This window comes from Dufourea novaeangliae, unplaced genomic scaffold (genome assembly GCF_001272555.1).
Source record: "Dufourea novaeangliae isolate 0120121106 unplaced genomic scaffold, ASM127255v1 scaffold248, whole genome shotgun sequence".
Taxonomy (NCBI): domain Eukaryota; kingdom Metazoa; phylum Arthropoda; class Insecta; order Hymenoptera; family Halictidae; genus Dufourea; species Dufourea novaeangliae.
Genome location: NW_015374156.1, coordinates 307795 through 451973, shown reverse-complemented (window position 1 = coordinate 451973; position 144179 = coordinate 307795). Strand labels below are relative to the sequence as shown.

The 144179-nt window shown below is 33.8% G+C and overlaps 2 protein-coding genes across 2 annotated transcripts; one reads left to right on the top strand and one right to left on the bottom strand.

Moving 5' to 3' along the window:
• Positions 1-42325: 42325 nt before the first annotated feature.
• LOC107191882 (collagen alpha-2(IX) chain-like) lies at positions 42326-123485 on the top strand. Its single transcript, XM_015581024.1, has 20 exons — positions 42326-42346; positions 42969-43040; positions 77586-77666; positions 85873-85954; positions 87704-87798; positions 93210-93389; positions 93891-94088; positions 106838-107207; positions 109032-109423; positions 110338-110349; positions 111045-111149; positions 115643-115898; positions 116772-116846; positions 117079-117173; positions 117254-117346; positions 118038-118160; positions 118261-118275; positions 122404-122598; positions 122718-122833; positions 123191-123485. Exons 1-20 carry the CDS (start codon positions 42326-42328, stop codon positions 123483-123485), a joined length of 2871 nt encoding a protein of 956 aa, XP_015436510.1.
• A 4238-nt stretch (positions 123486-127723) lies between these two features.
• LOC107191952 (THO complex subunit 1) lies at positions 127724-130430 on the bottom strand. Its single transcript, XM_015581106.1, has 9 exons — positions 130395-130430; positions 129614-130306; positions 129270-129517; positions 129090-129116; positions 128719-129018; positions 128487-128636; positions 128272-128419; positions 127954-128190; positions 127724-127879 (listed from the first exon to the last, which is right to left on the bottom strand). The coding sequence occupies exons 1-9, from the start codon at positions 130428-130430 to the stop codon at positions 127724-127726; spliced, it is 1995 nt and encodes a 664-aa protein (XP_015436592.1).
• Between the last annotated feature and the right edge of the window lie 13749 nt (positions 130431-144179).

The window sequence follows — 144179 nt, the reverse complement described above, 5'->3', positions numbered from 1 at the left end:
ACTAAATTTTAGTAAACGGAATCGCACTGGTTTGAAAGTGAATACATTGATGAGTGACAATACTTTGAAGTTGAACTTCAAATATAAGGAGTTTTTTTAAGGATGGAACCTTTAAGGGGGCAGCCTGGTGTAAGCGGGCTAAAGATGAATGAATTTTTAGGAATTTCTTGTGAAGAAAGTATTTAACCAATCTCTTTGAAACTTTGATAATACTTTATTGTACAATTAATATGGATACAAGAATTTTTATTTTCGCGACAAATCCATAAATATTATTATTATAAGGACTTGTGTGAAGCCCATGAGCAAAGAAGGCTTTTTACGCCGGGGTATGTAACTAAAAAAATATTCAACTAACTGTCTCAGCCTTGCACGTACATATTCTTTAATATCTTCTTCACAGAATAAACCTATCTTGAAGTTAAAAAATATAAAATTGATAAAATGAAGACATTTAAAAAAGGATAACTTTTTCCAAGTGAAAAATGCTAAAAACTATGATTTATTGGAATAATAAAATTATAAATGTAAGTTCATGCTGTGAATAAGGTGTTCAAGAATATGCACACGCAATGCCAGGTCAGTTGGTTGAATATTTTTTGAGCTACATTCGCCGGCGAGGAACACCTTTTTTTGTTCACCGACTGCACATAAATCCTTATAACTACAGTATGTTTGGATTTGTCCTGAAAATAAAAATTTTTGTATTCGGATTAATTGTATAATAAAGTATTCACAAAGTTCCATAGAGATTGGTTGAATAATTTCTTCACAAGAAATTCCCAAAAATTCATTTTTCATTCATTTTTAACCCGTTTACACCAGGCTTCCCCCTTAAGCTTTATTTGTCCTAAACCTAACAGTTACCGAGGTATTCGCAAAAACATTATTCATGGTCTTACTACGGATAAGTATACGTTATGTGACTCACACTAATACATACTTCCTCTGTTTTTATCACACTCTATCGTAAATAATATGACGAAAACAATTGTTCAAGTCGAATTTAAAACTAGAACTACCGACGATAAACGTATATATATATATATTTCTATCGGATCGACAAACGTGACAAACTTTTAAAAACACAAATTTCTAAATTAACCAATTTCTTCCTATTGCAATGAAGGTTGTAAAACATCTGAAAAAATGGATTCTTATAACATTTTAATCATCGTTATAAGTCATTTTGACTGCATTGATAGTTCTAGTGTTAAGTGAGTGCCAACTTTTGTTGCAATGGTATGGTAGTTACTATTTTATACCTTAATATTACTATTTATACTTAATATTACTATTGTTACTATTTTATACCAAATAACTTCACTACAAATGCAATGATAAACCATAAAGTGTGATTATAGCAAAACCATTCCATTTCTACGGCAGTGATTTTGCGTGAAACTCGACGGGTACCATTCAGGTTCAAATCATCAACCAGTCATCAATTATCTATGCAACGACAAATAATTCTTGAGTGCCCGTGTTCCACGACCATGCGACCCGGAATGAGTCCTATTGATTTCCAAATGTCCGTTAACCGAGGCCACGAGGAATTCGTGGAGAAGCGACCGCTTTGTATCACGAGAGCTGTCGTTGATGCTTCGGCGGAAAGTTCGAGGTGCTCGTTAAACTGAAAAGGGCCCCCTGTTCCCTCGTCCCCACGGCGAGTATAGTTGTACGCGGCTTATAAACTTGGCAAACCTTAATCGGCTGTCACTAACTTGTCGGCCCCCGTTGACGAGCCACTGATTCGTAAGTCAAACCTTCGCGGTCACGCAAGGATGTCAGACGCTCCTCTATCGCGATTCCAACGTAATATACCTCGGTGGCGGATCGATGCGTCCGCGTGTGCATCCCGAACGCGATGGTATTTGATTTTACGAGTATTTGTTCGTGCAGGTAACACGTGTTCATGTTTAAGGTACAGTATGTCGGAGAAGAAAATGGAACACTTCGTGCACACTACCGCCCAGAAGTCACTGGATACTTATGTTAGCAAACGTAGAATACGAAGGAACTAATCTTGTGAATTATTAGAGGTCGTTATGAAATAGAGAAATGCTTAGTAAAGATGTACTTAGGACAAGGGTGACATACTTTGTAGTATATTATCACTTGTAATGATTTTTCATAAGTATTAGTTTTCATGTCACTTGAGATCAAGAGGGTACATAACTTTAGCACCTTAAAGAAGAGGACTTTTTTAAAGATATATATTGCAGAAGTACTATTAACTCGATGAATTGATTTGCTGTTTTTTTTTATTAAAAAGAGGTTACATTGTAGATTATTTGATCTTTTTAAGTCCCGTGGTGTTATTATCATCCCTCTTTGGAAGTAGCATGGAAAATCACTCAATACAGATCTCTAGCGCTAATATTCAACATTAGTTGCAGCGATAGGCCCTTATAGTTTCTATGAAACCAAAATAGATTATAGAAATATTGCATTTCTCTTTTGCGATTTTTATATTCTGAGTCGCAAAGGGTTAAAAGAATTCTCGAAGATTCATACAAATACATATGGCCGATAAATTAATTTCCACACATACTAAATACATAGTAATCATGTTTCATATATTAGTTATAAAATGCTGCAATAGTCATCTTTTAAATATATATTAGAAAGAATATAATACATAAGTCACATTGTTGACAGACTTTCTTTATAATTTACTTTCACGTCTCGTTAGATAGTATTATAAATTAAAACTAACAAGACGCATTCAAATATACTGCATACTAGATATGTCCATATTTCCATATTCGTTAAAACAAATTGAGAAATGTAAATATTATATGAATGTTACTGATTTCTTGTCTTTGTTTCCAAATGAGTCAATTACTATCGACCGTGTTTATGAGATAACACGCAAAACGACCAGTCGTTTAAGTGTTAAATACTGATAAAGTAATATTTTCCCATTTGCATTAATTACTATGCATCGCCCCATTCTTTTGATCGATAGTGTATTCACATCGATTTATTGAGATTAATCGTGAGTAGCGAATATGAACAAACACTCATTAGATTAAAAATTGTCCGTATAATGATCACCCTCTCCCATTTAATAGCTAAACGTGATCCATTTTCCAGGGATGTTTGTAATAATATTATAGCAATCATAAGTATATCATTCTCGACTGGTCCAAATGTTCAAATGTCTAACAGAACAGTCACAATGAAATAATCTTAAAAAGCATTTCCCAAGATACAGTTTTTTTTTTTCACAAACGAAGCTATTTGGTACGATAATGTAAATTGTAATGTGTAGTTTATTCGCTCCAAATTGCAGTTGTGAAGGATCAATCGGGTAACGATAATTTCATCGTAGAAACATCAAACAGGTATCGATTATATTTAATACCTACATGTTTGATACTATTTGATACGATGTCATAATTTGTAGGCTTGAATCAGTGATATTAATTCAGTACCATTCCGGTCACTGACGACGTATCTACCAGAAGGTGTTAGGCTACGGTTACAGTGGAAGTGTTTCCTGACCGACTAACATCTCGACGAATAGTATAGAGATCCACTGTTTGATAGTTGAATTTTGACCGACGATTCTGGCTGGATGTGACTGAGCAAAACTGCTCAGAAGGGATACTCTATTGGCTAAATCTTAACAAAACCGCAGATGTTTCCCTTATGGCTAATTGGTAGACACGTTGTTGTACTATAGACGAATCATACCTAAGCGAGATAGAAAAATGGAAAGAAAAGCTTCCATTCTTGTTCTACACTTCATTCCTGGATTCTTGTAATCAGTCTCTGTTAAAAATTAGTAAAACGCTTCTATCTGGACCTAAGCGTATACGACTTGGACCTGTCCAGAAATCTAAATTTGCAGGGTTTCGCGGCAATAAAACAATTTAGGTCGTCAAAGACCTGTGGCCGTTACTTAAAAAATATTCATCACATGTACGTAGCTATAACGACTGCAGTGTCCGACGAAATGTTCGTCTGGTATAGCACATTTGCAAAACATGTGCGGTATATGCATTCTTGTAAAAGTTCATTCTGTTTCATTTTCCCGACGCACCGTTCATTGAAACGATTGTTCGTCGAAACCACATATTATTACCGCACAGAGACATGAAGTTCATTCGCACGATCTATGTATGTGTTCTAACGAATTCATGGAACACCTGAAGCACGGAACGTAGGCGGTGTAACCGCTGTCATAAAAGTTTATTTATATGGTTCTTCTCTTGTATTCGTCAGAACATTACAGTAGAACTCCATTTATCCGAAGTGCATTTATTGGAACGAAATTTTAGTTGGCACCCGATTTACTGAACTCCTGCTGACCTCCTGTTAACTGAACTACTGTTGAGCGCCACTCCAGTTATATGAGCATACTGGCTCATTGTGTTCATTAAATTCAGCCGTTAAAATTGTTTCACGCACAACTCAAAATCGAATATAACTGATTTGCAATGTCCAATAAACAAGAAACTCGCATTTATGAGATCTTCATATAAAGTTAATTAACTGTCTTTGTAATTAATAGAAAATGCATTTATTTTTCTTACAAAATAAATAAGAATTCGTTCATTGAGTATTGTGAAATTATTGTTCTTAAAATTCATATCTAAATTCATGAAGTTTGAAACTTTACTAGATGGTGCGGCAAAAGCGACTAAGCGATTTAAATAAGCCGCCATTTCTACTCTATATCATTATGTTGATTTTGTGTTTCTTATTAAACAGTGGAGATCTCAGGAAATCATCAAGGAGACACACGTTACAAACATGCGTAAAAATGGTTAAATATTAATACCAAAATAATTTAACAGCGCTCAATAACATAGCACAAAATATAAAACATCCGAAATTCATGAACCGTTACAATGTAGCCCCGAAGTTTTTACATTTATCAAGAAGATACTGTAGTGGGGGAATCAGTGAACTCCTATTACAGACTCCTCTCGATTATCGTCTGGTTTTTTCTACACGATTATTGTCCAGGCGTTATCCCCACCATTGGGAGGGGAGGTAGAACCTATCAAGCGCATACTTTGTTACCCCTCCGCTTTTCCTGGCAAGGAGCGGGCTTCGGGCAAAAAACAAATTTACGAGGATCTAAAGCATTTCTCCCTGTAAGATTATTGTCCCGGCGCGGACCCGAGTTCGGGACAATAATCGAGAGAAGTCTGTATCTGAACGATCCAGTTATACGAACTGTTTTGTCTCCTAACAGGTTCGGATAAACGGAGTTGTTCCACTGTAGTTCGTCAGAATACGGCTTCCACTGTAACTGTTCCCTTTACCCGCTTCTCGCCAGAAATTGAAACGAATGCGTCAAGCGAGGCGGATGCCCTTCACGCGCGCAAGACTTCCAAATTACTTCGCGCACCCCGGCCGTAGAATAAGTAAGCCGCTGCTGAAGGCCTGTTACATCCGCGGGACATTAAACGAGAGACGGCGAAAGAGAGTAGCGTTTCCATGGCGTGGAATAATGCTACACCATCGGCAAAAAGTTCCGGGCGGAGTTCCGTCGAGACGCGCGCGCCCTGCTGCAACCTGTGTAGCCCCCGGTCCCTGCGCCTCATCGTTCCTCCCCGAGAGACGGCGTGCGTTCTGGGAACGGTAATGGCGGTACTTTTGAAGTATGCTGAAATATAAACTCGAACTCGTGTCTCGCCTCGAAGCAGGGGTATAGTTCGTACGTGGCGCGGGAAACGCACCTTCGAGCGCGGATATGGCTGGGATGTGAGAAGTTGCATTAATTAAAGGCGAGAGAAGAGAAACCGTTTCGTTCCGATGCTCCTCCCCGCCCACGAATGGGTGGCTCGGTTCGGAACACAATGGGACGAGCAAATGAACACGGTTCGTGTTTTCCGGCGCGACGCGGAAACGAAGCATCTGTGACACGATTGAAGTGGATGCCAAGATGCACGGGGACACTTTACGTTTCAAGTTTTCGATTGTACACAGTCTGACGAAGGAAACTGTTCGAGTGTTACGACAACGTAGTTCCGGTCATTCGTGGGATTTGTAGGAAAATATTAACGGCGAGTTTGAAGGTTCGAATTGACGATTTGACTGCGGACGTTTATGCGAATATTGATTCCTTGGAGCTAATTTATAAACACTTGGACTGAGGTAACAATTTTTTGTTAAGGGTGTACACCCCCGTGTTGGCCTGAAAAGCAACTGACCTCAAAATTCTTTTTCTCAAGTAATTATTTTAATTTACGGAACATACTTAGTTCAGTTCAGTAATACTTGACTACGATATTACGTATATGAATAAGGTTGAAAATCCACTTAATAAATATTCAATACTGATACAATATCCTTCCAAACCAAAATTTTCATCAATTTTCAGACTGACATGTAGGTATTACTATGAATTTTCATAAGTGTTCGATTAGATTTTATTAAAATTGCCCAACAAAAATTTCCGAAGCTAGATACCCTAACAAATCCGGCAATATTTTTCTTTCACCTGTTCACATTCCAATACAAACCGCCGAAAAGAGTGGAATTTTTAAACTTTCGAATATCGTATTTCGAATCCACATCAAAGAGAGGAGTAGAACAAAAAGACACCAGAAATAGAAACGAACACTACTACTTTCACCTTTAAAATAAGTTTCGTGGAAATAGACGAGCTCGTTTTTATACATATACACCGCGGTGAATATTCTCTATGACCAAGTCACGTTTTTACGTGAAACCAGCGAAAGTAATTGGAACTATAACTGTCATAGTCAACGAAACAGTTTTCATCGATCCAGAATATCTTCCAAAATATTAGTTGTGTCATTAAATGATCCACTATATTTTGTCACATTCAATACATATTTTTGAGGAAATCAGAACCCTACACTGTTTCAGTGATATTTGTCCTCATTCTTCGATGTTCGCCACCATTTTGAAAAAATGGAAGGACAGAAAAGTTTGTTTAAATTTAAACTGTGTTATCGGTTTATTGAAGAGAAATAGTGGATTACTTACGGATACACCTAATATTCTATGCCATATATTCTATTGCCCCGTACTATTCTAGAATGGATAAAATAAAAATATAATCGAATGTTCTCGTGAAACTCATGTTTCAGATTACAATTTATGCTTGACAATGAAACGTCCAAATAATTTAATGTAATACGTGGGTATCTCCGTGTAATTTTTATGAAAGCCAACATCGAATTAATAGGAAACACTCCGTGGGGAAGAATTTTGTTCACATAACCATAACAATAAATGAAACGAAAAACCTTTATATCCGGATTTACTTACCTGGTACTGTATATTCTGTTTTATTCAGTATAAGTATCTTCCGTTAAAACCTAATGACAAAAAAATGAATAATTTTATAAAGTAGAGCACCAGATCAGCTGAGCACAATTTCATTAGAACAGTATACTAAACAGTAGTTCAAACAGCTTGATTTAATAGTTATTCGAATACGTGTTTACTCTCTAGAAAAAATATCACTGCGCCTTTAAAATTGAAGTTCCAAACTTTGTTAGATAAAAAATGGACTTTACTTATTTACATTTCATGTGAAAAGTTTCCCGGTCAGTCTTAATCTTAAATTACCCAACTAAAGAAAAATTAAGAGAATTATTTCATAATGTACAAAATAATATTGTTTATTATATTGTAGAATGAACAACTTTTTCAAAAATTTCATTCTAAGAAATCAGCGTTGCCCCAAATATGTTTAGACGTCACTACGTATAGATCGTCGAAGCCGCCATTTTATCGTAGCTCCGTCACGTCGGGGTCCTTGTCTTTTCTTTTTTCAAATCCACCGGTCTGTGTATCTTTGGCGCGGTTTACGGGCTTCACCGACTGGTTTCTCGGTTCTTCGGTAAACGCGAGAGCCGTGTTTGCAAGGGCAATTCCTACAGCGCGTTTCTTCCACCCGAAAGTTGAACGACAGCCTGGCCCGTGTGTCAACGGACAAGCCGGTTGGAGACTAGATTTCTTCGGCATTGCAAACACACCTGTCCGCGCAGAAGATTGCGCCGCACTCGTCGCGTGTTCCGTTCATACAATTCCGTTTCTCACAGTGGCTAATCCTCCGTCATATATTTGAAATATCTGTGGATTTCCATCAAATATTTCCTACGGCAATAATTAATTGTTGTCTAATAATTAATCTCTTAATTGTTGTCATTAAACGCCATCGGTATCTTTCATCGAATTGAAAAGCAGCTCATTCGGAATATCAAATGAACGAAACAGTCGAAGAAGAATCGTAATGTCACGTATCACTACAGTTAAATAAATTAAACCAATTTTAAACCTATAATTAAAATTTTTTTAAAATAAACTACATTAATATATTATATAACATATTAATAAATTTTAATTGTAGGTTTAAAATTAATTATTTAATAGGATTATATATAACTTTTATGCAATAATCAATGCAAACAGATTTTCCATAGAAAATTCAATATGTCACCGAAATAAGAAACAGGTTCTTATACCAAGTACACTATAAAAGCTTAATACCTGACCCTTGAAAGTAATTATTTTACTCTTTAGAACGACGTCTGTAACAAACGTATCGGAAATGTGAATTAATTATGAAGCTGACAAAGTAGAATCAGTGTCGGATGAAAACGCAGGAGATCCAATTAGAACGGAAGTCAAGCGTGATACGTTCGAGTCTTGCCAGCCTCGTCTTCCACCGGGCAGATAATGCATTCGCGTTTCTATGTTCCGCGGAGGAACCAGTGCACGTGCCTTTAAGCCGAAACGTTACCGTTCCTGTCACCGAAAGGACAATTACAATTTGCCTGGAAAAGACAGGACCGGGCATCGTTTAATGTATTATACATTCTGTATTCATGCGTTGCATTTAACAACCAGAAGTTGCTATGAAATTCTGAAGCACTAACTTCTATTACGAAATCGTTGTTCAAATGCTGTTCCAGTCAGAAACGTAATGCTTTATTCTTCTGCTTAGGAATTTTCACGGGGAAATGTACGCAAGCGATAAAACCAGGAATGAATATTTAAAACATATTAGTAATCGCGTATTGGTACTAAACAACAGTCTTGGATATTTACATTTTAATAAGTGTTTTTTCTTAGTTTGTGCAGACATTTGACAAACATATTTAGTTTATGAAGTATGTATATACTAACATTCATGTTACAATGGGTAATCAAATTATTAGAGCCACTTGCATAAATTGACGATTTTACGATTTTAATTGTATTTTTTATAATTGCATAAGCAAAGTTCAACTGTTTGTATATTTTTAGTAGGTAATTGTTAATTAAAAGTTATCCAGTGTAAAAACCGTGTTATTGTGAGTTTGTTTCTATGCAAACAGAAAAAAATATATTTTCCTAACTGTGAATCAAATAATTTGATCATCCACCGTACATCAAGGAGGATATTTCTAAATTTACGCTTTAGATATTTTTAAAAATTTTATGGTCTTGTATTATTTTAGGTTGTCGTGGTTGCATTTTTTAAGTGGTTTTCTTTTCTCAATCAAATTGCGGGTTAGATGTAAATTAATAATTTACTTTTAAACAACGCAATTTATTAAAACGTAATAATAACTTCCAGAAACATTTCAAAAAATTCAGGTAGTAAAAAATGAAAATAATTTTGCTACAGGGTTAGTATCTTTGAAGTAGTAGAAGAGGTGGTCTAAATATAGGCCAGCACTTTTACTTCAATGTATCTAAAACATGTTTACTTTATGATACGGATTTAAAATAAGCTGCTTTTGTTCTTGAGTCCTACTTTCACACTATCCCAGTTAGGATAAAGCACCTAACATGACCCCATACTTCAACTAGCCCGTATTTAAACCCTACCCTGTATTTCGACCACTTTCTCTAGTGAATTTACTAACGACACCTACAAAATTCTTTGAAAAGTGATATGAAAACAAGTACACTTTTGCTCTTTCATTTCCACAATGCGATGAGAATTTTCATAGCAAAGAAACCAAACAGAACGAGAACAGCTACAGCTAATTAAATTTCCCTTGAAATCACTGGCCACCCTAATTCTCGCGAGCAAATGAAAGCTGTTGAATTGAAACCGACTTTCAATCGCCATTACTGAATTAATTAGAATAGTTAATTAGATGAGACATTTCCTTGTCGAGATAAAATAAAAGGTTAAGAATGAAGTAATTAATGGAATTGATAATTAGTATCTACATTTAATGTGTCATTGTTATGGAGATACATTAATAATCTTTATTTTTATTGATTATTAATAATTTTTTGAGTACATTTATTTTGGAACCCAAGAGAAAGGAAGAAAATACCACAAGAATATTATTATTAATTTTGTGATACATGTACGAGGTAAATAAAATATTTATAATATAGTGTGACAAATATTTCTCGATAGGTGGGATGCAATTTTGGGCTGCCCGCAACTTTATTGTTTGTCCATTCTCATATGCAGAGTCTAAAGCGGTTTATAAGAAGGGATCAGGAAAGCTAGTCCGCAATATACATTTCATAAACTCAGCGTATCAGTAACTTCATACTGGTATCTGAAACACTACAGAATATATCTAATATTTACGCTTTTCGTGTAAACTTTGTAGGCGAAATTTTTACATAAATGCCCTACTTTTACCATTCTAGTTATCCAACAACAGACATTATAGAAAAATATTTAATTTTCAATATGGTCGTTCCGAAGACTCGTAACGTTTCAAGTACAGTGTCTTCGTGATCTTTTTACTGGACAAAAGAAAAGTCGCTTAATCTCGTGAAAAGGTACTATATTCTAGGCGTGGGTTGAATGCATTTACTGTACAAGTTTTATGTTCTTGTCTAAAACAGCACATGGTTTATTATAAGAAGAGAAAACTAAGAGTTTGGGAAAAGTATGAAAGTATGTTCAATAGCCGTGAATATTTTGGTTGCCCACACAAGGTTTAACCCCTTGCCTTACGATTTTCTTAACGTCCACAGTCTTCGGAAATAATTTACTATTACTAGCTTCCTAAAAACAAAAGGAATTATGTACTAATTGCAAGTGTACATTTACTCTGAAACGATAAATATTAATACCAGCAGATGTTCTGAATGTGTTCTGAAATACTGTTGTATTTCACGTCGACTCAAAGAAAATAAATAATGTTTATGTTTATGAAACCCATATTGAATATCGTCACCACGAGTCCCACGCGATGTTATAAGGTAAGGGGTTAAACGTAACCATAAAGGATGAATATAGCCACAGATTAATACAGTGATAAATCCCCGCGATAAAAAGCTCAACTCGCCAAGAAAAAGAAATACGAGATTTAAAACAAAAGGCGGCAGATTGAACTTCCTTGACGTGTCCCTGTCAACTATCATTGGCGCAGTGAAACGAGTCAGTGATCCGTCCGCCGGCAGTAGCGATCTAAATCACGGCCGTAACACTCGGTTCGCGCGTGGCCGAGTTTTCGTTGGGCGGGGAATTAGGTATCAGACGAAAGTGCGCCTGAGAGAGGATCAGGTTAAGCATCTTGTGGGGCCGGAAGGAAGGAACGGAACCGTACCTCGCTTTATATGACGCTTTACGCGCCTTTATCTTTACGATTACGTTCGCGTAAAATCGGAGTTTAATATAAAGCCCAGAGGCGCCCGGTTAAAGCGAACCTCCTCGCACCGCCGGGCATTCGGTTGCATCCTTCTTTGAGCGGGTTCCTACGGAAGTTCGAACGAGAAGGAAATACGAGGATGACGGAGATACGATGTACGGGGTGGTCTTGAAGAAAGAATTCCGATGACCAATACGATTCCCGACAGTGTAATCGAAGATTGCTACCGGACATTAATTGAACAGGAAATTTCGAGAGGGCCACATCTCTGGAGAAGTATATCTTTCAGAAAGGCAAAGAAACGGAATTCTTCCAATAGTGGAGATAGCAGGGAAACTTATTTGCAGGGAGTATTAGGACCATGTAGCAACCGAATGACAAATACTGTCATCTACCTGGCATGTTTTGTGTACTGAGGAAAAATGTTTGAGTTTTTCCAAGATGTGTCCTGTTCGAAAATACAAATGTTTTTAAGACATTTTTAATATGAAATAAACAATAGAAAGTGTATTAATACCGTGAAATAATGTAAGTAATAAAATCACTGAATACAATATAATTAAACTTGAAGATTATTTTCAAAAAATGAAAAATCACTATGTGAAAGTTATGGATCGAAGTCCAAAAACATTGGTATAAAGCCTGTCCTATCTTTTTAGATTTCTGTGCACTATAAAAAAAACCATGTGACACTGCATTTGGACTACATTTTTGTGTAAAAGAGATATTGCTAAAAAATCATAGATATGCCCTTTTTGTAATTTTCTATATTTTACTCCCCGAAAGTCACAGATCGAAATTAAATTTATTGCATTCTTATAACTTATTCAACAGATTCAGTTTTATTTTCGATCCAGAAATGATGTCACCCCTACGTGAACCAGGTGGTAAATAAAGTGGTAATAATGAAACAGCTCATAAGTTACCACCGTCTATTTACACAAGTTTCAAAAATATTTCTTAATACTCAAGTTATATTTTCAAAAATATTTTTCATATAACTATAAAATAACTGACTTATATCAATTCCATGCGGTACAGCCTCCTGTATCCGAACAGCCATTATCTGAACTTCCTAAAATTTGAAAATAAAAAATAAAATAAATTTAAAATGTTTTATTCTTTGATTATAAACACTCCCTTTAGGATGTATTGATTTTTAATCGGGAAATGCTTTTATGATAGTACATATATTTTTTGATTCTTATTTACATGGTACAAAATTTAAAAAGTTTGAGAACCCATGCTCTAAATGATTGGAACCTCGTATACTTTTGTCGGAAGACGCCCAGTGTGCAGGTAGCGTCGAGACAGAGCTCGAATGCATAAAGTTAAATACCCGCCGGCATAACTCGGACTACGGCTCGACTACGGTCGAGTATCCTCGGTAAGCCCCTAGTAGAGATCACGTATTCCTTCCGGAATACAACCTCTTTTTAGTGTCACGATCTTCAGAATTTCTTTCTTTCTGTACTTTCTTTCTGTTCAACCTGGCTCCGTGTATTTCCCTCCTCTCACGCCCTCGTGTTGTTCGTTTCTTCCATTTTGCCCATCAGCTCTCTCTTCCCCCCCCCCTCTCTCCCTGTGCTGTCCCCTCGGGTGTTCCGATGTTTTGTAAAATGGATTTGCTTCCTGCGGTGGTACGGCGTTGTCGCGCCTCGAGATGGAACGCGTGCCATGCTCGGGACGGATAAAAATATTTTGTTCGTTTGCCGGTTAAATCCTGACCGAAAAAAATGGCAACCGCCCGCGAGATTGGACGATGCAGAACGTAAAATCAAGAGTAATTGCGGATATTACTTACTCATGCTTGCTTTAATTATCATAACTTTCATTATTAGCATAAAAAGCTAACCTGTTCAGGAATGAATTTATTCAGACTAGAAGAAATAATTTTTTCATACAGCAGTTGTATTTATTTAAAATGTATTTATAAATATTAACGATAATCAATTGATATTGTATCTTGTTTGTTGATCAATTTCCTAGTGATTATTTGTTCAGAATAATGTTCAGTATGCCTTTTGGAATCATGCTTAAATGAACAAAAAAATTAGGCGTACACATACAGGGTGTTTTCGAAATCGTGGTATAACCTGAATGTATCTGATTCTGCAACGCTAAAATAAGTGGAAAATGTGGAATAAAATTTTTTCGTGTGATGTTTCGTTTCCAAGATATTCAATGTTCAAAATTCATCTAACACGCGTAATGTATTCATGATGGCAATAAGTAGAAACGGAATGTAATCAACAGACGCTTCAGCCAAGTCCTATTCAATTGCACGCGTAACCGGCAGATATTAAAATTCGATTTTCTCGCAAACAAAGCATCGCACGCAAAAATGTTATTCTACATGTCGAACTTATTTTTGCATGTAGAATCATATACTTTCGGGTTGTAGCACCATTACGGGAACACGCTGTATGTGTCAGTAGCCTAAAAAATGTTTAGAAGGCCCAGAGTTTCTTCACTTTATTAAATATACTAAATTCGTGGATAATGATTACATCTGTATATTAATAATCGAGATAATATTGTTTTATCGTATTAGTTCGAGAAAACCTTTTCGCATGAAATACATTCGAATTTAGAAATGGGACTGTTTTGTGTTCGAAAAATACATGAATCCTAGTGTTTCCAAATGGAATAAAACAGTTAAGTTTTTAATTTTATATATGGCCAGATGTTTGAAGCTAGTGTTACTGTAATTTTTAACGTATTACCTATCAACGATTTGAAATCCGTTGGATTCTAGTAAAAAATGATTTGTTGACTTTTCACATCTGGAAAAGAAAGTAGCGACTTAATAAAAAATAAGAAAATTTCAACTATTAAGTTTTTTTTTCCATCACAGTTATGTACGAGATATGAGAATTTTCTTAACAAGTTTTTTCTATATGAAGTCATGTCAGGATATTTTTAAACCTCATTTACAAAATTATTAAATTATTTTCTGTAATACTCATGTAATAAGATTTCTTTACAGCTTTCTGACCTTTAATAAATACTAAGGTAGTAACAGTTACCGGTTACAGTAAGTTAGTAGTAACCCTGTTTGAAAGGAGATCGAATTATCCGAACGTAGTCAACCACTTTTATTGAAACCGTTGTGAGATCAGCGAATCTTTACAAGCTCTCAGTGGAAATCACGTACTCCCCAAGGAGTACAACATCCCATTACTGTCGTGGTCTTCAGAATTTTTGTTCGCTGCGTTTCTTTACTGTTATACACTGCTCTTTATCATCTGTCATGAAAGTTCGAATCGACATTTGCAAAAGACACACACTAGCTTTAAGCTTACAAAAAATCTTCGTCAATTCCTTTGCAAAAGAAGAAATGAACAACTTCTCTGAAACTCACCACTTTTTTTATTCGTATTGAAACATCAACCTCTAAGTGTTCACACGATATGACAGTATTGTATTAGGTATTTTATGTCGTCGATAAATCTAGACATCAATAACAAATTTTAGCATAATCATATCATACATCAATAACAAATTTTAGCATTTCTTGTGATCTTTTAATATTTCTGCATGCACATAATATAGCGGATCCTAGAGAAATAAATGCAGTAAATATTTAATCAATTTTTTATAAATGCAATAAATAATTGTAAAATTTGTAAATGTACTTCAACTGATTTTATAACGTGAATGAAATGTTTACTAGCACTTTGATCTAAATTGTAACATTATACACGTAGGTATGAATTACACTATGTTATATTAGCATCGACCATTAATTTCCTACGGACCTAAAGTAACAGTATACAGGATGGAGCACGTAACTCGACCCACTTCGACACTGCATAACTAACGATTTTAGTGAAAAATGTTTCAAATAAAAATTATATAATTTCGAGGGGAGCATAATTTGACGTGATTAATTTTTTATAGGGGGATGAGTAGAGGACACATGAGGGTCAAGTTTGTTTTTTTAAATGGAATCATATATTCTTTATTACATTAGTCTCATATCTTCTTATATTCTTTATTACATTAGATTCAATTATTCCCCAATTAAACCCATTGCAATAAGAAGTTGTCGTTTCCATTGACACGAATTGGTAGTATACAATGACACATTTTGAATTGCTAGTAAGAAGCTTCAATTCACCTAAAACTCTCTGCAGTGCAGAAGAAACACAAACTTATGTGTACTCAGCCAAAATTCAAACTCAACTTTCGTAAAGGCGAAGTCATGTTAAAATTTTACTATACACATAGTTCCCAGTTAGTTTCTCAAGTAGCATCTCCACTCTTTCAGTTTTACCATCGATTATGCGACACTGTATATAACGTAATTTACTGTCTTCTCTTCTTCATGATTAAATTCGTAAACTAGTTACAACAACTGTACTCTTAGTGCTCATCTCTTGACAACTGCTAAAAACATAATCGTAGCAAATTTTGCTCAGTTCCACTTAAGTCACGAGGGTTTCTTCACATCGTTCTAACAAACGCTTCTACGGTTGTAATTTTGCTTCAGTTATTCGACTTGAAACTTTCGAGTGAATATGCACTGTGTGTACAGCATTTAGGTTTCACTTAACGAGGATGGACGATTTTGAGATCGTCGAAGCCATTATTGTCACAGAGACTTAGTCTGTTACTTTCTTATTCGACAACACTCAGAAGTACTCCAGACGGATTCTCAAGATTTGCATTGTTCTTGAAATCCGGAAAACGAGATTCTTAGTTGTCGTGTAACAGGAAACATAAACAGCACTCCGTCAGATTTTCAAGTACACTCAAAAAGAGCTCTTTGCTCAAGTAAACAGTGTCTTATTTTTCCATCTGATTATACAGTTTTGTTTTAATGCCACGTTGTTATTTGTAATCTGGAGTTAAATGAAGTATAATCAATGGTATCAAATTAAATTTTTGACACGGATAATTTCCGTATAAGTCATTTATTGGCACTACTAATGAATTTAAAGGAAAACAGGAAGAATTACAATTACTATTGATTATTGACTGCGGATATTTATACAAATATAGATTTTTATTACTTAATTGACAGAAACTGGAGTGGAACAGAAATTTATTCACTTTAGTATTTTCGAATTCCAATACAATAAGTATTTCATTAAGCTTTATTATATTTCTCAGTGTACTGACTTTTAGAGAACTGGATATTCGATAAATGCATAAAAGCCACAGTCAATTGATTACCTGTATTATAATTTCCATTTGTAGTAAAAGTTAAAAATTCCACAAAACAGGATCAAAGTTGCTAATCCAGCGATCACAGGATCGCAACCACTGCTTCCCCACAACAGGGCTACCAGTCACGAGTAATTTACTGGCAGATAAACCTAAACCCTCTTCAATTTAAATCACAGTTGAAATGTATTTTGAATCGAAAAATACGACTTTTGGAAACATTGTTTAATAAATAATTATTCTATATAATCCCCGAAAGGAAAAAAGAAATAGAAATTTTAATTTACATTATTTAGGTATGGTGTTTTAATGTTTAATAAATTACCGGTTTAGTATTAAATAAAACTTCAGTTGCTACGGTATAAAACAAACCTTGCTTTGTTTCGTCGCTAACCATTCAAATATGCTATTTTTCGTTAAAAATAAACGTAATATTTTTCGTAACAACGGAAACAGACGTGCTGTTTTTCGAAAAAATAGAAAACTACTTCTTGTGATGCACAGTCGTGTTAATGTCTACCTCGTCGTCATCGAACATTAGAATACCAGAAGGATTAAAGTACGAACACAGTATTCCCGCAGTTGAAACGTTTAAAGCAACGCTCGGAAACATCGCGAAACAACGAAACAGAAAAATGGAACAATTACATTGGGACAAGATTCTCGCCCGAGCTGCGCGGGCGTTGCAATGCGTGCGGGCGAAAATAAAAAGAGGAAATCCCCCGTAATCCCCCAGATGCTACAAATGTTGTAACATTTATTCCCGGTCGAAAGCGTCGGTTTTTCACGGCGCATCTTTCTCGAATTGCGGTGTGTAAAAATAAAAGGAGGGGGGAGAACAAAAGGACCGCGGATGGGAGGAAATGGATAAATCAGCGGATATCGTTGAAGCATCTAGAGCAGAGAATTGCGGCCATTCATAACGAAACGAAGGCGTAGTTCGCGCCACTTACGAAACGGCGATAACTTTGTCACGCGGGAGGGGGGTGGCCTCGTGGCAGTTCGGCGTGTTCGTATCTGTTTGTTGAACCAGCGAGCAGCAATAAATATACTGTTAACGCGTGCGGTGTGTCTGCTCGATGTATTAAAATTTGTGAGCCACGGAATTTCTCTGCTCGAACCTGAGTCTAAATTTGAGCTTGATTTTTGCTCGAGTGGAACTGCAGTTGACTATTGTAAATAAGTCATTATCTAATAATGAAAATTGTAAGGAGCTGTTGAAGCTCTTGTGTGCAGCTGCAAAAAGAGCATGCCCTACTTATAAGCAAACCGATAAATGTTTGGCTACTTTTAAAGACAGTATGGAAAGATCATTAAAGATTGTTAATGCTAAGAAAGTAATAACAGAACGAGGAACCACCGAGGAATTTTATGAGTGACATAATTCTTCCAAGTAACCTCCAAGAATTCGATTTAATCGCAAGAAAGATTGCTCGTTACGGAGTTCATTCTTATCTTGTTCAAGGTAATGCACGTTTAAAATCCGAGCCGGATGAAGGTAAAGGTCATTCGTTGATTCGGAGATATGCATTCGGAACATTTTCCGGTTGCGATAACGAAAAGGTCCACCTTTCGATTTTGATGGAACTTGGTAAAATTGTCTTAAATACCCACAGTTTTCAATGTGCTAAAAACCTTTTACATATGTTTATTTGGGAGTATTTGAAACAATTGTACCATGTTTTATCAAAATCGAAAGGTGGACCTTTTCGAAACTACATCCCACGTTTGTACGGTGTTTTACAACGTCAGAAGATGAATTCTGTTGTGAGCTAATGAAAGTGATATACAATAAATCCTCGATGAGTGTTCGAAGGCTATGCGGCACTGACAAGGAAAGGTCCCCAGGTGTAACGCTAACTTTATAACGACGTTTAGTACAGTGATAGAACTTGGAATTCTGAAACCAACGGTATTTGTTCCAGCCACAGATGGCCATTAATTTATGAAATATTTAATGTTCAATACCGAGGAGCTTTCCAGCACTCATCGAGGATTCACGGTACTGCGATTTTTCAAATTGTACAGTACAATAATTTCAAAGTGTGCTCAGCTATGAAAAAGTGTAATGTTTTTAACAATACAATTTTATAGAAGTGATTCTTAATTCAAGTTCAATCAACTTTTTCATCTTGTTTCTCAAGTAAATTGTTTAAACAGCTCAATTTTAACGAAAATTGGGCATATCATATTTTACCATCTGATCACAAAATTATTAAATATGTTGAATAATAATAATAGTTTATTCAATAAAGACAAAAGATATTCAGTTTAAATAGATTGTAGTAAAATTGTAGTTAAAATTACAGAAAATAATTGAACACGTTAACTGACGTATGTACAAATATATACGTATAATTTTGTTTCAAAAAATAGAAATGATCCTTAGATCACTGAAAGGCCTCCACTTTAATAGCAGACACATGCACCATATGATGCATCTCACAGAACCTTACTTTTCCTTGCGAAATTTTTTCTATTCATTTGCATGAAACACCCTGTTCCTCTTGGTACGGGCAATCGTTCCCCCCACGTTGGAACGGCGATCAAATTATAATATTAGAGCCACCTGCATAAATCGACGATTTCACGATTTTAACTGTATTTTTGATAATAGGTACATAATTGCATAAGCTACATAAGTTTAATTTTTCATAGACAATTGTTAATTAAAAATTATTCGGTGTAAAACCTCGATACTATAATTTTATTTCTACATAAAAACAAAGTAACCTATTTTTCGTGCTGTGACCCTGATAATTCGATTATCCACTATCCATTCCAGATGCTGTCGGTACATAAGATTATTAACGTGCTCATGGGCACAACGTTTCGTACAGATTTAATAAACGAACAAAATCTCATCGGCCGACAGATCACACAGTGCATTATCAGCGTGTAACCGACGAGACGTAACCCAGAGGGTTTCGAAGGCAGCCGAGCAAACTGATGAAATAAGAGCGGAGTCTCTCTGATAGAGGCGGTCCAAATGAAAGGTACGGAAAAACGGAAGGGAATGAAAAGCGTCGCGAGCGTTTTCGGTGCAGGGACCCGAACGAAAGGGCTGTTCTTTATCTGGTGGCTCCGATACTCGGACCGAATCGAAGTTCGAACGCTTCTTCGTTTTGCGCCTCTTTCGACTTTTCTGCCGGCGCTACTGACTGCTCCCGTTAATTAGAGCTGTTGCCTTCCACGATAACGTTGGACCGGGTCTCTCCCCCTTTCGACCCACCTCTTTTTCCTTTCCGCTCCACCGTTCCACGGCCGGGCAACAATAGTTTCGCGGCGAACGTGCGAGATATTGGCCGTTGTTTCGACGGGGGCGGAGGATTTCAGATGTTCCGGAAGTTCGTCGGATACGAAACGGGGATTCCGCCAAGGGCTGGCTCCGCGAGATCTGGTATGCGAAAACACTCGTGGTCGTATAATGAAATTGTTAACTGATCGTGAGCAGAGATACGCCGGCATGGTGGCTGGATTGCCAGCATTTTGCATAGTGCTTATCTTGTTTTAGATTCCAGTCGTCTCGTATCGTGATGTTCACGAAGTGGTTTCGAATTGACGAATGATCATATTGTTGCGTCCAGGAGTTCCGATCCACGAAATTTTATTTATCTAATTTACAGTTGTAACTCAACATTAACTATTCATTTACAAAACATTGTAGAATTAAATTAATATTAAACAGTTTGACAGAGGAGTCCTGTCACACTGTTTAAATAATCTTGTCTTAACGACCCCTTCGGTTTTACTATCTTCAAGTAGATCGTGAAGATCGTTTCTCCCTTTTAATGGAAGACAAGTTTACACGTGGTACAAGGCAACATTTCATGGCGTTGCAAGAGTATTATTAGGCTGTTGCATAACAAATGTCAGTTTTCAACGCGCTTCACTTTCTATGCTTGAGAATCAAACCTTGGACCAAGGGGCTTGCGGTCGATGCTAACAATTTGTCGATTGAAATGGACCTTTCTTCGATTCCACATTTTCTGTTCGAGTAAGAATTATTCAAACTCTGCAGTTCAAAACCGAAATTTACTACGCAACAATATAAATTACAGAGTTAGAATACTTTGTGAAGAGGGGAGACGTAGTCTTTCAAATAAAAGAGTGGAATGGTCCAGTTGTATTATTGCCATTTATTTTATATTCGTCGTATAACTTGCATGTTAATATGGATATTGTACTGAAAACGCATTGATGTTGATTTCTTTTTGTAACACTTTAACTAGTTCCATATAGTATTTCTCAGTTTCCTATTAACATATAATCGAAATACTCGTGTAAAGGATATAGTTGTACCTCACTTTATCATTCATTGAACAATATAGCACATGATAAAAAGATACTTCGAGATATTATTAATTGCAAAGAGCTTATTTATATTATAGCGAGCATTTATAGCGACATTCAAGGGACAGAGAAATTACGTCGCTGTAAACGAATGTTGTTATAAGTACACTGAAAATATATATAAAATAATATGTATGGGAACCGAACTTACACATCAAGTCGGATGCAATATACGGTCTGCTATTATAAGCGGTGTCGCAATAACCGAACTCCGCTGTATGTACTTTCTGATAATTGAGACAAACAATTATGTCGCTAATTATTTAGATCTCATTATTAACAATAATAGCATTACGTCGGTTTTAATGAGCTCGTATATTCTCAATTATGAGCGTATTCATTACCAAATGAATTGCGTAATCAATTTAGCATTTCATTATAATTTTTCGCGTAATTTACAGATAATTATTAAGGTTACTATACGAAATAGAGAACTTATATAAATAACGAGAGCCTTTAATTTTACAGTTTTCTATTAAATGTGTTAATAATATCAGAAGTGAATTTAATACACGCAAATAATAATAGTAGAACTAATTAAATTGTATTGAATAAAATATAATTTCTGGTTTCTGTAATCAGACCAGAAGATGTTCAGTAAAGTTACGGTCACAATGGAAATTCATCCAAGATATTTAATTACGTCCACATTCTACGAAACACCCTATAGAAGAGACTCCCATGAGGAAGTCTCATTACCGAGTTGATTACATCCGAATTGAAGTTCTGCGAACTTGTTAGGACCTCAATACGTCTCTTTACCTAGATATGGACAATGCTTTTGCAATCGATAGCCCGGCAGATCCGGTATTGTTCTTTGGTCGCGTCCTTCGAAGGGGAATCAAAGAATCACAAAGACAACTTTCGAGTGAAAGAATAGAATGCCCAAATGATATTGTACGTAAAGTCCATAGAATAGTAACGTTAATCGACAAGCGCATTTTATTTTGTGCTTCATGAACCACGAAGAAGACGGATTAATGAAGTATCATTTTAATAATTTTTTGTATATAAATTTTCTACACATTATTTAGAAAGATATGTAAAACGAATGTACTCCAATAGGTATGGCTGAATGTGATATACTACTTGGTGCTGTCCATAAAGATAGTTTATTTTTGTATACGAGTAGTGTTACTAAAATTTTCATAATTATCAGAAAAGTCTTGATTATTATTCTTACTAGCAAAAGTTTTTCAGGTAATACACGATCTACGGCCGCCCTTGGGTTTGGCCGCTCAGGTGCGGGGGCACATTTTACACCCCCGCCAGGTACGGCCGTGAATACGATATCAAAAATGTGTCGAAGCCTAACTATGTGGAAAAATAACACAAAGAATATAGTTATTTTTTGACTAAAATAAATCATTTATACCTACTACAATTTTTTTTCCTATCTTCGAACGGACCTTACTTTAAAAATAGGCCTGGTATGAAGGTAGCACTTTAATAATCTCGTACAAAGCGCAAACTTGCTGCTCAACGCAGTAGTAACAAGTAAACGTCAGCAATTACCTTTTTATTATTAAAAAATGTATACCTTCCATCAGTTCACACGACTTTCATTGTAAATCTTCTTAAAAGCAAAATCTCTCCTAAGTGTAATTAGACAACAGTGTTAGCAAGCAGCCTTTTTACTCGTCCCCTAGGTCCTCGTTCAGTGGGAACCTACTCCACGAAAGAGAGAACCACACTCGACGATAACTCTCGCAGTTGAACAAAGTACAAAAGTACAGAGGTAAAATAGTTGAACGTGGTGGGTAACTATTCGAACCCCACTCACACAGGGACGCTTACTTACTGTACAGGAGTAGAGGAAGGGGGAGGGAGTGGCGTAGTTTTTATTTGAAAAAGATTTTTCGTCGTGGCCAACTGGGCAACGGTCCAGTAGATCGAGTAGAAACGGATGATATTGTGGGGGCAACGAAACACCTGGTAAACGTTACGGGCCATTAACCTTTTACTGCCCATTTACCCCCTTCGCGGATTCTATATTTCTTAGGTGACGGCCAAAACGAAATCCGTGTCACGACGCTAATTTTAAATGCCGTTTAATTACCGCCCGATGGAAAAGTGCGAGCAACTCCGGAAATAGGGAAAGTGGGGCAGGGAGGGAAGTTCATTTGCGGTATATTCTCGCGGGACTATCCCGTTGAACGCGGCTTTCGCCAAGAATCGACCGAAATGAAATGACCGGGTAGAGTACCTACCCCGTGCAACTCGGCCCGTAGGAAATTCAACGTCTGTTTCGCCGCGGCACCAGACTGAATTTCCCGAAAATAAATTTTTCGACGGCGAATTTAATCGTGCTTATGGAACTTCGAAACGCGGCTGTAATTCGACGCGGCACACGAATAGTAACTGAAGAGCTGTGAAGTCCTGAAGCGTTGTACGTTTCGTAATTGGGTTCAATCGAAAATATGACGTTTCGGGGAACAAAGTGTTGAGGTACTAATTATGCTTTGACGAATAGTTTTTTGTTTTCGAAAAATTAATCGTTTTAGCGATTAAAGTCTGGGATTGCTAACGGAGGATTTCAGCTTGTTTTATTACCTATTGTTAAGGTCTCGTATTTTTATAGAAATGTGGACATAAATTTGCGACAAGCAAGTGCACAGTGACTTTTGGAACGTCGTATAAATCGACCATAAGTTTTGATTGAGTCTTGTACGGGATGGTTATTTAACAAGTTGGCGGCCGTTTTTGGTCTTTATGGCTTAAATCCTTGCAAAACCGATCCCCTCAAATATCTTTGGAACCGTTGATGATACCGAAAAATTTTTTTTTCCATTCCAATGAGACCTATATGGTTTCAGGAGAAATGATTTAATGCGAGTAGTTTCTGTGGCTGAATACGTGGAAAATATATATATGAAAGTCAGGCTTGTTTTTTTTAAAATGCAATTATACATTTATTGATGCATTGTTATATATTATATTGCGTAGTTTTTAATCATATTTTTTATTGCAGTCGATGCTGCTCGTCATTCCCTATAATAAAGTATTAAGCTAAATATGCCGAAAAACCTTTAGTGCAGGAGATTAAATTCCAAAATTGCCGTCGATAAGACGCTCGGCATCTAACATCTAAGATTGAACATCAACTTTAAGAAGGTAAACATCGTATTACTATTTAACACAATTTCGTTATTCGGAAGTTAAAATATTTCCTAAGCTAATAGATCTTCGGCATAAATAGTTCAATACCTCTTTTAAAAAATACATAATTCTATTTAAAAAATAAACAAATTTAAGCTTCATATTTCGTTTCCGCATCAACCTAAAAAAACTGCTCGCATTAAATTATTCGCCCCCTCCCCCCCCCCCCCCTCCCATCCCATAAAACCATTAAATTTTTATCTGAAACATTTTTCAGTGTCATCAACGGTTTCGAAGATATTCTAAGAGATCGATTTAAGGGGTCAGGGAGCCAAAAAAATAGTGTTCTTTCGGAATTTTTTTCTCAAAAACTGTAAGACCTTTTTCAAAAAATGTGTTTGTGTTTCAAAGATTGCTGTTTCTAGATTATAAGGTACTTTTTTTATTTAAAAATATTTATTAGTACACTGTAACTTCGTAACGGTTCATCTGAAATTAAAAATTCAGTAAGATTTATGTAATGGAAGAACCAATCTTGTCCTTGAACGTGGGGTTTTTCGAAATATTGATTAGGAACAAAATGGTGGACATTTTCCTGAAAAAGTGCGATTTTCACCTAAAGATCACTCGTTTTTGGTCAATTAAAAAAAAATGTATGGAACGAAAAAAAAATCCTTCGTTCAAGGGCAAGTTTTCTCATTTGAAATAAGGCGCAAAAGGTTTTATCTAATTCGACACAGTAGTTTTCGAGAAATATTGATCACCGATTTGAAAAATGTAGTTTCGAGAAAAACGCGTTATAAGTGTCAAGTCAAGCTTACACTCATATAATATGTTAATTTTTTAACGCCAGTAACTCTGTCATTTTAAATTGGATTACCTTGAAACTTGCACAGAATATTCTCGAGATTTTATACGTAAAGAAAATGTAAAAAGTGAAAAATCGATTTTTTTTAAATTTCTGACCGAGCATGACCCCATAAACGACACACCCTGCATATACTCTATTAGAAATAATTGCATATATGTGCATATGAGACATTAAACTGCCCTCGTCCACCGCTACCAAGTAACAATCGCTTATTCGAGGTCTCTGAACCATATACTTGGCCCCATTATCCTCCGCTTCTTGCCATCGGTATCATTCCCTGCCTTCATCGCGTTCCATTTGACCGATCGTGAATTCAGCCGATGCGGACGCACAATCGAACGGGACCAGTTTCTGAAGTATCGATCCGATCGAGATAGTTATACCCCAGCGTACCGGGTGTCTATAGGGCTTATGGTACGCAAAATAAGCCCCGAGCGTGGCTTATTACGCCTCCACGGCCCAATAATAATCCCAGCACTGGCCCTTGTCAAACGCAACCTCCAGGAGGTGAACGCTGTTGCGCGTGTACGTCGATGGGACAATAGCTGTTCCGTGACCGTTTACCTACATGCGTCTAGAACGTGATATGTACGCCGTAAAATTGTTGACCTTAGTGTACCACACCGTAACGGGGTTAAGATAGCCGGCACGCCTGTTGCTTTGTTTCTGGCGGTACGACTCTCCCGGAGGAACAACAATTTTTCGAGCACGCATACCACGTTCAGCGAACCGCGTTCCTTCGTCGAGGGCCGGAACAAGGGGAATGTCGTGAAGAGGAAGGGTTACGAGGAAGAGGTGTAAAAGCGACGGAGACGAGAGTCACGTGAGACTCTTTAGCCTTCTTCTTCCTGGCACGCGATTACCCTCTGGTTGAGATTTCTGAGTGGATGAAGGTTATCCCGAAGTATACTTGCGTTTAATTACATTTTGAAACGTTTGTATAGTCCTCGACGAGATACAACGCGGTCGTAGAATCGGTCCAGCGGAAGGGTACACGCATTTCGAGGGTTGGAAGGTCCATTTAAGAAATCAGAAGGGAAATATGACGCTCGAACGATGTACAGTGGCTTGTAATGTCAATTTATATCCAAAATAATTCTGCATCAACGTCTAACAACAAAGTTATTAGCGACTATAATTGCTAGAAAGTAACAGCTGTAGTATTTTCTTCGGATTGCTCAAACTGTCCTTTATGGTTGATGGGTCGATATGAAAGTGTTGATTACCCGATGAAAATTTGTTGCAGTAAAAGGTAGAGTGGTCTATAGAGGTTTTGGTGTTGTAAGTGTCACACATTGGGATTTCTCTTTTATTTAGAAGGTGTGAGTGAGTAAATTTTCTGTAGCCAATTCTTATTTTTGTTGTTGACAACAGCATACGAAAAGTTGTTTGAAATATTCCAAAAAATTAAACAGACTTTATAATTACCTTGTAGTAATCAAATTTCAGCTAGACGACAGTCTTTTCAGTTTTATTGCATGGAACCCTACAGCTCCAAGCCGCACACAGCCCTATGTTTGGCAACATTAATACGACTTGCGTTGCAAGAAGTATATATTATGCATATTTCATTTGTCTTACAAAGACTTTTTCGACTCTGTGACCTCGAAAAGCAAATTGTTAAATTCAGTTAGTATTTACGTGAAAAGATATTTCAAATAAAAAAAGAGCTGCAAAATCGAAAATCAACATTTCCTGACTTTGGGACAAAGTCACCCCTGACTAAACCAAAGTTACCCGAACGTACGATACATCATTGTATGTAGGTTATACTATTGTTTGAAACAAACTAATTTTCGAAAACTATTTTAGCATTGATATTTTTTGGAAAAAATGTCGAGCAATGTAATTATTTATATGACTAAAATGAAAAATGCAACTTAGGATTTCCTTCCGGAACATATGTAATAATAGTAATACTCTGATGTCTAACAATTAACCCGGTGTCCACGGTGCACATGAACGTTTATCTATTACAGACCGCTATCTGAGGATTAACAATATAGGTATTTACGCGTTGACTTGAACACTTATTACTTTCATTATTGCTCCACTAGTAACGATATTTATAAAACGTTTAATATTCCTGTTTAGAAATTCAATGTTTCTTCGGGTAATTTAATGGCGCCGATCAGCAGCGAGCGCCATGACAATAAATGTATTAATTATTATCTGACAACGGACAGTGGAAGAATCGAACCAAAAATAATTTTCTGTATTTGCCGAATTCCAAACATTTGGAAGAGAATTTTACTTTATATTGTTTTCTATTGTTTCTAAATTATTATTGAATGAAAGGTACACGTGTAGAGTTATGTAGTTACAATTCCTTTAAAGTATAAAAATATTTTAATAGCAAAAACTTTAATTCGCATATTACAGGGATTAAAATTTAACGTATAAGAGTTACAATTGCGAGTTACTGTGACAGTGAATGTTACTTCATGTTCTGGAAAATTTCTTTCTAAAAAGGAGACACGAAATCGTGAATGTTAAAATGAATCGGAAGCATAATGAAGCGTATAACTAAATTCCGAACAGAAGAGGTATTTTTATTCGTTGAGCGGAACCGCTCCTGAAACGTGTCATTTATTTCTCTCTGTGAAATCACTGTGTCTTATTCAGTGCTGAAAATGAGGAATAATATTTAAAATATAATTTGTAATTTTAAATTTCATAATTCTGTGTCTTCCTAAGTATTCCACTATACTGAGGATGTGTAATATTTAGGTCGATTTTAAATCACGTCCTTTGCTCAATTGGTTAACTGCTATGGCAGAAAATTTTTTATTAAAGGAGAACAATTACAGTCAATTTCCAAAGACAAGACTTGAACCAAAAAATTGACGCTTTGGATTTGGGTGAAATTTCAGGAAATTCTATTATACATTATAATCTACTTAACCCATTTCTTCCTAACATTGCGTGTATGCAACACCAAAGAAAATATTTTTTTCCCACCAAGTTTCTTCACCAATAGAAATTATTCTCACATCCTTCTTAGAGAATATGTTGTTCTATATATCAAGATTTTTTTCGCTATATTTCCATTCTTCCTATTAGTTTTATCATTTTTTGAATATTACTCGAATTTTCCATTTTTCGTATACTGAATTTATCTTAGAAAGAAATGGGTTCAATTCACAATCAGTAAAACAGTCGTGCAAAAGTGTACGTTAAACGATGTCGAAATCATAAAAAAGGAACAAATTTTAAGGTCTACCAATAAGTAAGACATGTTTTCTCTAAATTCAATATTTGCTGCTACAAAAATGAAAAAGACACGATTGGTTAATAATATCTATTATAATTCTTCATTCTACATATTAGCGTCTTATTATAAAGATGATGGATCATACATTATATAATAAATAAATGGACAATATAGTACAATAGGATTGTTAATAACAAATTCAGCCCCAATTAATTAACAGGGCGCATCAAATTTTCTGGTTAGGATTTTGCGAAATCAGCGTCAATCGACAGGAAAACGTAGAAAACAAATTAAACTATCGTGTCACGATTACACGATACACACATCTAATCGTGAAAATTTACCCGATTCCATTTTGCAATTACAACTCGTCCATTTCTCTTCGTTTCGACAAGGATATCGATTTATAAGCGAATTAATCGATGACATCAGCGATACGAATTTAAACGACGATTTTAAATCAAATCAATTTTCAGGAAACTGTTTGCTCTATATATACACAATGAATAACACTTAATTCCTCGAAATAACAGTATTTATTAAACATATAAGTTTCCTCTTCTTTTGTCGTAATAAGAATACAATACATTGTAACAAACCATTGTTTTTAATTATTGGACCATTGCTATACACTATTAAGAAGTTTACCAAATTTCAAAATCACAGTAATATCACCTTAGGTGCAAAAAAATGAAACAAAGTGTTTCTTCTAATTAAGTTTATAAAAACAATCGACGCTTGTAAAAAGTAATGTACGCGTAACTTCACAGTTTACTTCGATTTATATAATTTGAAACTACATCAAATATAATGACCTAATTTTTGATAAGTACAATGACACATCAGAAATAATAGACTTTAACACAACAATTTTCATAGAGGACCCTTGAAGAAGTAACGACAAGTGCAATTATAGAGTTTGCGGTCATAGTACAAATGTAAAGAATCAAAGGTTTTTAGAGAGTAATTTTTATTCGAATAATTCTGTCTTTTTCATCTAAGAAATTCTACATAATATACAGGAAATATTTATTAACGAACGGTATAGACATACGTACTTCGTGCTGAAAATGTATGTACAACACTGTAGGTATGTACATGCAAATGTGTATGCAAATACTTATGCATAGTGGTGCAAATCCCTTTGAAGCACTTTCGTTTACAATACCTACGCTTCGCAGCGAAATTAGCTCGTGCTTAATAACAAATTTCGCAAATGAAATCGAGTCTGACGACCGCGCCGCGCTAGAGCAAATCCGACCAAACTCCGTTGCAAGAAAAAATAGCGAATAGTGGAGCACAATGATCAACGGATTGTGGAATTCAAAGTAGACTCGGTTAGGCTGAAAATAGAAGAGATTCAACATTGTTTGCGTTCGAACACCGGCGGAACAATGATAATCCATTAAAAGCTGTGGCTTGTTTGCTTTGGAATTATACGTTTATGCACGGAGCCCACATATTCTCGGTGTATTATTTTAGTACGAGAAACGCGAATCCATTCATTTTTTGAAATTGTTGTTACTTCGAGCGTATAATATTGATTTTTGCGGCATCGACAGTTTGTTAAATTTTTTCATCAAAAACAGGCTAATAAAATATAAAAAAATATACGAATAAATGGCACATAATATTCTGGAAATAAATGATGTGCATATTAACTAGCAGCCATTTTACAGAGCGTAGCAGTATCGATGCCATAAAATCATATTGTTCATTCGCTGCAATAATGACATAACTCATAATTTTCAGTTTTTGAGTTACTAGAAAAAAAGGAACGGTTGTTTCTGTACGTTTTATCGCTTGAATCCTGTAAGTGAACATTCAAAATTTACTACGTCAGGACAGTCATTTTAATATGACGTTTATACAAAATTATTGAGATCGAAGCATTGAAATTCGTTTTCCTAAAATCGTGATTTTTGAGTTATGTCGTTATTGCAACAAATAAATAAATCCAGAAACAAAGAATGGAATTTTTTTATTCGAGACTCTATATTGAGGAAAATGGAATTTGAAAAATTGCTAAAACGTGGTCTGTACGACTTACTGTAATCAGTTATCAAGTTTGTTGTATTGAAATCTTGCTGCAGACCCATGCAAAATGTACATTAGCCACGTACCTATAAATTACACTAATGTTACGGTAGATTTCCAGTTATGATAGGTGTTTTGAAAATCGAGTTACCAGTTAGTAGGTTGGATAACCTGCTTTCTGGATTTGGTGAAAGGAAGAAAATGAACATCGTACAACCACTGTCTCCATTGAATAGTAATCAAAATGATACTGAATCAATACCAACTATCGATTCCAGCCCACAAATCATGATACCGTAGCGAATAGTATGAAATATACGTATTGATATCGAACATAATCTATACCCGTTTGATACTTTACAAATACATATATCGATAACCGTTTGATACTTCACAAATGTATCAATACCCATTTGATATCTTTCAAGCTTATAGACATTCAGTTCATTCGATACTTCACTAAAATCTTGATATCTTATTGTTAATGGGAGGAATTATATTTTACTATTGAAATAAGGAAGAATTACCTTCGTTAAGTATCAATTGTATACTGTTTCTGTATAGTACTTATATCGGTTGGTATCGCTTTAGGAAGCATTGATTTAAAAAATCGATACCAATTACCTAAAACTTCGATACCTTTCGACACTTTCTATTGAATACTTTGGTATCGAATTGTTCGAATACTATCAATATCTATCGGTATCAGACCGATTACTATCATCGAATTTAATAAACATTGGCAGAATATGGTTTTATCACAATTTAATTACAGAGCTTTACAGATTTAAAGATCGCGTCCAGAGTTAATGTGTCAAAGTTTGAGCAAAATCGGGACTGAAAGAAATTAAAGAAAGACGCGAAAGAGTTTATGTACACGGATATTTTAAACTGCCTAAGGACGCCAATTAAGAGTTCCCAGACCAGTCGATTCTATCCCAGGACGCGTGGCCGCGTCTGCTTCTCTTTGAAGTGGGCAGCTGCAGAGATTCTATATATAAAATACGACGAAGAGGACGCTAGACAGATACCGAAAATTCTCCCAAATATTTAATCGCGTTAGATTCCCCCCTGCGAAGAGCTTAGAAAGCGTTAACTCGATTTCTTATCGCGCTCTAATAAATCTGGAAAATTAAGCATATCCGGGGCAGAGGCGGGCGCGCTCGTATAACCATTCGTTCGCTTTCCTATCCCATCGTCTGCTTTTCACGTCGCTGGAGGGATTAAAATTTTAGCTGGGCGTCTTGCAATTCTGGTCGTCTCCTTTAAATAATCGCCACTTATCACGAAAAACCGACTTCTGCGCCGTCTTCGTTCATCGATGAGAACCACGGTGAAATATGCGTCGAGGGAATAATTTTGAGAAAGTGAAGTGTACTGTGTTGCCGTGCAGAGATTATTCACCGTCGAACGACTCGATAGAAATGCAGTTCAATTCCACTGGTGTATGTATACAGGATTTTTCCATTGAAAAATTCCGTGCGTGTAAAATGTGCGCCTGGGACGTAAGAATTGAAAAATATCGCGTATGGAGGTGATAAATGGCTAAAAATATCTGGGACACGGCTTTATTAAATTCTTTACTGAACGACGACTGAAATTATAGGGGTTTAGAGACACTTCGCGTTAAATATTACGGACGATAAATTTGTGACAAGGAATTATATTGCAATTCTTTTCAAAATGTTAGTGACATGATCGAACTGCTATTTTGATTAAGATTTCAATTCTGGCAAAGATGATATAAACAATTCGAATATTTGTATCTGTGCGTGCTACCGCATATTGGAAAACACAGGACGAAGTTTACTTAATTGTTTCAATTCTTTGGTTTGTAGTGTACACAATAAAATTTTGAAGATGTTCGTTTCATTATACTTCCAGAACAAAATTTCGATTGTTTCTTGAATTCTAAATTTAATATATAGTTATATTTCAGGACTTCTGATCGTCTCAGTATTAAGTACGAAATAAACGGATGAATTCTTGAAATTTAAGAGTAGAAAGAGAATCCAAAATTTTTGGCGAAGCTATTTTTGAAAATAAGGAGCGAAATATTCCACCCATGTTAGAACACGAAATACCAAAGAGGGAATTCATGCAAGAAACTGTGCAATTAGTCGTGATTAACAGTAAGGTACAGTAGTGCTATACAAGTGTATTAGTGCAATTGCTGAAGAAATATGGCCGTAGAAATGTACACATTACTTAACAATTAGCCACCCTTATTTTTTAATCATCAAAACATAAAATATCCTGTCTCAATTATACGAATCACTTTGTACAGTATTTTCTTACATATATAAATGGTGTTATTGTTAGCTAAAACGAAAATTTAATAAACTAAGGAATAGAAATTTTGGGTATAAACAGACGTCGAATAAGCAACACCACATGAACAATCTGAACATATTACAATATTTTCGGGTATAAGTTCACAAACAGCACATTTATGCGAACGAACAAAATAACATTTACTTTTCCATTCTTATAAACTGTTTCATTCCTGGAATTTACCCTACAATTCTACGACCTGATAATACCGATATACATATACGTTTTACTGATTAAAAAAGTTTCATCTTCATTCGCAAATACTTAAGATCTACTAACTTAAAACTAGATGAAATTACTTCCTTAATAATTGGCGTTCTTTAATAACTCTTATATAACTACATTGCTGCAATTACGTTTTTAAAAAATATGTTTATACTATTTACACAAATTTTAATCGTATTATTATATTGTTTATGGTGCTATTCTATCGTTAACAAAACAGAAACGCAATCAATACTACTCTAATTAAGTACGAAAAACAATGTTTCTTTCACTTGCCATGAAAATATAAAAAAAATTTGTGAAGCAAAAAACTGACAGGATCAGGAATACATTACTATTTAATCGTTCTACATTTATAACCAAAATCGGCATTTTTTTTAGAATTTTCTGAACAAGCGCCTGCTGTTGCTTTCCATTTAGATGCAAATGAAATCAAACGCGACCTGAACGAAACAAGTAAATGATATTCAAAATCAATAGTAAGTTTGCATATTCTTCTCGAAATGTTCGGCTAAGAATACACGTCGCTCGAAAGCTTGTCTGTCCAAATAAATGTGTCAGAGGGTTCAACTAAATATTTTATTTACCAACCGTTCGTAGAATAATCTCGTTGCAAACTGCACTATAGTACGCGGCTAATATCATTAATCTTTAATTGATATGTACGTGTACTTTGGTCACAGATGATTTAATGCTTCTGAATACATACGGGTGCACGAAATGGCCTGCTATCGGCTTTCGATCGGAGGTGGAAAATAGAATATGAAGAAGTTTTATTTCGAAGGAAATTTATAGCGCCTATAGAGACAATTTTTTCACCGGGCCCCATAAACCTTTGAATTCTACGAATAGATGAAATCTCTGTTTGCTAACCACTGACAGTTTTTAACCACTCATGTCTACAAAATACAACTTTTTAATTAATAAACTTGATTCGGTATCGCGGCTAAATCGTTCAAATGAAGGGTGTAAACAATTTTAGAACGAATGGAATTTGTACAAATGACGTATTAAATGGTTATTTTTTAATACTTCTAAAAGATTTTGTTTAAAATAAAATCTCGTATTTTCAGATGCATGTCAATCAAATTTTTTATTTGCAAAGTGTATAAACATTGACCAAACAGTTAGAAATTTACGATCGTTTGATGAATATCAAATATTTGTGGTAGCTTTGTTTGTGTCGTACTTGAGGCAAATACATATTCATTTCATATATAACTATTTAAAAATGGTATAAATTACTTTAGTATTTCATAAATAAGCTTCTCTTGATGCATTTGTTATTTTACGTTCATTTATTTGTTATACTTAATAGACTGAAAGGTTACCACAATGGAATATTTACTTAATTGTTACTTATGTTCATAATGCATTTGTTATATAAGGTTTTTTTTATTTATCTTATTTAATGCAATAAAGTGTTACCCCAATGTAATAATTACTTGTTTGTTGCTTTCATTTTTAATTTTATTAATATGTATTCTTGATACACTAAACAGAGATACAATACACCACAAGATAGTCAAGAAAGTCATCTGATTAATTGATCCTTCAATTACATGAAATACTGTAGAATCTGGCAGCCTTTTTAAAACTTCCATACATAAATTTTCGACGCACCTTAATCTACTACTCTTCGGAAAGGAACGATAACAAGTTTGTAACTAATTTGCTTCTTGAATTACAGCCTCATTTGCGTTAGGTTTATCGGAAAGGATAGTCGTTTTTCCATCCATATTTTAAAGAGAACTTTCATATACAAAGTATTAAGAATCTGTCAGAAAAATGGAATATGATCGTATAAAATAATACCGTTGAAATATTTACAAAAACTTATAGTTTAATATGCAGTGAAATGTACAGTACATTTTACAAAAGAGAGCAATAAATTAAAAAATACCTTTTTGTCTATTTAGGGTTTATTAAAGAAACATACAGCTCAACTGCAGATTTTATGCATTTACGGAATATCCGAAATCAGCAAAAAGAACTTAATATAAAATAAAAAATATATTAATTCTTAGTAATTTTTTTTATTTACCCTGTTTCGCAATTTGCAAATTGTATGAATTAATAAAATCCACAGTCTGGCTATGTTTGCAGGTTAATATTCAGACAGGCATACAAGTGAAAAGCCGATTATCCGATCTAAAACGTAGACAAATCTAATCGGATAAGTGGTTTTTCGGATAGTCGGTCGAGGCGAACCAAAGTTTAATGTACATACATCAGAAAACTGTTTTGACTGATGTTTATGACATGGAAGATGGCACAATGATATAAAAAAATATCTGAACGACACTTAATTTTTTCAGCTCTATCATTATTACTCTGCGGATATTAATGCATTTGGAAAATATAATAAATACTATAGTGAAGCCTTTATACAGAATTAAAGGTTCTGTACCATTTTAATTTTTAAATATTCGTATCTAAAATTGTGACTTTGCATACATTTCCGCAGTCCAGTCATTATTTCCATCAATAAGAATAAATGAAACAAAATCATCTTCATCTAAAATTCTATATCTTAAATTATCTTCACTTTTTTCAGATCCAGCATATTGTATCGTCGATTAAAGCGTTGCATAATTTAGTTTAAACTCATTTAAGAATAATAGCTGATATATTTTCTTGTGTTTCTTTCAAACTAATTCTTTTGGAAAATATTCGTGACTCGGAAATATTCGTTCTGTGTGCCGATAATCGATATTTGTGATGATCGATGTTTCCAATAATCGACATTGTACTGTATCTTACTACATATAAATTGAATAAGAGTCACGAAAAATGACAAAACATTTTTCGTGTGATTTTATCGATGCCCACCACGGCATGTGTTAGTTATCGATGCTCTGAGTTGCCCACGAAAAACCACAGACCTGAAATAACAGCCTTCAGGAGTAGACACAGCCACATGGAGAACCTCCCCTCTCTTTTATTCTTTGGTCCTGGGTTTTGCGGCGTCTACCGTTCAGTATACCTTCATTAAACCGTTCAGGACAGTCATCCGTGCTCATCTCGAACGAAACGATCGTCCGAGAATCGGCCGGAAACCCTCGTTTTCCGTCCGATTAGTCCAATGCTCGAGGACTCGATGACACAAGAACCGGTAGAGCAGCTAGAAAATCGCAGATACGGTGCTCTGTGAAGACGCTATTCTGAAAATTGACCGTAATTGATTGGTGCACGAGTGGTGATAGTGGAGAAGAAAATTGATTCGGACATATAGTTCCATCTTTGACAAGGATATTAGTTTGTTGACATTGGGAGAGCCTGAGTTTCCGTGGATATTATTTGTATTTACGTGCATGCATCGATTGATTGTGTTAGCGATCAGGATGGCTTAATATCGATTAGTTTGTACACAAATGTGTATACATGTTTTTCTCCCTATTACTGAGTCGGTGCAACAGTTTTGATGGGTTTTCTGCAAATGATGTGATCGTCATATTTTTGCGGAAACAATAAATAATTATATTAGTATATTACGTGTCGATGCCAATGTAAAAAGTAAATTGTTGTTTAGAAACAAAATTAACGCAATTGAGTATGTTTTATTATTTAATATAAAATTGAGATTGACCTGTTGAACAAAACTTTTGAAATGGAAGGAATAAACTTACAAGTACCGTAAAAAACACTTGTGATCTGTTTGGAGAAGCTGTTATTTATGTTATAAAATAATCATTCATAATTCATTAAATTATTATTAAATTATAATTAAAATTATTAATAGTCTATTTTTTTATAGCAAGACTCATCAAAACTTTTTCACTGACTTAATATTTATGGTCACATCAACCACATGTGTGGATTATTACTGACACTACTTAATAATAACACGTTTAGATGAATTCATAACAGACTGTACAATTTGATATGTTCTAGACAGTTTACTAATTATATTCCCTATAATATAGAGTAACATAATCATCTTTGTATGAAATAGAATTCTATTATATGTCTTATTAATGATACGGTAATCTATTATCTTTCGTGTAAACTACAACGGAAAATCTAATCAACTTAATTGTTCTAGAATATTCGTTACAGAATCGTTAATGGCAAGTAAATGAAAACTGCTCTATTTCCATGTTCACGATGAAACATTAAGTTTTAAATTTCAATATCTAATTAAGTCGTACATTTTATTCGTAGCTTAAATGATCAATTTACTCTTCACTAAAACCATTACACGAATCATGAATGTAAAATATCTACATATATACTTTAATTTTTTCTTTTTTATCAGAATGTAATGTCGCATCGACTACATGGTTATTAGCGACAATTATTCACTAATACGGTGTAATATGCATACCCATTAATTGATTACGTTATATGAATTTCTTAAATAACTTAGTTTCTTTAATATAAAGTAAACACAAGATAAATTTTTAGAATTTTTCGATTAACTTTATTACCGAAAAATCGATAATTATAGTCTACTCAATGTCTATAAATAATTATTGCAGGTAGATATTCTGTGAATTAAAGAAACACGTTAGTGAAGCAGTACTCAATCGCTCACGTGCTTCATAAATTTTCGAAACCAGTTATCTCAAAATTAAAGACTTCTATACAAAAACTTCTGTGTAGTTTCCATTTATTTTTATTCAAGGAAGCAGCCACACTTTTCTCGTACCAATTGTTAATAAAACTATTGTAGGTACTTACTTTCTCCTTGTCACACTTTTTAGCTTATATTTTCAATGCTGTGAAACTTATCATCAATCGCAAACGTTTAGTTGCGGCTGCGGGCTAGGCTCGTGCTAATTCAGCTCAATCGACAATCAGATCGAGCACATATCGATTGATCAATCCACGAACAAAGAGGAAGTCAAATTCTAATTATCCAGCAATATATTAGGAGCAGCTAATACTTCCAACAAACTCTAATGAATAAACCATAATACTTCTTCAATATTGTATCTTTCTTCTTAAGGAGTGAAATTTTAATGTTTATTCCTGATATTCGAAATTAATTGGAAACATTCAGTATTTCTGGTTTCCTCCAAACTCTAAGTCTTCCGTCTGAATTGTAAATGCTAAATTTCGATTCATCACTATCGTCCTAATGAGAAAAAATTCAAAATTGCTACAGTTTTATATAAAAAAACTAAAGACACCTTCCCTTGCACTGAAAAAAAATGCAGATAAAGTAACTCAGATTTACTAAAGTTATGCAAATTTAAATATAGTTCAACTTTTGCTTCACACAATTTTTTCTAAAGTTCAAGCAAACTCTTAAAATTTCGTGGTGGCACTTACATAAGAAACTCTGTACATACACAGACTTTAGTAATATTTATTTCAGTCACATTATCTAAAATTAAAATATTAGACGTGTTGTGTACAGAGACTTTATTGACCCACTGTACATATAACCGTAAAGAAAGAAAATCCTTGAAAAAGATTAACAAAACTGTTGCTTCCCATCGAGCATAATGAACCATTTTATTCATAAAATAAATATATTTTTAGTTGAGTGTTTTATAAAATAGGTTTCACAAAGAAAAGATTCACGTAAACGCTTCAGCCGTGTATTCATTATATGTATAATTATATATCAAAATCATACCGTACCTCACAGAATCATTCCCTTCGCAATTATTGCAGAAATTCAATAGCTCTCGTACTTTTTAAACAACGGCAAGCAACGCTATATACCCTCGCAGAAATCCATTTCAAAGGGAATTAATCCCTCCCCCGCAGGCCGAACGGTTTATCATTCGGCTCGGTCGGCTGTATTTTAAAAATTACCGAGAGAGTCGACTAATCCATTAAGTCCAGCATTAAATACCGCAAGGGATGCGCGATCGCGGTTTTAAGCCGCGGTTAACGCGTCGGTGTACAACGCGGAACGGTGTCTTGCGGTATTTAATCGGCGGTGGAAAACCGCGATCGGACATTTTCGGTCCCCGCGGCGGAAGATGAAAACGACTTTTTACCGTTTGGAAATCCACGGGCGGAGGGTTTTTTTTTACGAATGAAAAAATTCCCCGTTATAGGATGGCTACCGGGACAACGTAGGTGGAACGAGTTAGGAGAGGGGAGGGAAAACCTTTGCACCGACCGAAAACCGTAAAAATGCGACGTAAAGCGCGTTACTGCGAGCCATTTAGAAAGATCGATCGATCCCGCAAACACTTTCCGAATGATCGATGTGCCGTTACGGCGTGGCCGCGTCTTTTTCCGAAATAGAGGGGACGATTCGTTTGTCTCACGGATAAATCACCGATTTTTCTATGGTGCTGTGTGTTGTGTGTGTGCTCGCGCGTCTGGACATACGATTTCTCGAAAACGATGTTGAGACAATTTGATTGGTTCATGCAGTGTTCGTGCAGAGCATTCAAGGGGGTATTTTAGTCTGGAGTGTCTTTTTTTAGGTTGATCTTTAGGATTTTTGTTAATTTTTAAACAAAGGAACTATAACATCCTGTGGTGTTAAACTGTAACGTATTCAGCATATATATTTATTTATGTTTCAAGAATTATTCGCCATTTTTTAAGATTAAATTTTTCACGTTGTCTTAACAGCAAAGATTATAGTAAAAGTTAAAACGACATTAGAAATGTGATAGAGTTTTCCTCAACGTTAATCACAAACTGTGTGTGTACATCTAAATATGTTAAATAGTACTTGTACATGCATACTATCAGAACTGATCGCTATATAATATACATGTTCTTTGATAATTTCTTAATTGTGTATAGTAATGTATAACTTCTGGTACAATTTTTATATCATTAGATACTTGGCGATATTTGTTAGGTATTCTTCTGAATTAAGTAGAATGGTCATATCGGTAGGCAGTCTTGTGATTCTTCTAGCTCGCTCGTAATGTATGCATTGTAATATTAAATATTTTATGGTAATCGGTAGTTTGCACTGTTCACATGTCGGTGGCTTATTTGTCATTTTTGTCCTATTGGCTGACCATTTCCTAGTCTAACTTATTTGAAGTTAGAATAAAATCAAAAAAATTCTTGATTAGCATAAACGTGGCTATGGCCTGTAACGGCATGCAAAAAGTATCGAAAATTTCAAAAATGACTGCACTATAAAGTTTGAATATGTACTAATTTTCTTTTAAAAAAAGAAGGAAAAATAATTTCCTGGTAATGCTGGTAGTTCATCTATCGAAGGTGTACACCAAACATAAAGTTAAACAATTAATTAGAACTTCAGATATCGTTCCAGCTAATCTGTACATAACTTCCTATCTGTACATAACTTCACTAATTTCAGAAATTCAGAAAACTCCTTATGCAGACATACTTTCAAACACCTATATTTTCAGAAATGGTATGGTCTTCCAAAAAAACATTTTTTTGAAAAGTCTATATTAGAATACCCCTTTAGAGAACGGGGGCGATTAGGTACGGTTCAAAACTTCGACAGGTCCAATTGGTATTTTTTAATTACTTTTCAATTATGATGCAATTAGGGTCCTTACTTTTAATTTTGTACTAACAAATGTTTAATACAGACTGATGTAACGGTTGAAACAAGGACATTTAGAACAACTTAATGATAAGAAGCAATGACAAGAATCGAAAAGGGAAATTTTATTTACATATCACATCTAAAAAGCTCTGATTAATGTATACTAACAGTAGAACTACCCACGATAAACGCATATTTGCTTCGATCGGTGGATAAACCTGAAAAACTTTTGAAAATTTAGAAATTTAGAAATTGACTAATTTCTTCACCTTTATATCGTAATAAAAGGTACAAAAGATCTGAGGAAATGTATTGTCATAACATTTTAATCGTCGTTATAAGAGTGTATTGACAAGTAATTTTGACTTGCTTGGTAGTTCTAGTGTTAATAGTCATATAGACGATCTAAATTTCAAAAGGAATATAATAATACTAAAGTAATGAATAGTGTGATAAAGGAGAAAAGCCATATCGTTATTCATTAATAACTATTATAGTTACACGATGTCCAAATGTAAAATTAAAAAGTTCACTAACAAGTAAAATTATGCTTGGACATTTGTAACCTGTATTATTAATCCCAACAATCTGTAAAATTGTTTTCTGCCCAAACAGTAGATGTATTTTTATAAAATTATCCGACCACGGGCCAAATAGTTTATTGTGCCATTTAAAAACGAAATTGTTAGTCAAACCACCGAGGCCTCCGTTAATTGGAGTTTCAACAAGACATCCGTATTCTAGACAAAAGCTGTTTCCTGGACAAAAATTTGTTTTCTCCAGCGCGCTCGTGTTGCAAACGTTAGCGTGCGTTACGTAAAACAAACACGCGCGATTGTTTCACTCGTGGCGTGGGAGGGAGCATACAGCCTGCCTTTTTTTTAACACCGTGCACGATTCTCGAGAGCGCGCGCGTCAGAAAATCAGTGTTAATTTGCGCTTGTTTGCGATTTATTTCGCGTGTGTATGGGAGGTGGACGGTTTATCTGCGTAAAAATATTTGCAGATACGTGTAGAAGAGCTTACATACTGATGTAAACGTCAGCATCGGCATGACGCATAATCCAGATTTGTTACGAAATAAATCGTGAACACGCCGACTGGAATTTATCTCGCAATGGATTCGAATCACACGACCAAAATTCTTTATCGTCGAAATTTTGTGTATTTTTTTTATCGATTACCCGTCTGAACGTGCATAATACCTTTGAATCTAGGGCTCGTAGTCGCTGTTGATTATTATTAGGTCGATGCATAAGTAATTTTGTTTTTCGTCATAATTGCCATTTATTAATATTGTCCGAGGTCCATTTGCTATTCAGTACGTACCCTTCGAAGCTCTTGCCAGCTCGAAATATTATTAGGTGATTTTCATTGATTAACACCTGCAGATCGTTTGACAATTCCTTGGAATTAATTCAACACTTCGTGTGCACAGATTCTGAAAGTTCTCAGAAGTGCATATGAGGGACAAGTGACCCCAAGTGATTTAAAAATCAAAATACCTCCTGGACTATGGACATTTCGAAAACAATTGTTGAAGCATTTTTTAAAGCTTAATGTTTGTATAATACATTCGGGCAGAATTGTTGAGATTAAAGGAATAATAAATTAAAGTAATAAAAGAAAGGTTTAAAGTGAGGATCTTTCAAAATCTGGAGGTGAGTTCTAACTTGGAACTGGGGTCTTTTATCATCCCCATGCACTCCAAGTGTTAATAATTCCACTTTGGAATATTCTGTATTACTTCTTACATACCCCTACACATAAAGTATATCCACGAAAAATACACCAATAACTTTAATTTTTTTAGTAATTGTTATTTCTCAGTGGTGTAAGAAATTAACAAAGATGTTTTAGGTGTAATTTATCAAGCTCCACTTTCCAAAGGAAAAGTTCCATTTAATGGCTCTTGCTATTCTTATTGACAATTGATGAGTATCATCGACATGATATAGTTATTATAAAATAAAACTATTGTCGGAATTGATACCGACAGAAAGATATCACGAATGATAGTTGTGGAGTACCAGGTAATTGAAAGCTGCCACCACTTTCTTAATCAGACTCTATTACTTTCAATAACATTATAATAATTTAATATAAAGGAATGAATTACTCGTTAGTGTATCTAACGTCGATACAACGCAAATTACCCTCATTTTTCAACACACACATATATATATAGTAAATTTTATTCATTTCTAACACCTTTCTATATGCTAACCAGCATTACATTAACTTTAATATAAAACACTACAATAAAATGTGCCACGAAAATATCGTAGGTATATGTGCTTATTTTATAATCTAGTAACTCTTACATAACAATGAATATATGTTGCAATATAAAAACATAATATTCGAACTTTACCGTATAAAACTGTACAAATTTGTACTTACAGCAAGAAAACCTGATATTATTATGTAACATCGAGTAATTTTAATTTAAGGCCATCGGAAGAATTTACGCCGTTTTGTTGTGTTTTAAAAATGAAAGTGATGATTCTTCGACCAGTGAAGTTTTGAAATCTGTGACCATTGCGTTCCGTCGTAAACCACCCAAGAAACGAAGGAGATACGAGACTCGTGAAGGAAAATATGAATTGTGTTTACCGTGCTATCGTGTACTATTTTTTGATTGTTTATTTAAAGGGTCTACTGCAAACCTTGAAGCTCTATTCTGGACATCCAGCGGATTTGGTAAAATGCACGGAGGATTTCAATGTGAGTATTCTTCCAATTTTAAAAATCTTTCATAGAAAGAGCTCGTAGACATAGTTGTCACGTAGTTGCAAATTACCTTTGTTTGTGATAAGATTAAAGACTACGTAATTATTTTTCGATTACTCGTTATTTTTCTGAGATACGTTTTTTCAATAATTAAAAATAAAGTAAGTCGTATTAAAAATATTCGAATGTTTCCAATATACGGATAAGAAAATGAAGTGTTAAATAACTAATTGTCGCTCTGCTCTTAATTCTTGATTCTTCCCTATGTCTACATAAATTTCAGATGGGGGCACTGCTTATTATAAGGTCCTTTGATACGTTCTTTGATCAGTCTTTCTTTTAATATGAATCAAAAGTTTATCTGTTCATATCATATGATCACGTGAAGTAACTTTTTTCTTCAGTATATGTATGTAAATATAAATATTTTTAATATTTCTGAATTTATTGTAAGTTGATGATTCGTGTGTATCAACGTTTTAGAATTAATTAAAATATTTATTTATTCAATGTCATTTCTAATCTTCTAATGACATATTTTAATTGATCTGATACCTGTTAATCTCTTAAGAGTTAAAGATACAGAAGATAATAATAATTATTAACGTACACCCCACTTGATTGCTATATACTCTCGTTTAAACGGTGCTGCTATATAACGAACTGTCCACGAAGACGTTAGATAAATCGCTCTGCATACATTTCTTTTCTGCAATTTGCATGCATTAGCCCGTGCAGGGGATTATCTAGTCAAATAATTATTGTCGAAAAAAAAAGAAGGGGGAAAAATTACCTAAAAATTGCGGTGAATTGTCGAGGCCCCCCGATAGGTCACCGAAAGCCAATGGGATGGCCCCGAGGGGGCAGCGTTGCACCACGAATGGATCCCGGTGAGTCAGCAACGATAAATCGAGCGATTTATGAAGCGGCACGGGCAACGGACCGTTCTCGAGGAATAATGTCGTTGTATTGATGTGCGTATGCACAGGTTAGACAGGGACGCAGCAAGATGAGCACGATCATCTTCGAGCAGTTCTTAATGAATATTTGATAGAAATCAATTAGGATGAATAAACAACCGACATCCTTTGCATTCTTATGCTTTAGTTAATAGAAATCAAAGAGAATCAACCGAGTTCTTTGGACTTTTATACTTTAGTTATTAGAAGTTAATAGAAATCAATGAGTATCCATAAATATTCGACATCTCCTGGATTCTTATTCTGGAATTACATCATTCTACATACATAATTGTCACTTAACAATATTATGGATTATTAGGGCGTTCTACAGGTATTTTTTATTGTGCTTTATTTTTTTTAATTTTTACATTGCATTAAAAATTAAACTCGGAAAAGATACTAGCAATCTAGAATAGGAAATTAAAAGTTACCAGTATACATTCTTTAAATAATAATTAAACAGTTGAATTTAAAGGCGTACACTACCTTGTAGGCTTAAAGAAAAGGTGAATTCAACATTTTTTTTTTAGGTAGTTATTAAGTATATTATTGGAATCTTTTTAAGGGATAGTAGGCAACATTTTAATATTATTTCCGTATGTTAGTTATTATTTAAACTTACAAAATGGTGGAATTACACGACACTGTGTGCCGTTATGTCTGACATTATTTTGTCAGTTGACTCCCAGTTGATCTTTGAAACTATTTATCCTATTATCTTCAAATCTGAACACATTATTCTTATAAAATTGTCTACAATGTAACGTACATTTTATATATAATTTTAATTTGTTGAATTTTTGTAAATTTTCAAATTTTATGTTTTTTATTTGAAAAATATAGTTTCTTTATAAAGCTGTCATTTTCTTATTGTTTTAATTTATTCAAAGATCATAAGATGTATTATAGATAATTTTATAAGGAATAATGTATCCAAATTTGACTAATCGGATGAATAGTTTCAGTGATCTGCTGGGTGTCAGCTGACAATGTCCTGCCAGGAATGACAATAGACATTGTTGTATAACTTCGTCATATTATAATTTTAAATAATATCTAATGCATGAAAATAAAGTTAACCTGTTTCCTAACATTTGTTAAAGAAGTTCCACTATTTTATTTAATAATTCCCTGATAAAAAAATTTCAAGCTTATTATTTTTTTAGGCCTCAAGTAACACTCAATAATAACTAATGAAAGCATAATTTAATTTCAATTTTTGATACAATACATTCACATGAACTGGAGGCATTCTTGAAGTAACACAGATTCGCTTCAAAAATAATTGTTATTTCCGTTCGAAACTGAAAATAGGTACTAATACGATTATTATTAGTTAACGTGAAATGCACTGTCGGTTGTATTATATATCAGTCACAAATGATCGTTAATACGTACTCCCGTTTGTAACATTCCATAGATACATTCGTGCTAGAAAATTATTGATATTGTTCGGGTTTGAATTATTAAGCCAAAACCGAATTTCATTTTCAATAATGCACATATGTAATGCTACTAATGTAAATCCTACCGTCTACGGTGATATTATAAATTTTTTTAACGAGCCACAATAACATTACACCGAATGTTAATCGCGAACACGTCAATGGAAATGTCGAGAGAACGAATACGCGTGGAAAAAAAATATATGTTCGCGGATCGAACAAAGACGTGCGATTGACACTTTCTACTCGTCGATTTATTTAATTTGTCAACGTCAGTTAAGCCGAGCTCGAAGTGTCGGTGGCTGGATCGGCGGGAGGGCATCTTCAATCAAAATATGACGAAAGCGAGGCTCGACACGGCCCCATTTTAACCGTAATTAATTTCGGCATAGATTCGTATCACGCCGATAATTCCGTTCCGATTACGGCCGGCGATCTCGTAGGGAACGCGTTTCACGTCCGCGAAATAATTATTCGACCGTCCGCCAAAACACCGGACCGTATTTATGGAAGCGATAATGCCCATCGCAAATATTTAACTGTAAATATTTAACTCGCGAATGCTCCAGCATAAATGAATGAGTTAAAATAAATAAATAAGTCGTTTATACCGACGCTGATCTCGAGGCCAATGCGTACATTGTGAAATCGCCTTGTACATTGTCGAAAATAAAAGTTCGAATCGGAACAACGTCATTTCGTGTATTTTTATTTATTTTTGCACAAGAAATCTGTTCATTATCAGCTGATAATTAGCTTACCCTGTATAATTAGCTTAGCAGCTCTTGTGAAACAAATTTTGGAACGATAATACCTGGCTGATTAATAATTCTCTATAAATGCAATATTTCCGTTAAAAATTGGTTTTAGTACTTCGATATATATATAATAAATTATATAACGTAATAAATGATAAATAATACTTTATTTAAACAGCATGTAATATACAATATTATATTTACATAGTTACTGCTTTTAGTGCTAAAACCTGTTTCCTCGCATCATAATTTCTTGATGCTTTCACCCCGAGCGATCGCGAAACAGAATTAAGCCCAGGCACTTCTCAATAAGTTACATTCGAAAAACACAACTTCTATTTAAAACTAATGAATCATTCACGATATTATAATTCCATTTAACACATTAAAATATTTTTTCAAAAATGAATATATGACACGCTAATAAATATATAGTTGCGTTAATACTAATTCGTATTAATAATAATGATTTTTGCTCCTTTTCTGAAGTGGTATATGTTGACCTCTTTTTTATTTCGAAGTATTCAGCGTTCTGCATTGTACCCTATTTATGAATTCTAAAACATCAATAATAATAGTTATAATAAAAACAATGAATTGTTATTGAACGTAAAAATATATCAATTAATATAAATTTTTGAGAATTCTATTATATGTTTAATAAAAGAATAATACGAATAAAATTATAGTACAATCGTAAAGGCAGAAAATATTAATAACTTTTACTCATATTACATTCATTTTCCATCGTAGAAAGTTTTTTGAAATATTCGTGGCGAATAGGGTGCATGCATGGCAATAAACTCATCATATCGTTATTTGTATTTAGCTGACTTAATAGATTTTGAGTTTGTATATTACACCGGCAATAATATTATTATACTGAAAGTTTTTGGTCTTCCCTGTTTTGCGGTTAAAATTTAGTCATTTAAATTCCACATTTTCTTCCATTAACATTTTACATAACATTTTACATGACACATCCCTTTAAAATTTCATCGAGCAAATCATGAACCAATTTATAATTTCACCGTCAGCGTTATGCAATTCCATGTAATAGTCAAACTTTTGTGGACTCATTCATGAGAATATTGTACCTACTGTACTGACTTTAATTATAAATATAAAAAGACGTTATTATAAATATAAGGAAGCCCTCTATCTCTAGCTGAAACAAGCTGAAACTTATTTTTGTTTTTTCAAAATAGGACTTATACCACTTTAAAAAGAAAACAGCTTATTTAACACTTCGACTGCCACAGTGGAAATGGCCGTACGTAGCCAGACACACTTTACCTCGTTTTTTTAAGTCATAAATCGTCGAAAATATATGCGTATAGTTAACAGAGACTGTTGGTCTTGTTTTAAGTTATACTGCGATCTTAAATGTACGCATAAATTTTATAACAATATTTAGATAATCCAGCTTCTTTGCAATGCACGTGTCACCCATATTTGGATGACGTGGCAGTCAAAGTGTTAAGGAAGCATTCAAGTGTCTGTACATCTAGTAACTGTAACGTTTAAATAACTGAAAACCAATCTGTCAGCTTTGGGAAGCATCTCTACCGAAATAAAAAGTGCATGTCGATAAATAATCTCGACCAAACGATGTGTACGCAAGTCACGTTCGTCACGTAGGTATAGAACACGATCACGTGGCGATATATGCCGTGCAAAAATTCCACACCGAAGATCGATTAAAAGTTACTCTAAAATACGTCATCCATTACTTACGAGCTACGAATAAAAAATATGACGAGATGGTACGTGATATACAAGATATATTACAAAACGTAAACTGTAATTGATCCACGTTATCTATAATGAAGAAATTGTAATATTTAAATTATTTAAATTTAAGGAATAAATTCAATACTTCGTTTCAAGTATTTGATATAATTTAAATGAATTTGTTAATTTTTATATTCATTTATTTATTAACGAAGAATGTAGTATACTGTTAAAAGTCTTAATAGATATAATGAAGTGTTAGATTTTCCAAACGTTCGATTATAACTGTTTGTTATTTTAATTAACTAAAAATTACGGTCAAAAATTACCGAGATGTGAAAAACCAAGTCAAATATTTATTTTCTGGTAGTGTAAATAAGGGAAGTATTTGTAAAAGAAGAAACAGAGGGAAATGCAGGAAAATGTTATTTCGAGGAGTGTTACCACGTAATGTAATTATTTCCTCCATGTCAAACAGAAGCGTTAATGGAATAAGTATTAAGAAGATAATTAATATTACATGCATACATACAATTACCCTTATTTCCCACTGAAGTCTTTTATAGTTAATTTATTTGTTCGAAAACCGTTCTTATCCGTTTGATCTTTGTATTTTAATTTTGTTATACCTGACAGAAAAATTTCATATATTTTCCATGAAAAATGTGAAAGATAATGTGTACATTTCAACCGTTTTTTACAAAACGTAATAAAAAAGACTACAATGTTTTGTTATCTTTTTATGCCAGAGAAGTTTACGTCAAAGTATCGTACGAGAAACATGAAAATAAATTTTCCACTCCGCCTGTCATAGATTCTACAACTTTTGAACTCACGAGGTAATTGTTAAAAACAGTCTTGAAGAAATTAACGGTCTCAATGACACAGCAACTACTTAATCATACGATGCCATGTTGTACATAATTACTTGATTTCAAGTGTACTGGAGTGATGTTAAGAAAAAGTAAAAGCTTCTACAGTTAATAATCTCTTTTACTTATATCCACGATATTATTTTAAAAATCATACACTGTACACATAACTTTGCAAGAATTACGTACGTAGATTCAACATATACGCATCTATACCTCACTCGCCATATCTGTAGGACTTACCATGAGAATGATCAAACTGTTAGAGCGACAGTACGAAAATATTGTGTTTTGTTTTTTATTTTTCCATAGAAATAAAGTCGCAATATAAAGATTTTTACACGGGATCATTTTTAATTAAAAACTGTCCACTAAAAACACACAAAAAGGGTTAAGCATAGCGTAGGTAATTATAAACAATACAGTTAAAATCGTAAAACTGTTTAATTTATGTAGATAACTCTAATAATTTGATGATCCATTTTACTGAAGGATTGTACCGAAGTGTTTTGATGGAGTTGACAATTCGTACCAAAATACAGATTGCTCTATTAACACAAGGTGCAAAAAGTCTATGTTTTCAAAGGAGGGAGAGCTTACTGGAAGAACAGCCCGAAAAATGACATAATGTGAAACTTCAAAGGGATGGGAACAAAGGAAGCAAGATTAAAACTGTTCAGTCGACTCTTCCGCAACGAGATAGAAAGAGGACGAAGGTTTCGCTTGATCGGCACTCCTCTGTCGAGAACTCGAGAAAATATATATGATTCTTCGCGAAATGCTCCCCCTTCAGGGAGTGCAAAGAGTTGTTTCTAGTTTTGTCCGAGTAATTCGATTTCCATTAAACGATTTCACTCGACTGTGTACGCCGTGATCCCTTTGGGAGTCGAACTACAAACAAAAAGGATCGTCGAGAATGCGAAAAAGAACGAAAACTCCAAACGGAAGTTTGAATAACGTTGAAAGAAGAGGTATAACGCGAAATTACAAGGGGAACTATTTGACGGATAAGTTAGATTATTCATATGTGAGTAGAAGTGAAGCACAAATACCATGAAAATATTCGAGATAACATTTTGTGATACTAAATAGAAAGGTTTATTAGTGGTTTTATTTAAATTATTGTTTTAACATATTTAAATAAAACATACACAGTTCAATTCAGTAACATTGAAATATATTGATAGTACATCCTAGAAATATATAACTTTAACTATTTAGCTTTAATTGTCAGCATCTTATATTCCATATATGTGCATTAGCAAGGACCTGTATACTGTCATCTTAGAAAGCTCCATTAAAATCGAAGTCGGACAATTGGTATCCTTCTCTTATAAACGATAATCGAATTAAGAATTACGTGTCGTTTGATCTTTATATACCGAAAATACTGATGTGAAATTAATTCACAAATTTCTCTGGTAAGATATTATAATTAAAAATTAAAGTCTGAGTTTGGGTGAAATTGATTGGAACAGTCCAAGAAGGGTAAAAATAAAAGGCAATTTTCACAGGATATTTCAAGTAATAACGTAATAACATGAAAATGTTATAGAAAATTTATACCCTCTCTTAATATGGAAATCTTAAATATTCCTTGAAACTACATGCTATCTACATGAAAAATAATCTAATTCTTTTAGAAATTGAAATGAGGAAAGTAAGAATAGAATTGGAATGAGAATTAGATTTAGAAATGGAGGATTTGTAATAATTAATAGATTCCTACTTAACAATTAAGTAGTGTATTATAAATTACATTTTCTTTATATTTATATTATCCATGTAGATAGAAATAATTAAACAATCATGTTCAGTTTTAGTACAATTCATGAACCGAGACAGACGTTTTTCCACTGACTCCTGCATTTATAAATTCCATGTTTATCAAATGAAATATCGTTTTTGAATTCTAATCAGTAGTTGAATATGTTTGGAAAATGTACAATTTCATTATATTTAAATTCATTTAATAGTGTGAAACTTCTTTTTAAAATAGTATCGTATCGAAATACGTTATTCCAATAAAATTTTACATAAGCTGCATTGTTTTCTTGCTTTCATATAAAATTTTCCACTTTAGAGATAACGAGTCTCATTTCTACGCGCCGCGAATAACTGTTCCCTACATTTGTGTTATCAGTGAAAGCTATTTCCAAGTACAAACAGTGGAATAAATATTCCCCACCAATGCAGCCGAAACAACAGTGATACAGTCACAACAAGAAAAAAACAATCAAAAAAAGCGTTTCCTATATTACGTGACCAATGAAAGTAATTATATACCGTGAGAACGAAACGTATTAAATTGCTGTTTTATAGATCAACGTGTCTGATCGCCGAGTTTCACGATGGTGTCTCATCGTCAATCTGCTGAACGAACTCTGCGTTAATTACGGGCCTTGATGCGGCTGAAATTATGACTTATGATTCGATGTCTAAGCTGCAAATAGCGTGGCCTTTGAAACGTTAATCACACGATCCACCGTAAACTTTACTCAATCTGCTTCTCAATTACGTAAAGACCCTATCCTGAATCATAGTGAAGACACATACACAGTGACTGGAACGAGCTTTCCGCAGAAACGAGTTTCATATAACTGTAAAAACGTTGTTACTTAATGATGAATAAGGAAGCATGCGGCGTAATTAGTGGTATAAGCTGAAACGAGGTAACTCTACACGTCACAATGAATAGAATGAGTACAGTGAAGTTTGTATGCTATGAAACTTTCTATACGAGAGAATTATATATTCGTAACTTTCATAGTTCAAGTTAAATAATTGTTTTGTGTTCAATTTTCTAACGCCAGTGTTAAGAACGGTGTATTAATTATTTAAACATCAATATAGTGTGGACAGTAGGCCATTATATTATTCCAGATGCTAGAATAGTGAATGTGGGAATAATTAAAGTAGAATTTATAAAATTCTAAAAATATAGTTCTCCAGAGCAGTTGCAATTGTCCAAGTAATACGTAAATTATCTACATATCCGTAAAGATAAGTCGATAAGTTTGAAATGGTATTTAATTGAAAAGGTGAATAATTCAACTTTAGAATTGAAAAAAAAGGAACATTATACTTCCAGTGTAATAATGAAAATGTTATATTTCATAAAACATTGAACTAAGAACATTTTTGGCAAAATAAAAGAGGCTTTAAAAAATATTTCTGTCAGGAAAGGGGACAAGCGTTCGTTACAGTGAAAAAGAATGGAAATAATTGGGAAATAAAATGTATTAAATGTCCCTATAATTCGCGATACTACCATAAAATTGATAAAAAGGACGCTTGATGTGATTTCCTGCACGTAATCCGTAAACAAGAACGTAACCTGGATAAAGCTGTTCCACAAAGGCAGTCGAATCAAACGAAAACTGGAATTAAGTGGAATCCAAATTCCAGGAAACTCGAATTCTCGAGACTTCAATGTATTGCACTTTAACAGCGGATGGTATACAAGCGCCGCTCAATAATTGCACAACCGGAGCAGATTTAACGATCGTGTCTCCCGTGCACCTGAAAAAGCTTGGCTCTCGATGCATCGCCCAGTTTTTCGGGCGACGGTATAACAACCAGAAAAAAGGAAACGCCGAAAGTGTCGTTTAATTTAAAACGACTCCAGTGATCGATAGGTACGCATAAGGTCGAAGTACAGGATGATCGACGTCTATTAGTAGTTTTATGTATTTTTAAGGTGGCACAATCGACCACCTACCAGAATAAACGCAGACATTCTCAATAATTGAGCAAAGAATAATGAAATCCTCTTCTGACAATCGTGAACGATGGAAATTATAATGGTACAATCGTTTTGAATAGTATATCGATATTATTAAAAGGATTCTGCTATAACTATTATATTATATTCATTACATAATTATTATACTGAATTTAAGCAGGTCAAGACACTTTTATTTTTGACAAAAATTTACATAACTATTTATAAAATTCATTTATGAATTTGTTTTAAGTGTTCATTCTTTAATGCACGCAGAGGAAATGGCCCAATTTAATTGAGATTAATTCTGTAATTTAATTAAATTCAGTCGTTTTATTTTTGTTTACATAATGGATTTTATTGTTTGTTGTATGCGAAATCGTACCTTGAAATGAGTAGAGTACACTGTGTAGTTTTAAAACAAAAAAAGAATCTATTTCATGAGCAACGACTTAATACATAATCGAGTAAAAAACTTTTGCTTAACAGGCGTTTGTATGAAACTTCGTTGCATCTATTTAATTATGTGCGACATGTTCAATGTATGTAATAATTACATTGTAATTATATATTAAACTATGTAGTAAAATACGTCGTATTGTCATATTAACGATGATTATTATACTTGTGTAATCTATTATGATTCCATCAATGATGCATTGGAATAATCTCGTACCTACATCACAGAGAGTAATGAATACGTTTCATGAATGTATAATTCAGAATCCAGGTCAAAATTGTGAAACTGAAGGGCCTTGGAAAAGAATGTAGCATATAATTCTTGTAGATTAGTGTTTTTTTAGAGGAGTCCTTAAACTTTGAAGACAAAAATATAAAGAATACTTTATAAAAACATCGTTAGACTATTCAGAATTTTTACCTGCTTCCTTAGATTCGTATCTACGCGAATAATTATTGCAATGCTATCAATTGGAACATTTTCTTCTGTTTCAATTGTTCATTGACAATTCTGGCATTATTCATCACAAAGCTAAACTGTTATGACTTTAATAATACCAGATAGATATGCAAGCTTGTGGTATATAAACAGTTTTACTGTAACTGTAACAGCTTTTTTTTATTTGAACACAAAAGAACTCTCAATGCGAGTTATATGGCTTTACTATATACATTACATATGTATGTACAATATTCAGAGAAACATAAGGATTTCGATAGAGTAAGATATTGCATTGTTTAAATTTGTATATTACATTTTTTTTTAAAGTGATATACATATGAAAACGCTACAATTTTTCACTGACTGAGTAGTGACCTTATATGTATTTAGTGATAGAAACAGTTGACATTTTCTTAGTTTTTTAATTAGTTTCAATCTTTGAGTGTTGAACGAGAGCCGAACTATGTGGTTCAAATCTTGTTTTTCATAGTTGCAGTTGCACTTAGTTTCATTTATAATGCCTACATGTGACAGTGAAGCAACGAAATTATAACGATCGGATCTACAACGAATAATAGTTACACTAACTTCACGTGTAAGGCCTGTATTTACGAACCAAAGCTCGCTGTTGCTTTCATAATAAAATTGGAAATACTCTTTGCCTTTTGTTCGACTTTGTTCTTCAATTAATTTTTTGGTGTCTGAATCGCATTTATGTTTGAATGATTCCCTAAAGCCAATAAAGGGAATAGATACAGAGTTATTTGTTTGTATTACAATTGCTACTTTCGCTAAAAAGTCGAAGGTTTCGTTACCCTATATGCCTATATTGTGATGGTGTCCAGTACTGTCCAGAACAGTTCTACAGGGTGTCCCAAAATAGCTTCGACTCGCATGATTTGAAACAACTTTTTCCTTAACGAAAATGTTATTCGCGGGTCTGCCGACCGAGCTCTGATTGGTCGGGGTTTTTCGTTAATATCTCGTTAACAAAGCCTCGTATACCCATTTTTACTAAGGAAAAAATTATTTGAAATCATCTCAGAAACCCCTCATTGCGGTGGCAGAGCTATTCTGGGACACCCAGTATATTATTGCTGTTTGCATATTTCTGCATGAAATAGTTGTAAACTATAATAGTCTTGCGCAAATCATATTCCAAAGTCGAATTGTTACTTTCGACCCTACTATCCTATAACACAAAAGTAGCTTCGTATTTATTTCAGTTCAATCCATTGAATCCTGTGCTTTTTCACCTACCCAGCTGAATGTTTGTCAAACACGGTCTTGCACATTACTCAGCTCAGCTCATCGCCGCATTTTTCATTTCACAATTCAGTCGTTTTGACGTATCATCCGGCCATTGTTAGCTGTCCGAGGGCAATTCTCGTAACTTCCTCCACGGTATCTTACTTTTTTTTTGTATTTTGCAGGAAAGGAGTGTCTGTCGAAAATAGTAGTATGTTAGACGCGAGCAATACAGCGTGGCGAATACAAAAATTGCGAGATTCACGCGGCTAAGCCGTGGGAGCACGTACAGCGATAAAACGCAAAGCTCCGGAAAAGAATCGTAAAGGCATTTCCAATAAAATTTCCGGGGAGGAAGTGCGATTTCATTTCTGTCGAAATCGATCCCCGAAATCGTCGCGCTTCGCCTTCAATATTCATTTCGTCCCGTAATCGTGACACTTCGATGAATTTTTTACTCTGCAGCGAAATAGTTTTCACCAGGAAGAATTTGAACGGTGCTCACCGGAAACTATAAAAGAGCAGATTTGTGTGAAATTTAAATTTCGTCTGACGTTTATTGACAACTGATACTATTTTTAATGTGATATAAAACTATTATAGTACCGTACAATGTATATTTGAAGATTTCGAAAAACAATAATATTCTTTGGGTTATGGATAGTTATATACAGATAGTAAGAGTAATCGAGGTCTACTATATTAGAAATTAAAATTGGATTAATTGAAGAACCTCTCCATTTAAAAAATATTACTTTTTATGTATTGGACGTATTTTTCTGTATATATGTATAAAATGCAAGGCATTCGTCTTTATAAAATAAGAGACTTCTGTAATTTCGTTCAAGGTCATTCAAGGTCATTTATTGCTGTTCGAACCTTACCTTTGTTGAGCATCTCCAAGATTACTTCTTTGGAGTGTTTCGTCGTGGCGATCTTAAACGTCGTTAGTTATGTGGTATTTGTGTAAGTTTTAAACGGTAATAAATGACCTTAAATGACCTTGAAAAACCAACATATTATCAATGTATTCGTCAATGTATTCGTTATGGAATGGACTACACGTCTACCTAAACGAAACTATATATGTCCATGTAAAAAAATAGAGATCACCTTGAAATCTCAGAGGTATGTCCGCTTAGATAAGATTTGTGACCATCATAAGATATTTTCGCCTCGAAACGAAGTAAGCTTTGCTTGAAACATTTTTCGGAATAACGAATAGTTCGGAAGATAATTGCGTGTAAATGTTCAAATGGGACGCCCTGTGTAAAAGGCACCCTATAAAAATATTGTTTCCCACCGACCTAATAATTACTATCTTATGCTTTTGTGGTACCGTGTCCCGTAACAATTATACTTTACGAGGATTCATCGCGTAATGATATAATAACACGACAAAACTAAGACGCAGACGAAACGTAGACGCGGAAAAACTTGTCGAGTGACAACAAGCTTCTTAACAGCGTACACATTTTCAGCTTCATTTCTTTTCATCCTCAAGATCGTTTCCTCTTGACTTCGTCGACTTACGAGTTTTCCTTCCTTCACGGGCGGTCTTCACCGTCTCTACTCGACACAAGTAAAAGAACGAAAGAAAAAACAACAAGTCTACGAGGAAAATAGCGTAAAAAAAAGTGTATACATAGATGAAAATAAAGGGAGAGAAAATGGAGCAGATAAGAGGGAAGAGGACAGCGCAGAGGTGGAAGAGCAAACGTGGGCTAAGAGGGAAAAGGGCAGGACGAAAGGAAGGAAGAGAGAGGGGAATGAAGGAGAAATAAAAAGGAAAAGTGAAGGACCGAGGAAGAGAAGGAAGAGTTATGATTGTGGCCGAGTTCTCATCCTCGAGAAGCCTCGGAAGACTTTTGATGACACAGGACACGAGAGTATAAATGCACGTTTCGGGTCGTGCTCAACGGGAACTAGACTGAGAAAAGCGGAAAACTGCAGCATAAATCAAATCATTTTTTTCCTTCAGGAACACTGTCACTTAAGGTTTAGCTGGAGTTGCCACTGGTATATACTCCGTTTTATTCATGCTGAAAGCCGAGTCGATTTAGACGCAGCTGAAATTATTACGTTAATTTTCATTAACCGCTTGGACAAATTAGACGACGAGTTCTATGAGTCTTAATGATCATAGGCTATGCCGTGCAATTTTGCGTCGCATGCAATTTTCGCAGAGTTACGACCTCACGTTCCGAATTAACTTTTGTGCGAGTGAAAATTAAATTGAAATTGTAAATTGGAAATGATTAAAAGAACAGCGTAAGATACTTAGTAGATGTGTCAGAACAGATGGTATCTTAAAATTCGATTTCTGTTCGTGATCATTATATCACTCAGCAAATTGACTAAATATGTATGTGTGATAATGATGTGATAAAATGTGATAAATATGTGTGATAAAGCTGATTAATATGTGTACCGAAATGGTAAAATTCTGTGACATCTTATCCATGTATGTATCTCGGACGAAGTAATAGTGTTTGGCGGAAAAGTCTGACTTATTAAGATCTTTCGTTGTAAGAAAAGAAAGGCGATTCTTTCCGAACTTTTCAGGGAATAGCGTGCATTCATTTTCACGGTAGTTTTTGTATTTAACAAAGGCAAATTTAAAGAATGTTAAGATAAATTTTCATATAGAAATATGTATTGATTTATTTAAGAATTATGCAGGATTTTCCGGAAGACCTTTTGTTCCGTCGTAGACCGAAACGACGGTTATACAATCAGACGATACCGTTACTTTTTATTATTTTATTCCTTCTTTCAGTCAATTTATGTATTTTCAAGACCGACGCTTTGCAATTTCGATTTCGTTGACAAAGGGAATCAGAGACAAAAGAAGCGAACATTTGGTCTGCAGTCCGCCACATGCGCTCGGTAACCTGGGACCCATCCGCGCCGGGCCTTACCGGGGCGCGCTGACTCGCAGACAATATAATCATAAAACCCTACCGTTGAGAGACTCGAAAATTCGTCGCGGTCAACTCGCACCGCGACCACGTGCGCGATATTTTCCTGACGTCCGCTTCGCCCTGAAGGAGAGGTATTCCACCTCCGCGTCGCGTGGAAAACCCGAGAAATTTGCCTTCCCCTTCAGGGCATCACCAATAAGGAGGCGAGTTTTGGTCACGGCTTCATCGAACTTTGAGGAAGCGCGACGTCACACGAAACTCGAACATACAGTCGAAAAGATTCAGTGAGTCGAAAACACTCATTTAGAATCACTCGTTCGCAAACACTCGTTCGACAAGAGTCACACGGACTCAAGACATTCACGTACTCGTATCGACAAGAGTCAAACGGACTCAATTCATTCGGCAACATTCGCATCACGATTCGTCAGCTCCAACGGTCGAGCAATTATTAGTTTTTCTCACTAGAGAATATTGAATCAGTTGCCTAATATTAATTTGGCGGGCAACAGTCGCAACCGGACGCGTACCACGACGGTCGAGCCTGGAATTTACAACTCCAGGCGGATTCGAAAGAGAAATCCACGCGGACGGACGCGACACCTTTTCAACAGGGTGGTTTCGGTGACCACGCCCACTCGGAACTGAATTACCTGAAATAAAAATGTGGGGATAATTTAGTTAATATATTAGTTTATCTAGTCTTTAATCGAAGCATTTTAAAAAAGAATCATTTAGGACAAAATGGTGGACGTTGAAACTTAAGTGACCGATTTTCATTTAAAAAAGAAAGCGCTCATTGTTCGATAATAAAATAAAAACTAAGTGTTAAAAAATGAAGTCCTCCAATTAGAGACAAGATTTTTATATCTGAAATAAGCCTTAAAAATTTGGAACGGATCTCTTCTGCGGTTTTCAATTAATTCTGGCCACCAGTTTTAAAAATTTCGTTTCGAGAAACATCCTTTTAGAGATTAAAAATTCAATTTACATTTAGAACACATTTTTGTATCTTACACAAAAGTCATCTATTTCAGGCCCCTAAAGTAGACTTTCTGCTGTATTGGCCGCCTCCGAAAAAGCTACTTGATGCTGTCGAATTTTTGTAAATTTCTAACCACACCCCTTAAACAATAATAGGAGTTCCCGTAAATAAAATCGGGAAAAATATTCTGAGACTTCCGTTTTCCAGCCTCCACTTGATTTTTCCTGCAAGAGGTATCCTCTTCACAGTAAAAATTGATCAATTCTCCACCGGCGTAAACCAACTGAAGCATTGATTGGAATAATTGCGCCGAATTAGATTGCACATATGTATGTATGTAGTATCGATTCGTGTAATAACTTTAACTATATATCGACTTGTTCTAAGCTTCCGTAATTTATTTTATGTATGGATTTAGCATGTTGGTATGAGAATAAATAACTTTCTGTCATTAATTAAAATTTTTCACGCTTGAGACTTGTTTAAAATTACTTGGACCGTCTCCAGTACTAATTTATTCTAATAATCTCTCCATATCTGTGGGGTACGGTTTTCACTGCTGCAGTTGTGTTAATTCTTTTGGTAAATTTATATAATATACGGGATATGTTTGTCGCATTTATTTTAAATGTACCTAATAGTTTCTCTGAAAATTATTTCGTTTAATTTGACGAACTTTTAACGAAATTATAGCATTCTAAGTATTGAACATAAAAACACGATTTTCAAAAATTCTACGGAATAATATAATCAACGAGCACATTCGAATATTCTACAGCCCTTTTCCAAAGTAGATTAAAGTGAAAAATATTTTCACAGACATGAATTTCCCAATAAATTCCGTAGAAAGTAAGTGAAATGTGAAGCAAAATAATTTTAAAAAATTTGTCAAACTTTGTCAGAATTACTTCGTTGGATATATCATTGAATAAATTAAATTATTCTTTCGAAAAAGGATTTCTTCAAGGTAATGTAATGTATGTAAAACGGTTCTTAATATGTATTAGGTATATGCCTGCCTGTAGTCCTCTCGTGCACGCTGCTGTGGCGCAAGGTATAGGAATATAAATAGCGACGAGAATCTAGGAAATTTTATTTCGCCACGGTGCTATCACGAAATTTGTTGAAAAAGGTCTGGGCGAAAAGGTGAAGCTGGTTTGGCCCCGCCACGGGCTGTCGGTGTAAAGACGTCACTCGGGATATTCATGAGAATTCATGCTAATAACGATAATTCAAATTTGAACTTGAACCCGGTAATTCAACCGAGAATAGCGGGGTAGAAAAAGAGGTGGGAGGAGCCGTGATATTAGTGGATCGTTAGGACTGGATTGATCGATATCTCGCGGCGGAGGCGTGAAAATTGAGTGGTTCTGAGTGGCGGAGCAAATAGGAAACAAGAGCAAATTGATGAGATCCGGCGGGATTGCGGTATTGTTTGTCAGACGTATATGCTAGAATCCTGAGGATCTTTTATAATTTCATTAAACTTCTCTTGTTATACAGAGTGTTTTCAAATTAAATCTTCAAACTTGAATGGTGTTCTCCATTGATTGAAATGAAAAGAAAAAGATTATGTAAAGACTAAAAGTAAATACTTCAATTCTTCGATAGTCAATTACAGTAAGTGTTATAACAATTTCAATTGAATCTAACAGATACAACCTTCCGAAAGTTCGGATACAATTATATTTTTAAATTAAACAAATGTTCCTTTCGTAATTTGTAGAAAATAATCACCTGTGAAAAAATTTCTTTTTCTAATCACATTTCTGAAAAATTTTATTGCTGAAAAGCTTTATTTTGCCGATTCTTGCTTCTCTGTGTGTTCTGTTACTTGTGTGTGCGCGCCATAGAATTTTGGGAATATCTTAAAGCAGAATGTCAAAACTTGGGTGAAGAATATTTCAAAATATTAATAAATAGAATGCCTAATGTTTGTTTGTATGTTATAAAAAATGAAGTTGGTGTCTTTGATGAGGCGAAAGTTTGATTAAGAAAAGTTGTTTTGTTATTTTGAAGTTGGTTCTGTCGTGTGAGTCTGTGATTGTAATAAGAAATTTCTAACTCGACTTTTTAGTTTTTATTTAACTGCTTCCAAAGTTTTTAACGATAGTGTATGTAGAGGGATATATGAAGAACATTAGAATTAGAAATTGTATAATGCAATATAAAGATATGGATACAATGAACATGCAAAAGTAGTATAAACTTCTTTGAAGTGTATTACACATACTTCACTTCATTCAGTACTTCTGAAACGTTTTCAAATTTTATATATTACAGTAAGCACTTAAATTATGAAACATTGACAAGCAATTTTTATAATCATATATATTTTTATATTTAATAAATAGCAATGCAGCTACAACGTTAGGTGTATTTTATTTGTAGTGAAAGGAAAAAATCAAATCCATGAATATTGAATGAGAAATACACGAATATTTCCAGTGGTGCAATACCAAAAAATTAAACATTTTCGTTATACTAGTGCCGTATAAATTCGTAGGCCACAAAAAGTAGAACAGATTTGAAATTAAGATAAATGCGTCGCCATTAAAATGCAGTTGGTTTCCAGTTCAGACTCTCCTTCTCTCTGTAAAATGAAAATTACGTCCTGTATGTACGTTTCGTACGAAGTATCTCATTAATATCAAGAAAGAAATTAAGTCATTTCGACTGAAATTATGTTAACGCCAGTTACAAATTTGGATGAAATAAGCATTGCTGAAACATATTGAGGTTAAATCTTTGCATTGCGTCATATTATAATTTTCATTCGATACAAGTATTCCTAAAAGATGAAATAACTAGCAGACTCTTTCAGCCTCAATTTATTAATACTTTTTCTCTAGTTTCCGACAGAAAAGTTAAACATTTTCCGGAAATATAATTTTGGTACTTAAAATATAGTCTACAAATGCATACGATATGAGAATCATATTGCAATTTGTATAAAAAGTACAGACTATCTCAAGAGGAAATAAACTTTGCGAACATACTTCGAAGATCATTACGAACTAAAATAATCTTAGTCTAATGAACTAAATAGCATTTACTCATTTTTATGTAAAATGACACATGACGAAGAGCATATTCATCATTGTATTTTAGTGTTTTTTAACTTGAAGAAAGCAGCAGCAGAAACAAAACTATTAATTGAAAAAGCCTTTGATAACGGTTTTGTATCTGCCGACACATGTGTGAGATGGTTTCAATAATCACAAAATAACGTTTTGACTTCAAGACAAAGAACGCGTTGGAGACCTGCAGAAACGAAAAATGATGATTTGGAAGTGTTGTTGAAGAAAAAACCCGGCCTAATCGACTAGTAAACTTGCAAAGCAGCTTGAAGTTATAGAATTACAACTAAGATTTTAAAAAGTGCGACGGTATTACTTTAATAAATATTTTAAGATAAAAACTACACTGCCTTTCCCCCTGGTATTGTGAAGATTAATAGGTGGAATATTTTATATGAAATTTATGTAACATATCCATATGTTTATCAAATATACGTCATACATTTTGCACGTCCCACGCAAGGTTCATCAGAATTCCCTGTCGTAAGAAACAATAAACCAAGGGACTATGAAATACACGCGAAAACAAAGAATAGGAAGAAGTTGTTGTAACTGACCCGTTATAAATCGCATTATGATGCACGTACAAAGAATTTAAATTGTTCCGGATGCACAAAGATATTAACCCCATTCGACCCGCATGCCAGCAGGTGCTCGCACGAAATTCATATGTATCTTTCCCGTACGTGATTTGCCCTCTGAGGCGATATATGAGACTACCTTCCGTATTTCTTTCACGTTCTCGCTATATAGAATTAGTAGTATTTTTTTATCAAAATATTAAAAATAGTGGACGATATCCTTTTCTTTTCTTAAAAACGTTCATTCCAAAGATCGTTACGGATACATTCCGGGCCCAACTGTGTGGACACTCTTTAATGAAATTTTCCGCAAGTCTAAATCCATTTTCGATAACAAACTGAGAATCTACCAAACAATAATAAAACCCGTCTGAACCTATAGGATACCATTACGAGACACGGCAGCAAAAAGTCATACAGCAGAGATGTAAGCAATTCGAGCAAAAAACCTAAAAAAGATAGTAGGTGCACAATGGTATCTTAGAAATGAAGATATATGAGAAGACTTAAAAATGCCATCTGTGTCCGAAGTAATAGTAAACTACACAAAAAGATACAAAGAAAGAATAGAAAAGGGCACTCTAAACAAAAATATACTCAACAAAAGACGACCAAAAAGAAAACATCCCTTAGGCTTAATTGCAAGGTAGGAAAGCAAATAAACAGAAAAAAAAATGTCAAAATGTTATCCTAATGGGGATTCACGTTAACGTGATAGTAAATCTCGAATGACAAAAAAAAATTTACCAAATGTCGAATAAAACACATTGTAACGAACACGAGGCAGAAATTTAAAATGAAAACTCTGTAATTAATCGAATTAATTCCGTGATTAAAAACCTTTCATCAATTTCAATATAAGTTACGACAGGTTGTTGTTCTACACGCAGTGCACTGTAGTGATTACTTACATATATTTAAAATCAGATTTCAATATTTAAGATAAATAATTCTACACATTATGTTTTTTTTTTGCTTAGATGTCATTGATTGTCTGTCTTTTTTTCCAATCGTATTTTATCACTAACAGGTCGTATTCAATAATTACATTGAAAAGTGACATTGTGCCTAATTTCACCCACCTATACTGGTCTTAATTTCGCCCCGGGGATACCTCTGCTTTATGCAGTAAGCTGTTCCCGCGCGACAGAAAGGGAGCAAAATGGATTATACATATACACTGGATGCTTTAAATAGTACCATGAACTGTGTGTATCTGAACCTCAAAGAAAGAAGTTCCTAATCGATTACTGTGTATGTTTTTATTTTTTATCTTTGATCTTTACTCGATAAAAACATTATTTTTATATTTTCATAAAAAAACATTTTCTAAACATAAAACATTAGGTGTAAAATTTATTTCAAAATGAATTTTCTTTGGAAAATGAAAATAACCTATTTTTAATTTTGTTTATATGAACGTTTATGAAAAAGTAATAATAGAATTACGTAATCAACGTTTCAAAGTGACTATACATTTTTTTTCAGTCTATAATATAGATTAGTTTTCGAACAAGAACTAAAAAACCTTGGGAGGGGGGGCGCCGAAATTGAGACTCCTTACCCTAAGCTTCTGAATTCTCCTGTGGTTCATCAAGACTTTGTATATTATTCCAAATAACTCAGTTTATAAAATATATCTCTCCGTTTTATTCAGTAACAAACAGTTAAATGGTAATAAGAATATATCAAATCGCGTATCAATTGCTTCCTATTAACATAGATTATTTACGTTTCAACTGTCGGGAATAACGTGCAGCTGGTATTAAGACGACGTAACTAGAGCACAACAATGTCGAACACGAGACGATGCATCGAGATATGTCGAGATTACTTCTTCTAGGAAATCGTAACAGGTGGAACGAATCTAACAATAGCTGGTACACTTTGGAATTCCTATAAAAAGTTTCACATCGAGTGAGGATGTGGTTTGAATTTTTCATTTAAATGATTATTCATACCTCCAACCTCATTACTCTGTTGTTCATATAATAAAAACGAAATTCCATAGCGCTCGTTGAAGCGAAATAAAGTTGATATTCCATTTCACACGTGCGAAGATTACATGTACATACATATGTAATTGAAACGAAAACTGTTCACTTTCAAGCGATTTTCAAATTATTGATTAGTTTCTGTTTCTTTTCGAAACAATGTTTATTATTTCTTTAAGTAATTCCCAGGGATATTACCTGCATTCACTGAATGTGTAACAATCTTTGTCATAAGGAGCTAGATAAAAGAAATAATTTTAAAATAGACAGACAGGGTAGCAGCACGTAATGACATTTATGAAAAAAAAAAATTAAGGAATAGTTTACTACAAACAATATTATCTTGTTTCTCACGAAAGTATACGTATAGATTCATTTGAAATGCTGATTGCATTAATTTTTGCATCTTTTTAATAATCGAGAAGACAAAACACAAAATCATATTACAACTTTTAATGAAAAGAAACGATTACAACGAAAACATTAAAGACATTAAATTTATGTTTCAACCGTAAAAAATGTGCAGCAATAAATGTGACACGGTTTAAAGGACAAGTTTTGCCATTATTTACACGTAACTCCAATATCAAGTGGATCGATTCCGTTTTACAGACCGATCGAGAAATAAAACCAGTCAGACAGAACCGAAGGGTCCAATGAAACTCATAGTCGCGAAGAACTGGAGTCAAAGTTCGCGTTTCTTGTTTCCTCGAAGGTGTCGAGGGTTTTAATTTCATGGGGCGTTAAATACGTGCTCGAAGACGAAAGAGAAAAAAGATGGAAAGGATCGTAAATGGGAACAGGAAAAGAACGAAAAAACGCAGGAAGAAGTGTTCCATTGCCCTCTAGAGAATAATGACGATCGTTACACCAACTTCTTGAATCTCTTATACCTCTCTACGTCGTATTACTTCGATAAATTTTTTGTTATCACGAACAAATAGTGCAATCAATTCTGCATTTGACTGTCCTCCTCGTAATCTATGAAGAATATATTTCTGAAACGTGCCATCTTTACAGAATAATTATTTCTAGGTGTATAATAATAATAATTCGACAAATAATTTGGAGCATTTTGGTTTTCAAGATGTCACGTAGCGAAATGAATGTAATCAAAATTGAATCTTGCTTCGCCACTTTTTCGTCGGAAAAGCTTACCGACACAAAAATAATATTTTCATAAATGTTTCATGAAAAGTACAGATATTTCTATTTTCATTCCCAAGAATCTTGTCTTCTTATTATCGTCGATTATTGAAGAGCAAATCAGATGCTTGCCATACCGAAAACAAAACTTGACTTAATTCATTAATAAACTGAAAGTCTGATTCTTAGCTATTTTAGAACATCCTTAAGTAGGGATTTACTAAGAATTATGACTTATTAATACAGGATCAGGACAGCTTATGCATGGGCCAGAAATTATTAATGCATCGTTGCTTATCAGGAGACTGCAGTTTCTTGGATATATTGTCTATCATTAATTTACAAATTATTAGAAACGGAAAGTTTGTTATTAGATCACCAGATATTAACAGATCATTGGACTTGTCACTTATCATTGGACTATGTGTTTCCAGGGAAACACGTAGCTCATTGGTGGATCAAAAACCATTAAAGACTGGAGTAATTAGTGCTTCATATCCTATTAATGAATCACTCATTGAAAAATTTTGAGAATTATTAATCTTGCCCCATGGAATAACGAATATCGGCCTGCTTTATATGAAAATTATTACTGATGTTAATTTAAATCATTATATAAATCACAGGTTCCTTTTATGCGGATAAATATACAATATTATGCAAACGTAAACGAGTATATACCCAAAACAAAGCATTTACATAATATATAACTGAAAAGACGATTACAAATTTGATAAATGTACAAATAGCAACAGTACACAATAACTATTTATAAAGTTTTTAGATTCAGTCAATATACATAGGTATATTATTATAGTCAATAATTTCGTTTCTCTAGATAGCCAATTTTGGTTACTCTGTTCTTTTATTAACTTAATCCACATTAACTGAAAATAATTTAATGAGAATATTGTTTCAACTGCAATGTTATAATTGTGGTAATATCACCATCATGCGCTTCAAAATGTAACATTTCCTGTATTATATAAATATATATTATACATATTAATATAATACAGGTATTTAACATATACGGGGTGAGTCAATAAGAAATACTATCCAATGTAACTCGTTACATATTGGTGATATCAGAAAACCTTTTAATAAATTATGTAGAGTTTTAAGGAACGCGTCGGATGGATAGAATTTAACTTTTTTATATCTTATTTCTTTTTTAGATGTCAAGGTGACCTTGAGTTTTTTCAAGGTCAATGCATCTTTTTTTTAATACCATCATGCTAAAAGATAGTTATTGAAAAAAAGATGCATCAACCTTAGAAAAACGCAAATTCACCTTCATATCTCAAAAAAAAATAAGATATAGAAAAATCAAATTATATCCTTGCGATGTGTCCCTTAAAATACTACATAATTGATCGAAACGTTTCGGATAAAACCAGATAGATAACGAGTTATTTTAGATAGTAGTTCTTACTGACTCATCCTGTATTTTAGCGATACACACGTGATTGTCGTATAACCAATGTCCCTATCATTCTGTTTCATTCATGATGACTTAAATGTATCACTGAAAACTAAAGCCTGACATGAATGGTCTACGTTCCCTAACTGTTTCATGTATGAAGACTTCCCCGCGGTATAATAACCATTTCATGAACTATTCATCGTATAAATCTTTGACGAAGTAGTAATAATGTAAAAGTTGCTAATGACATCCTCTTAATTCAAGCTTAATTCCTTCCTTCGGTGTGACGACCATTTGTTACAGAAACGACCGACTTTCGTAAAGGATCTCTTTTCGAAATGACGCAGTTATGCAGTACTGCATATCTCTGTCTACTATACAGGGTGGTTCGCTTAGCTCTTACATCTAAAATATCTTCGCCATTTTTGGAAGTAGAGCAAATTGTCTTCGATGGAATTATTCGATTGAAAAGTGTATATGTATATTATGATTGATAGAACAGCTTTTTTAAGGTCATTTTTTCGAGATATCAAAGTTATCTGGATTTTTTCGTTAGATAAGACCTGATACATAGCATTATAGAACATTCTATTACAAATTCAATAAGCCAGACTCTTATCACCTTGAAATGACTTTGAACATGAAAAATTAGTTTTGTCGTCTTGAACATGTTTCTCCAGGTAGAAGGTATATCGTTATCTAATTATCAAAATAGTGTAAAAACAGTATAAAATCAGTGATTTTATGTATTTGAAAGAATACTCACTGCTTGCTTTTCTAGACTTCAAAATGTCTTCGAAAACAGTAAATGTCACATTTAGGAAACATGTAATTTTTCACTTTCTAGGTCATATCCGAATCATAATAATCTAGGTTGTTAAATTAGTGGTAGAATGATTCATAATACAAAAAAAAATGGAGATAACCTTGAAATATGAAGAAAAAATAGCCTTGAAAAAGGCTATATTATAACATAATATACATCCTTTTAAATAGAATAATTTCACTCGAGACAGTTTTTCGTACTCCTAAAAACGGAGGAGATATTTTAGGTGCAAGAGATGAGCGAACCACCCTGTATACTTCAGGCAGCTTATAATTAATCGTTTAAACTATAGAACTTATCCGTGACGATTTGGATTCGTGAGAAACCTTGTCGTTCCTTTCAACGGAAGACGCAATCGGATGAATGCAATCGTCAGCGGAATAATTACTGAAACTTTCCTTATAATCCTGTCATTAATTGGCTGCAGTTCCGAAAAGATCCACCCACCGCTTTTCACGAAATTCAGTAAAATTGTCTCAAATACTTCTAAATGAACATATGTAAAAGATTTTGGGACGTATTTGAAAATTAACTGACATAACGCTAAAATAATGGGGTAATTATTCATTGTTAGTTTAGATGAAGCCTTTGCCCCTGCACCCCGCTGAAGCGTGTTTTGTATCTCATTATGTGGGTGGGTCACACATACAACAAATGGTCCCTGTGTCAGAAAATATTATTGCCTAACTAAGAGATGTTGTACTTCAGCTGCAAGGTAACGTGGGTCTTTCTAGGTGTTACGGCAGTTCGTGTGTTTAGTATACAAAAATATTTTTATTATTTCAGTGTCATCTCAGTTAATTTACACTGCGCCAAGAAATCTTGTACATATGATCATTTGAGAGTATTTGGGACGATTTTACCAAGTTTTGTGAATATCGAAGGATGAACCTTTTCGGAAATATATCCCAGTATTATTTTACCAACTTACTTGAGGAATCTTTCTAATTTTGTGTATTAAAACGTATGTATAATGTTCTACAAATTCGATTAGTTATTTCAAATTATTAAAAAATGTAATATTGCAAGCAGCAAAACACCATTCTAAAATAATAAGCTACCCCCATTCCTTACATATACAAATTTTCATTTCAGTAAATATATTAAAATTTTAAATGTATAAAATAGCATGAAATGTCATTCCAAAAATGAAGCTTCAAATGTTAGCATTGTATACATTGTCATCTCCGTGTAATCTACAATTTATTCTTTCAAAGACAGATGACAGAAATTAAATTCCTGAAGTTTTTAAAAGAATTAATACCACGGTATCTTACATTCGTTTATCGTTCGCTCATAAATGAATTACGACGTATCCAAAGAGAAATATGTACAAAGAACAGATTCGAGCTACTGTCAGGTGTATGGTAAGGAATTGTAAAACAGAGGTATGTAATAAAGCAGATATGCATATAGCGAGTTTCCAAACGCGAGTAAAAGGGGGCCAAGTGCCCACGATGAAAAACAGAATTCAGGTGTACAGCTTTCAGTAATGTTCAAGCCACATTCTCTTCCCATTTCGCGCAGCGAAATTATTGTTATTCGAAACACACGATCGTGAATTCGAAAGACAGTCGGGGGGCATTCGTACGCGTTTTCGAAACGCTGTGAGAAACGATGATAATTCGCGACATGCACTCGAGAATAATCCACGACGACCATTACCATGAAGGTTATGGCTTTCCACGAAGGCACCAGGTGAAAGAAACGAGTCGATTTTTCAGTTTGCCTCCCTATTTAACGAGAACGATATTAAACGACCACTCTCCGTGGTTGCATCCAGCAGCGTGCGCGTTCGTATACATGATATGAAAAAAAAACCTATTTTTTTTTCAAAATGTATAACTTTTCTATATTTCACGATAGTCAGTTTTCGATTTCCAATTCGTAATCTTGAGGATGAAAAACATAAATATACTGTGAATTGAACTTGTCTGCAATTCTTGCCATGCCCTGGAGCGAAAGAGTTAAAAGCAGATCCTTCGTATCAAAGGATGCCAGTCCTTGGGTGACTAATTTTACAACTGCTTTATATATCCGCCAACAAGTATACTGTCGAATACGATAATGCATTTCGGTGAAAATTGAAATTTTACCACTTCCACAGTGTTCTGTGTGTTCCCCTTAAACTGCTTCTGCCTCATCTGTGATCTCCAATAGTCAACGTGGGAGAGGAGCAAGCAATTAAGGGATATTCATTGAACATATTGATAAGGGGAGACTGTGATGTTTTATTTTAGAAGAAAATGGTATTAGTTCTTGGCGCGTCGCGTCGCACAGTGGGACGAAAGGGGTAAATTTCTGGACATCCAATTTTATTGTAAACGACTAATTATATATTTATCAAATTTTTTTTTACATCGCTTGTCTTAGAAAAAGTAATTGTAGCATATGAATAATTTTGTTTCAAATCATTTGTTTAATTAATGTATTACAAAATTTTATTTTGTTCTTTAATTTTCCTTGTTAGGTAATTGAATGTGAGGTGTTCATGGTGTCAAATATGTGGTAGCTCTAAACAGATGATATTGTACAGATGAGGCTCCTCTAATGGTGTATCTAGGGGGTAACATTTCTGAAATCAAAAGACTGGTACATAAAATAACAATTCGAAAATTTTCCCGAATTTATATGTACAATTTTGACAATAACGAAATTATAAAAATTGTGTAAAACATAAATTCACCCTGTTACGTCCTCTCTCCATTTATTTAAACACGATTTATTGTCGTGGTCGCAGGTAATCACAGTATGGTTTTATAGTTCCTTAATGTAGAATTTTCGAAAATCCTCGGACTTTTCACTATATTAACAAAAACGTATAAACTTTTTTAGTAGGTAAAATTTCCAAAACTAATCATCGATTTTTAAGTTTCTGAATGATAGTATAAATGAAAAATTGTTCTGGATTCTAATATTAGATGTTTTAATTCAAAAAGTAAGAGTCTCGAAAAGTGTACGCACAAATCGTTGAAAAATCAGAATTTACACACCTTGAACAAATTTTTTCTTTGCGATTCCCTGTTCTTTAATGTCCAAGGATTATATTGAGATAGTTAAAAAAAGTAAAAAAATCCGAAATTGAAATTTTTGTTCATGTCACAGTTTTTACAGGATTCGTCACACTGTACGTCGCCGTGCTCGACTCTCACTTGGGCTAAACTGTCGATGGATTGAAACAGTTATTTATTACCATGCAAAGCTGATTTCCAGGAAACCCAGAAACAATACACGTACAGGCCCCACTACGTTCGCATTGTATAACCATACCCACAGAAACATAGATCAACCAGAAATCTTCATCTCCGCTACCACACAACACACATATAACTAATCAGAAACTGAACTACGTCAACAAGCAAATATACACGCCAATATACAACAGAACATGTTCAGAACTTAGGGAACACACATCCATCACGCAAATAGAACGTAACTCGTACGTACGTACACATGAATCATATCTTGTTACATTTAAAAGTTTAAGTGTTTTACCAAGTTCTGGTAACTTAGTCGAAATCACACCGCATCGCCATCCACAATCACATCTAATTTCTAACAAGCTCCGTAATATCAAGTTATCAACAAGCACTGGCAAATTGCGAGTTTATCACCAGCAAACTGGAATAAAGAGTCAACGAAGAGAGGTCCTCTCAACTCTATAGCTTATCCTGGACAGCACTATAACAAGTAATAGTAGAAAAAATTATTGTAATAGGGGACAAGTTTTCGTGGTTTTATGCAAAGTAGTTTATTGTCATTCCGTGAAACGAAAGACCTATTTAAGAGTAGCAGAGAATTACCGAAATTTATAAATTAAACAGAAGTGATTATAAGTAGTTTTATTATTAATTTTCAAAAATTGTATACACAGACATTACTGTTGAATTTGCTTCTATTATTATTATAGATTGATTTGGTCTTGAATTATCTTTCTGATAAATATGAGGCGATATCTAAGAAAAGAGCGATTTTATTGATAGGTCAGATTGACGTTACTTTTATGTAAGAAAATCATTAACATAGCTCCTTGCTTTATTGCAATATTACACAACCCGTTTCAAAGTACTATTTAACATAACAGCAAAATTAGTTATGTTAAACGCTAAAGGTAATTAAGGCAGAGAATTAATCTCACTTAAATTGGGTCATTCCTTCCACGTGCATTTTAAAAGATGAACATTTAAGCTAAATTCAATAGGATACGACAGATGAAATTAGTGTATAAAGATGGAAGAAGACGATTGTTGGTCTATTGGCATTTGTCTAAAAAAAAATTGTCAGACTCGTCCTGAATCTCCCCTACCAAATATTTCTTACTTTGTAGTCGTTTTTATATCTAGAAACGCGCGTTTGTTTCTCGCGCCACTTATGCCCGAAACAAAGCGAAAATCTGATAAAAAGGGACGGATTCGCAGGCCATCACGTAAAAGTTGAACAGAGTAATGCGAGTTTTCCGCATGAAAAATCCAAAGTCCTTGGGAACCGGTGACGAAATATTGTCTGACGTATGCTTCCGCGTTCTTGTTGACTTGTTCGCGAAATCGCGCGGGTGATATTTCGCCTCGACGCGACGTTGAATATTTTGGAGTTCGCTGTGATAGATCGAGGTCGAGGATGCTCTCCTACGCCGAGAGCAGGGCACTTAAAGGTACGGTTTTTCGATATCCGAAGGTAATTCCGAAAAAGCAGGTCGTGCCAATTGTAATCGATAAAGTATCGTTATATGGAAAAAAAAACTCGGAATCATTTAAATTATCGGAAAATCAGAGCTACAAATTTTTTGATCAGTGGAAACTCGCAATCCGTCCTTTTATTGCTGTCATCTTATTTTGTAATCAGTAATCGAGGAAAAGATGGGAAATTTTTCATACGTGGATTTATTATTTGACGTCGAAATATATTACTATTATGTTGTTTATTTATTCAGTTCTTATGGACTACCATTGGACATTGTAGTATTACACACCATTGGAAATTAATATTGTATATATTGCATATAAAATATTAGCATGAACGTTGACAGTCAATTGAGTAATATTATTATTTATTGTACAGCGGAAATTGTTTCATTTTATTAATAACACTGAGTTACCAACAAATGTGAAACATCTATAATAAACGTATGAATAAAATAAATTATGGAATTGTATTATGCAATTTCGTGTAATTTAAAATTTGTAAGTACATAATTGTGATATATAATTAATGATTGGTTGTATAATTCTATTCTAACATATTATTATTTGAAATCCACTTAACCTGAAAAGAATTAAATAATTAAAACGTGAAAATCCTGTTCAACGCATTCATTGATCTACCAAGACTGATTTTAGCGCGGATTAAGTTTTAGGATTAGCCTGGATATTGAAACACAAATTGATACAAGACATGAAATCTCGAGCTCGCGATGCAAAACCGGATAAATCTATTCCAATCAAATTTGGAATATGCTACATCACCGTGAAAGCGTGACATTAACTACATTAAATATGTAAAGAGAGATATAAATAAAAGACGATGGGAAGTTTCCTTGTACAGAATATGCGAAATTAAAATTTAATTTCATAGTAGCTTCAATTATATAATTACTGAATTTATTAAATTTAAATGTACCTTACTAAGATGAGAAATTATCCGATTTAAATATAGTAAAAAGTTACTGCTATTCAGATAACGCAGTTTGTGCAAAATAGGCTGCTCCTCTTTCCGACATTATTCGTTTAGCAGAATCTTCGTAAAAGTCTTGATCGAGCTGTGGATCTTATAAAGACTGCTGAGTTAATTGAAACTACAACAATCTTCTTATTTATTTATTCCTTACCACTTTTAAAGTACCAATATTAGAAGTAACATTTTCGCGATTAAATTACATGTTTTTGATAACTGTGACACACTTAATTACATTGAAATCACAAAACCATTTTCCATTGGGATGATCCATTTTAACAAGCTCCGCAGTTCAAACCAGATCTCATAAATAAAACAGCGCCGGTCAATAATACGACAGGCCACGGCGTTAAATAATAACCTCCGGTATTATCTGTGCATAAAAATTAATCGATTTTCATTAAACGGGGTAAGCGAATTCGAACGCAATTTATATGCAAACTTTGTATAGTATGTAAACAGAACGATACCTTGCTTCACGATTTCACGATGTAATTAACAATTTCACGGTGTGTAAAAATTCGGTGCGCTTCTGAATTATTACTTATGATTGGAGTAGAAAGTACAGTTTCAATGTATTCTGAATATTTCAAATAATATAATACTCCGTTACATTTTATGTATGATTGTCAATAGTATAAACTTACTGATGTGTATATACATATGCAGTTTCTTTCATATTCATTCAAATATAAATCAGAATACGTGCACATTACGCACTTTACGAATACATTGTTAAATGTGATAACAAAATTTTTGAACAACTATTTACAATATGCTGTAGTAAGAAATATTATATTTAGTGGTGGTAGATATAAATATTATTATAAATAGGTATGTTAAATTATCTTGCAAGTTTAACCTTCGGTTGTCACATTGGGTCGAAATGACCCAAAATTTACCTTTGAAGATCTTTGAGGCATGATTTAAAATCGTACTATTGGCGCTATGTAGTAGTAATTTCAAGTATCTTCCACAGATAGAGACACTTCCCGAGTATGGGGAAGCTTTAGTGTGTTTTTGGCAGTCGAAGGTGACGTAGGATTAAATTGTACCCAGTGTGACACAGGCGTCGTATTTGCTCCAACTCGAATATAGTGATTTTGACGTAAAGAAGTGCTCAGAAAAGTAAAAGTAACATTATGTTTATACGAATTTTTTTTTATTAAAGTGACAATAAGGACACGACAGTTAATGTATAACGAGACAATAGCGTACAACTTACGTGCACGACGCCTTCAGTATGTCATCTTCAATAATAACGAACTTAAAATGTTAAACATTTAAAGTAATTTGATATAACTTGTTTTTGATTCAATATACTTTTTTATTGATAAAATTAAATGTTGCATACTTAGGATAAGAATGAATATATTTCTCCTATACAAAGGCATGATATTTTCAACCCATAAAATGTCCTCAGTATGCAAAATAGATATCTTTTTTGAATGCTCCATACAAAATTATTTTTGTTATTAAAGTAGCATATTTAAAGAGTAGAACTATAACTTTTTAGCTAAAAAATATTTTTTTTAAGTTTTTCTTCAAGGATTTATTTGTACGTAATGATACTTTAAATGTTAATTTTTAGCAATGAAAATGTATTCTAAAATGTTCAAACTGTATGTCGGAAATTTTTGCGACTAAATTTAACAAATAGTTTTTAAACAGCAGCTGATTGAAAATTAGCTTAGGGCGAATCGACATAGTGTGTCAACTACGTTCGAAAAATGAGGGGTGACACCCGAAGGTTAAAACGATATAGAAATTGAATTATAACATCGAAAACAATGGATCTTCAATCTTTAAGTATGATTATACCAAAGTGTAATAAAAAATACATTCTCTTAGTCTATTTTACGATTCAAACAGTCGTTCAAAAGAAATCGTGTGTATCTGACGAGTACAGTCTATAAAATCATATTAATACGTTCCGTGCCTCGTGCGTCACTGGTGACCCACCCTGAAACTTCCGTTCAGGGCATTTCGTGTATAACAAGATCCAACATCAATGGTTTCAAATATAAACTTATTTACAGCCAACGTTAAAAGTGTACCAAAAACCTAATATAACTGCTGTGCAAAGTTAAAAAGAATTGAATACGTTTTTACTGAAGTACGTAGAATATAAAGTGATTACGTATATACTAATTTGATACTTTCTGAACCGAAAATTCATCATTTGATTAAGAATCACACACGACGTTGACCTTTACTATTTAAAGAAGTAAACAGACAGATTTCAAAGTTTTTCTAAAAGAGAAAGACCCAAAAGGTCAGTGCAAAAGTTTTGATGGGTTTTGTCTAAACTGTTAGACTAATAATAATTTTAATTATAATTTAATAATAATTTAATGAAATACATAATGATTCTTTTATAATATAATTATTTTAAAAAGTTATCCTAATAAACAAATTTTTAGATTATTCTTTATTGAATTTCTATAATCAAATTATATTAATAAATTTTCAGTATACCACATAAATTATGAAATTTTTTTTTTAAACAATAAAACACTCGATCGCATCAATCTTTGTTCTAAACAACAATTGGCCGTATTACATTGACATAATTATTTGTTGTTTCCATAAAACCATGACGATCGTATGATCTGCAGAAAATCCATAAAAACTTTTACACTGACCCGGCACTTAAACATTTACACGATAAATGTTTAGTCAACTCTATTTCGAATAATCGTATTTCAGGCAGGCGGTTCGTAAGATATTAATGAATTTTAAGCCACGGGATTAAACAAACTACCCTTCAAAGCGCCTGTGCAAAGCGCACGCGGAATTGAGGCAGGATCTTCGGTATTTGAATAATTGAAAAGGGCTCACGGCAGATCTGAAATCGCTGAAATGAGATTAATTAAGCTCGCTGAACTGCTCTGGACATGTGTGAGTTGACAGCAAGCACGTTAATGCTATGTAAAGTGCATTATACACACGTGGACGCGCGCGCACATACACACGGATAGAACATTCGATTGGATTGTTTTCTAATTTCAATCCGAACGTTTGACTTTTCCGCTATTTCGTTGTCGCGCAAATCTGTCCAATCGTTAATCGCTTGAATATCTCGTTTCTGAAGACTTAAATCTCATAGGGTAGATAGATTACGGTTAATTCGTGTCCACATAATTACTATACAAATGTAATATTCTTGTTAACGAGTTTTAAACACAAAATATTGATTAAGGGTACGTTTATGTCGGAGCTGCGATATACGATCGGAACAGTGATAAGAGCAAAGCGTAGAAATACAATCTATGTATTGTTTTATAATGGTCCAGTTTACATTGGACCAGCGAGCAGAGCTACTAGTTTACAAAACTTGTATTCTAGTAAAAGCATCTGTGATAAATATTATCCCAATAATTCCGTGAATTGAATTATAATGAATATTTACATAAGTCGATTTATAGGTACGTGAATTTGGACCAGTAAGGCGTATAAAAATCATGGTAGACGAATAAAAACACTTTAGGATCTAGAGAAAATTACGCAAATTAACTCAACATAGATATTTGTGTACCAAACTCCAACTCGTAATAGAGTCATAGACACTCTCATAAGCGATCAATTTATTTGACTATGCATCACCTCACCATTTACACCTGTTTAATTCACTATTACGTGTACCTTGACACCAATATTTTCCTGTATGTAAATTTTTTTGTATTTCGTTTCACGTACAATCAACATAAGGGCTTCTATATAGTCGAATATTAGAGATACTCAAGACAACCTTTTAATATCGCCGATAAAACATAATCGTCACGAACATTCATTAGCAGACCGTACCATTAATGGTATTTAATTTCAAGTTACTTATCGATGCTTCCAGTTTAATTACGGATGATATAAACTGCCACGTTATAAGTGAGTTACGGCACCTATAATATTTTGAAGAAATTTAAAACAGAGTGTAATAAGGTACTTGTACTCACTTAATTACTCTATACCCATTATTTATGCTATTTTCTCATACAAAATATTTTTCCGTTAAACTGTAAAGATCCTGTATTTAATTGAAAACGTTGTTCTCTACAAATTGTCACTGAAATTAATATAAAACTGCGTACAATAACATCAAAGTTATAATGAAACTCTACTCTGTAATAGAGGGCAAGCTAGTTGCAAGATATTCAATAAATTTCTAACGGGAATATGTTACTGAACCGAGTGGCATAAATATCGCAACATGTTTCGCGAATAGGATAATAAACAAAAAAGTGCTAACGAGAATTTCTTTTATAGTTCTCACCAGAAGCGGACCCCGGCTCAGGCTATTTCGATCCCGAGTTGATCGACGGTTTGGGGGATATTGACATTAATAAGGTAGACGTGAGTTGCAATATGAAACTGAATTTCGCTGAAAACTTATTGACAGCACTGCGCGTTGACTAATTATTTGTTCCGTAAGCAGCGAGCCGACTAACACGATTGGATTAATATAAAGTTTCCGGTGTTCGCTAACGAGATACGAAGCGCAGCGTATCGCCTTCCTCGGAAAGTCAGTTTAAAAAAGTAACTTTTCGCAACGGGCCTGAATCGGTTTTGGGTGTCAATAGGACGTCTGCGCAGATTTCCTTCGAGATATGGTGTGAGCGCACCTAATATCGTCTATCCAAATTCAAATCGTTCTCAACTGAAGGATAATTGATATTTTTATCTAATTAGTCACACAAGGAACGTTTTTTGCTCGTAAGTCGGGAAATACAAAATTTTGTGTGCGTTTTGTAGTCCACCTAGCCCTTATTAAATCTGAGAAACCGTTGGTGTCCGTTTTTAATTCGACCAAGATACAGGGCATCAAAGTTGGTAAAAATATTAAGTGAAGTAAACTAAAAATTTGGATTACGTAGTTTAGTATTGGTGTAATAATATAAGTTATATTCATTTCAAGCAGAAAGAAACATGCTTCTAAATACAACTACTATTTTACATTTGTTCTAATACTTCACCTACATAGTCGATGCGTTTATCCGTCAGCGACTTACTCGCTTTTACGCTCGTGTAAATCTCGGAAATAAAGAATGTCTCTTCTACTATATTACATCGTAACAGTATTCACGAAATACAGTTTTTTCGCAGAAGAAATTCATTTTTGAAGGGTTCTTGTAATAAAATAATCAAATCAAAGCAGTCATTTTTGGTTTATTCGTCTAATTCGTCATTTGATACAGTATCACCCATGTTACTAATTTTGATGCCAATCGTGGCTAAATAAAAAAACGGACACTTACAGTTATTCACTTTTAATAACAGCTTAGTGGACTACCAAACACAGAAGTAATATTTTTCATTCTCCGGTGTAACAGTAAAAAAGTTCCCTTGTCAGATAGAAAAGAAATTGTTTGTGTTTCACTAAGTTATAACTGCTATAATCTAAAGATTTTCAATCGCGACTGGAGAAAAACAAGACAAGTAAAAATCAGGATCGTGAAGAAGTGAACATAACATCGCCTATCTGAAAAATATTTATGAAATCATATATTTATTAGCTTTTAAAATTATATGTGTGTTTATTCTTTTTAACCGTGTGAATATTGTAGAAGCTTCTTGCTAAACTGTTTTTAATAGGATTGTATTTAAGACACGCCTTTATTACAAAAATGAAGAAATACAATTTCAAAGTATTTATATTATGACACACTATTTTTTAAAACGGTCACGTTTATATGCTGGGAAAACAAAGTTCAACTGCGTAACTTTGCAAATTTTCTATCTCCATCTGTACCAAATACTACACTAAAAGGTAGGCGGTATTGTGTGCACGCTGGCCAAGACACAAAAAAACTGTTTCCATTAAAAGAAGTGTCGGGACCGTATAAATTGCTGAAACATTTTATTAATTAGATACTCCCGGTAAATATTCATGTATTCGTTGAATTTTTAAACTTACCTTCTCACAATACTACATAAAATTATCACGGATCAATAAATTTTTACACAATCAAGATTCACGTATGTCTTCATGAACATACTTGGTCACTAATTTAGTTGATTACCAACAGATATTAGCACTGTTTGCGAGATAGTGGCAATATTACGGGCTAGACGATATTAGATGCAATTTACCCTATAAAAATCCGACAAGGTATTCGAAGCGGACGCTTGTAAGCTTATAACCGTTGCTAACTTTTGAAATCGCAATAACAGCCACGACAGTATCGACTGCTCGCAATGCAGTAAATTTGTCTCTATTTGATGCTAATGCTTCCGTTTTAACGCGAATTACTCTGCAAATTCCAATAACAGCTACTACTTTATCGAGTTATGTAACAGGATTGGCTTATTTTCGAATGCACTTAGTATTTCGTCGAGTGAAATTTAACAAAATGCAACACTAACACTTAAAAGACTCTACAAATAAAGCTAACTTTGTTGAAAGTGTGAATTTTTCTTTCCTTAAAAGTAGGCTGACAAATGATATCTTTTTTAATATACATTGTATTTTATCCTTTGTTTTATCCAATAAAACAAAGGTGTAAAGTGAAACTAGGACAAAAATGAATCGATTACCGTACGAAAGGAAATTTTTGTTTTCTCTAACCTGTTAGTGAACGAAACAATAATCGCACAGTCCGTTTTTGTATAAACATAAATAAAGTATATTTTCTGATTATGAAGGCTATAAATTGCAAGAACCACTAAAACAGTGAAAAACAATTAGTTGTTATTCAGAAAGTGTAATAGAGAAATCAAATTACAATATCAAGTAAGATCTATTCATTTAAAACAAATGGCGACTTGTAGTGGTTTTTTAAATTAATAAATGCCTCTAACGAATTGAACATGAAATATCCGATTAAATTCAATTACTGTTTAATTAGTACTTTAACGAACTGTTCCGAAAATAAATTGAAGAGCTAAATTCACGATTCATTTGCTGGATTTCTCATTTCAATTCACAAAGACCATGCGCGAAGAGCGTTTTAATTGCAATTCTTCCGGGGAGACGGAATTATAAGACGATTCAATATTCCACAAAGGATTCTCCCTGAAACCTAGTCACCATTTAGAAGAAAAACGTGGAAATCACGTTACCAGGATAATGTCCCAACTATGTAGTCGCGAGGATGATCTTGAGAATTCTGATGGGATCTTGCATCGGTGCCTAAAACGATTCGTTTCGCCGGAAGCTCCTAGTCTTTCCGCCATCATTATAGAGTTCCTCTTAATCCAAACGAAGTTTAGGCGCCTACTGTGCCACGGCACCCGTTTCGAAAACTTGGTCGATCTATTAAATCTTCTGACGATTAAATTTCACGTAAAATTAAACGGTTTGAAAACTTTTCATTGAATTCAGAATAAGATTGAGTTTTATTTACCATGACACATGGAATTTTAATTCTCACCCTATCATTTATATATCATTGGATACGTGGTTAGTCTTATATTAAACTGAAGACTAAAGGCTAAAACAGGGCCGTACAAAAATTATAGATTTATCTACAAACAGTTGAAGATGACCTTGAAAACATGGAAAAAAAAATTGAACCAAGATGAACACGTTAGGTGGTTCACCCTGTATAAAGTGTAATCTTACATACAAATAGAATTCTTGTAACCACTTTTTATTACGTTCTTCCAATTTTACATGCGATTGTTATATTATAATAAATACGTATAATATTCTTCTACGAATTATTTAAATGACTTAGAAGGTAATTGTGTAGGTACTATCTGTAAATAATGCAACGTTTCCAACAATTTTCCGATCTGATTCGTTTTGCTAGCCAGTCTAAAGAAACATGGATCTACGTAAACGTCTTCAGTTCAGTAATAACGTAACAGGAGAGTAATTTTATTTTTCAAAAGGAAGACTATATAATTCAAAGTTGCGTACATATTTACTTCACTCGAACTCTTCTGTGTTACTGCATGTTGAAAAGAGACTGCAATCGAATAGGCGTCACAATTCCCTACTAAAATCGATCGCAAGTATCCGAGAATCGAACGTCAGGTTCGGTGAACTAATCTCGTCAACTTGAAGTGAAATTAAATTATCCTAATGGAATTAACAAGAAGTAAATTGTCGGGAATCAGGATAGGTTCGGGAGTGAGTTCATCAAAATACTATCGCCTCGAAGATATTTCCTTTCAGTCACGGCTCTAGACCTAAACTCTTGCCTCGACTTACGAGATCGTGTAGACGACGGAGAGCGAGTTGATTTGCTATGAAATTTACTACAGAGGAAGTGGAACTGACAGAATAGTAGAGGGCATCTGGGGTTCAAAACGGTCTGGAAAGGGGTACACAGAGGCACGATGAAATATGCGAAGACATAGGAATGGATCAAGAAAAAAGCCACGATGGATAGAGCGATGGCGAAACCGGGAAAGGGAATAAGATTGAGGACGAACTTTGGCTTTCACCACGTAACCACCCACGTTGGCAATTAGACAGGGCGATCAAGTTTTGTTAAAGTTCAACTTACCGTCTGGAACTGACTTTGATTTGTCCTGTTGACCATGGTTAGCACAGAATTCTTGCAGGATTTTGATCGTTGGATCGTGTAATCGACGAAGTCACGTTGTTAACTTGTAATCAGTAATATTACAACAGTTGCTTCTTACACAGTTGTTCACAAATGTTTAAATCATTAAAATACTACTAACAAATTTCCAGATAATAAGTTTAGATGAATATATTTAGTTCAAATTGTGCGTGTAATAAAAAATAAAATCGGGGTAGTGAAAATATAACAAGTATACTTACTTTGGATACTATGCACGAAGTTTTCTTAGGTTTATAGAACTGCAAATAATTTAACTAGACACATAAAGCAGCAAATAAGAAAATATAATCGTCTTTGTACTATAATTCCATTGACTAATAAGAAAAAAATACATCTAGGGTTAGGTCTCAATTACTGCTACCTTAAGATTGTAGCGCAACTTCATTTAAATATTTTACACGTTGTTTAACCTAAAAATCATCTCAGTTTGGTACATAATATTATTTAATCATCTGTGTCATTACCAAAAGTAGTTTCATACATTAAATATGAAGAATTAATTAATAATTAATTAAAATCTGCGAGCAGTACCAATATCCCTATCTAACTGTTACCTCAAAAATTAAAGTAATTCTTATACACTTAACAATTCATTCTGTACAATAGATATAGGTTAAATTAAAAAATTATATTGACACAAGAGAAAGTTCGGATAACACCGTGTTCAAATGCTGGGGTGGTTCCAGGCGTGCACCCTCTTCGAACTCTCGGCATTGAATTCTCGATAGTATCGGATCCAACCGCGCCATTCGTAAAACTCGTTTGTATTATCCTTGCTAACTGAGAGAGAGGGGAGGGAGAGCCGAGGAATTTATTTCACCCGTAAAATCCTATCCCCAGGCGGAAAAGCTTTGGAGACGTACACGCCGAGATGCAAAGATGCAGTCGTGCATGATAGAGCTAATCAGGATATACGTATACCAGACGAACGAGTTCAATGGAACAGTCGGCAGTTGTGCTTGTCGTTCCGATGCTACGTGTTATTGCGATCGGCCATCGGTTTCATGTGTGTTACGCTATCAATGCAACTCTGGAGACGCGCGTGACTTTGTGCATCGAAATTCTATCCCCTATACTTGGAGACCTAGTTTCGATTGGCAATTGTGTTAGAAATGTTGCTTCGGTCCATATACTTTTCGCCCTTCGTTGCAGCACATTTAGTTACGAAACTGAGCTAATTAAATGCGGCGAAATATCTTCTGCTTAATCTGATAGAAAATCGTGTTTATTAAAATAAGCCCAGCAAGTCCCAAAGTGAAAAAATTATCATTTGCGATTTTGCAGTTTATTTTTGCAGGTATTGTTACGTGAAAATAAACTTAATTTAACAATTGTCAGAGCTGCAAAATCGAAAATGAGCATTTTCTGACTTGGAAAGAGGTTTTGTAAGTCAAAGTTGTCGCAACTTACGGTGCGCATAAATGACGTACGGAAGAAACGAGATGTCTGGGCTATGTTTTCTATCTTATTTTAGAAAGACCTGTGAGTCAGTTGCAAAAATGTGAAGAGACGAAAAAGATGCTATAATTTTGATTATAGTATTGGGTTGGCCAAAAAGTTCGTGCGATTTTTAAGCTGGTTGATGTAACAAGTTGATGCGAACAGTTTTCCACGCTTAATTCGAATACTTGGAGAATTTTGCAAACCACTTCTGGCACACGTATTCTTTGATAGCATTTATTTTTTTTCCTTTTTCGAAATAAAATTGCAAAATATACCAAACATTTGCATTCCTTTTGCATACCCATCTTAAGAATTATGCCAAAATTATAAAACAAACCTAATCTTCAAATTTTTTAATTAAAATGTACGGGTAGATGTTAATCATCCAAATAACCATGTGCTTTCATGATTTGACCTAAATTTAGTTAGGTTTTAGAACGCCTGAAGACAACTATCACGAAAAACCGTACGGACTTTTTGACCAACCCAGTATTTGCTGTAAGAAAGTATAATATCTCCAAAGAAAATCGTATAAGATAGGTTACAATGATATTCTACCCTGAAACAACATTCTGAAAAAACAGAGTAGACAATTTTCGCTACTCTGCCATTACATATTTCCAGAGTATTCAAAATCCACGAGTTGTAGTGCGCGTTTATGAAAATGTAGTCTGTTATGTGTGCACAGTATTTCCCAGTTTGCCCAGTACCCGCATTCGTAGCAAGAAATTCCGAGAGGAATGAATACAAAAAATTATTCTGACATTTTATGCGCCATACATTAAAACGAAAGACGGGAAATATAAGAAACAAAATGGGTGAAATGATACGGGAGAAAGAAAGATTAAATTTAATTCCCTCGTTTACTTTAAACAACGCCTAAGGTACGCCTCTGTGCACATTTATTATATTTCTCATTGTCAGTTGTACACTATTTCTTCTTCAAAAATGTTTATTATTTACTGTTTTGTTAATGCATTACCAAACTATTGTAAACAATATGACTACCAATATTGTGAAAGATTTGAGATAAGTTAATGTCATTGTAATAACTATGAGTTTAGCTGTCACGTATAAAAAATTAAAGAAAAATGTGAAATTAAGAACCATATATGTATGTTTGAGGAGATGAAGAAAATTTTATACGCACAAACATTATATGTATTTATTACCCAGTAAATTTTGCATACTTCTACGCACAGAATTTATAACATTTACCATTAAACATACAAAATACTTAAATTGCATTTAATGTATACTACTAAATTAATATTAACGTTCCATAATAATTTTGTCCATGAAACGTATTCATCAGAGCCTCAACAATAAATAACTGTCAAAGAACGGTTTTGCCCGATAAGTCTACGTCGTTACTAATTATTATTGGAAAGTACTTAGGATGAATATGTACTAACCGCTCCGCTTGATTTAGCCGAAACTTCATTAATCATCAGTCTCTCCGCCTGATATCATTCATTTTTCCAGAACAAAAAATATACAAGTCTAAAAATCGATTGTTCCGTTATTAATTCCCTAATTATATTTTATTCTGAATCCTAAGCACGCAAAAATATATATTGCTAAATAGGATATTATGGTTTGCTTTTTTCTATAAATGATACATAGCATTTGTTCAGTGTGTGAAAAGAATTACAATTCAGTTGGCTAATGTATCAACTTAACCCTTTCATTACCATTTTGAAAAAATCGACTTACACCACTCGTAGCACATTACATGGACCTAGTGACATCTCAAAGATTTACACTATATTCTATTCCTTATTTTTAAGATTGATGAAGGTGGTGCATGGGACACATACGATACCAGTGGGACGAAATATCTAGCTGTTTCCCCTATAACATTTCCTACCAGGATCTTTTAACTCCCCACTGGGATACATTGTATGTCCCATTTGTTACATTGGTAGTGAAAGGGTTAAAACGCATCAGGCAATCTATCAAGAAGTATTCATCCCCTACTTACTGTACTTATTGTTAGATGTTTGAAGTTATTTTTATGCTTATTGAATTATTAATTCCTCTATTTAGATGACAGTAATAAAACGTTTAATTTATTCCTTAAATGCTTTCATATTTAATTTAATATTCTGTATTTACGGCATTGATGCTTGAGGATATTCGATAAGGTCGATTCTTTATAGCTGAGAAAGTAAAAAGACAAATACATTTTCAATAATGTAAAAAACCAAAGTTTTCAGTGCCACTATAAAGAGAAATCGACGATTCGTCTGCGAGCTAATGCTATTTCGCCAAAATTTAATCACGCTTGGAAAGTTTGTTTTGTATCGCTAATGCTATTAAACGCTTTTCCAATAATACGCTGTATTAACCGCGTACGCAACGGTGATCCGTGAAAATGGAACGATTTCGCTGCACTTCGAAGATAAATAAATTGCACCGACGCTACGCAACGGAGCAATCAATCACAACCATAAGCGATGAAACTTCTCGCCGTCGTTCGTTTTTCTTTCGTCCATCCTTTTTCAACGATATAACGACATATAAATCACGTTTGGTGTTCTTATTCACCGTTCCTTTTTACCATCCGTTTTCAGATCGGGCGAGATGATGACGAAGACAGAAGCGAGGAAAGCAATCCACCGCCATTCATCACACCTCCTCCTCCCAATCCGGACTGTGAGTAATCGCAAAGAATTCGCGAAAGTTTATTTAATCGGAGCCGTCTTTTGATCGGAAATATTCGATCTCTTGGCTGTGATACCGAAATTACATCGGAGAATCTTTCCTTTAATATCTCGGATGCTATTGGAACCATCTTCTATAAAGAACGTTCGACGCGATTCCCAAAAGGCTCGGGACCTATCGAATTATCCTTGCTAAACTGATATTGCAACAATACTACTACATTTTATAAAACTTATGCTTTTACAGAATTAATTTATAATAAAACTTTTGTTTCCAAATATCAGGTTATTTCAGAAGTCTTTGCGTATTTTTGTGTATAAACTTTATTACGAGAAAAAAAAACATACAAATAACTAAGTTTAAGGAGTCATTTTTGACGGCCGAAAAATTAAGCTATCTTTAGGGATTTTTCCTCGGTAAATACAGTATGTAATAGAATACATCTTTTTAGTATTTATAGAAGCACTTATAGATAAGACACAAAAATTGCAAAAATAATTTTATTCTATATTGCTTTAAGCCTTTAAAAAGGTATGTATCTCCATGGTGCAGGTGAGTCTTCAGCTCAGACTCATCTCAAACAAAAAATTCAATAAGATTCTTAATTAGTATGAGTGTCGCCATACAGAAAGCACAATAAATAATTTACCTTAAAAAATTACAAAATGGCACGGACCTAATAAAACACCGAAAGAAAAACACTTTTTTGGTGATATTCTTATATAAAAAGTATGATAAATTAAAGGTACAAAGATGACTGTGCTACCCGCGATAGCGACTTTCACACTAATTAGGAGTCTTCCTGAACTTTTTGTTTCCGATAAGTTTCAGCTGACAAATTACCTGTACCATGGAGATACCTTTTTTGGAGAGGACATTTTTATGCAAAGAAAAAACTTAGAACAAAATATAACAAACTTATCTTTGCAATTTTTTTTGTACTATTTATGAGTATATTTACTGACCAAAAAATTCCTAAAGATAGCTTAATTTTTCGGTCGTGAAAGTAGAATGACCCCTTAATAAATCAATGTAATTGCCCTCTTTTCAGCGATTTGTCTGTATTTTTTTACCAACTACTCGATTATAGTCTTTCAACATTCGCTGTCGATATTTAACGAGCGTCCACTGCGTTCCCGATCATTGAGATTAAAGTCACCATTACGGAATCTGAAAAACCAATATTGCATTTGTGTCGCAAGCTTTATAAATATTTTCAATAGCCTGTACAACACTTTCGCCTTTATTGTATTTCTGAAACACACGGTTCCTTATGTGCGTTTTATTAGCGTTCATAGTTGCAACTGAACGTACCACCCACTCGCTTTAAAGTCGACAAAATATGGGCACTACCTTGACGCACGAAAAAGAAGACAGAGGCTGGAATGGTGAAAATAAAAGACATACAGCATCCTACGGAATACTCAAAACTTTTTAAATGACCTGACATTTATTACAACTGAATTTCAACAATAACTACGTACAATAAATGGATTTATGTAAATAATAATATATTCTTAATACCTTTTTTATTACTGTGAAATGTTACTATGAATTTTAAACTATAATTTTAGACTTCGAAAATTTTACGAAACTTTCTCATAATTGTCTATTTTTCAAACACGCATTCAATAAAATATCTTCGTTTAGCGTTTGATTAGCATTTTAAATAGGTGTGACAGTTATTATTTTGGATTTCCTACGTACAGTTTTTAATGAAATACTTTTTTCGTATCTTAGACAAAGGGCCGAAAGGTGAGAAAGGTGACAAAGGAGACAAGGGTGATAGCGTCAGAGGACCTCCAGGTCCACCTGGTCCACCAGGCCAAGATGAGGTAAATATTTATATTACTTTCAATATGAAATTCATCTTAATAATGTTTATAAATGGTACAATATCTTTATTTTCCAATTATTCTTCGGAAAAAAGATATAATTATTGGAAAAATAAACACTCAGCTTTAGTATTATATACAGCAGCTCTCAGGCGAAAAGAGGTAAACGTTATTGAACATTTTTATATCGACTAAAAATAAAGTCTTGGAAGTTTTATAAAAAAACAGAAAGCAAACTTAAGATTTACATTTTTGTTCAAATATATTGATGAACACATTGAAGTACAAATAATTCTTTCAAATTTCCTCAATCCCTAAAAGTGAAATATTAAATTCTATACTTAGGAGTTAATATTATTCCATTGTCTGTCTGAATCAAATTATTTATACAACCACCAAGCATCTGTGTTTTCCTGATATACACAATCAGATACTGCAATACTTTTCTTCATCTACACTGGCAATATTGTGTACCTACATTAAAAATGTCGCTCCAAAATTTTCAAGGAAGCAATATTTTAATGAGGACAATTTCAAATTAGTCATGGTAGGACTTAATATACAGGGTGTCCCAACCGAAGCAGGCCATTAAATGTCTTTTCTTTGGGGAATTGGTTTTAGAATTTGATCACTTTTTTGTGTTCGATCATGCATTTTTTTCGTCTGCTAGAAGATGCAATAGAAAAATAGTGGTGATTGCAAAAAGAATACTGGTGACCTTCAAAAAAGACGGAAAAACTGACCTTACAAAAATGAACTTCTACGGTATTCCTCTTTCGAAACAATTCAAATTGTGCTTTAAACGTGTCTCATGTCATTAAAACAAAAGGAGACGTTTAGATGGCCTTCTTCAGGTGGGTACACTCTGTAGCGAGAATACGTATCAATGTGGCCGAATGTTCCGCCATTAGCAGTCCTAGTACAAACCATAGAAACTCTGGATTCAATGGCTCAATAGTCCGTACACGTAGAAAGGCAGATTGAATGCATTGTGAATACTGCAGAACAACACGTTCGTATCAGGTTTCGCTTATAATTATGCAACGGTACATTGTTTAATTTAAAAGAAAATATATGAACCGAAATACGAAGTCGATCATTCAACTGATCAGTGAAGTGCAAATCATAGAATCGTTGTTGGAGCAATTTTGCTTAAAACCAGAAGGTAAATTGAATTATAATTATAACGTCAAGATTGTACGACGCGACATCCCTGTGACGTACTCCGACAGTCGTTTGTCTTCGTACCTGCAGCTTTTCGTTATATTAAATGAATAATGATTCAGTGCTACATAGAAACACGTTCAATGCACACAATGTACATTGATTTAGACCGATTCCATAGGCTTAGCGTGCCAACATTCATCTCTCCTAATGAAATAAAGCATTACCTTGGACTGGTTATACAATAGAATCGACAAGCGTGTGTACACTGTGTGGCATAACTGTGAAACCACCCTAAAATTTTCAATCCTTCTGTAGGTATTATGGTTAAAATAAAAACGAACTACTGTTTCTTTAAGGAATATAATCTTTACTTTTCTGAAGAAACATTATTTCGCAACACGATTTCAGACTTGGTTTACTTTTTATTTTAACCACAATACATAAGAATTGAACATTTTAGGGTGGTTTTGTAGTTATGCCACGCAGTGCATATTTGTGAACAAATAGGTAAAGTCACGTTTCAGTACTACGTAAAACAAGCAAAAATGAAATGACCATCACAAAATGTTAAATTTTATATATCAATCGCTTAACTTCGAAAGTGAAAGAGTATCTGAGAGTTTCTCCTTATATGTATAACGGTATACACTAAGAGTATTAATATTTAGACAACTTGACTACGTTATGAAGTTACATTAAAATAAGCGTTGAATTAATCCTGATAGAAACATTATTCGGATGAAATTTACGTTTAGGTCGTATTACCTATGCCGCATGTATATGTAAAATTATTTTCATACGAAAATTGCAAGACCAGAAAACAGGAATAACATCACAGTATTGTATGGACCAAGGTACTTCATTCCTCCTAAGATGTGTTTTTAATGCAAATTACAAAAGCACAGAGATAATTCACTTAAGTTATAAACAACAATATGAAAATTTTTACAATATTAATATTATGTATATTCATACATAAATATGTTGATAATAATAGGTAATTATTATTTTAATTTAATGTTGAGTATAGTTACATTTGTTTGGTGTATTTATAGAGTATAGTTCAGTATAGTTACTGTTAAAATTTATACAAACTAATGGGTGAACAGTTAAATCACGTAGGTTTAGACCTAAGAACTCTCCATTATGCCACATATTGTACGTATAGGGCTACGCACGTGTTGCAGCAATAATAATTCAGTAGCGTTTGTGCATATGAAACTAGCTTGAATACATTGCAATCTAGAATCACTCATTTATCTTGTTACCCAAGCAGCCCAATTTAGTCAGAATGCTGAAGTGTCGGTAACCACCGCGTGTAACATTGATTACACAGAAACTCGCTTTCACGATACTCACTATCTTCCGAAATTATTGACGTACGGCGATGAGTAAGAGTAATGCATTTCTTTACCGTCTGTTGTTGTCGAGCGTCCTTCACATTCAACAATTATTCTTTATGGAATACAATACAAAAGCTGAGGTACCGTCATGCTTCGTGTTTACTGACTGCCAAAAATTATGTTCGACTACATGCATGAATTGACAAAATTCGATGCCAAGCATAGTGAAAATCAGGTGGATTGTTTCGAATAAAATAACAAAATATAAAAGGACATTAATTGAGTGACTCATAACAAAAACGACCCTTGTCAATTTTCGTTTCTTTTCAAGACAGTAAAAATATACTCTGATATCTTTAAAAATTTTAGAATCGATAAATTTTCTTTCCTTAATAGTTAACGAGATATTCACAAAATAATTTTTAATACGTACTTACTGTCTGGAAGCTATAAGTGTTCGAACCGATGCCCCTCAACTTCAATACAGTGATTATTTTGTAAATCTCTCGTTAACTATTAGGTTTAGGATGTATGAAGGTCAATACATTTTTATTCAGAATTTGATACTCTATCGATCTGTGGTACAAAAAATAGGTCGTTTCGTTAAAAAAAATCACAGTAACCTTAAAATCTCTGAAATGACTCCACCCACAAAAAAGCACGTACCTTATAAGATGTGCCCCTTGATGCCATTTAAATTCCATGCCTCAGAATTTTCATAAAGTGTACCGTTACGTCATTATTCGATGTGATCAAGTTAACTGAGACACCCTGTATGTGTACCTTTCAGTTAGTCAAAATTGGGTTTTTTCGAATAAGTCTTCCCATAAAAAAGTTATCCTTTATCATCATTGCATAAAGAATCGTACCCTCATAAAAAGGTTGTTCTTTCATACTATGTTCATTAGCACATAAAGAACCACATCCTCCTTTGTCTGAAACTTACCCATGTTCTTGCAGTGTAGAAAAGAATCTAAAAAGTTCAAGAAAATTTTACATACATAAATTCACGTCGGACGCGACCCCTTTCTTCCCAAGATATCTATTAACTTATCTTTAAAAGATTTACTCGAGACGACTAAATCGACGTAATATATGAACGTGAACATTTTTCATGAACTCAAAAAACTCGTAGAAGACTTCAGTTGTTTCAATAGACAGAAGAACGATAGTCAACAGTTAATCATCGTCGATACAAATGTAGAAGATTCAATGGTAATTATTTACAAAAGGGTAGTCCCCACCGATTTGGACGAAGGTGAAATATGATGTCAAAGTCATCATTTTGAACAATTTTTTCCTATACATGTTACCGTCGCTCAGCCTTAGTTTCCGAGTTGCACGCAGAAATACAGTGATTCCTCGATGAGTGCGATACGAGGAACGGCGTTATTCCCACTATTGGGGGAATCCCCCTGTGGAACCAATCAACACAGAGTAAACAGAAGCTAGGCAAAGGCTCAACTTCAGGAACAAAAAAAAAACAATTTATGAGGGCTCTGCCATGAATCCTCCGAAATGGACCCGAGTACGTTGCACTCATCAAGACATTTCTGTATTTTTAAAACTTGTTACTTTAATTTTAAGATTTATACGATGTAGTCAAGACGATAATGTGGCAAAAACATCCCACTACACACCACCCAGAGATAACCACGCACCCAAAACCTCACCAAACACAAGTTTAGTTTATTAATATCTAAACAAGAAAACAGAAAAAAATTTTCGGCCCCAAAACACATCGTGTATGTGTGTGGCTCGTATTTATCGGGATGTTGGGTGCGTGATTAACACTGTGTGGTGACTTGGCTAACGCGTCTGATCATTCCATTCCGTTTCTACTTATTGCCAGTACGAATACACGCGTTACAGATGAATCTTAAATTTCGATTTTTTCGGAAACTATGCCTCGAATGAAAAAAATGTTAATTTATATTTTTGACTTATTTCTACGTGTAGACTCATCCCCCTTCATGGTTGTACCACCCGTCCGGCCAGAACATGTGTACATGGAACACTGTGTGTCGGCTGTAAAAAAATTATTTTTGCGTATATCTCGGAAACTAAGGCCGAGCGACGGTAACATGGATAGGAAAAAGTTGTTCAGAATGTTGACCTTGACAACATATTTCAAAGTCATTGAAATCGGTAAGGAATATCCTTTTGTAAATAATTGCCGATTCAATGTACGAGAACAGAAATATAACGTAAAACGAGACACGACTCTAACATCACAGAATCACATAAAAAGCACCCTAAGTTTCCTTAAAGTCAGCAATCTACAATGGGTAATTAAATTATCGGTTTTATTAATTGTTGTGTATATTCTTAGTAGACAATTGTTAATTAAAAATTATACACTGTAAACACTTTGATATTGCGACTTTATTTCTACACAAACCAAAATAAACATATTTTTCGTATTGTGGTTCTAATAATTTGATCACCCACTGTATGTCACAGTATCTAATAAACAGACCAAATTTCGTCACTAATAATCAAGCAATCGATGCGACTTAAAATAATCCTAATTATCGAACAAAAAAAATGATGTTTACAATTACTTCTGATACCATTGTTTTTGGTAAGCATTCCGAAAATATAGATAAGGTTGTGAAAAGTTTTAACTTTCCATTCTTACGTCCTTTCGTTCATATATTAAGAACAATGTTATATTAAGGAGTAAAACGAAATAATTTTCCATGATTTTAAGTATTCGCTACTTAAATATTTATACAATTATGTTTAAACAATTAAAGCAGTATCAAAATCTGACGTCAGTGAATGTCACAAGAAAGGAGTGATTGTTAAATAAAATTTACTAATTATTGGGAGCCAACGTGTATTTATTGAAAAATTTATTTCCCATAAAAGCAATATACATGCATATATGTATATCAGTACAATAACTTGACGAAAATGCCGCAGGGACCGCCAGGAAAGAAGGGAGATCCCGGTACTTGTTCGTGTAACGCAACAGCGCTGATGGCATCCTTCACGATGCCGAAAATGATCCAGGGACCGAAAGGAGAACCAGGAGTAGGGGGGCAAGAAGGAAAGCAGGGGCAAATGGGGCTGACGGTATTGACGTTTTGTAAAAAGCAAACCGCCTCGCAATAAAGATTCAAAAAAAATGTGACGAAATGAATTTCCAAACTGTGAAATAAACGATTTCATAAACGAACGAAATAATTTCTCTGAGCCTTTAAGCGTATGAATATAAGTGTAGAATCTCATAGATACATATACATATATCGCATACAATAGTAGAATATAAGCTTCGAGTTCGAAATGGAAGTACGAAAGTTATTACTAAACTGTGGATTTCATACATTTATTTTAAATGCAACTCACTAAAACACAATGAAATAATAAACGTCGATGAAGTTTATTTTCTCGATTATGCAATAATATTATAATGGAGAAAATAAGGTTCTAGTTCATTGATGTTTTTGTAATTTGGTCTGAAAGATATCGATTGAACATCCACCGTTTAGTTATTACTTACTTCTTTTTTTTATGAAAGCTTGTGTTTGTTGCTCGTGATCTGTGCAGAAATGATAGCTTCGCTAATTTCTATAGGGGGCAGCAGGACCACCCGGAGAGAGGGGACTTGAAGGACCAGCCGGCGCCAGAGGAGACAAAGGGGACATGGGAATACCGGGACCGGAAGGTCCTCAAGGACAAAAAGGAGAACCTGGCCGCGATGGAATACCAGGGGAAAAAGGTTCGCAAGGACCTCCAGGACCGCCAGGAAAAGGTGAATTCTCGGGATATGATGTAAGTAACGATGCCTTTATTAAATTAATTGTTGTTTCGTGTGTTGCTGCAGAGTACAGTGATATTGTGCTTTATAAGAACATATTTATATCGTAAAGTACAACTTAGAATTCGGAGTAGAATGTGTTATTAAAGGTACAGGTAGAAATAATCGGTAATGAATAGACGCTTGAACTAAAGGATTGTATTCAAGTTGACACGTAAGAAGATCATACGACAAAAATCTATTTTATATTTTCAAGTTATCTTTATACGTAAAATTTCCATCTTTTGAGTTTTACTACGAATTGCGGAACATCAACCTGTGTAATTCTTTAAACATCAATCTTAATGAGAATTACAATGATTATTTAATAATGAAAAGTTAAGCGCTTGTAGACACTAGCATACCCAAATTTCCAATAATAATTTATTTATAAAAAAATACTATTGACGAGTGATCGGTCAAAAAGTTAGTTAAAAACATTCAAGTTACAATGATTGGCTGATATGACCAGTCTCATAAGCGCTTAGGTTTCGGAGAATATAAAGAACCAACTAAGTTGTTGCAGGTGACCATCGTCATGATTTGTCTTCACTTATTACCTTTTAATGAACAGACAATAAACATACGGAAAATAAATAAAGAATATTTTATAGATATAAGTACGCTAACTAATGCCATACATGTATGTAGTATGCTTCATGAAATTAGATCTGACAGAAATCCTCGAGAATATTATTATAATATGAAGTATTTATTGTAGTATTTTTATTCATCATAATAGTTTTATTCTTAACGGAAGGCCTGAAATTTAATAAACGCATTTGATGGTGTTAAATTCTGAAATTAATTTACAACTCTCGTAAGCAATTTAAGCATTACTCTCTGCGGAATATCTGAGGCGGTATGCATTGTACACCACTTTGCGGTTTTAATATCTAAAGGAATACTTTAATCTTCGTAACATGTACTGATTCTGAAGACAATAGATTCAAACACTAATTTAATTCAAACGTATATCATCGTTTTTAATTGTCAATGTTTCCATCTAGTTCCGTTTTTCTGAACGAAATGTTCTTTCTTCCAAACAAAGAATTACTACCCTTTATTTGTTTGCTTAACATATTTTCAGAAAAATATAAATATATGACGTATATACCTCAGTCCTTGTATTACATATATATAAACGAATAATTAAGTATTATACATTTCATAGACGAACTTTATTGTTACTTCATTAATAAGTACAATATAATAAAAACAGATCAGTGTTACCTGAAATACAAATATGGGAACCGAGCTACTTGTTCTATTACATCAATATTAATTATTCGAACAACTTATTCACCGAATGAACAAACATGTTAGTTGTCATGTAATTAATATTCTCCTGTAAATTCTTCTTATACAGGGTGAATCATTTAAATCGATCCCTTCAAATATGTTGGAAACCGTTGATGGTACCAAAAATATTTTATATAATAGTTAATTAGTTTCAAGGAGGAAATAATTTAATATGAATAGTTTTTTTTATAGCTGAGTATGTAGAGGAAATATGAAGGTAGAATTTGTTTTTTTTTTAATGGAATCACATATTTTTGAATACATTAGTCGAGGCTGCTCGTCATTCCCCTAAAAAAAGTAGTAAGCTGTAGTAAGTTTATGAGATATTTTCATTTCAAAATTGCGAAGTGGTATTAGTAATACGATGCTTACCTGAATAAAGTTGATGTTCAATGTTAGATGGATGTCGCACGTAGTATCGCGTAATTTTGAAATTAAAATATCTCCTAAGTTAATGGTTTTCGGCTTAAATAGCTTAGTACCTGATTTATAAGAAATGACAAGCACCATCGACTAATCCGTTAAAAAATATATAATTCCATTTAAAAAAAAACAAATTTGACCGACATATGTCCTCTTTACTTGATACTTTTTCGACATCATCAACGATTTCGAAGATATTCGAGGGGACCGATTTAAACAACTCACCCAGTATACAAACGGTTAGATGATTTGAAAAGAACTCATTTAGAACGATAAATTTCAAGTTAATCATGAAACACGTTGAAATTACACTTAAAATCAGGGTGTAACAAAAATGTTGTAGATCCCTGAAATAGGTCACTCGTGGGGTGATTTGGAACAAGTTTCTCCTTAGCAAAAATGTTGTCCGAAGCTTTGTTAACGAGATATTGACGAAAAACCCCGACCAATCAGAGCTCAGTCGGCACACTCTCGCTCCGATTGGTCGAGGTTTTTCGTCAATATCTCCTTAACAAAGCCTCGGACAACATTTTTACAAAGGAAAAACTTGTTCCAAATCACCTTACGACTTCCCCATTTCAGGGATCTACAACACTTTTGTTAAACCCTGTAAAAAAAAAAAGGCCTCCAATTGTAGTACCAATACGTTTCCTTTTCCCCCTTCGGTGCCTAAATATACGTCCCCATTTAACCTTTTCCGCTCATAAACATAATAAACATTCATGTCTAATAAACTGCCCCGATCGTGTACCATTGGCGCGAGGCGTCTCCTAAACAAACGAGAATATTAACCACCGCCGAAAGAGTAGAGCTAAGCTTCCGGCCATCGTAACATTAATTTCGCTCGTTCCCCGTACGACCGTTCAAAATTTCGCCCGGTGTCGTGTTCCTTATTCACTTTGGCCTCGCTACACTGGCTCGGCAAAACGGCCGTCCTTGACTGCTCGTGGATTTCCCGTACCTTCGTGGAAATTGACAATATCCCAAAAATATACAAGTCACCGTCGCGTTACCGCCTCTGTTGACCCGACAAACCCGTGTGCAGTTTTTTTTTTATAACGGCGCATGGTCGAAACCATTCCTCGTTGTCTCGGCGGGATGAGCAAGAACGGTAAGAAATTCGTTGAATGGAAATGGAACGCGATATCGTTCCGTCGGGAATAAGTAACCGTGCTGCACGTAATAAAGGTGCCGGTTGTACTGTGTCCAGCTCTTTCCTTCTGTTCCATTCTTTTGCTGCCCCCTTCCCATCGCCCACCTCCCCCCTACTTGCGCAGTTAAAAACAAGGAGAAACCGTCGTGTGTATCTGTGTGTTAACGTCCGTGTGCACCTGTGGGATAGATCGGCACAGAAACACGTGCACTGGATGACCCATTTTCATTCGCGGCCAGCGTGGAGGTTAAGTAGGGTGCGAAACGTAGCTGATGCCGCGGTGGAAAAATAATGCCGCGGATTCGGTATTCTGCGGCCGGATACCGGTAAATATCGCACGTGTCCTCGATGGTATACCTCGATTTTCCGACGTTTCGTAAAACTCTGTGCATTCTGTTTGTATTGCCTGTTGTCTATTTGACGTCGTGGTTTTATGCATTATTCAGTGGAATTAATAACGGAGATATCTGGAGTGTTCGCGCGGGAACGGTATTAGATATAGAAACGGGCTACCTTAGATTTCTGTTGGATTAATATTTCAAAAATTGTTCGATGAGAGTTATTGGAACATTCGAAATTTAATTGGGCTTCGAAATGAATAATAATAATTTAAGTTCGACGCGAGGTTCCATGTGACCGAATTGATGTAACGGAATCTTCGTCGATTAGCTTATAATTGATTTTTAAGTAATAGAATATGTTCAATTTGATATAATAGAAATGAGCCTGGATCGTAACTGCTGGTAATTCTATTGAAGGAAGACCTTCATCCGATTTAATCAGGTTTTAAGCTTACGAAATGTTTAACACACGAATGACACGCGTACCTTTGAAATCGAAGCTCCCAAAAGCGATCAACTCCGTTCATTGGCAGATCCCTGCGTCTCGATCAAAACGAGAATACAACGTTGTATGTTCCATAATTATTAAAATATTTCGTGCTTATTCGATCGATCACTTCTTCAATGCAGTTTTAATTGTTTCTTGAAATTAGATTCGATTTTCGTGTTGCTGAATTAGTGTTAGATAATATACTGCTTAACAGGTCACAAATGCTCATAGGTGTGATAAATTTACATCTTTTGCAAATAAAACTAGCACCTAAATAGTTTGAATTCCATAACGAACTTTCTAAAAATTATGCGTGATATTAACAGACCCAGTGATTGCAACATGTGACCTTCTAATTCTTTTGATCGATACAGTAAATACTCGACGAGTGTTCGAAGGCGCCTCGGCCATATATATTAAATGTTTCATAAACCAATGGCCATATGCGGCTAATGACAAATTTTATTAGCTTCAGAATTCCAAGCTCTATCACTGTGCTAAACCTCATTAAAAAGTTAGCGTTACACCTGGGGACCTCTTGTCAGTGCCGAGGAGCCTTCGAACATTCATCGAGGATTTACTGTATAGTAATTAGTGAATTCGAATTGGACGCCAGAATAAATTGAGTAGATGGATAAGGCGGATAAATACATGAAATAAATGCGTGTTCATGGAAAAAAGAGGATGGAGAATTTTCTAGTAAGTTGTTGTAAGAGGTAGCAAGAAAAGAAAAGGACACGATTATTTTTCAGACGACCAAATATTTCAAATATAAAAATACGACATAACAAAAAGTTTGACTTGAAGATCACTTTTTCAGAAATACCTTGATCATTAGTATTTTTTGTAGACCTTCGCACTTTTCTTTTAACTCTCGAATAGTAAGGTGGGTTTGAAGGTCGCACTTGATACAGAGGAGTTGGATCCGATCCAGCTCTTTTTGTCCATTTTCAAGCAGGTAAAAAAATTATTACCCTGAACTTGTATTTTTCTTTATTTATATAATGAGGAATAATCTATAATAATATAAGTATTGAACGTGTACTAAATAATACAAAATATTTTAAAACTAGAGTAATAAAAAAATAATGAAGAATAGAGTAGGGACAGTAAAATAGGAACTGTAACCTGGGTCAAATACGACCAGGATCTTACCGTTATAGTGTTAATTATGACTTTTTTAATTAAATTTTAATACCGATCAATAAAATTAATAAATTAGATTGAACGATTCATTTAGAATCATATTATTGATTTTCCATTGTGAGAGTGTAATAAAATAAGCCAGTTCTGTCGTGAGAGCAAATTTTTATCGCAAGTAATGTCTGATCAAAGCCAATAAAGAAGACAGAATGTCACAGAACTGAGATGTTCGGAAGAGTGCCCGAACTTCACTAACGGCGGCAATTCAATGAAATTATTATCGCGATAGCTGCGATCGTAGTTACCTTCGGAAGTGGTACGATTTTACGTACTTTTTCGTGCTTTTAACGTACTTGGGAACGAACAAAACTCTTTCTACTTTCCGACGTTTCAACAATTAGCAGACGAGGTCAGGCCGCTCGTTTCATTCTTCCAGCGTAACATTTGGAAGCGTGCCACTACAAAGGACGGAGCAAAAAGAAAACAAATTAAACGTAACGAAGTGTATGATTTTCCCGATATTCCGCAGAATAAAGTTTCGAGTTTTTGAAAACAATCCGTGATCACAGAATAAACTTGTCGATACTTCATAATTAAGGGGTCTTCTGCAATTGTAATGAAAAAGAAAGTGATTTGTTGGAAAATTTTCAAGAAAAAGCTTGTGCATTTCTTTTCGCGAAAGTTTTAGTACTTAATAAAGACACATTTGAAATATTGTAAAAATACTGATTTATTTAATAATTATGCAGAATTTCCCGAAAGGCCTTTTGAAAAAGTTGGTTCGCACTGACCACTCCTGCTCGAAACTGGATCATCTGACATCAAAGTTTCAAGAAAATTTAGTTAATATATTAGTTTATCTAGTCTTTAATCGAAGCATTTCAGAAAAAAATCATTTGGGACAAAATGGCCAAAGTTGAAAGTTAAGTGACCAATTTTCATTTAAGAAAAGAAACTAAATTTTCAAGCATAAAATAGAAACTATGCATTGAAATTTGGAACGGATCCGTTCAACGGTTTTTGATTACTTGTGGTGACCGACTTAGAAAATATCGTTTTGGGAAAAACGTGTTTAAAGTTTCAAATTCAATTTACATGTAAAAGATTTGTTTATACCTTAGACAGAGTTATCTATTCCATGCCCATACAATAAACCTTCTGCTGCATTGACCGCCTCCAAAAAAAACAATTTGATGCTGCCGAATTTTTTATAATTTCTAACCCCAGAATGACCCTTAAAACAGACATCACTATCTTACTGTTCATACAATGCAACATACTTTGGAACAAACGATCTTTTTACAGAAAAAAGAATGTTCACTATATTATTCTCAAATATATTTTACTCTGATTAGTTCAGATTATTGAAAATTTATTACAAGCAATAAATAACTATTTTATTTTGTTTGAAAGGTATGTTAAAAATGATGCATTTAACGTTTTAAAACTTACAATAGGCGTGTAAGGTACGCGATGTCAGATGTTAACGTCTCACATCGTAACAATATGAAGCTTCTCTGGAAAGTAGTCTTGACACGTGGAAAGTTTCGCAGAAAGATATTGAAGCCTTAAAGCCTTGCACCACTACCTGTTCCCACGTATCGCTACAATGTTACACAAGAGGATAAAAGATTTCTTGACATAGCAAAGCTCTGCATGAATAGTACCTTCCGTAACATGTTTTGCATACGTAGAAGATTTTACGAAAACATTGTGTTACATAATATTGACATATAAAATAAATTGAAAGTGACTTTCACACCTGTTCAGTAGAAGTGTAGATGGAGATTGTAGAAGAATGTCAAAGACATATAGGATGATAAAAAAAAAGTTCTAGGACTTTGACGGCTTATAATATTTACCGAGATTAATAAAAAATATCCAATCAACATAAGGTCCTTCAATCTTTTCGGTGCATAATTAACTTTCATATTTACGAGCATTCGATATCGTGAGTTTCTTCGAAACATATTAAATGTAAACAAAAAAATTGGTTTCGAAGTGCATTAATTTAAAACTGCAACAGAAAATATCTCCAAAGTTAAAAATTTGCAATTTTCTTTAAATTCATTTTTTCAAAAACTATACGTCCTGGGAAAAAAACGGTTTGCAGATTGTTATTCAGCCCATGAAAATCAGAAACGCCTGTTGGAGATTACAAAATAAAAAAAAAATTAGAATTTCTTGAACAATGCTATTAAACATGTACATTACATTGAAGTACGTTAATTGAACAGTATACCAAAATTTGATCTAGCCTATATTTAGTTATCGAACGTTAAAATGTAAAATAGTGTGCTCGTCTAGTGGATACCTATTTCAAGGAAACTTGCTCTGGCATCTAACATTTACGAGACGTTTCACACAGCACCCGGTACAATTGTCCTGAAACTTAAGGAAAACCAACAAAACCGGTGTTCTTCGTGGACTCCCGCCCTCAGGAGAACTTAGCGGCCTTGCGGAGGCTTTGTGAATCCCCGAAAGAGGATGTACACGCTTCGCGCTCGACCTCGAGTGTGTTATCTTACGTGACCCAATGCCGGTTCGTGCTTCAACATACAGCAGTCCGATTTCCCCGGAGAATACAGAAACCAATTTCTAGGCTGTACCACCTAGGTACCGGCCAGGTGAGTGACTCGGCGAGGGATGTTGCTTAGGAGAACGAGTCGTCTTCCTACGAAAACACACGTCTATAGCTGCAGTATTTTCCCTGGCGTACAATACTGTTTTCCTCTTATCGCATACATAATATCAGTGTCCACTGACAGAAGACGGTTTGGAAAGCAAGCAATCTGAATTAGATGATAGAATAAGTGAAGTCGCGACTTAACGGAGGTTTAATCGAAAATGCTACAAATCGCCACTTCGTGAGTGATTTTATTCTGTATCATTATGTATTTAAAATATCAGGTTATTTCAGAAGCCTTTGCGAATTTTTCCGGGAACTTTTTTTAACGATCAATGTAAGTTCATTTTTGTCAACGACTTGTTTGCATTCTTTTACCAATTGCTGGATTATAGTCTTCAAATATTTGCTGTCGATACTTGGACGTCCACAGCGCTCCTGATCTTTGAGATTAAAGTCACTATTACGGAATTTGGAAATACCAATATTGGCAATCATTTCTGTCGCACACTTTGTAAATATTTCCAGTAGTCTGTACAGCATTTACGCCTTTGTTGTATCCATGAAGTATACGGTTCCTTATGTGCATTTCATTAGCGTTCATTGTTGGAACTGAACGTACCACCCCCTCGCTTTAAAGTCGGTTTACTAATAGAATATTGACAGTACACTGATGCACGGAAAAGGAAACAAAGGCTGAAGTGGTGTAAATAAAAGACAAACACGTAAAATTATGTCACAACTGCGATACGAAATACGCAAAGTTTTTGAAATGACCTGATAGCAAAATTGATTACCAAGTTTACTTAAATTCTTCGTTCAATATAAACTAGGAATTAAAAATATGAGACCAGTTTTCAAACAAAACAAAACTATTTTATAACGGTTTAGTGACAATTATGGTGTATAAATCATTCGTGTTCAATTTTAGTGTCTAAATTTTAATAAATCATGCAAGATAGTTTTTGGAAAAACATACTTCCTTCTGTAATTTTCTCCAGCCTAAAGTAAGATTTGTACCATTTTTATAAACACAGTATGTTTGAAATGGAAAGTTTTTTATCCTTTCAAACATAATTACATAACAAATAAAGACGAACATATATCTTTGACTGTGGGGAATCATATACATATATTCTTCCTTTGGTGGTCTGGTTATTTATTTTTTTTGAGGGGGGGGGGTGGGTGCCGTACTACTTCAATCAGGACGAAATCAGTTACAAATGTCAGCTAAATACTTACCTCTCCTTATTATTCCATTAATCTAAGCAGGCATTTCTTTAGTATAGTTGAATATTAAAAATATTTCTATTTACAATAAAATATTATGGAACGTATTTGCGTGCACTTTTTTTATTCATATTTCAAACGAAATGAATCAATAAAAAAATACTACAATAAGTGGAATATATAATAATATTCTGGAGGATTATAGAAATACATTTATATTATAAATGCTACTTATTCCATAATTTTATGAAAGGTACGTTCATGCGTTTACAAATAAAACGCACATGTAACTTTTGCTTCAAATTACTCTTCATTTACTCCTAACAGAGTCATTACGCAAAATTACTTTAACGTTAGCCATAGTAAACCTCATCACATCAAGTGACGTGTTTCCTGCGTTGCTCGCGGGTTAATTTACAGCACTAACCTAACACTGAGTTCTACAGAATATTTGAGATACTCAATCCTGTCTCTAGAAGCAACTTACTGCATAGTGCAAATACCTGTTACGGATGAACGATCGAGGGAAAGACGAAAATTTGTACTGAAGGTGCATCCTTCTATATGTGTTTTAAGAACAAAATTTTAGAAGGATAACATTCTGAACTGAAACATTACAATGCCTTAAGTTTATTTTCCAAGTTAGAATATTTTCACTTTAATCTAAGGAAAGTTAATTTTCCATTCAAATTCATTACAAGGTTTCCCCTTATAAGCCTGGAAAATCAATTTTTCTCCCTCATGAAACCATCGACCAAAAGTAACCATTTTGAAATTAAATGAAAGTATTATCTTTCAGTGTGTTTTAGTTACTTTGCACAAAAAGTAGACTTGAAAGTTACTATATAAAGTGGACGATCAGCATCATTCCTCTAGAGTTTCCATAAAAAACACTCATCAAAAACGAAATTAAATATGTTCACATCGAAAAATAATTACTTCTGCAAACACATCGTTCATCATTTTCACTCTCGTTAAATTTCTCACTTCCACTATTAAAAATTAACTAAATGCAATTGTCCGTTTGAGTTACTTTTTGATTCGTACAACTTTGCATCAAATCCTTTCAATAACAACAAAATCGATTTTAATAGTTACTTGACGAGTTTATGGAAATATTTGCAATTACGATAGAATATGTTCGGTTCCGATAAGAAACGGGTGTGCCATTAATCCAGCGGACGTAATCAAGACAAATGCGATAAATCGGAATGTCTGTTCGCAAGAAAAATTTTTGTTCCCATAAAAAGCACGAACCTGCAAGAAAGCCGAGCACGGACGAGCTGATGTGAGCTTTCACATTCACGGGGGCTCGCTTTATTGAATCACCGTTAATTCGACATCTCACGGCTCTTCAATCACCCCGGGAGCGTATTAGAAGCGATCGCGATAGAAACTCTTTGCAGATAAAAGAGAAGAAGGTGGATGAAAGATGCCCACACTGAATGCCAGGCTTTCTGTCAATAGTCGAAGGAAGTCCGAAAGTTCTGAACCACTCGGTGGAAAAGGCTCAAGAGGCCGACACACGACGTATAAAAGGGAACAAATATCTACTGGCATTGATAAATAGGCTATACCGTACCGTGTGTGTCATGGAACGAGATAGAAGGGCACTCGATTCGATGATCGTTACAAAGTCAGAGGCCTGTAAACGTTCGAATAAACGAGTACCTATCGAGTGGTCTTCAAAACGTGCAGTGACAAATATAAATATGAAAACGATCTGTTAATTGTCACCTGCTCTTTCATCCACGTTTCTTTCCACGAGTATATTTGTAAACTCGATTACATGTATACATCAATTAACTTTGAACGTATGACGAACGTTTGACACAAACACGTCCTTCGTTTATTTGAATTTAGTTGCTTGAAATCTTGTCAAAACGGTTCTTGTTTGTAGATACGTTGATTTATTACATCCATAATTTCTTAAACATTGAACTTTCCATTATCGAATTTTTTTATTCCTTTTGTGAATGTACAATGTACTCTATTCAATTGCAGAGTGTTAAGTAAATGTGCTGGAAGCAACTTGACTTGACACGAGATATTGTCCTTTGACAAATCACTATTAATTATTTCAATTTTGCTTGAGTCTCTATTATGGAATATGTGAAAACTTATGTTTATTTCTCTGGTGAACATAATAGCATTCGAATGCATCGTGTTTTACTGGTTACAATAATTTGTTATAATTTCAGTATAACCTGTTATTGTTTGGAATGAAATCGTTCAAACAGAATAGCAGATTGTGGCAGGAATAACTTAAAAATCTATAAAATTGTTTAGTTAACTTGGCCAGTTCTTCTTTTTCTTCAAGCTATGAATTTGTAAAAAATGAATTGTAATTTTACTTTGATTGATATCTCAACTCTTCAAACGTATCTAAGAAATCATTAAGTCACAAAAGTAAATAGTCCTTAAATGTGACTTCTAAAATCCTTACTAATTCATTAATAAAAATTTGAGAAATTATTGATTTATGAAAGGAAGTTGAAGTCACTATTGAAGAAACTATAGAAATTTGTGTATTTAATTGCTCGACTGTAAGAAATGGGAGAGATTTGAAAATTCAAAGATTTCGAGATCAAGATGTTCGAATTCGATTCCGTATTGTAAAAAGTTCTTGGTAGCAGTAAAACATTTAATAAACTACCCTTTCATGGTCCGAACAGTCCCGAGCTTTGAATAAATTATCAAGAGCAAATCATCGGTTCGCCGTTGGCTTTGCAAGTAACTCATAACGGACAACCTTAGAATAGGATAATAGTTCAATTGTGCCGTCAAGTGTATCGTTGTATAACATGCATGATTGTTTGAACGACGATTGTTCGTCAGCGGTCATTAGACGAGTCAGAGGGGTAGGTGACTCGTCGACCTGGCTGTTCTCAGCTTTACGACTTTATACCAATAATTAAATAGAGAAATTTGGTCTATTATACGCATGCAGCCCAGTTGGAAACCCCGGGGAATTTATAGGGTGAGTAACAACAATTCATTTCAGGTTCCCATAATATAAATGATTCTTTTAAAATTGCATTTATTCAAAAGTCCATTTTAAATGCATTAGAAACAATGAAATCATGAATTTACATGCACGTAAGTCATCATTTATAGAATTTATAATTCATGAAGGCGTTAATTTATAAATCATCAACATTACAGAAATAGAAACAACCAAAATCTATTCCAATTTCATTAATATCATTTTAACAATTTTAAAATACTTTTATCTAACTACGATAGAATTTTGAAAATTAAAATTATTATCGTAAGCCTGTATGAATATACACTGTTACTCAACATTAGGAATTTAAGGAAATAAATTCAAGTAACACCAAATAATTTTTGTCATTCACGAAAGTTGAGAATTAAAAGCTTTAGTAGTTACTTGTTCAAATAGTAACTTCTAAAGAAAATATTTTACCGTTAATCGAGGAGTGATTCTATACTTACAGCTGGCAGTGTAGATAGCCCCTCATAAGTATAAATTTCGAAAAATATTAGAAACCGCGGATGTTTATATAAATTTAGATTCTTCCGAGCCCTTGACTCACTGGTATGTACCATAAACGCATAAATTCTCAAGAATTACGACATTATTTAATATTGTCTATCATTGGTACAATTTTATTAAGTCACAATCGTTTGACCAAAGATGAACTAAAAAGTGATTGCTGTACCGACCTATATTTGTTAATATTCTTTCAACGATTTCTATTAACCACTCAAGTTGCTACTAATACTTCAAAAACACCATGTATTTGTAATTGTTTTACAAATAGTTACTATTTTTCATTCACCTTTGGTCAAACGATAGTGATTCAATAAAGTTGTACCAATGCTCGACGATATTAAATACGGTCGCAATTAGACTTGAGATTTTATACATTCATGACAGACACTACTGTGCCAAGGATCTTGAAGAATCGAAATTGACATAGACATCCACAGTCTGTAATATTTTTCAAAGTTCATACTTATGAAAATCGAATAACGATTATTTGCAATTTTAGACGGAAGGCATCGCGATGAGGCCAGGTCTGCCAGGAGAGAAGGGTGAAGGAGGCACACCAGGAAGTCCAGGGCCAAAGGGAACTCCGGGTATTCCCGGTCCCAAAGGAAACAGAGGTGAACCAGGACTGAAAGGGGCAAGAGGTGATCACGGAAAGGAAGGTTCAAGAGGAATTCAAGGATTCAAAGGCGAGCCGGGCGCCCCGGGTTCACCGGGACTTCCTGGAGCACCTGGTGAAAATGGAAGACCGGCTGAGAAAGGTGACAAAGGCGACACAGGACCGGAGGGGAAACCAGGTCCTCCTGGAGCTCCTGGACCCCCAGGCTCGACTGCTCTAAGTGGTCCTGGGGGAATAAGCGTTGGTGAAACAGGTAAGAAATGATTCACCATTTTCTGTCTTACAGGTAGAGAAAATGAATGAAATCTAATTTTCTCCCCTATGATTTTAGATTTGTATAGGATAACTGGATGAAATAAGCAGGTGCACTGCCACATAAATGATAACAATGAGTATATCTCTGGTGGACGGGCAAGAGTTTTGCAGAAAAGCACTTATAATATTTAATATTTAATAGAATATTTAATATTGTAAGTACTTCTCTGCAAAACTAATCATTCTGACTTATACTCTTTTATCCATCTACCAGAGACATATTTCAATGTACACACCTGAATATTTTCCAACAACGTCTTATACAAAACTCTGCACTCTATATTCTGCTCTCTGTTCGCTCTAAAATCTCTTTCCACACGTCTTGTTGTTACTTCGCTCGCGCTTTTCCCGTGCATTTTCTCCTTCCACACAGAAACACACCCGTATGCATCCCATTTCCTGTCCATTCTGACCTAACACTTTTTTTTCATTTCCAGAAAGAGTTCCATCACGCACGCTTAAAGCCATCTATTCGTCCCACGCAATCGAACGCATAAACAGAACGTTCAGTGTCTGCATTCGCACCTAAATATGAATCAGACCAGACCCAAACATTCTCCAACTTCAGTGACCGAAAATTTACGCTTGCTACCAATATTCACACGCATCTTTCCATTCCCACAGTTTCTTTTTAGACCATTTAATGCACAAATCCCTGTTCTAATTGATATCGACAAAATGTATCGTGATTAATGGCTGAGACGTAATGAAGTTAGTGATTAATGATTATACTTTATTACTTACGGGGGAATATTTCCACACGGTGGTTCGGTTAGCAAAACAAAGGTCAATTAGTCGAGCCTTTCTCAATGTCAGAATCATGTGCGAAACGTTAGCTGTTCACGGAGTTAATTATTAGTGTAATTATTACGTTAGTTTTTCGAGTAAATTTCTTTTTCACCAACAGTTTGATATAAACCGATTTGAGATACCAGGTTTAATGGAAAACGCACAATCACGTATTAGCAACGATTCGTATAAGTAGAAATAGTCAATAATAGACATACGCTACCGGCAAAAAGTATGGGCCCAGGTATGACAATTAAAGAAAAATAAAAATATTACTCTATAAATACTTGATAAAAATAATATGCTAAAATTGATTGGAAATGATTTGTATATTTACTGAATGTAACTTTTATTATATTCTAACGGAATAATAAGTTACTGTTCCATCAATCATGAACTCTGGTCCCATACTTTCAGCCGGTAGTGTATGTACATATTACCTGCCTTATTTAAAAGTATAATCCATACTATCTTAAGAAACATTCTTTACTTCTTTCCATAATGTTGCGCCATGTTGGAAAAGTAAAAGAACAGAAACATATTCTTATGTTAAACTGTTCTTTCCCCTTGTTGAACCCATACTATTCCTTACTGATACACCTAATAAATTCGATCTTCTCACACGAGATCTTTTAAAGAAAATTTAGGAACTCGTAACAAAGATTGTTTTTCAAGAGTCCATCAATTTTATTTTCAAAATAAATTAGTCCATAGGTTGTTTTTGATAATGTAGTTTCCACCATCTCCCTTCTAATTATTAGAATCTATTGTTATCACAAAAACCAAAACATTTAACAAAGTTCATTTTCGTCAAGAACGCCTCAATTATTAACACATTTTTAATTTATTACCTCAACATTACTTCAGAACCAACGTGAATAATACACTCCTGAAGGAAACAAACTATGTAGACTTGAATTAACACTCCTTTAATACATAATCCTTTTGCAATCAACTGCTTTTCATTGATTAGGGTTAAGAGAAAAAGGCGATAAAGGTGAAGTTGGTGGACGCGGTTACAAAGGAGATAAGGGTACCAAAGGCGAGAAAGGGGACAAGGGTGACTCTGGACCGGCTGGAATTCCTGGTGTGAATGGTATTCAGGGACCTCAAGGCAACAAAGGTGATCCGGGGAAGGATGGAGTTCCCGGGACATCAGGAATCGTTGGTGTAAAGGGTGAAAAAGGCGAGCGAGGTCCACCAGGAGCCACGGCTATATCAAGCTCCGGTGACTACATTACTATCAAAGGAGAGAAGGGAATGGAGGGCAAGAGGGGCCGAAGAGGACGTCCTGGACCGCCTGGTCCTGTGGGACCACCGGGAAAACCAGGAGTTATGGGAGAAATTGGGTTGCCTGGATGGGTGGTATGAGAAAATTTTTGTGATTTTTCTATCGATCAATCCTTCTCCGACGGAACTTTTCTCATTTTACCTTTTTACGTGCAAGAAGAGTTTGAGGAGATAATACCTAATAATAATAATATTATACAGGGTGTTAATAAAAATGTGGGAAACGTTTACAGGGTGGATTCTACACACCAATCTAAGATCAAAATCAAGAATAACGAAATTCTGTTCGGGACAATTTCGTCATTTTTAATTTGGCATGTAGTCTACTCTATGAAAGTGTCAACATTTTATTTACACCCTGTATAATATGATTTTGTATTAAGTTTTTCCATGGAGAATGTAGCTTTTCTGGGATCTAATAATCTAGCGGAACAAAGGAACGGATTAAAGTATTGACGATGTAAAGCTGGAGGTTTCAGATAAAACTGGTATCCATTGAAATTTCTTTCAATACCGTAATAAATATTGATGAGTATTGGTTAAATAGTTGTTTTATTCTGAGAAATTGAAGGAGCGAGTGGCTAGGGATCATCTTTTATATATCGTATTTTACAAAATCGAAAAACAGATACCTAGATGAAGTCGAAAGTTTCCTACATGAAAATGTACTCTGACAAAATAGTCAAAAAGGATTATAAGAAGCATTCCAAAAGCTACATTAGTTTATGCGAAAATATAATATTTAGTATTAGAAAAAGAGATATTTTTTCTACGTTTTCCGTTAACTGTTTGTTTAAAATGCAAGGAAGAAAATGATTCATATAAGGTTTAATATATTTTTGTCTTTAGTACAAAATTACGTTTATAATATTTATTAAATAATATATAAAAAATACAGCATTCTTATCACAAATCTGTATAGTATTTAAGATTGTTTCAAAAATTACAATTCTAAAATTATGATTCTCTTTTTCGAATGCTGAACACAGAACTCTATGAAAGTAAGTATTCCAAATAGTTTAATACATTATTAAATAAGAAGAATCTTACCTTTCCATCACAAGCATTTTCTGATATAATATGAGATGTACCAGTCCACGATTTTTATCGAAATTCAATATTTGTTTCGAAAAAAATCTCCTATGAATATTCGTCATTGTTTCCATAATCTCGCACAATTTTTATCAAGCACAAATACAAAGAATATATCGAACGTAAACTATATTACAAAATTACCAGAAGAATAGTAAATTATTCATTAGTATTCTAATTATTAGAAGTAGCAAATTACTTTGAAAATATTACTATACCGTTTAAAGAGGATAAAAACCAGAATGGAAAGTGTATTATGAATAAAATATATAATATAAAAAAGTATTAATATAAAGTATAATCATGAGTTATATTTTTTTTTTTATAAAATTACGATCACGTATGGCGTGATTTCGTTCATCGGAAGAAACTTTACTAACAACCCAATAATGGTATCGAATCATCCTATTCGCTTTGATTGCTTCAAATAACGATACATATAGGATATAACAATTATCCCGATAAAAATCGAAATCTCAGTAATCGACTGAACGCATGGAAGACTGAGTTACACGTGAGATTAATTAAAGGGTTAATGAACATAGAATATTCATGGGAGGCAGGTAGAACATGAGCGTTATGTATCGGTAACTACCTGTAACAGGGCCGTCCTGGTACTCCTGGACTTCCCGGACCTGTTGGACTAGGAGGACCTAAGGGGGAAAAAGGAGAGCCCGGTACACCGAGCCCTTACGGAGTTTCTGTCGGTGTAAGTACAATTTACCGTCCCTCATCAAAATCAGAACTCCGAATTGCTGGACAGTTGGCAATAAACTTTCAGGTTATATGTATTTTACGAAAGTTAACGTCGACCACGTTCTGGTGTAACGTGTCAAATATGTATGTACATTTTATTCATACCTCCAGAGGAACAAACCTCGAACACAAGGCACACAATAATCGTAACTTTTCTTCAAATTTATTTGTTAGGAATTGAACGAAAAATCCTAATTATATTTATGAAATACTTGACTATAAAGATACAATTAACCATTTCATACCGTTGCGTTCGTATAGTTTAATATTTTTAATCGTACAGTTTAATATTTTTCCGTTAGATAAATACTTTATCGAACATAATATTTAGGAATTGTTTAATGAATATTCGTTTTTGTATATGAACACTTCTGTATTTATTTTTTTCTTCTAATTTTCCTGTTTTTCTGACATCCATAAAACAACTATACGGAAAAAAAATTTGTTTTTTGTTTGAAGAAAATAATTCAGGTCGAAAAGGGTTAATAACAATTTTAGAAGTATAATATTTACAAAACACTCTATAGGCTGTTCATTTTAACGGTATCCATGATTTTTCAGCAATTTGCGACTGCGTAGTAAGCACAAGTTATTAATCAAAATTTATCTGGTTAAAGTGAACAATGTATCACGATAATGAATATTTCGAAAATGCTTTTTTTCACAGTGAACCCTAGGTCACCTTGAATTTCTTAAATGGGACCATATCATTTTCTTCCGTTATGTTATATGGGACATTAAGACGAATTCAAATAGAACAAACGATGGCACTTTTATTCAAGTAATACTAAGTTTACAACAGATGAATTAGTAGAACGAAAAAAAGAAACAGAGCATCGAAGCGCGTCTTCTGCTGTTACGCGAATCATTGCACTCTTTTCATTTCAACTGATGCCAATTTAGTATTCTGTGAATAGAACTGTCGTTACTGGTTGAATTGGTCTTAATGTCCCCTACAATATAATGAGAAAACTTATACTTATAGTTCCATTTCAAAAACATACGGTTGCCTTGGATTCACTATGGAAAAAATGTATTTTCGAAATATTTGTTATTGTTACACACTGTTCGCTTGAAACAGATAAATTTTAGTTAATAACCTTTTTTATTACATTATTTCAAACAGCTCAAAAATCATGGAAACCGTTAGAGTGAACAGTCTGTAGAGTGCACTGCTATAATGTAAATTATGCAAGCACTAAAGTCTACAGACGGATTCTTATAAATTTGTAATGCTTTCATTCAGTTTTAAACACGTTTCATCGATTAAATTATAATGCCACAGCTATTCACACTCTATTCAGCTTTGCTTCCTCTCACTCGGTCATCTCTGTCTTCTTTAAAAGTAGAAACGAACTAACAATCAATGAAGCAATTATAAATTCATATCCATGGCTCTCTATAAATAGCGTTACAAAACCTAAACGGTGTGACTACAGGAAAGGCATATTCTATTTCTATAAAAAAGTGAGATTCGTCCTATAAATATTAAATTTCTTGGCAATTAAAGATTGAAACATTTGGAACATCTAATAATATCTATTTATTGCATTTCTTATGTAATTCATACAAAACAAAATTAAGTAAAAATGACAGCATGTGTTAAATGTGCAAAACATTGTTATAAATATTGTTATAACATTATATTACATTAACATTATCTTTCATCTTTTTGTTTCTTTCTCTATTCATCGGTCTCCCTTCCTCCATTTATAAATTTTTATATACATCGACTCCATTACCTACTATTTCTTTATTTCTGTAGAAGATAATATTGTTGTTCCTTGTCGAAACAAAGTTATACGAGCAAGTATAAACAAATAAAAATTTAATTGTTTCTGTCTAAATAGAATATTTGCCAAAAATACTTGTTATGGAATTAGTAGCTTTACAGATTCTTTGTAATAAAAAAGAAAGTGACATCGATTAGAATTTTTGTAAATATTCCTGAATACTGAAATGAATTAGTACAATTTTTCACATACCAAAAATAAAAAGAACAATAGATAATGCTTTGAAGGAGATTAAAAGACAAAAAAAAGACGTCAAAGAGCTTGCAGCGTAAAGCAAATAAACTTAATGGTTGCATATTTTATCTTGTCTCGCACCGAGTGACGGGTTAAAGCGGAGATGTTCGCTGTGATCTACGACCACAGTGGCAAACTTTTAGAGATTGTTGGAGAGGTCGTTTTAAATGAAAAATATTACGTGGACATGGTGGATGTGTACCTACTACTTTACTGCGCCGTTTAACATTAAAAGGCCACGCATACGTTCGACGATCCTGGAAGAATGTATTTAGTGTACATCGAGAGGGTTAAAGTCAAAGTCGTGTAAGTTCAAATTTTGAAAATTCGAATTAATACTATTTTAAAAATTTTAAAGGCATTATCTATTTGCCTTCATAATTAATTAAACTATAACTTCATTTTTTACCGAAAAATGGTAATACTCTTCTTGTCACTAAATAAGGAAGACAAACCGTTTAGAATCATAATGGTGTAACGTCAACCTTACGCACTTTTTTTTCCATCATTCCTTTTTCCATCCACCAATTCATCATCCCTTTTTCAACGCTATTACGAGTTCCAAAGAAGTACGAGATCATGGTCAATTTTCTGATAAAATGCATTGTTCTGCTGTGATGGTACATACTATTTCAAATATTAATGCTGTTTCCTATTGTTTTTCAATACCAATAAATATGACAAATTTTCGTGAAAAAGAAATAAATAAAAAAAAGCTTTATTTCGTAAAAACACCACTGTGCTTATTATTTTTACTAACTATTTAGAAATAGTGATGTAAATGTATAAAATCCTGTTTTGTACTTCAATTTTCATACACAGCCATTTTTTATTTATTTATTTATTTATTTTATTAAAACATCATTTTACGGGAAACAGCATAAGTGTGACATACACCACTATTATTCTAACCCCCTCAATATATACACTCCCGTCCATAAGTCGCTTACTTATTATTACTCGTTTCGTGGTAAATAAAAAACGAACAAAAGATGCAATTTTCTGAATCAATCCGATTGATTTATCGTATTTTCATATAACTTAGTGATTTTGATAAAATCGACGCGAAAGATTTGTAGACGTCACGTTGCAACGGACCAGGTTCAAAATGGTCTCAGAGTTTTTTACTCTGGACAACCAGCCGGGTAACCGCGGAAAAGTTGTACCGCTGCTCGTAGATCACCTCGTGCACCCACAAGTCTCATCGAACAAGGAGCAGATATCGGTCACCGAAGCCACGACCCGATTTATTTCGCGGTCCCAAACAGAAATTCGTCGAAAGTTCCGCGACGCCGCGTCCCGTGACAACTGACAAGCTGCCGCGAATGCTCGTGGCAGGATTTAATTCACCACACTTTGGTTTAAAAGCCGCACGCGAACATAAGGCACGCCCGGTTGCTTTTATTTCAGTTTCGTACACGGTGGCCTTCCCCGTCACGAAGACACGTCCCGTAATTTATGTCGATTTGCACTCGACGAGAGTAGGCAAAATATACGTTCCGGGAACGCAAGATTTGTGCGGGCGAACCATTTTTCCGACGTACGACACGCGGAAAATAAAATACAGATAATTGTTGTCGGGATTTGTTGCGTCTTTATCGAAGAAACCTTACCGTTTGTAATTGAGCTCGAAACACATGGCATAGAATAACAGCGCCGAATATGAGACTCCATTTATGGTTGATTAAATATTGGGGAATAGAAAGGAAAACAATGAAAAGTTTTTCGGTTATTATATTCGTCATTCATTTATGTATACAAAGAATTTTCGTTTCACAGGTAATGTTATTTACTATAAAAATAGAGAAAGTATAAAGGAATACAAAATTGGTAGTTTTAAAACACTGCTCCTAATATGAGTCCCTGTTTAAAATTAAAGATAAAAGTTAAAATGGTTGTTTAAAATTAAAAGTTACTTTTTTTTTGCCTTTTTAAGACAATTTGGGCGTATAAAGACATCTGTAGCACTTGGTGCATTGAACACACTATACACCAGCATGATCCTTAACCCTTTGCACTCGACTGTCCCCTGTGAAGGGAGAAAATGTATGGAAAATTAAAGATTCCGAGTGCAAACAGTTAGAATAGAGGCAGGAACAAGAGAAAAATTCTGCGTCGTCATCCGATTTCGATTCGGAAACTATCGGAATCTTGATAAGGACATAACAAATATCTCATACAGTGAACTGTTACGATATTGCCATGGTCGGGGTTATAGATTGACGTCGGTAGTAGTGATACGATAATAGAAGAAAAAAAATCGTAGACGTAAGAAATGAGCCGAGATAATAGAAGAAAAAACATCGTTTTTTCGAGCGTCTACACTAGAGTACCCTCTTAATGACTCGCTATTGCTGTCGACTATTACGTGTACACAATTTAGGGAATGAAATTTACACTTGGTTCTCCAATAATATAGATAAAAGGAGATAAGGGAGACGATGGTTTCCCTGGTATTCCCGGACAACCCGGAAGAGACGGTCAAAGAGGACCTCCAGGACCTCCTGGACCGCCTGGACCACCGTCTCAAGGGAATTACATTCCAGTTCCAGGACCACCAGGGCCTCCAGGTCCACCGGGACCATCCGGAATGTCTTTATCCGGACAAAAAGAGGATACGGGAATTGGCAGAAGTCATATTTTCGGTGAAAGAGACTACTATGGGGTCAGACAAGGTAAAATAATATAGATTTTAATTAATGTCGTTATAACAGTGTCTTCCTGTTACTCGATTATCAAAATTATTTGGCTAATGTTGTAAGAACAAATAATAATAGGGTGTCATTTGAATTGATCCCCTTGAATGTCTTCGAAACTGTTCATGATACGATGATGATGGAAGGGAAAAATAATTTGATACGAGTAGTTTTTCTGTGGCCGTGTACGTAGACGACATATGAAGGTCAAATTTGTTGTTTCCCACGAAATCATGTATTTTTTACAACTTTTATCTAAAACCTTTTTCTACATTATCAACGGTTTGGAACATATTCGAGAGGATCTATTTAAATAAGTCACCCTGTGTATTTGTATAAAGTTAGTTTTAATGAAACAATGAAGATATCGTTGAAGACGATGCATATATTTATTATATTTTGAGAGTATACGATTTGTTCAAAGAAATTCTGAACGAAAATTAAACATCGAAGCTTTTAACTGTAAATTACTTAGAATAGTTTTCTTCCAAAACGATATACTGTCTACAGTAATTATACAAACTCTGGGAATAGATCTTCAAAATGTCGGAGACGTCAGCTAGAAAAGTACGTATTTGAAATGTCTAAAATGACGACGATAAGAAGAGAAAATAGTCACAGCGAGAATATGAAAAATTATAAAAATATAAAATATAAAATTTTGAAATATGAAGATCAGAGAAATATAAAACTGAAAGGTTTCACATATAAGTAACTCGAGGAAAATGGTGTCGACCGTGGTTTATTCAGCCACATTGAAGAAGAAGTACCAATCATATTTCCAGTATTTGTATAACTGTTCTACATAAAAAGCATTCAATGAAAAAATACATTTTCTGTTTATACTGCAAGGACTCAGAACTAGTCTGGACGAATTAAAGGCTCTTCGTGAACTGAAGCAGCTGAAAGAATTAAAAGAGCACTTGGGTAACATATATTCAAATAAAATATTCTAGTTTCTTTTTGTTAAAGGAATAGCGTTCGTTTAGTACTAACTAAAAAAGTATATAATTTGAACGCACGTTTGTGAAATTTTATTTAAACTTCTTGAAAAAGGTCGCATAATAAATATCTGTAGATTTACAAAATCGTTGGCTAAGTTATTGCTAAGTCTCTGAAATATTACATTTGTAATGTAATTTTTAATGATTATAATAAGGCGCTGTCACCGCTGCAACAAGAGGTCCTTTGGAAACCACGACGAAGATTGTACCAGGAGCAGTGACATTCCAAAACACGGAAGCTATGACAAAAGTAAACATATTAAATTACGGAAACATCATATATATTTCGTTAACGATTAAATTTAATTTAAAACTCTCGTTATGTTTTAGATGTCTGCTGTAAGTCCAGTCGGTACGCTCGCTTACATCATTGACGAACAAGCGTTGCTCGTTCGAGTGAACAACGGCTGGCAATATATTGCAGTTAGTATGAGATCCTCATTTATCTCACATATCATATTTCCATGACCATGTTATTAACCATTAATTTTCTCAAACCTGAAGAACATCATTCTAAGAAGATTTACTTTTTATCATAATTTAATTACCTTTATGCACAATATTCCGTTTCAATGAAATCTTGCAAGTATCGTTCGAATTATAAATAAGCAAAAATTTCAAAGAGTCGTTATAATGCTGAGCTACAGTAAATACATCATGCGTATATCTGCTTAAAAAGGATAGACATATGGTTGTATAATTCTATCCCTCCACAACATCTGGATCTATCGCTCCCTCAAATAATCAAACCTAATATAATTACACTACCGCTCGTAAGTATTAGGACACCTGACCTGTGTGAAGAAAATCCGATATTTCGTAAATATTAAATATATTAGGCTACTTCTATTATTTTATAATAGCATAAACAGTGTCCAGTGAGCTTTAATATGCTCTAAATAATATTTAGTTCAGAGTTTTAGCCACCTCTTGATACTTATGAGCAGAAGTGTACATTATTTGAAACTATAATATAATATCCTAATTGCTTTCCAGGATACATCAACTTAATAGTTTATTAATGCTGATAAAAGTAACGGTATCTTCGAGCTCATTAAACGGAAGATGTAAGGAGAATCGATTTAATTAGAGATATTTATCTTGTACCCTCCAGCTGGGTTCGCTTTTACCTATAACTACACCCGCGCCACCGACGACGTCACCGCCTCCAGCGAATCCACCTTTTGAGGCTTCCAACTTGATCAACCAGATACCTGTGAAAGCAGACGGAACAGGGGTGAGTTACTATCTTAATCCTGTTGAGTGTAAAACATTATCGATAAGAAGTAAATTGATGTATTACCTAATTTCAACTGACTTTCCTTTCCGCTTCTAAGTGGTATCCTCGAATGGTAAGTCACGAATGGAATTAATCTTTTAGTATTACGTTTTACTAATGAATGAACATCTAGAAAATTAATCTTCTTATATTTTTCCTCTTATTTATCACCGCAATATCAATTACATTTCATTCCCTTTCTTCGTCAGAAAACTAGTTTAGAAAATTGAATTCTCGATATAACACACAGTTTAATTGAATTCATGCAAAGATATGTTTGACGACCCGTAAGGAATAAATTGAAATTAGATGTTCAAGCACGAACAAAAAGAACTGAAGAAAGGACATCAAAATGTATTCCTGTTCTTTTATATTTTCTTAGAATTAATGTATTTTAAGAATATAGAGTGTTTCTGAAATGATGGTATAACCCGACAGGATGTGATTCTAGTTGCAAAAATAAGCTGAAAATATGAAATAAAATTCGTATGATGCTTCGTTATCGAAACAATCGAATTCGAAAATCTGTTAGAGGCGCGTGCAATTTAATATGACTTGGCTACCGCGTCTGTTCATTACATTCCATTACTACTTAGTGGCAGTACGAATATATTATACATGCTGGATGAATTTTGAAAATTGATTGTCCTAAAAACAAAGCATCACACGACGAAAGTTTATTCCACATTTTCGACTTATTTTTACGTATAGAATCACATCTTTTCATACACTAGAAACACCCTGTACATTCGTAGCCTGTTGAGACATAATTCAAGATAATAACAAGAGTACGTCGGCTTTCGTAGGAACATATTTGCTCGTTCCAGTAAGCTGACCGGCTTATTTAAGTGGTACTTAAACTTTAAAATAGTGATTCTCAGTATCGGTTCTTTTAAACTAATCCTTGGGATTACTATACGGCTTCATCATTTATCCGATTGACTTGAAATTTCAGCTATATATTCGCAACAACCTAATTCATACTGTTTCGTTCCTCTAATACCTTATGAGCAAAAGCTAAAATGTGATATCATAGCTTCACTTATTAACATTATGACTCTACGACGATTCTCAATGCACTCTTATGAAGTTTATAAAACGATGTGAGACGAAAATATGGACACATAAATTGAGAATCACATCTAGTATGTAGCCATGAAACGAAGGGTTGGGGGAAACACATTCTAGTAAGTGGAGCTAGCGACTATGGCCAGACAACACATAAAATTAGGCCCCTCACAAAAAATTCAAATGCTATTTTATTTTAATATGATATTATAATGTATCATCGAATTTATCTTTTTATTATTTAGCAAAGCATCGGCATAGAAACACACATAATACATAACTATTAGGAGTCCTACTATTTTTGTACAAAACGTGACATTTGTTACAGATTGAACATTTTTCACTACGTTTATTTTCTGGTTTCGGATTACAATACATTTTCAACTATAACTATTTGTCGTATATGTGATTAATTTGCAAATTTGGTAAGGTAAACATGATGCACTGCCACCCCAATCCCTTAATCTCAATCCCAAAGAAAAATATAGGATGAGCAGAAACGCCGAGTATGACGTATAGGACAGATATCAAAAGTAGAGTTGTAGAAACAGTGACAAAATGTTTGAAATAAAATTTCATCAAGTATCACACAAAAACTGACGTCCCGAATGGTAGAACTCGTAAAAACAGTTACCAAGAATAGGTGGCTATGTCGATGAAAACAAAATACCTATAAGATGGTTAGAACATAAAATGGTAAATCAAGTAACATTACTAAAAAGTTGTTCAATACATTTGCAACGTTTTCTCGCAATTATTCCACACAGAGTATGTGTCGAAAAAAGTAAGTTGACATTCGTAGACTTTGAAAACAGAACATTAAAAATATCTTTATTATTTCGTCATCTTCTGGGACGTATAAAATATAAATTTTTCTTTCGTCGTTATTTTACGAAGGGAATAGTTTAAGCGCTACTTCAACCAGCGGTTATCATGGCGCATATGCCATATACGATCAACGTGTATGAATATTTTATTCCTGTGTGTGTACAAAAAAGGATTCTTCAAAGTGCATACTTTTAACATATCAATAAGAGACTTCAAAGAGCAGCTGTCTTCGATTAAAACTTCGAAAAGCATTTTATCTCCATAAAATCTAAAATATTAACCCTTTAAGCGGGGAAAGAATTTTTGCACGCCACACTATACAATACTTGATTCAGAAAGCTGGCCAAAATTCCAATTTTTAAACTCAATTAAAAGTAAAAAGTGTGTCTCTTTCTTATAATATTATTAAAAGTGATATGACAACCATTTTCATGACGTGAAATTGTATACGAAAGTATAAACCAAAACGGATATAAATCAACACTTCCCACTTAATACTAAACCTACCATACCCTTCCAAATTTTTTAACATTTAAACATTTTTTCATTTTAACCCTTTTTAAACATTTGACTGGTCGTAGTAGATTTAGTGTTAAGGAGTTACTGAAAACCAAAACAACCTGTATTATTGTACTGGTCAAAATATTTATATCGATTTAAAAGTAAAAGTCTTCAAATATTTTCTTACAAAAGTGTCAATGCAGCGATGTTATAAATACGAAGGTCGACAAAACTTATTCGCAGACATGAGAGTCTAACGGGTTAAAAATACATTCTTGTATATAAATTTTCCATTGTACATTTCACTTCATAGCATATGATATTTCAATCTTTTTGAAATTTCTAATTTATTGATATAATAGAATATTCCTACTTTCTATCATAACAATTATTGGGTGTACCGATAAGTAGCCCACTCACTTAACGAAACTAGTATTATGAAACGTGAGGATCTATAGTGTTCCATTTTTATTCATAAATCATAATGGTTTTCCAATATACTACACCATTTTTACTGATAGACTCGCAACTTCGGATCGCCAATTGTAATGAAACTTTTATACCATGTAGTAGACTTCTTCCTCTTCACAAATCACACCCCATATAGGGTCAGATACTCAAAAGTTTTTGAGTTATTTACTTTCGAAATTTTCCGGGTGACTTAAATGGAAGTTGTGTTGGCCGATCGTTCATATGGTTTCTGCCAAGACGGCCAGAATTGAAATGCATCCCAAATATATCCAAATATCTTTGGAAGGGATCCTATTTGAACTCTAGCCGTCACCGTAGAGACCTTGGACGTTGCCCCGACGCTGTAACAACAACGAATAATCGGGCAATATAACTTGTATTTAAGTCCCGTGAAAAACTTTGAAAACAAATAACTCAAAAACTTTCGAGTATCTGACCCTATATAAGCGGTGATTTATATAGAGGAAGAAGCCACTGCATGTCGGAAAGATACATATTTTTACGGACAAGTATATCGACTCGTAATTTGAAAAAATGGTGGATTAATTATTATCACTTAAATTAAACCTTGTCTAAACTAAAATCAAATTTAGGAAATATATTTACACTGCCGGCTATAATTATAAAGACACCTACTCTTTATGGAATAATTGCGAAAAAATGTTACAAATTTATTGCAAAGCTCTTAACTAATAAATTACTTTATCTAGTATTTTATGTTCTAAAACATGCATGTATTGAGTAATATGTAAAAATGTAATTTCCACCTTATAGATATTTTGCTTTCATCGATGTAACACCATGTTTCTCGATGACGGTTTTCATAAGTTTTGCCATTCGGGGCGTCAGTTGTGTATGGTATCTCATAAAATTTAATTTCAAATATTTTGTCACTGCTTCCACAAGTATACTTTTGATATTTGTCCTATAAATCGTACTCTATATTTCTGCTCATCCTATATTGTCTCTTTGGGATTGAGATCGGCGGATTGTGGTGGGCATTACATCATTTTTAACATAACAAATTTACAAATTAACCACATATATGACAAATAGTTACAATTGAAAATGTATTGTAATCAAATCTAAAAGATAGAGTTAGTGAAGAATGTCCAATCTGTAACAAATATATTTTGTAGAAGTACAGCTTAATATTTATGCCGAGCACTAAACATGTCGCTTGATCGTTATGTATATGTAAACTACTGGTGTTTAGTTACTCTAAAAGTTACTCTGATAAAGAATATAATTAAAAATTAAAGTCTGAATTCGGGTCAAATAGACCTGAACAATCCACGAGGGTTAATATTACATAAATGATTATCATTTTTAGTTACGAATGGCTGCTTTGAATGAACCATTCACTGGAGACATGCACGGTGTACGTGGAGCTGACTACGCTTGTTATCGACAAGCAAGACGAGCAGGTTTGAGGGGTACGTTTCGGGCATTCCTTAGCTCCAGGGTACAGAACGTCGACAGCATTGTAAGGCTCGGGGATAGGGACCTCCCCATCGTCAACGTAAAGGTAATGGGCAATCGAAAATATATCAACCTCAGAAGATCCATTTACACATTTAAAGACGAAAATAATTCTCCTCTAAATGTATACCCTCAACTACAAAATGTCCCTTTTCCATTCTTTAGGGAGATGTCCTCTTTAATTCTTGGAAAGAGATGTTCAACGGAAATGGAGCATACTTCTCCCAAATTCCTAGAATCTATAGTTTCAATGGGAAAAATATCCTCACCGACTTCGCATGGTAATTAAGCGCTTCATTGTTATAAAAAAAAAAAATGCCGTATTTGTAAAGTAAACAACGCCAGTATTGCTCGCTAGTGCCTTTTTAAAAAAGATTGAACAAAAGAAATTGACGGGATTTAGAAAATGTTATTCAGAAACGTTAAGAAAAATATTATTGAAATTCGATTTAATAGAATTTTATGTCTTGTTCTTAAACATTCAATTCAAGGGCAAAGCATTTGTAATGCAAAAGGACTTCAGCTAAAATACTGAATGCTGTTACTTTTATAATACGCGTTTGTTGAATGTTTATGAATTTACATCCATAATCCACAAGATGTTAAATCTTATCAACTTACAATTTCTGTTATCACAGGCCAGAAAAGGTAGCGTGGCACGGATCGCACAAATTAGGAGACAGAGCAATGGACACGTACTGCGACTCCTGGCATTCAAGCAGCTCTGATCGTTACGGTTTAGGATCTCCTTTAACAGGGGGACGCCTCTTAGAGCAAGTTCGTTACTCCTGCGACAACAAGTTCGCTCTGCTCTGTATAGAAGTGACCAGCGAGATCACAAGAAGGAGGAGAAGCGTCGAAGTTACAGACGACGAGGAAGAGATGTCGGAGAACGATTACAAGGAATACTTGGACGCTCTGATGGAAAATTAACCGTTCACGATATACCAAATAATAAACAAACCAATTCGCTCGTAATGCAATTAGAAATCGAGACGCGCTTGTTCTTCGTCGCCGGTTGATACACGAATGAAAATCAATAGAGAAATCGATTGAAACCACGGCACTAACACAGGCATGCGTTAACAGAGAAAGTCGTATCGAACAGTGACCGTCTCGTTTCTAACGAAAAAAAAAAAAATAATAATAAAAACACGTGAAGTCTATCTTTAACTCCAAAGGTTATAATACATAATCGCGAGTCATTAGTCAACGCTTTACACGAATTTCCGTTCTCTTTTTAACAAACAAGACTGATCGTCTAGACATCGTTCATCAGTGTGTCATATCTCTTCTTGATCTGTCGCTATCGGTATGCCCACGAAAATTCGTTGCTGAATCTCGTGGGTGAGCAAGTTAACTAGACATCATTGAGAGTCCCTGCATCACGATAAACGTCCAGTACATAGACCACTATTACGAGAGGAGATTCTTAAAGCCACGACGAGAATGCCCGCCACCAGTCATAATTTACCGTTAAGAAGTAAGGGGGAAAAAATGAAGCGGCGTACTTAAACTAATGGCTGCCGTGCGACCTAAAATAAAACGAAGATCATTATCGCGATCGAATTGCATTTACACTTTAGCCAGTATACATATGAGTGTGTATGTTAGATGTAAGGAAACGAGTTGATTAACAAAGATTCTGGGAGACCATTGAGTTTTACGAAACAAGAATCCAGATTTATGCTCCATGTATAATTCGCAATAAAAGCATTGCAATATACAGCATGCTTCTAAGAATAGTGAGATAGTTTTGAAGGATACATTTCAGATATAAAAATAGTTTCAGAAGTTGCTATTAATTTCCCTTTAATGAAAAATCAAACAAAGAATTGTTACATTATGTTATTTAAGTTGAGGTATTGGTTCACAATTGTAAAGTGTTACGGTGATTGAGAAATTAATTGTGTAGTATGCCCTTAATTCTTCATTATTGCTTTCAAAACGCCTATTAAGTAACCCCTGATAAATAGAAAGTTAATTAACAGTTTCGTCATCCTTAGAGAAAGTCAACTGTACTTAGTCTTCCATAGATTCGAAGATTTATTATTACATTTTGCTTTTGTGTATGTACTTCTATTTTGTACAGAAACTTTTCTGAATTAGGGTATCCAAAAAAGAAAAGGGAAGCTTTTAGTATCACTTGTATGATGTGGGTCCTGGTGGTTGTTTAGTGAAAGAAAAAACAGCTTATAATTGAAATGTTACTTCAAAACTTTTGAAACTATTTTTATATCTAAAATCTATCTTGCAAAAGTGACTCACGTTTGTAGAAACAATTTGTACAAGTTACAAAATACCAAAGCAGACAGAACGCAAGAAGGATCGTTAGAAATTGGCCTAACCAGTAACAGTTAACAAAGCTTTCGATACTACCAGCGTATACGTAGCAATATTTTATAACTTATTTATAGTTCGTTGGAAAACGGTACCATTCTGCGAACTGTTAACTGTCTAATCGTCATTAATATCTGCTTTTACATCGAGCATAAATCGAATTTACGTCAGTGTCTATAATTCAAAAATACGATACCACTAACATTAATCTAATTTATTAAGATTAAGTACAGAAATCATCGGTCTAATATCTTTAGGTTGTCAGCATGCTTGTTGGCGAATAATTCGTATCGAAAGATTCCCTTGATGTCGTACGTAGATCCTGACATCTTTATGTAAAACCAACCATCCTTCGATATAGTTTGCACCAACGACCGTTTTGTTTCGACATTTTGTATGATTTGTACACTTTATTATTGTCTTTCTAAATAAAAAACAAAAATTCTATTTATCGGAGTAGTGAATTGTATTGAATTTAATCAACATCCAATTTAATATTTTAGTTAGATGGATAATGATTCGACTGCAGAATTTATGGATTTATAAAATAATTAAAGTACAGAACGCAATAAAATAGGAACTTGAGTAATTGTTTCATAAAGTATTTTATACATATAATAAATCAATTTTGATTAACTCTTACTTTTACAGTGATTTATAGAAATTTGAATTTGCCTAAACATCTGTCAAATGTCATATACAACCCAAATAATATTAACGTTTTGACTAGAATAACAGTGACATATTATAAGAATTACTAACTATTGGCAAAAGAAACTTAAAAGTTTAAATATATTTCTGTATAACATTTGCAGAAGTAAATAAGGTATATAAGATACCTTGTACTGAATATTTGAAATAAATTTTTTGAATACTCGATAACCCTTTGCATTCGAAGCATATTTTGTTATCAAGAATCATCAACACGGCGAAATCATTTACAACAAACACAAGAATAAAACATGATTTCAAATATAACTTTTTTATTTCAACATTTCATTATTTTTTAGATTTCTAGGACACAACTTTAGTTATCGTCTGTCGGTCGCCATTCGAGTTACTGCAGTAAAGTAAGACGGCGACTGAAAATCGTCACTGAAGTGCAAAAACAGTTCTTATATCGGTTCTAGAACCGTTATTTTTTCGGCTCTCATATCGGTTCTGTATCAGTTATAATTACAATCATAATAATAGCATTCATTCTTACATCGGTTCTATTTCGATGTTTAAATTAATTTTCATCAATTATGTGTATGTTTAAGAACATGTCAGAAAGTCCTCTGACCCACAACGTAGTACCAGGACAGGTCTAATTTACAACACCCTGAAGTGTAATGAATCACACCCCCTCCTGGGCCCCGCAATGACGAAAACAACCGTTCGGAATGCTGGAAGTTTCTTATCCTGTTACAAATGTTTTTACGAAATCATTAGAAAACAGAAAATAGGAACTGAACAATTAGACATTTAAAGGAGTATTCTAGTGTGGACGCCCGTTTTCAATGTAACATTTGGGATATTTTTTAAAAGAAACTAACGCTTTTTGCAGTCGACGTTTCAGGGTATACTTATATTGTATACTTCAAGAACATTGATAATCATTTATGTCGAGAAAAGATAAAAATTGGTGATACTGCATACCTTTATACACAATCACTTATGAAAAAAATGATGTCCATGATTCCGGCCATTCTGCCTATCTGAAATAAAAAAGCCAAGACGATTCTTAATTAGGATTAGTTTGGCAATGGCAGGTGCGGTCTTGAGCCAATTGTTTTGTTACAGTATTCCGAGTTATATTGTATAATAACTTCTACCTTAATTTCATTGTTTTTTACTTAATAAAGTATATATATTTTGTTTTTTCTAAAATCACTGCTGTCCAGTATTGTTTTCTTTGAACTATATCCCACATTATTATTATTCGTTTTCCTTCTTCTCTTTCGTATACTTTTGTTTTCCATAATTTTGTCATATATATGTTTATTGTATATAAAATGGATACTATTACAACCGTAACCAGCACAGAACCGTAATAGAACTGATATAGAACTGACATGAAGACCGAAATAGATATACACGGAAACTTCGGTTCCTTGTAACAGTTATTCAGAATAAAGGATCTTTATAAACAGTTATTTTCGAAACAGTTTCAACCCCTGTACGAAAGGTAAAACATTGTAAGTAAATAGATACAATAAAGATCACGAATCAGTTTTCTTGAAATGAAAGTAAATGTTTTTAAATATATATATTAGCAGCAAATTTTTGCGACTGTAGCGTCTATGAGTACCTACGTTGAAACGTAAAATAATAATGAAAAAATAAGGCGTAAAGGTTCAATTTCTCTGAAACTATGTACAAGTCGCCATACAATTCTTTCATCATTTACTGCAAGGAGTTTATATCCACCAACTATTATGCTTTCTCTATACAGAAAACTATGGAATTGTATGTTCTGTAAGTTCCCTTTGTGTTCCTTGATTTCCCGAACTCCTTTAAATGATCGTTGAAAGAGGGCAGACTGTACGAATTACGTGCGTTACAGAGAAAAAGATGTTTCATCTAAACATCGTTAATATTATCTGTAACTAAGTAGATTAAGGTTCGGGGATACAGCACTTTAAGTACAAGTGAGTATATTATCAAGAATATTTATATATTGATACCTCAGTTATATTTAAATAATTGTTACTATTAATAGTATGAAATATGTAAACCATCATAGTTCGTAAAAAAACATCATTAAGAAAATTGATAAAATTTATCGCACGTAGTACTGTACAATTTTTCAAAATCCATTTTCATGTTAATACTCTCTTAGAAAGTAATTATGATTTTAAAATCGCCAATGCCTCCGCAAACTTTAAACCTTCTAAGATGTACGCTAGATTTTCCATCGACGCATCCACATCTTCTTCTGCCCAAATTTCTAACATATTTTTACATTGTTCGTATGATGTTGGTTTACCATGGAAGAATGTGATCTGAAAAAGATAATCATAAAACTTTGTTTTCTACTCATTTCGCAATTAACTTTATTGTATATATTTACATTTACCTCCTCACTCGTATAACCGAGTTTAGTTGCTAATTTCTTCCAATCGTTTTTTAATACGTCCGATAATTTTGCCACCATTTCAGACGTAATTTTTGTCAATTTTCGTGCTTTTGTATCCGTATTTTCTGGTTCAACCTGTTCACTCTCTTGTTTTAATACATCTTCATTAAATTCTTGATCGTTCGCTTCCGACGGTGGCGTTTCTTCGGTTTCCAATTTATTGTCAGATTGCGTTTGCTTTGATGGTTATAAATGATTTACTTAAGAGTTTAAATAACAACAATAACAGAAATTAAGAGAAGAGAAAAATATACTTACTGGACGATCTTTGGCAATCTTTTTTATCATTGTTTCAAGATACTCGGGTAGTTTATTGATAGGATAATTACCATGAACGAAAAAATGCGGACTACGTCTAGCTAACAATCTTAATGCTCTCCAACCAAAGTTTCCATCATTTACTTTTCTATGAGATAAAAAATTAGATTCATAACTTAAACGTATATTTAAAAAAAAAACAAATTTATACTGACTTGTACTCGTCTTCAACCATTGCATTAGGATCTAACTGCATAATGGCCTCTTCAAAGTATGTCTCTAAAGATGGTAAGAAATCTCTGTCTTTGGATTTACATGCTTCAAGATTATTAGGACACAGATTCCATAACTTTGTCAGTTCTGGACTACAAAGTATTCAGATTTCATTAGCTATTAAATGGAAACATAAACATGTTTAATTATGTCTATAAAAACAGAGTTACTTACTTTCCCATGTGATATTTTCCTATTGCTTGCGCATCTCTAATAACATCTCCAATTCTACGTCTAGGTCGTTTTGGTTTTTTTAATTCCTCTGTATCAGCAATTGAATCTGAAGCTGGTTTTTTAAATGGAGGACAACCTTCATTCTTCCATGCATTCCAATGTTCTTCGCGTTTTAGTATATTTTTAACAGTTTCAGCAAATGTTGGACCATCAGGAGGTGTTTCTGTCAGTAAGGCGTACACTTGTTCCGTAGTAGCTTTTGCCCAATCTACCTGATCAGGCTTCAGTTCATGTGTTTCACTTAAAAATTACAAAAGCTATTGAGACTCTGCGACATAAGTAACTCAAAACTCTATTTAAGGAAAGCAGACCTTGTCTCATAGCCACTGGCAAGGAAGCTTTGAAAAACAAACATCGTTTTATAACTTTCAAAAGTCATTTTACTAATAATTTATAAAGAATGTGCAATTCTATGAAGAAGTATTGTGAATTCAATTTTAATAAAATACACGTGCACAGAAGGTGAATAAATGTATATTGAAGGTACTTACGCTTTAAATTTTACAGTGCTATTAAGATACTGGAAGAGAATGAGAAATTGCAGCAGAACATATCGTCTAAAGTTTGAATCAGAGAGTTGCAATTCCAATAATTTTTGATTTGTCAGATATTTTGCAAAATAAGGTGTTTCCTTATGAGATCCTTCCATAGAAGAATCTAATTTAACAGATGTCGCAGGATAATTACGTTGCTCTTCTAATTTAAAAGATGAAAATGCTGACAGAACACTTGAAGCATGCTAAAGAAATATAAACAGCAAAATTTATAGTTTCCAGAATAAAATATTCTATAACTAAACTCCAACAATAATATTGTAATAATGATTTAAACTTACAGCTGAAAACACTTTCCAATACATTTTACTGTAACATTGATTTGGATTCCTAAAGAAATCTTGCAGTGCCCAAAACTTTCTATACAAGTTATAATCAATGGGTACTTTACTTTCAGATTCATCATCATCTTTAGTTATTTGTTCTAAATCATCACCCTCAGATTTTTCAGAACCAAATTCTGTGTAATTCTCCAAGTTAAATTCACTGACAATATTAAGACCAGATCTTTCAGAAAAAGGAAAAAATTTAGCAAGGAACAATAGAATTCTTCCGCAGAACACAGTCTGTTGTGACCGAGATAATCTTCTAAGTAAATCATTGCACATCCGCAATAAATTATTTTTACAAGCACTAAAGAATAAATCTTCCTTCCACACAACGACATTGTTCTCAACAAATGTAAAAAGTTGCTCACATCTGTCCAATGTCATAGAATCAAATATATCGCCAAGTAACATTACTGGCATACTTGCGGTTGCTAAGTCTTTTCTACATAGTTCAATGCAGAACGTAATGTACGCTTCAAGTAGATGCACATTGCTTGACACATTTTCAGATAAAATTACAAGAAGAGTATCCCTCAATGCTTGATCAACTGCAGCTTTTCTGTCATTATCATTTGCACAGAGTTCTGTACACTTCTTTTGAAATGACTGTATATCCGATGCTTTGAAACACTGTTGTAAATAATCCTAAACAATACGAAAAATATTTAAACTGTTTATCCGTATAACCTACAATTAATTATCAATGACAGTAATTCATAAACATAATTCTTACACTATATTCTTTCCTTAACACTTCAAACATAGCCATGGTGTGAAACAGAAATACACAAATTTATTGTAATATCATCACGCACTTTTCTTTCATTATGTATTGAGCATTTTGTACAGTATCAACAAACCTTCGTTTACAAACTACATGAAGTTTGGAATAAAAGATACAACGGCATGTAAAACACAAGTTATCCATATCATTGCAGCAAACTGAGGTATGACCTATATATATATACATAGACTACATAGTTGAAATGAGAACCAATGAGAACTCCCATACGCCATGATATTTATATCATGGTTTATGAAAAAAAGTAAGCGCAAATTATAATCAAATTGTTTACTGAATCCTTCTTACTCTTAATTAATACTTACTTTTTTACATATTTTTATAAATAGTGTAGTTATCTAATCTATGTCGACAATCAAATTAGTTTACAGATGTTTAAAAAAAATATAGCATGCGCGTGCAGAAATTACGAGAAAAATGTTTTGTAGTAGTTTTAGATTATCTGTGGAATCTCTCTGAATCGATATCGTGCATTAACAATTGACATTAAAAATAACATTCCATATTTCATCATTTTTATTACACATGAATGTATGGTAGTGTCATCTATTATGATAGATGAGTACAAATTAACTAATAAAATGGCGAGAAACCTGCAAATTTCAACACATTTCCCGCGCTTTTTAAAATTCAAATTTAGCGCTAAATTGAACTTCAAATTTATTTGAATGCAATTTTAACTAAATTTACCAATTACTATTTATTTATTACTGGAAAATATGAGATAGTGCAGTTATAGGCTTAATAAACAACACATATGTACCACTTAACTGTTTTTTATGAAAAAAATCTGATAAAAATACATAATTTACAATAGTATTTGAATAAATTTCATTATTGCCTTAAATAATACTTACATATACGAGTTTATAATATATTTGTAACTATATGTACATAAATTCAGTAAAACATGGCTTAAATATTATTCAGGCTTATAACAATAAACATAATTCCCTCTTTTCTAACTTGTAAATCTTCCGTACGATGTTCAAAGCTTCATATGTAATACTTTCATACTGTTCATACGTTTGTTCATTCATTACTATTTTTCGATCGGCGTTCGATTGTTATCAACTTTGACATTGACTTCGTCTGTAAGAACGAGAAATATATTACAGTTTCCCAGATCATGTTTCCCATCAAGTAAAGTCTGAATAAATTTAGTATTTTCTATAAACATGTTAACGGACATTTCATAAGTTATTTTTTAGATAAGTGACGAAATACATATATATTTTTGGCATTATGTTTTTTAAGTGTTACATTCGTCGTTTAAACTGGAGTGGTGCATGGTTTGTTCCCGCCAAATGGTATTACTCTGGGGATATACCGCTCTGACCAATCAGCTACTCGTGATTTCCCGAAGATAGCCGAATGAACCGCTTGGAACCAGCCGAATGTAACCGAAGTGTCATTTGTTTCGGAGAAGTTGACGCAATAAGACGTAGAAGCCGCTTGCTCGTGCCAAAGTAAGTTTTTGACAATTACCTTTCATCTTTATTCATATATATCAATTGCTAGTACCTTTATTAGTTCTCTATCGTTACTGTTCTTTAATATTTATCCTATTTAGACTAAATAATCTCAAATTAATACGATACCGTAGATATCGGTTTAATCTTCGGTTTCAGTGTGTACCAATTAATATAATATTTACGTATTTCTAATCCAATTTGTAATCTTTGCGACACACCACGAGTTCAATAATTGTTAATTTGTAACAAAACTATTCTTAACGTAGTGTAATTACTTAAAGTTTATGTTTATTTTCTGTTTCAGAGTTCTGGTTTGAAAGTACGCACTACCGTCCTGAGCATCGCTGACTGCATTCAAGCGGAATTTGGCGGGAAATTGGGGAACTCTGGTAATTTATTATTATATTTATTATAACAACAAAGTGATACTTCATTATATGTTTTTATATTGTTTTTAACCGTAAGTGAAATAATCGTGACTTCGTGGTTTGTGCTAAGATCAAATGAGAATTTTCTCGAGAAATTTTTCCAATTCATATATTTAGTTGAAGCATTCAAATGGCTTCATAGAATGTTATAAAATGTAAACGACAATACTTTGAGACATACAAATTGGAAATGTTTGTGATTTACGTATCTCGGTCGTGAAATTGTATTAAAATAGATTATAGATCATTTTTCCTGCCTTACCATATGACATTATTGTATTTGCATTTATATACAGTTTTGGGTATAGATTTGATTAATACCAGCTGCATAGTTTACCATGTTCTTTATCAAAGTATGCGTAAATAATGCAACTTTGGTACTTGTAATGATTTTCTGAATATGTAGAAACACAGGATATGGATTAAATAAAAAATATACATGATTGCAGCATAGTTATGTATTATGCTACAATGTAATTCATAAATATTATAAATTGAATAATTGTCGTGTTATATTTATTACTAATAATAATATTGAATGTAATAAATTTGTCTTGTTTTTTTTTTTCAGTTCTTTTAAATGTTGCATCATTGAACACTAAATCGGATGTCCTAATGTGAAGTTCCACCAGCAAAGACTGTAAACCTTTCTATCATCGGGTGAGTCTTTGCATGCCTTTTTTATTACTCCAGTCCCCAATCATGCCATAGGACAATTAGTCCAAAGTGGCACAGGCAACTGGTTGTATATATGCTTAATTTGGTGAGTACAGTGAATGTGGGTACGCTATCATACCTTTGAATAGTAACATTGATCAATTGTATTTCTTAGCTGGGTAGGATCTTCTTATACATAGCATTTTCTACTACTCATACAATTAATAAACATTTTATAATTGGACAAAGCAGTATTAATGCTCTTAATATTCAATGCCTATTCTTGAGTCCATTGTGTATATGAACCTCTATAGGCAATATATTGAATACATACATATATGATGAATGAAACATTAGTGGAGGAATGTGACAACCTCTGATTTCCTCCTTGCACAAGCCAATATAATCACACAATGGTATCCAATGAGAATATCATTGAATAGCTTGATCTAATTTCATATTTTATAATTTTCTTAATGACTGCATTCTATTAAATTAATAAGTACCCAATCTTTGTTTTTCAATTTTTCTTAATACAAAGTTGAGTCATTTTTATTGCATATTAAATGAAAAAGAATCAAAGGATATTGGCCTGTTAAAAGAACAGCAACTAATAAATTTTTTCGTCAGGATTTTGAGGAAAATTATCTCGTGTGCGCGGGAGTTTTTTCATTATGTATTTAGTAAATTAGTGTAGTGAACAGGAAGCACCTGTCGCATTTTTTAACATTCTCGAGAAAATTTGTTAACATTAAATAATTAATGTTGCGAGTAATAAGTACTCACATTAACAGTGGTACTTTGTTTAGTTTCAGGAATCGTTGTGGGATTAAATTTCTAATTTATCAAAATAAAATATCTATAAAAACGTGTTATTATACCCTTTTATACTTACTATATGTGAACATATTCTTTTGAGTGTCCTTTTCACGAATCAAGGTATCATCTAGTTACGGTTCACTAATTTAAACTTAAGTCAACATCTGAAGATGTAATCTTTGTGTAAAGATCATCTGAACATGTCTCCGCTTGAAAAATATGAGAAGATTTTTATTATTGCGAAGATCACATGGATATTTTTCTTCACGTGACAATCATCATGAGGCCCGTGCGAACTTAAAAAATAACTCGTCTCGTTGCATATGGGTTGATCGACTGGTAGGCGGTGTTAGTGTGTGGGGGGTGAGAGTCGATCTGTACTCAAAGTAGCTTTCTGTCAATAAATCGTGGCAATCGGCATTACGCTCGATAAAGTATTGTAAATATACCAAGCTATTAATATTTCACTTTCCTCATGAATTCTATACACAGACTTAGTATACGGGATTGATCCGTATACTAAGGCTGCTTACCGATCCCTCTGGATTCTCCGGAGAATTCAGACATCGGTCTCGTTTTACCTTTTTATTAACATTTAAAATCTCTGTTCAGATTCATTTCTGCATTACAAGATGATATAAAATTTTAATTACATTATATATGCTCATTGAGTAAACTTATAACATAGTGTGTTCATATATATCTACTGTAGTTTACACTTAATAATAGCTTGGTATTCGGTGCGTGAACGACATGATGAATGGTAACTCAATTCCGATAATCCCCTTCGTTCGAACGTATGTTTCTGCGTTGCGATTAATTTAAGTTGTTGTTGTGTGTGTGTGTGTTCGGCGCGAACGTACTAAGATTTAAGTTGATTATAACGAGACTAATCGTAAAAGGTTGATAGACGTTGAACTTGTGATTCCGTCTATCTTCCTCGGGTCTCCATTCACAGCAACCTCCACATGGTGAGACCTGGGCAATCGGTATTCGATAAATATACCTAGCCAATGGCTGCGAACAAGCTATTATTAGTTCACTTTGCACGCGAGTTCTTTACACGGACTTAGTATACGGCGCTAATGCGTGTAGGTATACTAAGGCTGTTTACCGATCCCTCTGGATTCTCCGGAGAATTCAGACATCGGTCGCGTTTTGCCTTGCCTGGCGTAGCTTCATAAGTATATTTGGATTGAAAGGTAATCGTGCCGCAACTGTTAATCGCCCTTCGGGAGATTGGTGCCCTACAGCGGAGACGGTTACGGTCTCAGCTTCTTCCATTGCAGATCGGTGTCCATTATTGGCTCCGGCATACGCTCTGGTTGGTCGCTTGGGCTTTAATCGGTCGAGTCATTCACCAAATAGCCAGAGGAGATTTAGGGGGCTTTTTTTGTAGCCAGGTCTTGAAGGCACGTTTTGAATCGCGAACTCTTTACACTTTGCTCTCAGTATACACGTTCATACAGTCACGTTCATATGTACATATATATTTTTATTTCATTTTTTATTAACATTTAAATTCAATTCTACAATACAAGATGATATAAATTTCTAATTACATTGCATATGCTCATTGAGTAATCTTATAACAAAGTATGTTCATATATATCTACTGTAGTTTACACTTAATAATAGCTTGGTATTCCGTGCGTGAACGACATGATGAGTGGTAATTATTGAGCTGTTAAGAGTTATGTGGGCCACTCTGTATATCGCCTATAACCGATATCGCTCACCAACAAACGTTGGTGTTGTGTTCTTAACCATGGCTACTACAAAATGCTTATTATTTATGTACATAATTTGTAAGAGCATACTGTTGCAGCAATTGTCACCGTATAGCTTTAAACTTCCTGCAATCGTTATCACTGATAAAAACTTTTGCTGTTCTCAGCATCGATCACGTTTAGATTCTGTCGTTTGCTACGTATGATTTACACTGGAGGCTGTCACAGCGAAAGATTTAAAGAACCTTGAAGACAATATTAAAGGAAAAATCTCTATCACCATATTTGACCCTTAGAACTGTATAACCTTCCTATTCAGGAAGAAGACATTTAGGTGTTCTCTTTCTTATAACTCACGTATAAGTATATTCGTCACTTCTTACTTAAATAATTTCTAAAAAATCGTTATCATTTATTATTTGTACAATACATTGAATTTCGTGTATCGTTTTTCAAAATATTACACGTATACCTACATACACCAGATCTTCTTTGTTTAAACTTAGACGATCAAACTGAAATATGCACGGTGCGTGGTCAATTATTCAAGTAGATTTCCATTCGTCGTTTACTATGCCGCATCATTAATTTGAGGAATTACGTACGAGAATCGTGCGTGCCATTTTAATTTCGAACACAAAAGACATTGTTTCTATTCTGTCATCTCACGGAGAAGATGATTCGCGTAAAGTTTAGCAAGATCGGTCGAAGAAAAAATATTTAAAGTTCGAGTTTTCCTCGTGTCAAACAATTCGTTGCATTCTAACCCACTGATTTACACATTTGTCATATGTTATTTTAAAACCTGTTATTAAGTGTAAAGAGTTCTTTGTCTTGAACTTGGTAACTAAATTTAAATCGTCATTAGTAAATATACCTATAATTAACTTTGTACTAAATTTCTTAGAGTCAATGATAAAATGAATATTATTTATTTCATGTAATCTAATACTTTTTATTTATTTCATGTTAAACTAATACTTTTTAAGAAATTCAGTACAAAGTTTGAAGTTCAATATCTATTCAACAATTTCGAAACCGCCGAAATGACTTAAACCACCCCTATTTTCACATGGACTATAATATATTTCAATTTGAGAAAAATCCCAGGCATCGTGTACAAAAATGATTCGCTTAGCGTAGAATGACACGGGGTACATGGCCATTAGAGACAAATTAGGATCGAAGAAGTCAAATCAATAAATTTCGGTTAAGAAGGTCGTAAATATCGTTTCATTTATCCCAAACGTTGGACCTTGACCATAATCTCAATCATTTAATTTTTAACCCTCCTACGCGAACGGTATTACAGTAATATGTTTGCAGATTTACGTTTCTCACGATTTTTAGTTCATTTTGGGATACAGACCATGTGTTATCAGTTTTATATTACATTTTAGAGCGGGCAGTGATGTCAGGATTATTTGCTCGTGTACCTTTTTTTACGCAAACTTGTATCTTGTAAAGGGTTAACCCTTTCGAGGCAGATTGTTTTAAACGATAAACTCAGTACTGCAATAGTATAGGCTTATGCATTCAAGTATGAAGACAAAAAATAGGGTAATTATCGTTTTGGAAATGAGATATACAGTCCTATTAGTCCTTTACAATGGAACATGTATGTTCCAGTAAGTTACAATGATGACAAAAAAAATTATAACAAATTGGGAAATAAGTGTGTTCATTGAAATGTCTTCCAAAATGGTTAACACAGTCAACTGGTCGATACAATAACGTAATCAATTATAATATTATGAATGGTAAAGCATAAAACTTTTTATAAACAGTCCAACTCTACAGCTTAAACATACAGTTTTAGTCCGTTCTTCCACCTTAGTTGCTGATCATCTAACACATATTTGTCTGTATAAATTTTATTTTTAAAGATAAATAATTGGATTTTGGAGCATATATCTCAGCAGACATTTTAAAAGTTACATTCAGCCATATTATGCCGTCAGTGTCGAAAGTATTAAAAGGCTTTAATTAATGACAAAGCCAATTAAATATAGAGTTTTTATAACAATATATCTATTACAACATTTATAACAAGAAATAAACCTGTATTTCCTTTCTTTTGAATCGCTAGAACTGATTTCATAAAAGCAAGCATAACGCGGTATTTGAACTTGTAAAATTTCATGAAATATGCATAAGTAACTTCTCTTTACAAACTCTACACGTCCCTCTTATCCGAGAGTCAATCAATAACTGTTTCATTCACATTTTTCACAATTATTCTGTAACCTTGTTAATTTCCATGAACGTCCAACATTCGTAACTTTTATAACTTTCGACTTTTCAAATTTATGGAATTGTAACAATAGCAATGCTTTTGAAAGAAATATGGACTCACCCACAGACAGAGCTTGTTTATTTTGGAAATTATAATTGCAAAATAAAACTAAATGTTATATGTATACTATACGTTACTATGTAGCTGGAGGATACAGGGTGTAATGTTTCAACAAAAGTTGCATGTCATCAAGGTGACATATGTTAGAATAATTATTTTTTTCTACATTTTTTACACATAAAGTTTTGAAGGTCTTCTTTATTTTTTTAAATAGAACACTATATTTCTTTACCTTATATTTGTATAATGTATTGTATTATGTTCCCGTTGAAACCGTGCACCTTTTGTTCATAACATTTTTTCGTACAGCAAGTAATTTACGACTAATTTGAAATCGTTAAGTTAGGTGGCTCACACTGTATGTTTAAACAAAATAACATCGGTTAATTGTTTTTTTTTTTTCGATATTATTGAAATCGTACTCATGTACAAGTTACTGCTAGATAAAAATACTATTTTTCTTTTAACCTAATGAACTCACACATGCTTAATTCAGCATGTGAGGTGTGCGTTAACGGTTCTGTGCCATTGTCGGGCACTGTGTGTACACATCACTTGAAATCACTGGCGCCTTCTTCTCTTAAGTTTGCCTTGTGAACATATTTTCTGTTTTTCACTATTTTAAAGCTGTAAATCTAACCAGTTACGTAAATGACCTTGTGTATACACTATCTGTTTTCAAAGTATCCGAACTGAAATTAAAATAACACTTTTCCGTAAAATCTTACAAATAGTTTTCTTTTAATGAGATGCACTGTTCACAATAAAGAAACTCTGGAAATGACTGCGGTAATTTTTCTTCAAGATCGTGGAAAAGACAACAGTCGAAACTTTTGCCTTCACGAGTCATGAATTTACGCAACATTTTGATTTATAAAAGTATCTCACAGTTTGAATACCCATCGTATTTGTCTAATTCCGCTACATCAAACTAATTCCTGTTACCCAAATTAAAAACGAAGACAAAGGAACGACAATCTAAAATCATTTTGAATACGCAGGGCTTTGACGACCACTTTATCCGCCATCTTAAAGAAGAATTATCACAGCTATTTCCAGTGTTTGTTTAATTATCACAAACAACGCATTACTTCGGAAAGAAACTATTTTCAATAGTTGCTGATGAAAAGCTTGAATATTACACGAAAAATTGCTGTTTTAATTTCGATACGGAAACCTTTGAGGCAAACCGTGCATATGTACATCGCCGTTTTGGAAGAACAATCATACAACTGCTAAAAAGTAACTTTTCAGAAGATGAAAGAAAATCAATTTTATTTATTCATACTTGTATTTATTGGAAGTTGGGTGTGTAACTTGTGATTAAATAATGAAAAAGAATGTATGATGATGGAAACAAAGCAATTGTTAACGTATTCTGGTCACTTATTTATTTCTTAAGTATTTCTGGGACCAATGTCGCTATTGTCTAAAATGTTCCAATTTTGCAATTGTGTCATTGTTCTCTCGAAGCAGAGACATGTATCGCCCAGTAGAGTGCTCTTGTCAGTTGTACACCTTTCTACAGAAAGTAGAGGAAAGAATACCCACGAACTTTTAGCGTATTAAACAAATTTGTTCATTGTTAAAATGAGTGAGGTTTAACAATCTTACATACTGAGACAGTCTTTTCCATGAGACGGATCCTCTGAGATACATAGGTTCCTGTGATATCATATGTTCATATTACGCTTTTTATATAAAGTAAATGATTTTTAAAATATGAAGTTTTTATTAAATGCTTGTTGATCAAAATTGAAATTGTTATTACGAAAACTTATTATCAATTTATCGAAGACTCTAAGCTGAGTAGTAAAGCTTGAAACATGAGTGAATAAGTACGAACGCGTGTCCTGACCACGAAGAATGAAAATTTCTGGTAACGGAATGAGACCATTCCTGGAGAATGTTGAAATAAAGGCAGATCGAACTCGAGAAAAGTCAGAGACTTATTTGAATACGAGCGATTGTGATTCATATGCACGCCGTGAGTTTCCTGGTGGCATATTTTACCGTTCGAGGAACATCAGCCCCTTTGTCACGTTTTACGATTTCGTTAGCTACATGGTGAATAAGAAAAATCCGATCAAACAGACGTCACGAGTCGAATACGTCGCAATTATAAATGTTCCATTGTGTAATTTCTTTGATGTGACCAACCGTGATACACGGTGCTTAATCGAATTTCTGTTTCAAAGTTGCATAATGATCAAAATAACAAATTTCAATCGTACTTGAAACTTTCTTCAAATTAATTCGTACATTCTTAGATGACAGCTTTAGATAGCAGCTTCAATAACAAAGTTAGAAAATGTTTCTCTTTCAGTTTCTTTTATATTTGTTTCCTTGTAGATAGATGCTTAATAATTCTAGCTCGAAAGTGAAATAATCAAAGTATTTTACAAAAAATACATGCTTTTTTTAACGTACACGTTTTTGCATCTATTTTACACATCTTTACTGCATTTAAATGTACTACATATATTGTAATTTATTTTTTAATTACACTAAATTATTTATTATTTTCTGTCTCATGACTATTTTACAATATACTCGTTTTTCCTTCTTTCCAACACTATTTCCATTTCAGTAGTTTTTACTTTATTGATACAACTTCTTCTTTGCTACTTGTATTCATTTATTGCACTGTGATCGATATATTATATCATACACGTGTATCAGTCCATTAGAAATATATGTAAGAAACTCGTACCATGAACATTATAAAAACAAATTATGAAACACTTCAAAGTCAAGAAGCAAGGCTAAATAGTTATACTATACTATGTAGACGTGTATGATATGTGTAACATTTACACTTGTTTTTACATGTAGATCAGTTAATTATTATCCATTTACCGCTGGCCCAGATCAAGAGGGGTGGGGGCGGGGGACCTGTCGTCCCGGGGCCCTACTTTCTAGGGGGGCCCTATTCTAAGCCATCCATTTATGTATGTCAAAAATAATTGAATGAATTTTTGTTTACTGTTTCCCTTTTGAAATAATTAGAAATCTCTTTTGAAGTAATTAGAAAATTTATTTAATAATTTATAAATTAATAGCGGAATTAAAAAAGCGAAGTGAAGCTTATACTCACATCATTGATTTATTTGGATTTATATGCAACTTACTGACCTTAGACAGAAATGAAATGCACATGAAAGCTCTAAATTTAATGAAAATTTACTCGAAAGATTTACAAGATAGTTTTGCTTATGAATTAGAGCAATTCACTGCATTATTACAATTACAACCTGAAGGTTTTTTTTCTAATCGCACGAAAATTCAAGATCAAAAAGACAACTCAATGTCTCCTTTGAAGGTGTTGAATTGGATAGGAGATCGACAATGAATTGATGTTTTTCCGAATGTATATATTGCATACAGATTATTTCTAACTACTCCTATCGCAAATTGTGAGGCCGAAAGATCATTTTTTTTATTAAAAAGAATAACGAATATGTTTCGAGCGACTATGTTAAATGATCGGTTATCATGCTTAACACGTTTAGCAATTGAAGCTGAATTATTAGGATCTATCGATTTTGAAGTTTTAATAAAAGATTTTGTAAAATTAAAATCAAGAAAGAAAAATTTTAATCAAAAGTTTTTTAAAATTGTTTTCGCCGTTTGTCTTATATGTAACATTATTTATTTGTAAATCATTATTATTTAGAAATATTTAACTCAATTTAATTTTAATTTATTTAGAATAAATTTCAGTTTTTAAGGAATTATGTATTTTATTGTATGTTTTATTACAAAATCCCCCCCCGCTTTTTTACCGAGTGGGCCCCCTAAGGTTTGATAGCGCCGGGCCCCAAAAATTCTTAATCCGGGCCTGATTCACCGCATATTTTACATGTATAAATATGCAAAATACAGTAGAATTACTAAACGAAATAAGTTTTTGCTTTTCACCCCAGCGTGTAAAATTCAGCATACATTACTGAAATCATTCGTATTATTCCTAGAACGTCAACATAGATTTTCTTCTACTTATATGAGCTTTTAAATCTTTGATAGTGTCATCTCACAACACGACACTAAGATTTGCTCTTGACCCAAAAAGAGGTATTGCGTACCATCACTGTTACGTCTTAAAGAGTACATTAACTAAAAAAAAACGATTGTTTAATCTTCTATTAAAAATAATATTAAGTTCACCTTCCATTAATTATACACAAAATGACTGCAAAGTATTTCTTAAGGCAACCAAAATTTAAATTACTGTATAAAATATTTTTGAATCGATTGCAATTGTTGTTATTGTTATTGCTGAAAAATAGCGTCTGTCATATGAGAAAATGGGGAGCTGTTAGTCTGGAAAAATCAAAATTCAGAAGTTAAATAATCGTTACATCAATAATCGGTGTTAATGAGATTCTAAGAAAAAATTGTCGAGTCATCCACCTAAGTGTCAGATGAAATGTTAATTTCCGTATGTGTACAAAGATAACTGTATTTTGTACTCACATATAATGAAATCGAATGATCGAATAATCGATGATCAAGCCTCTTGATATTAACGGAACGATTATACAGTTGATATAACTTTAATTACTCTTGTAACAAAGTCAAAGTGACCTTTATATTACAATTTTAAAAATATTTGAGATTATTTACTATTAATAATTCTTTGTGTGTTTTTATTAGCCCATTTCATATTATTAAATGTGTTGCAATAATATGTACGTATATGGTGTAAAACACATTGAGAACAGATTGTAAATACTAAAACAAGGAAAACTTGATTATTCCTTCAAAGTTACTTTTGTCACGCATTAAATAATAAAAGTAAATATTTTTTCATTTTTTAAAAATTCGAAGAATATTTTACTGATTACATTCTTACTACAATTATCGTTATTATTATTGATATAATTCGTTATGGTTTTTGGAAAGAAGGTATATTTTAGTTTAGATTTAAGGATAGTGAAATTTCTTTTACTAAAACAATTGGTTCACAGTATATTTTATTAAGTTATAGCTCATGTTCTTTTTTTGTCATGTCGAATATTCATTGCAGTGTACAATTAAATGATTGGCAGTTATTTATACGTTACATTTGCCACAAATTGCAGGACTATTTTTTGACAGTAAATGTTGGTACATACAAAGACAAGATAATAACACACAAGGGTCAAGACAAGAAGTGAATTGTACCTTACAATTGTATTGTAAGTTCAGAAACGATAATACATGCACATGATGCAGCGATACGAAGATTGCAACTTTGCATTGACGCAAACGGTCACCACTTCGAGCATCTCCTGTAATATAAAAAAGTTTATTTTACTACCATATTTGACCTTACATGACCATCAATGATAGCTCGCTGAAGTTGTCTCAACACCGGCTACCACATCGCGATAAAAAAAACATAGCATTCCATTAAAAAAAATAGAGATGACCTTGAAATCTCCTCTACACCTTCACCCACGCAGAATATGTTTATGTCACAATATGCCCTTTTATTCAATGGACTTAAAACAGGTCTTGATGTGTAGAAATGGTGAAGATTGCATTAAATTCCATTTATTAATGATGGACTCTACACTATTTGGCTCGGAACAAGATATGCACATAATATTATTTTTACACTAATATGTTAATAACTAAACGACCTAGAACGAAATAATTTTACTATCAGAAAGAGTGAAAAATTTGATATGGGAAACATGTAAAATGTAATTTCTTAAAAAATAGTAGTCTTAGTACACTCTGGCTCTGAGGTCCAGGTATGTATACCAAACTATAAAAGTGATATTTCATACGAATCGAGTTAATACCACATACGAATAAAATCTGCATTATATCCATATCAGCCACCAATTTGTTATAAATAAAAGTTATTTACTGAACTTTAAACTTTTAAATTATTTCTTTTCTACTTTATGTTAACTTTGTACTTCAACATGTTAACTCTCTTATTGTTGATCAGTTATAAGAGTTATTTCGTATTCCATTAATAAACATTCTGAAGGATCACACTATTTAACAGATATTTTAAGGTAAAATATAATGTTAGAATTTTTTTAACTAACATTATTTAAGCATTTGAAAGTAGCTTAACTATAAAAAACAAAGCGTGATTTTTATATAATTGCTTTATTTTACTAACAATAAAAGGGTAAATAATTGAAACCTTGATAAAGGTGCACTGCCTCCGCTGGGGGCGGAGACGGCCAATGCGGGGTTTCACCCGCTAAAAACCCCCCGGTGACTCTCTCGGGTGTATAGAATCACCC

Excerpts from the sequence above, each read along its gene's own strand:
- LOC107191952 (XM_015581106.1), bottom strand. The coding sequence starts at position 130,430 with ATGGCTATGTTTGAAGTGTTAAGGAAAGAATATAGT. Across the intron at positions 128,191-128,271 it reads AGATTGCCAAAGATCGTCCA|CAAACGCAATCTGACAATAA; the intron begins GTAAGTATATTT and ends TAACCATCAAAG. Across the intron at positions 127,880-127,953 it reads TCGGTTATACGAGTGAGGAG|ATCACATTCTTCCATGGTAA; the intron begins GTAAATGTAAAT and ends TATCTTTTTCAG.
- LOC107191882 (XM_015581024.1), top strand. The coding sequence starts at position 42,326 with ATGATAGTTGTGGAGTACCAG. Across the intron at positions 93,390-93,890 it reads AGGGGCAAATGGGGCTGACG|GGGGCAGCAGGACCACCCGG; the intron begins GTATTGACGTTT and ends TAATTTCTATAG. Across the intron at positions 117,174-117,253 it reads ACACGGAAGCTATGACAAAA|ATGTCTGCTGTAAGTCCAGT; the intron begins GTAAACATATTA and ends GTTATGTTTTAG.